General features: G+C 38.4%; 1 long non-coding RNA gene across 1 annotated transcript; it reads right to left on the bottom strand.

Moving 5' to 3' along the window:
* Positions 1-72,426: 72,426 nt before the first annotated feature.
* Positions 72,427-139,848, bottom strand: LOC140524370 (uncharacterized). Its single transcript, XR_011973700.1, has 3 exons — positions 139,739-139,848; positions 129,437-129,539; positions 72,427-72,712 (listed from the first exon to the last, which is right to left on the bottom strand). It is a non-coding gene; the product is annotated as an uncharacterized lncRNA (long non-coding RNA).
* Positions 139,849-144,179: the final 4,331 nt, after the last annotated feature.

The following is a 144,179-nucleotide window of genomic DNA, read 5'->3' as shown; positions in this document are numbered from 1 at the left end:
AGAGAAAAAAGAAGGAAAGCAATAGTTGAAAAATCAGTCTTCTGACCATCATCCCATCCACCTATAGCATTAACTCTAATTGATCACCTTTTACATCCAACCTAGCTAAAAACAACTAACCCCACCCAAAGGGGTTAGGTTTCACCCAAAGAAAGCTTTAATAATTTTCTTTCCCATCCGTTACCAACCTCAGTTAATTCTTGAATTTAGTATCTCTGACACTTCTTTCAGAACCCAACTGCTTATTTATATTCATCTTCAATATCTTGCACTTGTTTCCATCTTCTTTATGTGGCTTTTAAAGGTATGGCTTTATTGATGTTTGTTATATAGCCACGATATATGCAGATTAATTTCTCTGTGTGTTCAGAATTTCAACATTGAGAATCGTTTTTCTGGAACCACTAGTGGCTACCTATGCTTTCGATGAACTCTGAATAATTCAGAATTTCCATCAGATTATTTTTGACTTTCCCAGTCTACTCTACTCCAAACTATAAGTTGAAATGATCATCAACTCCCAAGGTATTCATCATTTTTATTTTAGCAACCAGTTTATCCTTACTGGTGAGAATCAAGTTGAGAATAGCCTATGTCTTACTGCTTCTTCTACCTTTTGAATGATAAAATGATCATTAAGACAAGTCACTGATATATCAGTGGCTTTGTTTTTTGAAAGAGAAAGAATTCCAGTGAACATTCAAACTTGTGAAGTCCTTTACCATTACAATGTCATGCCAGGTTTTTCATCCATTTTCCAAAGTGCTTTTCTAATTCCTTCAATGGTCCTAGTGGTCTGTACTATAATCCTACCCTTTCTCATCCTTCATTGAGCCTCACTTGGATGTTCTGTACTGTGCTTCTTCCTTCAGCTTCCTGGATTTCCTCATATGAACATACTTTTCTCAAATGCAATGCTACTCCACTGCCACTCTTATTTTTTTCTGTTCTTTTTAAACAATGTATGTCCTTCCAGAGCCATTCCAGTGATGAATTCTATCCCATCAACTCTCAACAATCTGACAAACTTGCCTCCTTATATTGAGAGATTTAATTTAACCTGTGCACTTCCATATTTTGACCAGGATTTCACAATCTTTCCCAACATGTTCCTTTAGGTAGTACTATTTTTGCCCTTTACAAGGGTGTGCTACAGCCAGTTTGAACTGGGTTCCAAACATCAATTATTAAATTTTCACTATGAGAATTTATACCTCAGAAATCAACAAACACTACAAATCAAGACTTGATCTGTCATTTTTTATGATCTAGACTTAAATGTCAATGTCAACAATGCAGATTAAACTTAAAGGTTTGTTGTGCATACATTTTTCCCCCTGGAAAACCACTTGTTAAATATTTGTCAGCACATCCCTGATTGCACAAGTAACCTGAAATGGATTGTGGCCTACTGGCAAATGGGATAAATGGATGAGTATAATGCAAGGAGACTATAAATTTTGTTCATAGGACAAAAACAAGGGAAATTTTTTACTGATCTATAGATATACTAAAGGCAGGTATGTGGGCCAACTGCCTTGGGGGAAAAATAATATCTCTTTTGTATATCGTTTGCTCCAGTTCAAAGTTACTTGCATGCTAAGACAAAAAGAATCTTGGAATTGTCTAACTCTTAGATAACAATTTGTAACAGAAGACTTCAATTTCTCTCCAATGATACTTCCTTCATAAATGAAAAGACTAACCTAGTGTCGATCTACTCCAACTGACTTTCGTTAGTTTCAGTGGTAGCTATGACTAAAGACCCTATCCTGTTCAGACTGGTTTTAGATATTATTCCCTATCCAGCTGGAGCTGAGATGACCAATAGGTGGCCTACAGATATGAGCCCAGAATCTGATAAAAGGGAAGAAAGTCTAACAGATGCTACACCCACCAGCAGCTGCCATGACAAAGGCAGAGAAATATAACAAGATGCAAAGCAAGGCCATCTTACTGGTTAGCTACTTACTGGTTAGCTCCTTATATTCCCATTACTTAGAAGTAGGTTTTATCCTAGAGTTTGAACTCACCTGAACATGAAAAAAGGAGGTTAGTTGCCCAAGATGTGGGTTTTATAAGGTTATGTGAACAAAGTTTCAAGGAGCTGTTGAGGGTGCTGGGAATAAGTCACTAAAACAAATTTGGTGAGTCAAGAGACAGACATGAAACACACTTCTCTGGATCTTAAAATATGGCTCAATAAAAACCCAATGTGGTCTTAGGTCAGAAATTGGGCATTTAGGATCAAGGAAGTCATGCTTCCTTTTAATATTAGTTGGGTTTTGCTAAAAACAGAAAGACAAGTATGATTGTCCAAAAAACTAAGGAATAAGACAATATTTGTTGTGTCACATTAATATAACTAGAATGCTATCTTTAAATTGTTCAAATCAGTATCTAGGTCTCATTTGCCTGATTGTCAAGGTGAACCTAAGACTCCTAAGATTCATACTCCTGGCCTGTCTCACATGTGCCCTTCATGAAAAGGAGAACCCTACCTAGGACTTAACCAATGACCTGTGCTCCCCTTAAAGGAAGTAGAAATCTAACCAAATCTATTGGTTCAATCCTACTTTGTCTATATTTTGATCTTCCATTTGTTTCACTTTAACCCCTACTTAAGCCAATGGCATGAGCTTTCATCTGAAGCTAAAGGTAGGTATCACTTACATCTTGTGGTTCTGAACCTGTTCTCCAGATTCTTTATCCTGCTCTTCCAGTTCAAGTTGGTTAACTCTATGTCTCCTATTTTGGACTCCTACCTGCTGTGGTAATTTATTCAACATCTTGCTCTGACCCATGTTCTCATTTTGCTTTCTTAAAAAATGACCTCTGATAGCGGCTCCCTCCTCCCAGATTCATGTGTTATCCTCTAATTGTACCACCTTATAACCCTGGCATCCAGGGCCACCTAACTCCTTCCTATAGATTCAGTCAAGCCTCAGGCTTCAGTTCTGACTTTAGGCAAGGGGAATATAAGGAGAGTGATTAGCCAGTAAGTCATCTTTGCTATGGCTCCATTCTCTAGAAATATTCTCAAGCATTGACATTGGCAGATGGAGGAAGGGGAATAAAACAGAATAAAATATATGTAAATCTCATGACTGTTGCCTCCTTGGCAATATTCCAAACTCTCTGAAGGAATAAACATTATTTTAATGGAAGTATTGGTCCTGGCTCTGTGCTTGAATATATATCTCATCTTTTTGGCTTTTCTTAGGATATTCTAAGAATCAGTATTCTTGGACAGGCTGTCATCCTTTTTCTCGTTCAAGTCCTGTTATTCTGCAATGCTTGTAATAACATTAGCAAAAGCACACTTAAGCATGACACTTAGATTTTGCCTGTATACCTGACCTTGAAAAAAGACCATAGCTCCAAACCAGAGGCCTCTATCTGGATGCTCCTAAAAAGTTGCACATCATCTCCATGGTGCTTGTGACACTTTGTACTAAGGGTCAGTATAGACCTGTGTTAATTTTAGTACAATGCTCTGAAAGCCTTAAAACAAGAGAGAGAGACTGTAAAAATCCAAGTGCCCTGGAACAAGACTTTAATGCTGATATCAGTGTCTGCTATGGAACCTATCTTAAGGGACAAATCACCTCATAATAAAATTATTTTGGTATTTAAGTGAGGTGCAAGAAAAACAAGTCATATTGAATTGTGTTCTAGTAAGGTCCCAGGGTAGTACTGTTCTCACCAGACATCTGCCTTCTCGGCAGTATGTTTTTGGATAGGTCTGATATGTCACAACATGAAATCTGGCTGAAGCATCGTCAATCTGTCTCCAAAGAGGATAGCAACGTATTAAGATCTGAGACAATATTTTCTTTCTGGGTTGTGTCATTGAACTGTCCATGCATAGTGATGCAGAGCTAATCCCACATAGCCCCCTTCCTAGGGCAGGGAGAGAAATGACAGGTGTAGGCACAGTATTAAAAGTTGCACACAGGATTTCCGTGGCTATCTCAATACAAATTACCCATGCTCAAAGATTCTTCTTCCTAATTCAAGTTGAGTTCATCCAGAAAAGAGTTAATAGGATGACACTCTGCCTATTACATACAAAGTATACATTTTAAAAACCAAAACATCTCATGTTTTCAGTATAGGTGAATATAGATGGTATATTTATAGAAATTATATTAAAGCTTAAAAATCACAATGCATAAGTTACAGGAATAACACTCTGGTGTTTAGCATGGCAAAAATAGAAACTGTTGCTTTGAAAAAAAGAAGGTCCATCTTAGAGTGGATAGGTTTTGTTTTGGTTTGATTTTTTTAATATGCTTCTCTGTCTAATAAATAAGGAGTTCCTTCTGATTACCTTCTTTAGTTTGAATGGGGAACACTTATATAAAGCAGTATGGTATGTCTACCAAACCCTTCCTGTCCCCCCAAAACTGTGGCTTAAGCAATAAGATCCGTGGGGACATCTAGGATTGGGTACCGAAAGCTGAGCTGTCTTTGGGGGATCTGCAGTGAGATTAAGCATAACTGGAAGGAATAGGGAAGAATAAATGCAAGCAAAAGAAAAGAATTTTGCAGTCCTTACCAGTTCACAAAGCCTGAATCTGTTTTAGCTCTTCCCAGTTTTCTATCTCTTTTTCAGCTACACATTCAATTTACACCTCCACATTCAATTTCACGGCGCCTGGCTCGGTTTCTGCTGCTTCCAGCTCACTCTTTCCTCCCTGCTCCTATTGACACACTTACGTCTGCTTTTTCCATGTTAGATTGGGGATACCCTTTTGGGATGCGTGATATGACGGGAGCTGGGGCTTTCTAAGGGCTGGAAGAAATAGGGAAGCATTATTCCAGGTAGTTCCCCTGGATATTTACAAGAGTGCTCTCTTCCTGAGAGGACTGTAAGAGCTATAAAAATATTACATCAGAAATGACATGATTATGAGAATGATATGCTTTCTTGGAATTCTTTGCTTGAAGAAAAAACTTAACACAGGGAACAAATTAATCATTGGAAAATTTCATGTTCACCAGGAAAGAGTTTGAAACATAATTTTGAGTATTTAACCAAAGTAACTGAAGGTCCATGCTCAGTAGTACATGTTCTGGCTCTATGGATTAAGAAAAGAGAAGAAAGATACTTTTGGCAGTGGGCCCCAAAGAGGCCCAAATGACCCAAAAAGGATTTCAAATCCTCACTTGGCATGGCGGGGGGGGGCGGGGGGCGTTGTTCTAAAAAGTGGCTTATGGTCATGCTTCAAAAAAAAGTTTGAAAATATTTGTCGGAGTTAAACAGAGAAACAATTTGCTCGTCTTTTCACTTCTTGTCACTTATTTTGTTAAATATTTTTCAATTATATGTAAAAAAAAAATTAACATTCATTTTTTAAAATTTTGAGTTCCACATTTTCTCTCTCTCTCTCTCTCTCTCTCTCTCTCTCTCTCTCTCTCTCTCTCTCTCCTCATGCCTCCTTGAGAATGCAATCAATTTGATGTTGACTATACATGTGAAGTAATGCAAAGCACATTTCCACACTAACCATGTTGTAAAAGAAAATACAAACATAACCCAATAAAAAAGTGGAGTTTTAAAAAAAAGTATGTTTTGATCTTTATTAAATGTTTATCAGTTCTCTCTCTGAAAGTGGATAGCATTTTTCATTGTGGATCCTTTGAATTGTCTTGGATCAGAATTGTCTTGAGGGAAGCTAAGTCTTTCACAATTGATCATTTTTACAATATCACTATTACTGTGTACAATGTTTTCCTGATTCTGTTCACTTTGCATGAGTTCATATAAGTCTTGTAGGTTTTTCTGAAACCATTCTGATCATCATTTATTATTGCACAAAAGTATTCTATCACCATTATATACCATAACTTGTTCTGCCATTTTCCAGTTGATGATCATCTTCTCAATTTCCAATTGTTTACAAACAGAAAAAGAGCTGCTATAAATAATTTTGTACAAATGGATCCTTTTCTCTTTCCTTTGCTTACTTTGGGATATAGACCTAATAGTGATGTTGCTGGGTCAAAGGGTATGCACAGTTTTATAGGTCTTAGAACATAGTTCCAAATTGCATTCCAGAATGGTTGAATCAGTTCACAACTTGACCAACAGTACATTAGTGTCCCAAGTTTTCCACATCCCTTCCAGCATTTATCATTTTCCTTTTCTGTCATAGTAGCCAATTTGAGAGATATGGGGTCATATCTTGGATAGTTTAAATGTGCATTTCTCTGATCAGTAGTGACAGAGCATTTTTATGTGACTGTTGACAACTTTGATTTCTTCTTCTGAATGGTACTTGTTCATATCCTTTGACCACTTATCAACTAGGGAATAGTTACTATTTATATAAATTTTGTGAACCTTCCTGTATATTTGAGAAATGAGACTTTTATCAGAGAAACTTCCTGTAATTTTTCCCCAGTTTTCTATGTGCCTTCTAACTGGGGCTGCATTCGCTGTATTTGTGCAAAAGCTTTTTAATTTCACATAATCAAAATTATCCATTTTACATCCTATGATGTTCTCTATCTATTTTTTGGTCATAAACTTTTCCCTTCTCCACAGATCTGACGTACATTTTTCCATGCTCCCCTACTTTACTTATGAAATCACCCTTTAAGTCTAAATTATTAATCTATTTTGATCTTTTCTTGGTAGGTGGTGTGAGGTGTTGATCTACACCTAGTTACTGCTAAACTGCTTTCTACTTTTCCAAGCAATTTTTGTCAGATGTTGAGTTCTTGCCCCCAAAACTTGGATCTTTGGGTTTATCACACATTAGATTATTATAGTTTCTTATTACTTTGTACTGTATACCTAATCTATTCCACTAATCCACCACTCTATTTCTTAGCCAGTACCAGGTTGTTCTGATAATTATGACTTTATAACATAGTTTGAAATATAGAACTGCTAAGCCACCTTCCTTCACATTTTTTTTTATTTGATTACCTTGATATTCTTGACATTGTGTTCTTCCAGATAAAATTTGTTACTCTTTTTCCAGCTCTATAAAATAATACTTTGGTAGTTTGATTGGCATGGCACTGAATAATTTAACACAGGTAACCCCTGGAAAGCCCCAGCTCCATCATATCATGCATCCCAAAAGGGTATCCTCAATTTAACACACAGCCTCCCCATGTGCAAGTATTATATCTCCAATTATTCGGATCTGTCTTTATTTGTGTGAAAAGTGTTGTGTAATTGTCCTCGTATAAATCCTAGGTTTGTCTTGGCAGATAGACTCCCAAGTATTTTCATATTGTCCATCATTATTTTAAATGAAATTTCTCTTTCTATCTCTTGCTTCTGGGTTTTATTGGTAACACATAGAAATGCTAATGCTTTACATAGGTATATCCTGCAATTTTGTGGAAGTTGTTGATATTTTCAACTACTTTTTTAGTTTATTATCTAGGATTCTCTAGGTATAACATCATATCATCTGCAAAGAATGACAGTTTTGTTTCCTCATTGTCTATTTTCATTCTTTCAATTTCTTTTTCTTGTCTTATTGCGATAGCTAGCATTTCTGGTACAATACTGAGTAATAGTGGTGATAGTGGACATCTTTGCTTCACTCCTAATCTTATCAGGAAGACTTCAAACATATCCCAGTTAGAGATAACGCTTACTCTTGGTTTTGGATAGATACTACTTATCATTTTAAGAGAGATTCCATAAATGCCTATGCTTTTTAATGTTTTAAATAGGAATGGCTGTTGTAATTTATCAAATGCTTTTTCCGCATCTATTGATCCAATCATATTATTTTTGTTGTTTTTGTCAATTATACTGATAGTTTTCCTAATATTGAACTATCCTGACACTCCCGCTATAAATCCCACTTCATCATATTTTATGATATTTGTGATATATTGCTCTTATCTCCTTGCTAGTATTTTATTTAAAACTTTTACATCAATATTCTTTAAGGAAACTGGTCTGTAATTTATGTAAAATAGTTTACATAATATTAGGATTAATTGCTTCTTAAATGTTTGATAGAATTCACTTGTAATCCATCTGGTCCTGGGGATTTTTTCTTAGACCGCTCACTGATAACTTGTTCAATTTGTTTTTCTAAGGTAGGATTATTTGTGTTTTATTTCCTCTTCTGTTAATCTGGGTAGTTTATATTATACATATTCACTTCACTTAGACTATTAGCTTTACTGGCATATAATTGGCAAAAAAAAAAACAAAACCTAACAATTTCTTTGATACCATCTTTATTAGTGGTGCATTCACCCTTTTTATCTCTGAGACTGTTTTACTTCTTTTTTAATCAAATTAACCAATAGTTAATCTATTTTATTGGGGTTTTTCATTAAAATAGCTCCAGTTTAATAGGTATTTTACTTTCAATTATATTAATCTCTCCTTTTATTTTCAGGATTTCCATTTTGGTGTTTAATTGGAGATATCTAATTTGTCCTTTTTCTAGTTTTTTTAGTTGCATGTCCAGTTCATTGATCTGTTCTTTCTCTCTTTTATTGATGTTCATATTTAGAGATACAAATTTTCCCCTAGATACTGCTTTGGTTGCATCCTACAAAATTCGAAATGTTGTCTCATTGCTGTCATTCTCCTTAATAAGATTATTGATTATTTCTATGCTTTATTCTTTGACTCATTCATTCCTCAGGATTAGACTGCTTAGTTTCCAATTAATTTTTCATCTGTGCTTCCATTGCCCTTTACTAAATGTAGATTTTATTGCCTTGCAGTCTGAAAAGGGAAGGTTTAATATTTCTGCCTTTCTGTATTTGGTTGTGAGACTAATATGCCCTAATACATTCAATTTTTGTGAAGGTACCATGTACAGTTTAAAAAAAAGAAAAAAGCATACTCCTTCCTATTCCCATTCAATTTTCTCCAAAGGTCTGTTTTCTAAAAGATTCTATTCATCTCTTTGACTGCTTTCTTATTTATTTTATGGTTAGATTTCTCTAACTCTAAGATAAGAAGGCTGAAATCCCCAATTAGTATAGTTTTATAGTCTTTTTCCTTCTGTAATTCATTCAGCTTTTCCTTTAAGAATTTGGATATTATGTCATTTGGTGCATATATGATTAGTACTGATACTATTTCATTGTCTGTGGGTTCTTTTGGCAAGGTGTAATTTCCCTTCTTATACTTTTAGGTCTATTTTTTCTTTTATTTTGTCTGAGATCGTGATTGCTACCCATGCCTTTCAGCTGGTATAGAATAGATTCTGTTCCAGCCTCTTATTTTTTACTCTGGTGTGCATGTGTGTATGTGTGTGTGTGTGTGTGTGTGTGTGTTTCAAGTGTGGTTGGTTGCTGGGGTTTTGGGGGGGGGGGCTGGTAAATAATATATAGTTGAATTCTGGTTTCTAATCCATTCTGCCATCCACTTCTATTTTATGGATGAGTTCATCCATGTACATTCACAGTTATGATTACCAACTGCACATTTCCCTCTATCCTATTTTCTTATGTTTATCATTCTTTTTTTAATCCTATGCTTCTTCTCAAGTGTGTTTTACTTCTGACAACTACCTTCTTTTATCTGCCTTCCCTTTTATCACACACAGCCCTCCCCTTTCTCTTATTGCTTTCCCTTCTTACTTCTATTCTAGGTAAAACAGATTTCTATTACCACTTGATTACACACACATACACACATACACATACACACACAGACACAGACACAGACACAGACACACACACACACACACACACACACACACAACTTTGAACCAATTTAGATGTAAGGTTCAAGCATTGCCCACACCCACACCATCACTTCCCACTCCACTGTAAAAGCTCTTCCTTGCAAAGCTCTTTGATGTGAGCTAATTTTCCCCATTGTTCCTCTCTCTTCCCTCTTCTTTTTTTTCCCAGGACATCCCTCATTCTTGCCCATCCAATTTATTTGACATCAAACCAACATAATTGACTCCTTCCTACACCCTTTTTCTATGTAGAATCTTTCTACCTGCTAATAATGTTAAACTTCTTAGAAGACACATCTCATCTTCTGTTATAGAAAGTTAAATAATTTATTCTTACTGAGTTCCATATGATTTCTTTTCCATGTTTACCATTCTTGTTTCTCTTGAGTCTTGCCGTTAGATTTCCTATTCAGCTTTGGTATTTTCATCAGGAATGTTGGAAAGTCCTTTATTTCATTAAATATCCATTTCTTCCCCTGAAGGATTATACTTAGTTTTTCTGAATAGGTTATTCTTGGTTATAATCCCAGCTCTTTTGCCTTCTGGAATAACATATTGCAAGCTCTTCACTTCTTTAATGTTGTAGCTCCTAAATCATATGTGATTCTTATTTTGGCTCTATGCTATTTGAATGGTTTCTTTCTGGATACTTGAAGTATTTTCTCTTTGACTTCAGAGCTCTGAAATGATATGATATTCCTGGGTATTTTCATTTTGGGACCTCTTTCAGATGGTGATCGGGGGATTCTTTACATTTCAATTTACCCTCTGGCTTGAGGATATTGGAGGCATTTTTTCTTGATGATTTCTTGAAATAAGATGTCTAAGTTCTTCTTTGATCATGGCTTTGAGGTAATCCAATAATTCTTCAATTATCTCTACTTGATCCATTTCCCAGGTCAATTGTTTTTCCAATAAGATATTTCACATTTTCTTTTTTTTATTATTTTGACTTGGTTTTATTGTTTCTTGGTTTTTGTGACATCATTAGCTTCCACTTGCCAAATTCTAATTTTAAAGGAATCATCTTCTTCAGTAAGATTTCGTATCTCTTTTTCCATTTGTCCAGTTTTGGCTTTTAAGAAGTTCTTTTATTCAGTATTTCTTTTGCCTCATTTATGAAGCTATTAATTCTTTTCATAATTTTCTTTCTTTGCTTCCATTTCTTTGCCTATCTTATTTGAGTTTGAAAATCATTTTTTAGTTCTTTTGGGAATTTTTATTGGGCTTATGTCCATTATCTTCTGAGTTTGTATCTTGATCCTCTGTCACCATAGTAGATTTTTATGGATAAGTTCTTTTTTGTTGTTGCTTGCTTGCTCTTTTCTTTCCATTCTATTTCTCTTTCTTAATTAATTAGTTTATTTTTAGTGTTTAACATTCATTTCCACAAGATTTTGAGTTCCAAATTTTCTCCCCATCTCTCCCCTCCCCCCACCCAAGACACAGTGCATTCTGATTACTCCTTCCCCCAATCTGCCCATCCTTTCCCTTATCCCCATCTTCTCTCTTTTCTTGTAGAGCAAGATAGATTTCTATACCCCATTGCCTGTATTTCTTATTTCCCAGTTGCATGCAAAAACAATTCTCAACATTTGTTCCTAAATCTTTGAGTTTCAACTTCTCTCCCTTCCTCTCTCCCCACACATCCCCACTGTTGAGACAAGTAATTCAATATAGGCTATATATGTAGTTATAACTATCCATAATAGTTATGTTGTAAAAGACTAACTATATTTCCCTCCAACCTGTCCTGTCCCTCATTTATTCTATTCCCTCTTTTGTCTTTGTCCTTCCCCAAGAGTGTTTACTTCTAATTGCTTCCTCCTCTCATTTGCCCTCCCTTCTATCATCCCACACACACACCACTTATCCCCTTCTACCCTGCTTTCCTGTAGTATAAGATAGATTTTCATACCAAATTAAGTGTGCATGTTATTCCCTCATTAAGCCAAATGTGATGAGAGTTAGCTTCACTTTTTCCCTCTCACCTCTCCCCTTTTCCCCTCCATTGAAAAAGCTTTTTCTTACCTCTTTTATGTGAGATAATTTATCCCATTCCACTTCTTCCTTTCTCCTCCCAATATATTACTCTCTCACCTTTTAATTTTATTTTTTTAGATATCATCCCTTCCTATTCAACTCACCCTATGCCCTCTGTCTATATGTGTGTGTGTGTGTGTGTGTGTGTATAAAATCCCTCCAACTTTCCAAATACTGAGAAAAGTTTCAAGAGTTACAAATATCATTTTTCCATGTAGGAATATAAACACTTCAACTTTAGTAAGTCCCTTATGATTTCTCTTTCCTGTTTACCTTTTCATGCTTCTCTTGATTCTTGTGTTTGAAAGTCAAATTTTCTATTCAGCTCTGGTCTTTTCATCAAGAATGCTTGAAAATTGTCTATTTCATTGAATGACCATTTTTTCCCCTGAAGTATTATGTTCAGTTTTGCTGAGTAGGAGTTCCTTTGACTTCCGGAATACAATATTCCAAGCCCTTCAATCCCTTGATGTAGAAGCTGCTAGATCTTGTGCTATCCTGATTATATTTCCACAGTACTCAAGTTGTTTCTTTCTAGCTGCTTGCAACATTTTGTCCTTCACCTGGGAACTCTGGAATCTGGCTACAATATTCCTAGGAGTTTTTCTTTTCGATGTCTCAGGAGGTGATTAGTGGATTCTTTCAATATTTATTTTGCCCTCTGGTTCTAGAATATCAGGGCAGTTTTCCTTGATAATTTTATGAAAGACGATGTCTAGGGTCTTTTTTTGATCATGGCTTTCAGGTAGTCCCATTAATTTTTAAATTGTCTCTCCTAGATCTATTTTTCAGGTCAGCTGTTTTTCTAATGAGATATTTCACATTGTCGTCTATTTTTTTCATTCTTTTGGTTTTGTTTTGTAATTTCTTGGTTTCTCATAAAGTCATTAGCTTCCATGTGCTCCATTTTAATTTTTAAAGAACTATTTTCTTCAGTAAACTTTTGAACCTCCTTTTCCATTTGGCTAATTCTACTTTTTAAAGTATTTTTCTCCTCATTGACTTTTTGGACCTCTTTTCCCATTTGGGTTAACCTATTTTTAAAGGTATTATTTTCTTCAGCATTTTTGGGGGGTCTCCCTTAGCAAGCCGACTTGTTTTTCATGATTGTCTTGCATCACTCTCATTTCTCTTCCCAATTTTTCCTCCACCTCTCATACTTGATTTCCAAAATCCTTTTTTGAGCTCTTCTATGGCCTGAGACCATTGCATCTTTTTTTGGAGGTTTTGGATGCAGAAGCCTTGACTTTTATGTCTTCCTCTGAACGTATGCTTTGTTCTTCCTCATCTGAAAGGGTGGAAGAAAGTACCTGCTCACCAAGAAAGTAACCTTGTATAGTCTTATTGTTTTTTTTTTCCTTTTGGGGGCATTTTTCCCAGCCAGTTACTTGACTTTTGAGTCATTTGTCAAGTGAGGAGTATACTCTAGGGACCTATAAGTTCTCAGTTCCTCCAAGGTGACACAATCAAGGAAGTGGAGAGTAAACTCCTCTCCTGGCCTGCACTCTAGTCTGGGAGCAACCACAAGCTTTTCTGTCCAGGATCCTCTCCAAAGCCTCCACCAGCTCCACCAGGCTAGCACTCCTCCTCTAGGATCACCACTCAGAACTGAGACCCAGATCAGGAGGTCTATTTCTCCAGGCTCTTTAGGTAGAGGGCTCCTATAATGGACACTGGTACCTCAGCTACTGCTGATGCCCTGGGGCCAGGGCCAGATCACCTTCCCTTTTTACCCAGGTGAAACAGCTTTCTCACTCAACTTTGAAACTGTCTTTGGCATTTATAGGTTGAGAAATCTGGGAACCGCAGCTGCTGCCCATGATTCCTCATCCTGAAGTCAGCTCCAGTCCTGTCCCTTCTGGTGCTGTGGCCAATGCTGGGCTGTGCTCCTCTCTGAGCCTGGTGCAATAGACCTTTCCTGTTGGCCTTCCAGGCTGTCTTGGGCTGGAAATCTCTTTCACTCTGTCATTTTGTGACTTCTGTTGCTCTAGAATTTGTTTAGAGTCATTTTTTACAGGTATTTTATGGGCTATGGGAGGGGGAGAGCTAGAGCAGGTCCATCCTTCTACTCTGCCATCTTGGCTCTGGCCCCCCACCCTATTTCTTCATTTAATGTTAATTGAATGTTAATTTAATTAACATTATGTTAATGTTGCACTTTGTTCCCAGAATTGTAATGGTGAGGGATGATGAAAGTGTACTCTCTCAAGGTTCAGACCTTTTTAGACTGCTGTTTTCAGAGCTAGTTTTGAGGATCTGGAAGTTTTGGGTGCTTCCAAGGCGGTGTGATCTAAGGAGAGATATGGCTATGTTCTTCTGGTCTATGCTCTGGTCCTTACTCAGGAAGGGTCTCTGATTCCTTCAGATTGCAATAAATATTGCTTCTAAGCACCCCTCTTCCCTTGGCACCAGAAACAACATTTTTCTTTGGGGTCCCTAATCCCTTGGGGCTAGAAGTGATTACTTTCCCTTAGGGTTCCCACTACCTCTTGACAAAAAATGCTTCTCACTGCCCTTAAGCAATGACCCAGAAGTAGGTATAGGCAATGGAGTTGCCAAACTGATCCTGTGTCTTGTGCCAGGAAAGGGTCCACTATAATCTCTTTCCAATGAGTTCTGACTTCAGCTTACAAACTCCCCAAAGTGCTGCTGCTTCTGTCACCACCACCACCTGGTATCACCAGTGCTGTTTCATCCATATGAACCTTGGGTCAACCTCCTTCCCTGTGTCACAACTCTCACTTTACTACTTCCTATGTTGTCTTTGCCTGGAAAAATGCCTCATTCTGACCTTTTGTTGGTTCTGCCTCTCCAGAATTCAATTTGAAACATTATTTTAATGTTATTTGGAGGGGAATGTTAGAAGTTCAACTGAGTGCTTTCTCTGTTTCATCAACTTGGCTTCATAGGATTTAGAACTGGAAAGGACTTTAAGCAACGTTCCTTGAGATTAAACATTATTTTCCCTTTTGCCTTTTTATTCCTATTGCTTACAACAGTAATCAGCACAAAGTGGATGTCTTAAAATGTCCATTCATTGAATGATAGTCTAACTAACTTATTTCATGCGTGGGGAAAGTAACTCCCAGAATGATAAAGCAATTGCTCAAGATCATACAGATAATAAATGTGAGGGTCCAGGTTTTAATTCAGGTTGGTTCACTTTAAATGTTCTTTCCACGACAGCACTGCTTATTCAGAATGTCATCTTCTAAATGGATTGGGGGAGGGTAAGTTATGGAAATGAAATTCCTTGACATTTCTCAATAGTTCAATCTCTTCTTTAATCTTGTGTAATTCTTTTTATCTCTGCTAAATTCCTTTGGCTATTCATCCCTGTTAGGTTGTCTTTAGTGAAGTTTAAAAGCTCACTGCCATCCTCTATTTAATAATGCGCTTCCTTAAGTACCTTCTTTAAGTACCTGCTTGGTCACAGCCACCATCTTAGAATCAATTTTACATATAATGAACTCTCTATTATTTAGCTAAGATTTTTCTAGAGATTTTTTAATGTTATTTGGTACTTCAAGAACTAAATTCTATTGGATCATGATGATGATAATGATAGCTAACATTTATACAGGGCTTTAGGGTTTACATGTGTTTTAGATCTGTTATCTAATTTAATCTGCTGCCAAATGAAATATAAGCCATACTAGCATTATACTGAATTCTACTTTACAGAAAAAACATATTATAGGATATATATATAATAGGATATATATATATATATATATTACAGGATGTATCTTCAGTTGTCAATTTCTGGGTAGTTGGGAATTACAAACTATTTTAATATAAATCTAAGTAAAATATTACTGCCTTGAAAGTGAGTTCTCCATTCCTAGAAGTATCCAAGCAGAGACTAGATAGTCCCTTGTTAGAGGATTCCTCCTTTAGGAAGAAAGTAGACCATACAGCTTTTGAGGTTTCTTCATACCATGACAGATTCGGAGGCAAATTTGCAGGGCTAGTGCTCTATCCACTGCCCCACCTAGCTGCTCCTGGCATAGACTTCAAGAACACAGAGTCATCTGCATATTATAGCAAGAAAGTAGAACAGGCCCATGTCTAAATCAATGATATCAAACATAGAGAAAGGATCTAAAATACATAAACACAAAGACAATTGGGTCCCATTGTCATTTTCTTTTACTATTCTCCAGCACTTCTTAATCTAGCTGTAAGTATGTCTCACATCAATAATACCTATCCTGAATCTTCTTGGGGTCATATACCTGCAGAGATGCCTTCAAGACTTTAGGTCAGACTGGTGTCTATAGCCTCTGACCTGCTTTCTTTTGCACTAGCTTTCTGTTACCCTATTTGAAGAAATGCCTTCAATAATCCCTCTGGTTCTATTTTCTCTCCTTGATTACTAAAAATCCCTGACTTATTCAGTGGTTGGTTCTAGTTTCTCTTAGAATTAAAGACTATATTTTAATATCATATTCTTCACCTTGTGTAGTTGAGAGAGCACTGGAATGAAAGTCAGAGAGCTTGAGTTCCTCAGTTACTTACTGCCTGTATGACCTTGGACATGTGTCAATTAATTCCTTCAGGCCTCAGTTCCCTCAGCTTTGAAATTTGAGGAGTTGGATTAGATGGATCTTAAAGACCCTTCTAGGCCTAAGTCTATGATCTATGGTCCAAGAATTTTTATGTGCCGAGTATAGTCTTAGCAATGATTGACTTTATGCCTATTGACTAAGAACTGACCCAGCTAAATTTGGAAAGTCTAATCCCCATCTTTATTAAAGTGATGCCTTTTACATTTGTATCAGGGAAAAGCCTACCAATAAAAGATCATGGATTCTTAAAGTATTGAAGTATCATTAAAAATACATAATTAAATGTGAAAGCTTTTTTGTTTATATTTTTCCAACACAAATAACAAATGCTTTATTCATTTTCCTCATCATTATTCTGTTAGCCTTTGGCATTTTCATTGTTTTCTTCTCTTCCTAATATTCTCATACTGTCATCTTACCTAGCGTCAGTTCTGATTACAGCCTATACTTCAGACTTTATATAAGTTAGAGGATGGGGGCTGGGGTTGGGAAGGAAGTGTGGTTTATACTTGCATAAATACAGAATGTGATTTAAAATCAGCATATAGACTAATAAAAATGAAAGTCAACTTTCCCCCACCACTACCACCACCAAGGATCTTCATTTCCATTTCCTATCCCTTGGAAGGATAATTTTTAGTGTATCCCAGACATATGGGTACTTATTCTATTCTAGACAGCATATAAGGAAAGAGCTGCCCACATCTCCAACACTGACCCATTCCAAGGTCTAAATTTCTCTTGGTCTTTCTAGTTCAAATGAAGAAAAATGGTTTGCAGTCTCTAATGCAATAGTCTCCCCACATATATAGCTAGATTTAATGAGTCATAGAGTTATCGAGCTGGAGGGGATCTTAAAGATTATCTAGACCCTCCCTTGTTCTCTAAATTTTACATGTAAAAAGGAGACATTACAGTTCCCTGTCAGTACCTTGAGGTTTTTATATAGCTTTGTCTTTCCTTCCCAGGATGAGAAGCCTCTAATCCAGGATCCATAGACTCCAAAAGAACAGTAGGGATTTGAAAATTAATATTGGGAAGAAAGTGAAAGAGAAGAGGAGAAAGAAGGCATTAAAGGTTAAAAAACACCTGAACCCTGACAACTCATGCCAGCTGTCATGCCCTTTCTCTCCCCTGATTCCTCTTTTTCTCCTCTCTCGTTACTTTCTCAGAATTCACCTAGAAAACCCTTCCAATATGTGCCTGACTATTCAGAATTCGTGTATCTAATGACAAAGTTATACCAGATCATCAAGATTAGAGTCATGACACCCAAACATGCATCTTTACATTAAGAAGAGGATTGCTAAAGTCCAAAGGTTAAGTAACTTGTCGAAGACTATGCAGTTTACTAGTGGCAAAGCTGAAACTAGAACTCAAGGTTTCTGACTCTCAGGCTGGTGGTTTGTTTTTTCTTCAAAATACTACATTAATTCACTTAGAATAATAAAGGTGTAAATTTTTCTGCATAAAAGGACCAGTGACCTCATCTAATCTAACCCTCAGATTTTACAGATGAGAAAATTGAGACTCAGAGAAGAGTGGCTTGCTCCAGATTTCAGAAGTAGTTAGTAGTAGAGCCAAGATTTGAAACCAGGAACTTTGTCTCCAAATCCTACATCTTTTATGTTGTACTTCACTACCTCCATGAAACTATTTCCCAACAATTTTCCCAACAATCCCAATTTCTTTGACTTTGTTTCAATTTCTCTTTCCCAAGTCTTTCAATGATACTACAGCTTAAAAGACTTTTTTTTTAAATGCATTAGATAAATTCTCTTTCCTTCTGGGAAGTAAATATATCATTGTGATCATAGATTATAGATCTAGAGTTCAATGGGCCAGTGGAGGCTGCCTGGTCTATCCCCTAGGCAGCAGGTGGCTCAGTAGCTAGAACACTGGGCTTGGAATCAGGAACATTCATCTTTATGAGTTCAAATCCAGAATCAGATACTTGGTAGCTGGGTAACCCTGAGCAAGTCACTTAACCCAGTTTGCCTCAGTTTCCTCATCTGTAAAATGAGCTGGAAAAGGAAATAGCAAATCATTCCAGTACCTTTGCCAAGAAAATCCCAGATGGAGTCACAAAGAGTTGGACATGACTGAAATGACTGAACAACAACAATCTATTTCCTAACTTTACAGGTGAGGAAATTGAGAGCCAAAGAATTTAAATGACATGCCTAAGATCACCCAGGTAGTTAGTGGTAGAGCCAAGATTTGAGTCCTGTGACTCCAAATTCAGCATATTTTGCAATGTACTTGTGATTCTAGGTTCAACGAATGCCACTACTTCACATTACCTCCCTCTAATGAAGTAATAAGGCAAAGCATTTGACCTGTCATGGGTGGGTACCTCTTTTCCCTCTGCAGTGAAATGGCAGGCATCAGGATCTAAGTACATGCAGCTACCCTTCTTGTCTAGTCACCCAGGCATTCTTTGTCTCTAGTTTTTATGGAAATTGAATAAAATATCAGACTCATGAAAAGAAGTAGAGATTATTTCTGGAAAGCCTCCAAGCAATCATTGTTTACATCCCAGTGCCCCACACATGCTGCTGATGCCCAAGGACACTTAGCTCAATAGACAGTTATACAAAAGATGTCAGGCCTTTTCTGTAGAGTATAGCAGGTAATTTCAACCGACCTCCCCAAATGTTTACGGCAAAAGCTTGCATCAAAACTACTAGGTCGATGTGTAGCCTAGGGCTGCCATTCTGTTAAATTGCATAGAGTGTAAGGCTTCCTGTCACTACCAAAAGAGGAATAGAATGGTGTCTCTGCAGAGATCTGCATTTATAGTCACCAGCCCCAAACCACAAAGACAATAAGCAAAGTCTCCACCTTGCTTCATTTTCTGCACTCTAAGAAGTTTTTAAAATCATCAAATGTTAGCACTAGAAGGGACTTTAGAGATTACATAATCCACTCCTCCTGCCATTTTAAAAATGAAGCAAATTGAGGCCCAGGGTGAAATGACTTGAATGAGATTCCACAGTAGTTAGTGACAAAGCAAGGGACTTGAATCCAAGTCTACACCTTTAAAATCCTACCCATCCTTCAAATGCCACTTCTTTCATGAAATCTTCACTAATTTCCTTCAGGACAGCTAGGTGGTGCAGTGGATAGAACACCAGTGCACGAGTCAGGAGGACCTGAATTCAAATCTCATCTCAGACACTTGACACCGCTGTGTGACCTTGGGCACTTAACCCCACTTAACACCAGTTGCCTCATCCTGGGTCATCTCCAGTCATCCTGATGAATATCTGGTCACTGGATTCAGATGGCTCTGGAGGAGAAGTGAGGCTGGTGAACTGCACAGCCATCCTTCACTCAAAACAAAGTCAAGTGTAAGTCATGTCCTTATTTCTCTGATGGCATGGTCTTCTTCAGCAATGAAGGATGAACACACTAATTTCCTTTACCCCTCCTCTGAAAATCCCATCCCCTGTAGGAAATCCTACATATTCCTTCCTCTAGTTTGACAAAGTACTACATTCCCTCTACTAATCACCCCAATCCCTGCCCAAAATCTTATATTCCACTTTGTATGGAAGTTGTTTTAAAATATAACATCTTTTGGTGTTTCCAGTTCCTGTTAGATTGTGCTTATTTTAATTTTCTTTCTTTCTTTCCTGGAGCTTAAAACAGTCCTCTGCACATGACAGACACTTAATTAGTAGTTGCTAAATGAAAGAATAAAAGATCAATGAAGAATGAATGACTGATACATTTATTGAATGTCAATCATTGAATATCTAACACCATTTTAAAGGGGTCTCACTCTATTTGAGCTAAACCAGTCCAGTATTTCCCAACTTTTTCTGTCAATGATGCATTGGCAAGGGAAGGTGACATTCATTAAGATTTTAGAGGTAGAAGAGAATTCAGAGATCACCTAGATGTGGGCATCAGTCTGAGTTTTGTGTACTTCTTTTTTTAAAAAATATATTTTGAAAAAATATATATGCATATATATGAATATATTTTAATATAATTAGTTTTCTTTGTAATCCTCCTCTGTTTTACTTTATGCATTTAAAAATCTCATCTTGAGAAGGAGTCCATAGGCTTCATCAAACTGCCAAAGGAATCTATGACACAGAAAAGATTAATTACCCCCGATCTAGACCCATACCTGCATTTTATTGATGAGGAACTTGAGACCCAGGGAAGCCAGAAAGCGCATTCAAAGTTATCCAGATAATAAGCCACAGCACTGAGATTCTAACCCATTCTAACCCATATATTCTGATTCTAAACCCAGTCCCTTTCAAGGATACCTTGGATACCAACCTGCATCCTCACTCCCAATCATATTCAATATAGACTACATCACAGAATTTCAGGGGTACAAAGGGACTCTGAGACCATCTAGCCTAATAGTTATACCTTTGCGTAGATGTAATTCTTAAGGTGACTGTGGGTAAGTCAGTATTTCTACCAGTCTTTTCTCTCATGGACTGAATGAAGTGTTTTGGATTAGAGAGGCTCTAAGTTCTCATCCAGTTTTAAAAGCTCATAAGTCTCTCGAATAAATGCATATACACAGCCCAATCTTCTTCACTCCTTTTCTAATGTGGTCATCAATACCTATAGTGTCTATGAGTCAAACGTTACTAAAGGAGAATGAATGAAGGGATGTTTTAAGCCCTTGACTCACTGGTGAGTTTTAGAGGATTAGCCTATTACATCAGGGGATTAGATCACGGTACCGGTAGGTCCATGACCACGTATTTAATTCCCATTCCAGTCTTTTAACTTTGATATTCTATGGCCACCATAACAAGTCAACCTACAACTTTTACTTTCAGATGACTCCAGTAGAGTGTCTAGGGAAAATTTTTGTCTTAGGTGAGAAAGATAAGGACCAATATGGTATTTGGAGTTACGAAGATCTGAGTCTGAATCCTTACTAGCTTTGTTAACATGAGCAAATTACTTGATATCTCTGAGTCTCAGTTTCCTCATCTCTAAAATGATGGGGATGAGTGCTTTCAAACTTTAAATCTATGATTCTATGATCTTATGATAAGATTTTTTTCTGGCATTCATGGAACTTCCGTAGCAAGGTATGAAATCCCCTCAACAAAGCTAAACTCTTGATAAAATGTGAATTCCTTTCCCTCCTTCTGGTGGCAATTTTTTCACATTGACACAACAATAGATGTGATTTATTGTTTTACAGGTAGTTTACGTGCCTGGGACATACCCTGGAACTAGATGTCTAAAAGAACAGAGACACAGATAGAGAATGAGTTGAGAAGTTTACAGAGAGAACCTACTCCCATACAAATGAACTTAATTCCTTGGAGGGAAGGCTGTACAGCCACATGATACTGCCAGGGAACTATTTTTTTAAGGAATCAACTCAGACCCAAACCAATCAAGAATCAGGATTTTATATGTGAAGCTGGAATGATGAGAGAATTCCTCAGCCGTAAGAGAAGTTCTTGAATCAAGGCTCCTGGGCACAAACAATGGAGGACAGAATTTTCCAGACCAAGCTGGAACTGGGGCCAAGAAGAAAGGAAGGGAAATATCTGTGAAATGGAGGCGTAAACCCTGTCCCTGTGCTTCACTGCTACTGTGGGTCTTGGGTGCTGTGCAGATCCAGGAAAAGGGGTTAACTCTTGAGCAACTAACTGGTGTTTTCCACTAGTAGAGCATCAACCTGAAAAATATCTATGTCCCTGAGATGTACTGTTCATTAAAGGAGTATATAGTTTAACTCTCTAATAATCTCAAGTGATTTCCCTTTGTATATATGTGTTTTCGGGCAAAGGAAAAGTCCTCAGCTCCAAGGCAGTACTAAAATTCTGGAAAAATACATAGGCCTACAGCGGAGGTAGGTCTCATCAGAAAAGGAACAAGAGTTCCTTGACTTTTTAATGAGCTCAGAAATCCTTTGCATTTAGTGGGAATTGTCAGATTCAACAAAGCCTGCCCTGAATTTTAAATTTTCTTAGATTGAGTGTTTACATACACTTCTTTTTTTGTGTGGAAATATAGACATGAGAAAAATTAGAATATTCTTAGAGGAAATCCTAGGTTGAGACACAAAACAAAGAACATTTCATGTGTGCTAGACCCCAAGAATGAACCCAGTCCGTGCAAAACGAAAGTTTTAACTGTGGGGAAAGGCTGGAACTGTAGTGAACTTAGGGAACAAATGCTTTTTCCTGTACTCTTCAGTACTTTCATAAACACTTATTTATAGACAGATGGTATGCATTCCAATCTCCTTAATAATTTATGATTAACAAATCAATTGCATGCGATTAGTGATTTCTTCTGTTACTTAGTACTTGTTTGATCACGTCACCTTTCTGTGCCTTCCATTGGGGAAAAGAGATTTACTCCCTAGAATTTCCCTAAACCAATGAAATCAAAGATCTGGACCCCCTCAACATCTTGATCACTAAAAACAGAACTAGTATTCAACTCCAAGCATTCTGACTCAAAATTTGGTGTTCTTTCCACTACAATGCACTCATTGTATCCTGAAAATAACTGTTGCACATCTCAATTCAGTAACACTTATAATCATAGAATGAGAGAATTGTCAGGGATATTAGAAACTACTTCGGGCCAATAATTCTAACTTTTTGGGTCATTTATTCCTTTGACAATTTGGTGAAGCTTGTGGAACCCCTTTTCAGAATAATATCTTTAATGCATAAAATAAAACTGATAGGATTACAAAGTAAACCAGTTATAACAAAATACAGTTATCATTTTTTTTTTTAAAGTTCACAAACTCCAGGTTAAGATCCCTTGATCTGGTGGAGTATATGTGTATATACATACACACACACACACATATATGTAATATATATTATATGAAATATATTTAAAATTTTCCCCCAGTTGCATGTTAAAACAGTTTTAAACAATTTTTTTATGTTTTTCATTCAAATTCCATCCCTTCTTCTTTTCCTTCCTCCTTCCTGAAACAGTAATCAATCAGATGTAGGTCATACATGTGCAATCATGTAAAACATATTAGTGAAGCATCTTGATTTTACAAATGAAGAGACTAAGTTCTTGGATTAATCCAGTATAGCCAGGATTTGGTTTGAAGTGCACTACACTGAGCATTCTCCTAACTACTCCTGGTGATACATGTGACTCATTACTGAAGAACTTGCATTTTGGAATCCTGAAGCAATCTTCTTATTGGTTTCTTGGTCCCTTTGGCTGCAGAAACCCTAGAAGGCTGGGGGAAGCATCCCAACAAAGAAAACTGATCACTGAGTCATTCAATAGACCTTAAAGATATGACTCTACCTTCTGTCACACTCTTTTTTCCCTTTACCCATCATGTTGTTGTTGGTTGTGTTTGTTCTTCATTTTCAAAGAGGACCATGACATCAGAGAAATGATGACATGACTTGCACTTGACTTTGTTTTGAGTGAGGGAGAGTTGTGCAAGGTCATCAGCCTCACTTTCTCCTCCTGAGCTATCTGGGTCCAGTGACCAGATATTCATTAGCATGAGTGGAGATGGCCCAGGATGCATATCGTCCTTCAGGTTGTGACTCTTAGAAGCTCTTCTTGCATTTCCTTAAGTCTAGGGAAGAGAGAAGATGCTATACTCTCCCCTACCCCTGGCATTATGGCAGACATTCACATATGGCAACACATGTGCAGACCTAAACAAGCCTAAGACTGGACTTTAACTCTCCAGCTGTCTCTTTTACTTTGTGGAGTTCTCCTCAACTGAGAGGTGACCAACAAAGATTGTGATAAATGGTCTTGGGATTTTTGAGTTCTCAGTTTCCCATGCTGGTATTGATTGACAGCAGAAGGAGTTTTCTACAATCATCTGCTTCTGAAAAGAAAATTACCACTTCAAGAGGATGAGTCCAAGTCATCTTCTGATTTACTAAATAATATTGACCTTAAGGCAATTGTTTGGATAGTGCAGAGACAAGGTGCAAGTGAAATGACTTTTTAGCAACCCTACAAAATGCAACTTTCCTAGAGAATGTAATAAGAGTTATAGGCTACTGTTGCACGTTTAAAGTCTTTGTTAATGCACAATTAGGAATCTTCTGTGTTTTAAGCCCTTTTTTGTGGGGAGGGGGAAAGGTATAATAAATAGCTATCTCCTACCTGATCTCTCTTGTACTATCTCAAATTGCTTTTTTGAGAAACCTTAGACAAGAGATAAACCTAAACTTTAAGCTATTTCTCTCCAGGACTCAAGCTGTGTAAAGAGACTAAAATAAAGATGAAAGGAGTCTGACACCTCTTGACCAGCAAATTCTTCCTCCAGGGCTAACTTGGGGCAATAAAAGCCCAAAGCTCCAAGTCTCCAAGTCTCCTTAGTGCGAAAAGGAGCCTCACTCCCCACCCCCAATACTGGGCCACAGACTGATTATTTTAATGCATTTTGATATGTCCCTGATTTAATTAGAAAAATTCAATTTAAATTTTTCATTCATTTAGACCTGCCAAATTGGTTCCATTTTAAGGAAGAGGTCCAGCATCACCATATCCTCATTTTTCTCTAAACTGCACAGCTGACTCATCTCCACAGGACTTCTTTACCTACTCATAGAAGCCTCTTTACTCTGGAAGTTCACTCCACCCCTGGACTACTTCTCAGCACAGACTACTAACCCTGGGGCTGCTCCCTCTGATTGGCTGGTTCCTCCATGAACTTATTTTAGGAAGGACGACTAAGTTATCCATCCACACCTTTCTTCCTCCCAGGGTGCCCTGCTGACTCATTAGGCTAGACACTAGCTGGTATTTTTATTCCACCTCCCACCTTCTCCCCCCTACACCTCACCTCCCTTTTCAACCCCCTTTTACATAGTATCTTCCCCATTTGAATGTAAGCTAATTGAAGTCAGGGACTGTCTTTCAGCTGTTGTTTGTACTCTCAATGCTTAATATAATGCTGGGAACATAGAAAGTATTTAACAAACACTTGTTGACTTAATGAGCTATTATAATGTACAATCCTACAAATATGAAAACAACAAACCCTCCTGAGGTGGGAGGGCTTTTTGGTATTTCTTTGAAATGAAATTTATATCAAACGATGTTGACTTATCTTCCTGCAATATTTCCTGTTTATATTCTCCAACCATAGAACTTCCTTTGAGTGTTTATAATTCAGCATCGCGAGGAGCTTACCAGCTTGGATATAATTACCACCTTGCATTTCCAGACACTAGCTTTTAAAAGCAAAGCCCTTGACTTTTAGTTCTCTCAGCCCATTCCTTCTATTTTTTTGCTGTCAAATAGGGGACAGGGTTGCCACTGGGATGCTAGAGTCATTATGATGTTCATATCAGTTTCTTGAGTAAAGAGGAAACCCTATGTAATGGTCATTGGTACTGTCCCACTTTGACATCATGCAAATGATAAGGATACAAATGGTCTCTATGGTTTAAGAGTTGCTTTTCTAGTTCTCTGAGAAGTCCCTAGTTTATTTTCTAGCCTGAAGGCATCCTAAAGTCCTTTCCCCCTTATTTTGAACCTGTACCGAAAGAATTGCTTTTGCATCCCTTATCCTGGCTTTTCCCTGTCCTTTAATTTTTAACCTGTGTCCTCCTGCCCCGTCATTAAATCTTTAAACCACAAAAGTTCCCTTTGTCTCCCTCATCCTATGTCATCTTGTCTTGTCTTTAATCTGTAACTTCCATAAAAACCTCTAAAACTACATCACCATTCTGAAACTTCTATATTAGCATAACTCCCCCAAATATAGTGGTCTCACCTAGCTTTCTTGCTAGGAGACCCATACTGCTTTTGTGTCAATAAAGCTCTTAATGGCAACAGAGGTCTAAGTGAATTTCTCACCTGAACCACCTCTACCAACTCTAAACCTCATTGGCAATGACTCAAACTTGCTTAACGTGAAGACTTAGAGTCACAAGAATTAGAACTACAAAGGACCTTAGAAATCATCCAGTCTATGTATTTTACTTTAGAGATGAGAAAATTGAGATTCAGGGTTTATTTTTGTATCACCAAGGATCCCAACATACACAGGAAGGTCTGCTGCACAGGTTCCTAGATCTGCTTTTCGAAAGAGAAATCAACTTTTGAGGGGTCAGCAACCTACTTTGATCAAACATATGTATCATTCACTTAGTTCAGGAGAAAAAGTCAATACCCTGAATTTCAGAGAAAATACAAAGAAATAATAATCAACAAACAGGACTTCCAACTGTCTGACCATAAGGAATACATGTATCACAGATCAACAGACAGATTCAGCTGTCTGACCATACATACATAGTTATCAGATACAGAAGCACCAACATCTGGGTTTTCAAAGGAAGGGGGGTGGTTCTTTAGCAGCTGCCCAGAGTCTTGCCTGGTAAAACAAACACTTCCAATGAGTAAGCCAAAAGCAAAACCACACCTCAGAGTATTTATTCAGTTTTCAGAGCCAGAGGTCATTAAAACTCTTGAGAACCAGTTCCTCAATAGAAAATTAATAAAAGGTACTTGAGGACTATTAAGGTGGGGAAGATCTTATTAACATTACAGTTCTGCACATAAACATCCCTATACCAACTTCCTTCAAGGATAAGACCCAAAGAAACAAATGCGGTCCTTAAATGCCACCCATGAGTTTTGTTTTTATGATACATGAATCAACCAGATAATGTTACCTCTGGTTCTTTCAACTACTTTTAAGTCACATTGAACCATGATCATTAAATTCTATCTGGATCATACCACCAAAGTGGCTAAGTCTAGCATGACTTAGTATAGTTCAATAAATGTAGCCTTAGTTTTCAAGGTTAAAGGAACGGAGTTGTTTAACCTAGAGGAAAAAAGTGAAGGAAGAACAGGAGGAGGAGAAGGAGGAGAAGAAGACTGACTCCATCTTGAAACTATTTTGATTCCAATTCTTGAACTTACATCAGTTGCTCCAGGATGTAGTCAGTTTCATCCTTCCTCCTCAGAAGATATGGAGAAAATGTGATTGTTGGCTTCAAGTGTTGAAGAAAAAAAAAGAAATTAATAGTAATAATGTGTTCTGCTATTTAGGTTCAAGTCTGCTAAAAGCAATTTTATTTGATTTAACTGTAATCTATAAGCAAACCATTTCAACCTTGGAGAGAGAGAGAGACAGACAGACAGACAGACAGACAGACAGGGGGGTTATCCAAACTGGCAGAGTGTCCCCCACTTTACAACATGATTCTCTGCCCTGAAGATTATTTGAGGTAACCTTTATAAAAATTTTGAACAAGGAAAAGAGTATAATATGTTAGAAAAAAAATATATGTATATATATATATATATACATATAATAGTAACATTGGCAGGTAGTGGTATCATCCAGACAAAGGTTAAGCTTAGTTATCTCCATTAATTCATTTCAAAGAAAGGCCTTAGTTTTTATTTTTCATACTTTGCTAAATGGAAAAATCTAGAAAAGGTTTAGAGCTAGATTATTTCTTAATATTTCCAGAGAAACTGAAAAGGAGGTTTTTTTTATCCCTGTTTCCACATAAGTTTCTAAACTTCTACTGAAGAGATAATGTAAGCTCCCTGAGGGCAGGGATTATTTCATTTTAATCTTTCTATTCCCAGGGTCTACCTTAGTGGTTTCCACATAGTAGGTGCTCAATGAATGCTTGTAAATTGATTTCTTCAAGTATTTGAAGGACCATCGTATAGAAAAAGGATTAGAATAGTTTTTTTCTTCACAGAACTAGAAAAAAATGGATATCACTGTCATGGATAGAGTGCCAGGCTTTGGTCAGGAAGATATGAGTTCAAATTTGGCCTCAGATACTTACTAGCTATATGATCCTGGTCAAGTCCCTTAACCCTGTTTGCCTCGATTTCCTCACCTGTAAAATGAGAAGGAAATGGCAAACCACTCCAGTATCCTTGCTGGGCAAACCCCAAATGGGTTTACAAAGAGTTAGACATGACTGAAACATCTGAAAAACAACATATCATAGATTTAGAATTGTTAGAGATATTAGTGAACATCCAGTCCAAACCCTAATTTTATAACTGAGGAAACTAAAAGCCAGAGAACTTTAGCTAATGACTTGCCCAAAGTCAGACATATAATAAGTGGTAAAGCCAGGATTTGAATTCAGATCCTCTGACCACAAATCCAGTGATATTTCTGTTGTTACATATTATTAAAGTAGAGGTTATAGAAGGAAATGTTTTGACTCTTAATAGGGGAAAAAATATCCTCACAACTAGATAGGTTCACTGTCTCAGGAGGTAGCAAGCACTCCATCACTGGAAGTTTTCCATCAGAAATCACTTAACTATTTGTTTGAGACTTTATACAAAGGATTCTTGATGGAGATGAACTGAATGGCTACTGAGGTCCCTCCTAGTTCTGAGATCCTGTGACTGTGTTTCTGAGTCACCTTCTTAACATAACTTTATCATGCTCCATTTCATGCTGAAAACCATGGCTGAGGAAGCTGTGAATTTCCCTGAGTTTGGGAATGCCGAATTTAGTATGAAGGCATGCAATCATCTGCATTTTTAAAAACTGAACGGCTGTTAGCATTTACAATTATAAGGGCTGCCTGCAAGATAATGTGAACAATAGGAAAAGAGATGTGTGAAAGGGGAGGAGGCCAATGGGTCCTGATTATTTTAAACAGAATAAATTGGAGTCTAAAAACCACCTCCTATTGTATCCGTGCAGACATTACTGTAGATCATAAATTAACTCTTTAATGCCATGATAAAATCTGACTGGCAGATATGGGAACACAATCAAGGTTTCTTTCCAGCAAGATTTTTTTTATTGTTTTATTTCTATTCATATCAACTCTGCATTTTCCAGGTAAATGAATCCTACAGGACTTAGAAATGGTTTCCTTTCAGTGAAATGTTATTGTCAGGGCTCCACTGGTAGAAGTCACATGCCTAGGCTGAATCGGCAAAGGACAAAGAACCCCTTGAGTCCATGGAGGAAAGAAGGGGATGACACACACAAATTACCCTCCTCCCTTGTTTCCTATCAGCTCTTAGATTTTTCTTTGTGATGTTTTATTGTAGTGAGTGGTCTCATAGTTTAGAAAGAAAGAATGGCAGTCAAGAAAATTTGGTCACATGGAGTCAAGGAAGGGTAACTGTTACTTCCTTACAGAAGAAGATGGATGAAGGACTCGGCCACAACTCTGTTGTACTGAGCTCTCTCCCTCTCTCTTTTTCTCTCTCTCTCTCTCTCTCTCTCTCTCTCTCTCTCTCTCTCTCTCTCTCGCAAACAAACATACAACTGGGCAATTTTGCTACTAAAAGTGATGGTTACATACACCAGAACCAGAGAAATAATTTGTTGTACAGGATGATTCATTGTAAACAGAAAAAATAATTGATATTCTGAGTCATCATCTGGGCCATCCTTAAAGGTTGGTTCTGCACAAGGCTGCTTTGTAATAGCACCCATTATAATGGGGTTTGACATATCTGACTTCCCTTTCTGTAACAAAATAATACCTGATGACAGTGTTGTTTGTCCTAGGTGAGTACATAAGATCAGAATATTCAATGTCACCCACTGTCCTCTCTATACAGAATTCATGAGTAGTTAGATGCTCTGTGCAGTGGGATTTTAACAATCTGTCCGGTTCTAGAGACAGATTGGAATTGTCCCCATGGTACTCAACTGATCTGCTCACCAATGATGTCAGGCAGTAGTAAAACATGCTGATTTTCTTTGCTGACACCTCAGTATGGTGCATAAAAAGCAAGGTGTAGTGAGAAGGAGCAATAAGTCAAGACTCAAAATTCTGGGTTCATATCTCAGTTCAGTTAGTTAATAGGTATGTATCTATAAAAAAGTCGTTTTCTCTTTCCGGAGTTCAGTTCCTTTACCTGTAAAATAAGGTGAGGGTGCCACAATCCTAAATCCTATGAATCTACAAACTAGAATATACATGCCATGTTGGGGTTTTCTTGACAGATGCTGGACTGGTTTGCCATTTCCATCTCCAGTTCATTTTACAAATGAGGAAACTGAGGCAAACAGGGTTAAATGACTTGAAAGAACAGGATGTCTTATTACTGAAAATGCAAAAATCTAAAACTGCATAGTCCTTCTTCAAATAGATTACTATTTAATGGAACCAAGATGAAGAAGAGAATGGTTAGCCAGCAAGAGACTGGGAAGAGGGGAGGAAGAGAGATGAGGTACCAAGAACAAGTTGGGGACAAATACAGGAGAAACACAAATATATAAAACCTGAGTGGACATAGGGAAATGAGACTTCCTGACAAAAACTTCTCTCCTTCCCATTCTACCTCCGTTTTTTAAAAAGGGATCTTCTTCTTCTTCTTCTCTGTTTTGGAAGAGGACCAATCACAGGGTGATGCCTTTAGTTGTGCATGAATTAGATATAAGTGAGGCAGGTTCCCAAAGTCATCAGCCTCACTCTCTTTCAAAGTCATTGAAGACCAGTGGTAAGACAAAAGTCAAGACAACTGATGATAGAACAAATTATTCTCATCTTTCCATTCTGCCAGGGGAAGTCTTCACATGCTTGGGGTAGACATCTTTCTAACTCATCCACGGGTTTGAAGTTTGTCAGTTACCTTCATCCTGGTTTAGCCTGTTTGCCAAGATGATTTTACCTGGTGTGGCTACTGCACATGCTACAGCTTCTTGGAACCACAGGTGAGAGTTGTGTGGCAGGTGGACACCAAAGGTGGATGAGCAGCCCTGGAATGGGCTCAGCAAGCCCCCACAGCAGGGTCCTTCCTGAACACCCTATACAACCCATTGAAGGGATACATTTGTCAGAAACTGAGAACCAGTAACTAGTGATTTTTTTCAGTCTACTGTATTTATAAGACTATGTGCTTTCACATTCTGGTCATAAAACATTTGTAACCAGAGTCTGTCTGTGGTGTGTATACCAGGCTTCCCTTCCCCTGTGGTGCTCATATCTGTTATGCTAATTATTTGGGGCCAGGTGAAAAATTCATCTACTTGAAAAATGTAGCAGCAAAAGCCTCCTGATTTATGAAATAAAACACCTCAGGAAACATAAGGGACTTTCGTTAGTTCTGAAAAGAAAAATGTTCTACCGAGTTGATAATTAAACTGATTCTGGAGAAATCCCAACTACTTAACAGCTCTGATTCTAATAATACTTCAAGTAGCCTTAGACAAGTTCCTTTACCACTTTGGGGTTTTGTTTTCTGAGCTGCAAAATGAGATCAGGGATTCTTAACCCTTATTTGTGGGATTCCCTTGGCAGTCTGGTAAAGTCTATGGACACTTTTTGTAGAATAACATTTATTACATGCATAAAAATAAAATAAATTAGATTACCAAGGAAACCAATTCTATTGAAACAGTTATCCAAATATTTTCCCATCCAAGTTTTCAGACCCTCTGAAATCTATCCATGGACCCCATGGATCCCTGGACTAGGTGATTCATGAAGTCCTTTCTAATTCTAACATTCTTTCAGTTAAAAATTCCATGAACACTGGAAATATGTTCTGCTGGGCAATCTATCTTCCTTCTGAGACTGCATTCACTAATTGGCTAATGATGAAAGGAAATGGTGTGGGAGAGGCACCAGAGGTTTATTATTTCCAATCCTTTCTTATCCTAGCAATAAAATCCAGAAAATCTTGACAAGTGAAGTCAGGATTATATATTAGTACAAAATTATGTAATTATCATGTTTTAAGGTTGTTGCTTGCTTCCAGAGTTGGACTGATCTGAAAGCTTTAAAATAGACCCTCTCCGAGGGGATGCCATGCCAGAGTTAACTAACATGTCATTCTGCCCAGATCTTAGTGCTGAGAAACTGCAGTGTATCCAATGGACAGTGGCTAAGATGGTGAAGGGTCTATATAAAAATAGTTCACATGTGCAAGTGTATTTTAAAACACTTTCGCATGTATTTCCACATTTGATATAGTCAGATGAGAATAATGTTATCTGCTCTTCCAGGTAGATATTATTATCCTCATTTTTCAAATAAGGAAACTGGAGCTTGGAGACTTGAAGTAATTGATCTAAAATTACAAAGCTAGTAAATGACAAAGATTTCTCTTCATAATAGTTCACATTAATGGTGTGGTTTTAGGTTTCCAAAGCATATATACCTTATCTCATTCTTCAACCTAATCCTGTAAGGTAAAAGGTATTATCAATCCCATTTTAGAGACTGGGAAACTGAGGCTCAGAGAGATTTTTTTTTAAATGACATTCACAGAAATGTGAAAGCATCAGAAGCAGAATTCAAACCCAAGTCCTCCTGACACCAAAGCCTACACTCTAGCAGTAACATCATGCTTATTCATATTTCCAATCCTAGAGCTCTTTCTTCTATACCATTTTCCTCCTCATAAGTGGCACAGTGGATATGTCAGGCAAAGAGGATCTAAAATCTGCCTTAGACACTAACTGTGTGAATCTGAGTGATTTATTTAGTCTCTCTGTGTCTCAGTTTCTTCATCTGTAAAATAAGGAATTTAGACATAGTAGCCTTTGGGGGTCTTTCCTTCTCTAAGTCTATGATCCTATGATCTTATATAGACGTTTGAACAATCTAGAGAATATTTGATCTAGAAAAGAGAAAACTGAGAGAGGAATGTGATAATGATCTTCATATATTTTAAAGACCCATAAATAAGGGGGGGGGGGGAGGGAGGGAAGTGATTTTGCATACCTCCAGAGGGCAGAATTAGAACCAAGAGTTGGAATATACAGGAAAGAAAATAGATTAAATAGGGAAAATTTTTCTAACAAAGTAACTAAAATGGGATGGAATGCCTTATTATATAGCACTTACTATCAAGGGATCTTCAAATGGAGGCTAGACAACTGTCAGAGTTGTTATGTGAGAAACTGGATGAGAGGTTGGATGAGGGGCCCTCATTTGCCTCTTCTCAACTCTTGACATTCTATGAGTGTATGAAGATACCATACATCTTCACCTGGGCTTTCCAAGGACACAATTACGAGACTGCTTATTTCTAGGCAATTGATTTATTGGCTAGTAGTGCTCTAATTAAAACCTTGAAGTCAATATTCAGGCTTTTTCCACCAATGGGAGAGAAAGACAGGGACAGAGAGAAGAGGAGAGGGGAGAGGAAATGAGAGAGGAAGGGTAAAAAGAGAGAGAGAGAGTGAGAGTGGGAGATGGAAGAGAGATGAAATGCTTTCCTATTAAGTTATGAGGGATTTTTTTTTAGAAAATATTCAATATTAAAGCAACTAAATGCAAATTTTTATAACATTAAAGACCCATTTTTGAAAAGATATTCAAAAAGATAAAAAGGTACAAATAATTACCTCTCTCACTAATCCTTAACTATAATCAATTACTGCTTCTCCTTCCTAGCACTAGTACTATGATGAACTAAGTTACCACGAATCCATTTACTTGGAGCTAGAGTGCTATTGGCTTGTCCTCAGTTCTAAGACTTTCCACAGATGTGTCAGGTGTCAAAACCTTTCTCCTGCTGTTGGTTATAATTCCCCTAGCCCAAGTCTTTTGATTGCTGAGGACTTTGATTGCTACAAGCTTTCACCTTCAGAATGTTTGCGACCTATCTACTCTCTCCATTTTCCCTAGGCCAAGTAGGAAACCGCCTTTCTGATCCATGTAGCTGCTAAGAGAAGAAAAGTCATGTCACAGTGTACACCCGCTGATCTTCGTATAAAACCTCATGATTACCTTTTCCCCAATCAGAAGGGAGTAATTTTCCCTGTTCAAAGGAAAGAGTCTCCCCACTCCACTGGGATTACCAGCTGTTTATGGATCAATTTAAAGATAATAGTTTCCTTAGCAACCCTTTCTAACACAAGATCAAATACAACTGCTCTCTATTAAAGTACTTGGAACTACAAAAAAATCTAACTGATACCAGAATATAACTTTTAAAACACACACACACACACACACACACACACACACACACACACACACACACACACATTTAGCCAAAACATAACAAGGTTTTAAAACAGTCTATAAAGTGTTTTCTCCACACCCACCCTCCGTAGGGCATGCAGCCAAGTTCATTGACCCATGCAAAGATGAAAGTGTGAGCTTTATTTAGCATGTGCTCTAAAGAAGCTAATTGACCCAATACTTTAAATTTATGTACATCATCTTTACTTCTCTCTTTATATTTCTAGCCTTCTCAGATGTCTCATTTCAATCTCCTAGCCGTTCAGTGAGAGTCACAGAAGTAGTCACGGCCCTTAGCTGTCTTCTGGGCCAGCCCCTTCGTTTTATAGAGAAGTTGACAGCAATAGAATAATGGTTGGGTAGGTATTGCTCCAAGGCAGTGATCCATTTAGATTATAGGAAACAGGATATAAACAGTTTAGGGGTCCTGCAGGACACATCCACAGTCCTTACCTAATTCAACTCTGCTTTTCCTCCCTTGGAGACTAGCTCAGTACTGTTGATAGAATCCTAGAATAACAAAACTGAAAGGACTTTAAAGACCATCTAGTGCAATGTCCTCTTTTCACAGATAAGGAAACATAGGCCCACAGGACTGACCTGGCTTGACCAAGGCAAATGGGAGGGCTAGAATTTGATAATTCAGCTTTCTAAATTCCCAGATCAAAGCTCCATCTACTATACCACACTGCTTCCATTCATTTTGCATATGCAGAATAAGTGCTAATTGACATTGATGGGATGTCCTTTATTCCCAACTTTAGGAAAGTCTGTAAGAGTTGTCATTAACCCTCTGTCAGAAAACTCTTTTCTGTTTAAGACTAAGCTAGAGCTCTCAGACTGGATGATTTCCACCACACATAGAGAGAAAAATGCTTTCCTCTTTAGAGCCTTCCTTATAAAGTTATACTCAATTGCCCTGATTCTTCAGCACCTCCAGCAACCCCAGAACCAATCTCCTTTTTCATATGACTTACAGAAAATCCTAGAGAGTGAAGAGGTGTGACTCAAAATCTACTCTCCCGGTGCCAGGGAAGTCCAGGTCGTGTTTACCCCCTTTCTCCTTAGCGATGGTGACAACATCAGATGAGTTAACAAGAGTGATTGATTTCAAGCACGCACAGCACTCTGTCGGGCTTAACACTCCTGAAATGTGTTTCTCGCTGACACTGGGAGTGACAACGAGTCCTATTTTGGGAAGGAAACAAACTGCTCAATCCATGAATAGATAGAACAAATGTAAATCAGAGTGAGAAAGAGGTTACCCATGCCTTCCAAAGCCTTGTTCCAAGTTTCCATGGGAAGAGAAGGATTATGCCCTCTCCCCAGCACCCTGTTGTCTCTTTGAAGATTTTTTACATAGTCGGTGCCTACATAGGAAAAGAATGAGATAGAGACCTTATAAAAGTCTACAGAGAACCCACATCAGAAAATCTAAGAAGCAGTATGCGTTAGTGGATAGAGACCTAGACATAGAGACAGGAAGACCTAGGTTAGAATCTTGTCTCAAATATTTAATAGCTGTACCCTTGGACAAGTTACTTAACCACTTTGGGCGTCAGTTTCCTCAACTGCAAAATGAGATGGTTCTAAGATCCTTTCTAACTAAATTTATGCACCTATGATTCTATAACCTGTCCCCTCCTCTTTGAAAAGGTATGTTCTCTGCAAATTATACTATTTTGCCTCTGGACACACTGACTTGCATCTCAGGTGTGCTTAATTCTCTGGTGGGTCCACTTTCAGATAGTTCTTATAATGTGAGCAGTCTTCTTTCTTAACATTGTTTTCTTTCCTTAATACCTCCTTTTGTATCTTAAAGAATCCATAGCAACAGGCAAAGACCTTTCAATGGTAACCTCCTCATACTCCACAGATACCCCTAAGAGCAACAGTAAGATGTAAAGGGATGAAATGAATTCAAAAAATTTATTTGCTTAATATGTGCTAAAGCCTATGTTAAGCAGTGGGAATTCCAATTTTAAAAGAATATAAATACTGCTTTCAAGGAGCTCACACTCTAATAGGAAAAGACAACATATACAGAAGAATTCACCTGAAGACAGAGCATATATTTAGCCTTCTTATGGGCTGGGCATATCTGCTAGTGCAGATGGAAAGACGCAGAGGTCCTGAGATTTCATAACAAGGAAGAGAGCAAGGCACAGGAATCCTTAGGAAGTATAAAGTTGTCTGTCCCATAGACGTGGCCCACCACCATTGGACAGTGGGGAAACTATGGGTCAGGATGGGATTTGGAGTTCCCTCTGGGAGTGGGGTTGGAGATTCAGTGTCTGGCCAGGAAGAAAGAGAAGGAAGCTTTGGCTGAAAGATTGGAGAGGGCTCTGGGGTGAGTAGATGTGTTGGTAAATTTTTAAAAACCCATCTCTCTAGGTGAAAAATACACACACATCTGTATATACACACATCTATATGTGTGTATGTATCATATATGGCATTTAAGACCCACTTTTAAGTTTAATCTGCATTATTAATACTTTCCTAAGTCTACATAATCAACAAAATAATAAATCAAGCCCCAATTTGTAGTTTGCAGATTTCCATAGTGTAAATGTTCACATTGGAAATTCCCCATTTGGTTCTCAGGGCTCTAGTACACCCTTGGTACAGAAGGAATTTGATTCTACTGGAGACTTTTGGGTGTCCCATAGTGAGGTCTGGGTAGTCTGTCATCAGACACACGGAAAAGGTGGGCCCCAGCAGGGGTAGCAGCTCTGTCCATGAGAGTCTTACCCTCCCCCATTTGGGTGACTCTGGAGTTTAAGCTCATCTGTAACATTAACTGTGCAATGTTGCTCTAAGATCCTGTCTCCACCAGTGTTTACAAAAGTCTGTCTCAACCTGGCTAGCACTGGTACTGAGAGCCTTTGCTCAGATCAAAATCCTCAAGGTAACCTGTGGCCTGGAACTGAAACTTTCAGTTTATACAGACTCCATTCAGCCTCGGGAGCTTCTCAAAAGCACATACTTATGTCAACCATCCTTACTTCTGACTGAATTGTATGCTTTCAAGGGAAGGGACTGCATCTTATTTCATCTTTGTGTTCCTAGAGTTTAGTACAGTACACTGCTCAAAGTAGAAGTTTACTACTGTTTTTTGTTGAATTGAATTAATCCGGATAACCTCACCTCAAAGATATATTTACACATCATTCACAATACAGACAATAAAGTCACACTATATCTGCCATCTTCATGACTAGAATGGTCAACATGGAGCATTCACATGTTGCAGTCCACATCTATTCATAAAATGGATGGAACAAATGTTTTAAATGTTTCTAAAATAGTTTAACCTACGTTAACCTTAGAGTACTAGGCTTTCTGTTCCTGGGGCAAGAGCAAAGGGGAACAACATTTAAAAATAAAATTTTTCATCAGATTCTCTGCAAGAAGGAAAGCCAAACTATCTGATGCTTCTTGACAACTATGATGTAAAGTGAAATGGCTGGGCTCATGACCTCTAAGATCCTTTCTAACTCTAAATCTATGCTCCTATGATCCTATAACATGTCCCCTCCCATTTAAAAAGGTATATTCTCTGCAAATTATACTATTTTGCCTCTGGACACACTGACTTGCATCTCAATCCTCCTTAGTTCTCTGATGGGTCCGCTCTCAGGTAGATACAGTATAATAAAAGAATTTAAAAACACACTCAATACAATATTGCTGTTACGTAAACTTTTAACACCTAATATCCATCTGTTGGAACCAATAATAAAAAGACTCAAATGTTTGACTGTTTCAGGTTAGGGAGAAGATATTTGGGGGCAGGTAGGATTTGTGGAATGTCTGGTATCACACTGTGTAGACAGCTGTTATGCTCTTAAATAATAACTAGAATGTCTATACTGCTTTAATATTTGCAAAGTACTTTACAAATATTATTTCATTTTATTTTCATGACAACCCTGAGAGGTAGATGCTATTGTACTATCCCCATTTTAAAGTTGAGTCAATTGAGACTGAGAGAGGTTAAGTGACTTGCCCAGAGTCACCCAGCCAGACTTAAAATTTTGACTTCAGATCCACCCTCTCTCCACTATACCTCCTAATGACTGAGTGATACCCAGTATCAATCTTTCTTTTGTGACAGATCACAAAATGAATACTTAATTATGTTATTCGAATATCTTTTCAATTATCAATGCATTCAATCTGCCCACATCTCTTCACTATATCCTTTGGCCTCCCTGTGTTTCTAAACCAAATGGTTACTTGCTTTGGCCTCAAGAAATTTCTTGCTCCCCAAGCAACTCTACCAGCATGGGCTTCGTCTAGACATCAGTGCAACTTCCAGAAGGCAAATCAGCCAGCAGAGAGCAAAGTCTTGTGGGTACAGAATATGACAGGTGAGTTTTGATGGGGAAAAGGTGAAAAAGAGATTAACCCAGAGAAGCAGGCTGGGCCAAAACCAAGTGTGACACTAACTGAACACTTCGGTGTGTGTGTGTGTGTGTGTGTGTGTGTGTGTGTGTGTGTGTGTGTGTGTGTGTGTGTGTGAAAGAGACAAACTGTGTATCTATACAGCAAGACTTAACTGGAGGAATGCTGTGTGATAGTGAAAGCAAACTGCCTGCTTCACAACTTCTCCTCAAATACTGGCTGAGTCAGAGCATAAGACATTCCATGAGGAATCTCCAATCAGAGGTTTTAGATCCCAAAGTCAAAGTAGATTTCCAAACCAGTGGCTGCTACCACCAGCTCTCCTTCAGTTACCCAATAGGGGAGTGAGTCTATTCCAAAGACTTTGTTGTCAATTTCTACTACTCTTTGCCCCCACCTCCCTCCTCCTCAACTTTCCTCCAGCAATTGGGAAAATTAAAAGTAATTCCTCACCAAAAAAGTGGCATAGAAGAGGATGATTTGGATCTAGTTAACCCAGATTTTAGCCAGGCTTTTGATAACATGTCCCACACTATCGTGGAAAAGAGAGATGTGGATTAGATATCAATGAAATCACATTGATTCACAATAGATTATATAACTGAACTCAGATAGTTGTTTTAATTATTCTATGTCAGTGTGGGAAGAGGTCTCCAGTGGAGTACCTAGGGATTTCTATCTGGTCCTGGGTGAGTTAGCATCTTTACCAGTGACTTGGGCAAAGCACAAATGGTACACTCTTCAAATGTGCAGAGGACACAAAGCTGAGAATAGATAACATACTGGATAAAAGAGACAGAATCTGAAATGATTTTGATAGACTGGAGTACTGGCTAATGAAATTGATCATGACAAGATATAATAAGATGAAATTCAATAGGGAAAATCTTGCACATGGGTCCAAACAAGAATCTTCACGATATAAGGTAGGAGAGGTCTAGATAGCCAGCAGCTGTTCTGAAAAGGACAAGGGAGGATTGGGGGTAGAGAGGAGAGAGGTTCTACAAATTCAATACGAATCAGCAGGTTGATGTGGTGGCCAAAAAACTTAATGCGTTATTAGCTGCATTAGGAGGGTCATAGATTAAAGGAACAGGGAGATGCTAATCCCACTATTCTCTGTCCTGGAGTAGGGTTCAGTTCTGTACATCATGGTTTAAGAAGGATGTCAACTGAAAGTCATGTCATCATCTTGATGTCATGGTTTTCTTCGAAAATGAAGGACAAACATGACAACAATCTGATGAGCTAGAGAGTATGCACAGGAAAACAACAAGAATGACAATGGGCCTTGACCATTTGAACTGTCTTAGGAAGATTCTGAGGATCACCTGGCAGGATAAGGTACCAGACACTGGGGTCCTTGTTTGAACTAAACTGACAAGCATTTAAACTATCAGAGAGTGCAACTCCAATGGACTGGCCACTTTGTTTGAATGCAAAATGTACACTTGTCAAAAAGACTATTTTATGGAGAACTTGCATGGGGCTGGTGGTCAGAAGAAGAGATACAAGGACACTCTCAAGATCTCTCTCAAGAACTTTGGATTTGATTGTGTGACATAGGAGACACCAGCACAGGACCACTCAGCATGGTGTACCCACATCAGAAAGGGTGCTGTGCTCTATAGGCAAAGCAGAATTGAGACAGCACAAAGGAAATGTAGGATGCGCAAATTTGAAGTATCCACCGCAAATATTCACGCAAACTACCTGTGCCCAATCTGTGGTACAGCACTCCGAGATCATATTGGTCTGATCAGCTAGTTGGACCCATTGAAACTTGACTTTGTCATGGTGATGTCATTTTGGTCCTCTTTCAGAATGAAGGCCAACAATTATTTGAGTAAAAGTTGAAGGCATTGGTTATGTGGAGAAAAGAAGATTCAAAGGAAACAAGATATTTAAGTGTCTAAAGAGCTGGCACATGGTGTTCTTCAAGTCTCCAGAGGGTAGAACCAAGAGGAGTGGGTAGCAGTTCAAAAAGGGCAGGCTCATCCTAGCTGTGTGACCCTGGACAAGTCATTTGACCTCTATTTGCCTTAATCTACTGGAGAAAGAAATGGGAAACTCCAGAATCTTTGCCAAGAAAACCCCATGGACAGTATTGACCTGCTATGGTCCACAGGGTCACAAAGAGTTTGACATGACTGAACAATAAACCATACATAAGGATCCCTGTGGTCCCCATATTGACTTAGAAAGCCACATGTTAACATTATCTGTGTTCTATGTCATTTTCATCTATTTTATTAAAGTTTTTCTAATTACATTTTAGCCTGCTTTAGGCCACCCTCGGGAGTGTTGTAGGGAGTCTGCAAGCCAAATGTTTGACGCTTTTGGATTAGACAATCTTTAGGATCCATTTCAGGTCTTAAAAACAAAATAAAACAAGCTATTTGTTCAATTTTTATATTGTGAAATAATAGTAATAATATTCAAATAGTCTAAAATTTTCAAAGTAGCTAAATCCATCTTGTGTGAGTCTCACAATAACCCTGTGAGGTAGGTATTATATGTACTATTACATTCTGCAGATTAGAAAGTTGAGGCTAAGAAAGATTAAGTAATTTGCCTATGTTAACATGCCAAGTAAGGTCAGAAGGAGAATCTGTACCTAGGTCTTCATGACACTGAGTGTAACACTCAAATCCAGCTGCTTCTGGATGCATAAAAACTTTTGGCATGATTGACATGTTCTGTTTATTTAGAGCATGTACAAAATGTCTGCTACTGTTGAATTTTTGCCCCAAGGTCTTCTGAACTCCCAACTCAGCCTTGTACCCCTGTGCACATTTTTATTTGTATAGCCCTTTTGGCATATCTGAAAGTTAGTTGCTCAAGGCTCTAGTCTGAGCTGAATCTGAAGGCCTGAGAACAGAACTTTGAAAGACTCAAAGTCATCCAGTGGTCAAAAACCACCGACATTGACCTCCAAACAGCATGAAGACCCAGGAAATCTGTGAAGAGGAGAAATGTGATGCACAGGTGACAGAAGTTGGATAACTAATTGTGTGGGGAAATAGGGCTTAGGAAAGTTAGATCTAATGCACAGTGACATTAAAATAGATGCTGCTACCAGATGGCAGACAGCAGAGGTATAAAGACAAAAAAATAAACAAAAAACAACGACCCTTACATAGCTTATCAGTGAAGAAAAAAAAGAAAATACCAAGAGGGGTTACCAGAAGTCCAGTTGTTATGCTGGACTGGAAACATGATGTTGGGACAGGGGGAGACGGGAAGAGAAGAAAGTCTCAAAAGGCTTATAGGGATTTTGAGAAACTCCGTGAGCTTTAGGAAGAACTTATAACAAGAGGAGTCACCATCTGCTTCCCCAGCTGTATTTTCATTCCAGCAGAATAGCTATCATCTCCTAGGGAGAGTACCCACAGAATTCTCTATCAACCATTTCAAAGTGCTTAAATACATCATCTCATCTGAGTCTCACAACAACCCTGTGACATAGATATTACAGGTATTATTACATTCTGCAGATTAGAAAACCAAAGCTAAGAAAGTTTAAGTAAGTTGCCTATGTTAACATACCAAGTAAGGACAGAAGGAGAATTTGCATCTAGTTCTTTGTAACACTGGGTAGCTAGAGAGTTCAGTCAATAAAGCAATGGATTTGGAATCAGAAATACGTATTTTCATGAGTTCAAATCCAGCCTCAGACACTTAATAGCTATGTGACCCTGGGGAAGTCACGTAACCTTATTTGCCTCAGTTTCCGCATCTGTAAAATGAACTGGAAAAGGAAAAGGCAAACCACTCCAGGACCCTTGCCAAGAAAACCCCAAAATGAGGTCACAAAGAGTATGACATGACTGAAATGACTGATTATCATAATGCTGAGTATAGCAGTGATTTCTATCATTTTTATATTATATACATGGATAGGGAGGTTGGAGATTTGACAAAGGGTGTAAGGAAACTAATCACATAACAATACTTGGAACAACTAAATACAAATCCTGATGGTGTTACATGCTGACAAGTTGTACATAACAGAAACAGTATCATGTACAATCTTCTTGTGTTCTACTGTGTATTTGGAAATGTTCATTTTTGGTGTTAAGTTCACAATTTTTTATAAAAAATTAAAATTCAAAATGGGGGATGGGAGGAAGAGTTTAGAGAATATAAGCTAAGTTATCCAACCTGGTATTCAAATGTTGCCTAGCAAGCCTCTTAACCTACTGGTAAGAAATTACTGTGACACACAAAAATACCAGGACACCCATCAGAATGACTCATTGGGTAAAGGCTAGTATCTATTCTCCTTGCAAGTACCCTGGCAATAGGGTTTTATAGGAGGAGGAGAAGAAGAAGAAGAAGAAGAAGAAGAAGAAGAAGAAGAAGAAGAAGAAGAAGAAGAAGAGGAAGAGGAAGAGGAAGAGGAAGAGGAAGAAGAGGAAGAAGAGGAAGGAAGGAAGGAAGGAAGGAAGGAAGGAAGGAAGGAAGGAAGGAAGGAAGGAAGGAAGGAAGGAAGGAAGGAAGAAAACTGACTCTTGAGAAAATAAGTGAATATGTTTAAGTCATATAGTAGCTTCAGAGAGCTGAGTTCAATGGAAAGAGCCCCGAATTTGGGGTCTGGACACCTGGGTTTGAGAAACAGCTCAATGATCTATGTGACTGACTTTGGGCAAGTCACTTAATCTCCATGGACCTCAGTTTTCTTATGTCAATAAACAAGGAACACAGGATCATAGAATTATAGATTTGAAGAAGGGCATTTATAGCCCATCAAATCCATCCACCATATTTGGAAACTGGTATACTGGAAAGATTACTAGACCTGGAGCTAAAAAGATTTTGTTGCAATTCTTGTTTCTGAAATTTATTTTACTCTATGAATCTCAGCTTCTTTATATACAAAAGAAGTTGGTTGGACTAAGTTATCTCTAAGGTCCTTTCCAACTCTCCCATTTTATATCTCTAAGTCCCAGTCATACAAAGTCCTCAATGTCGCTTGACACTGGTTCAATCCTTCCAGACACCAAAAATACAAATATGAGTTCAAAATCAGTGCAGCTGCTTTGAGAATCCCATTATACTGCTTCCTTCTCATCAAGACCCTCTCTGGTGACAGAACTTCCAACTAAAGTGCTCTTTGTAGGAACTAGTCTCAATGTCTTGATATCTCAACATCTTGATCTTTTTGCATGCTGCTGATTCACTCCACCTGACCAAATTGAGAAATAAAGAGAGTAAAATATCCTGCTATGCTAACTTGCTAGTTATAACAATTTTTTAATGATTTAGGACAAAATATAACCCTAAAGGTCAGGCTTCTATGGAGTCTTTCTAAAGAATTGTGCTTTGGAAAGTATGGGGTGCCCTAGGTGATGCCCCTGATACCTTCTTACAAACAGATAGGTAATACAGTGAACTGAGTGGTGATCCTAGAGTCAGGGAGATCTTGAGTACAAATTCTACTTAGACACTTATCAGCTATGTGACCCCGGACAAGTCACTTAAGCTCTGTCTGCCTTTGTTTCCTCAACTGTATAGTGGGGATCAGAGTAGCATCTACCTTCCTGGGCTGTTATGAAGATCAAACGAGATAATATTTATAAAGCACTTAGCACAATTCCTAGTGCTAAATTAATGCTTGTTTTCTTCTTTCTTACACAACCCTTTCCTCTTGGTATTAAATTAATTTGCCCTAATTAAGCACTCCCCTAAGCTTGCCAGAATGAGCCATACTGAAAAACTACACAACCATCCCTGATAATGACTACAGCTGAATCTAGGTAGTCAGGCTTAGCTTGAAGACGGGTAATGTATATCTGTAAAAGAAATACATGAGACACACACCCCCCACTGAATTTCCAGACTTGTGGAGACCCTCATTTCTTAAAAACACTGCATTTGGGCCCTGTCCACAAGTGTCTTTGTGGTACTAAGAAAAAACAAGCTGGATGTCCCTATTCTTCTCTGAAGTTATAAATTCCTCTTTCCTCACCAAGTATTCTTGCTCTGTTTGCATCTTTTTAAAATAAACTTTCATATTAGAAAGTAAAAGTCTGATGTCTATGTCATTATATCAATGATTCTGAAAGAGTCCAGAAGAAATATATGATAATTATTCAAGAATTCCCTGCAGATGCATCCACAGGAATAATTTTATTCAACAACCCTCTGTTGATGGATATCAAGCAAGAAATAAAGGAAGGAGTTCTCAAAATATTCCCTGCTACCAAAGCCCATCTTTTTTAATACCAATGTTCTCCCTGTGATGCTAAATATGGCTGCAAATCATGAAAACATAATGATCTCAGAAGAATCAAAATAGTAGATGACCCAAAAGGAAAAATGTGTGGTAGCGCCAAGTAAATTGTAGCATAGCACCAAGAACAGCTTGAATGTGAGAAGTGGTGAGAAAGGCAAGGAAATTTTATATATATGTATATACACACATATATACATACAGTACACATTTTACACCTATGTGTATGTATGTATACACATATATGTATATGTACATGCATATACATATATCTATGTCTGGAAAAGTTGATGAGATTGATATGGAGGGTGAGGCTGAAACCTATGAAATCTTAAAAGACCATTCATCAGAAGGTAAACTTCTTGAAAATGAGTCATTTCATTCATTTTTTGTGTCCCCAATGCCTAGAACACTATCTGGAAAATTATTATTATTAATAACTAGCATTTACATAATATTAGGTAACACAAATATTATCTCATTTGATTCTCACAACAGCTCTGTGGGGTAGACACTATCATTATCCCTATTTTATAGATGAAGAAACTGAAGCAAACAGAGGAAGTGAATTACCTAAGGTCACACAGCTAGTGTCTGAGGTTCAGATCTGAACTCAAATTTTCCTGACTCCAGACCCAGCCCTCTATCTGTTGCACCACTTAGCTGCCTCTAATAGTCACTTAACATATTCTTGTTGATTTGTTGATTGACGAAGGTCTTCCAGACAATGTTTTGATTCTCTGTACTATACATATAGCAGGGTACTGACAAGAATTGTTCCCTATCAGAAGACACAGATGGGTTGTAATCCTCATGGGGTCGGGGCAGAGGTTAGAAGTGACAATGAGATCATGGAGCTACGAAATTGTCAACTGATCAGCCTAAAAAGCTATCAACAAGCATTTCTTAAGTGCCTGCTTTGTGCCAGGTACTGTACTAGGCACTGGAGATACAAATACAATGAATGAAACATTTCCTGTTCCCAAGGATCTAACATTCTTTCAGGAAATAGAACTTCTAAGTATGTACAAAATTATAGATGAAACTAATGTATAATCTGAAACTCAAGCAGTAATCATTCTGTCTACCAATGAGATGTCTTCAATAAATTCCAGATTTGATCCCCACCCCCACCCCCAGATTTTGTTGTTGTTGTTATGGCCGCTGTTCAGTCATTTCAGTCATGTCTGACTCTTTGTGTCCGCATTTGGAGTTCTCTTGGCAAAGATACTTGACTGAGTTGCCAATTCCTTCTGCAGCTCATTTTACAGATGAGGAAACTGAGGCAAACAGTGTGAAGTGACTTCCCAGGGTCACACAGCTAATAAATGTCTGAGACTAGATTCTAACTCAGAAGAAAGATGAGTCTTCCCAGTTTCAAGTCTACTGCCAACTACTTATCCTGAGCCCCCCAAGTTACAAATACATAAATGTAAAATCATTTGGTAGGAAGAGCACTCTGAGCTTGGGAGAGATCCAGACAGACTTCATGTGGAAAATGATGCCGAGCTGAGCTTTGAAAAAAGAACAAAACTAGATAGTCTCGGTTTAAAAAAAAATTAAATGTAATTAATACTAATAAAACTGAGATTCCAGCGTCACAAAATTAAGCACATGTTAGGAGTCTAAGTGGATTGCCATTAAATCTTTCATAGGTGTAGGGAACTTAGAAGCATCAAGATTGTGATCCTCTGTGTTCCTCATCATTACAGCTCAACCACTACCATCTTTACTTTTATTATTGGGTGGAAAAAATATTTTGAAAAATTGGCCACCTGCACATATAATGACTTTTAAGATCTTTCCATGGAAGTGGTCAACATTTGGAGAGCTATCTCCAGCATCTTTCCCTTTCAGAACCTGGTAGGATGAATGTTCAAATTGCATGAAAGCCAGCTCTATACAGTCCTGCAAATGGGAGAAACTTGTGTAAACTTATGGTTTCCCTGGCTTAGCCCTTCACATATTCACTTCTCTGTGACATATATGTCATGCTTGCTTATTTTCCTAGTCAAAAATACTCTTGCCACCCTCTGCCCTGAAGGATAAACAGAGCAGAAACACTGGGTATTTCTTGACATTAGTCAAATCAAACATTGAATGTGAATAATTTCCAGACTGTCCTGGTCCTGGTGGCAATAATCCTTGAAACTGGACAATACCAGCTCTGATGCCTTGATTAGATCTTTGAGGATCATCTAGATTACATCTTTGAGGGTCATCTAGACCTCCTATTCACATGCAAAGCATGGTGTGCTAGGAAAAGCATAGAGTCTGGAGGCAGAAGACTTGGGTCCAAATTCTGGATGTTCCACTTCCTACTTGTGGGACCTTTGGCAAATCACTTAATCTGGCTGGACCTCTGTGGTTTTTTGTCTATGAAATGAGGGACTTGAACTTCTTGACTTCCCTTTCATTTTTATTTATTTTATTTTTAATTTATGGAATAAAACAAGCATTGCAGTAATATAGTGTAATAAAAAAGATGATGAAACTGCAAATCTATTGTATACAACTTGCTATTCCATCTAAAATATATAATAAAGTTAACATGCAAATTTCTTTTTTTCTTTCTCCCCTCCCCCACATCCTAGAGATGGCTACCTCTAGACACAAATGTGTGTGTGTGTGTATGTGTGTGTGTGTGTGTGTGTGTGTGTGTGTGTGTGTGTGTAAAATCATTCTCTACATCTATTTATCAGCTCTTTCTCTGGATGCAGATAGCATCTTCCTTCATATGTACTTCATAGTTAATTCGAATATTTGTAATAGTGAAAATGACCTTCGTTCCAAATTATTCTCAAAACAATATTGCTGTTACTATATACAATATTCTCTTGCTTCTGTTCACTGTCCTATTCATTATTTCGTGCAAGTTTCTCCATGCTTTTCTAAACTAATCGAGCTCATCATTTCTTATAGTACAGCAGGATTCCATATCAATCACATACTACAACTTGTTCACCCATTCCCCAACTGGTGGGCATACCTGCAATTTCCAGTTCTTTGCCACCACGAAGAGCTGCTATAAACATTTTAGAGCATATATGTTCATTTCCTGTCTCCATAATCATCTTTGGAAATAAATGAATTCTAAAGCCCCTTCCAGCTCTAAATCTATAATCCTGTGATTAGTATGTTGAGCCATCTCTCATTTTCTGAAAATAGAGTCATATAATCAGGGAAAGTTGAGGTCTCAAGGATTTTTACATCTACCCTTTTTTTAAAAAAGTTTTTTTATTCTTATTTTCAGCTCCAAATTCTTTCCCTCTTTCCACTCCATTCCCACCACTCAAAAAAGCAAGAAATATGATATCCATTCTACGTACGAAGTCATGCAAAACATATTTCAGCATTAGGCCTGCTCTGAAGAAAAAAAAAATAAAGGAAAAATACACTTCACACTGCCCTCTGGGATCATTATTAGTTCTCTACCTGGAAGAAGATGCCATTTTTCATTGTGAGTTCTTTGACTTTGTGATGGTTCACTGCTTTCATCAGGGTTACTGTATTTTTCACAGTTGATTATCTTTACAATATTACTATTATTGTGTATATTCTTCTACTGGTTCTTTTTACTTCACTTTGCATCAGTTCATGTAAATCTTCATAGGTTTTTCTGAAACTATCCCTTTCATCATTTTTCACAACACAATAGTGTTCCATCATATTTGTGTAAAATAACTTGTTTAGCCATTCCCCAATTTATGGGCATCCCCTCAGTTTCAATACTTTGCTACCACAAAAAGATACCTTTTCTTTGATTTCTTTAGGATACAGATATAGTAGTGGTGTTGCTGGGTCAAAGGGTATGCACAATTTGATAGTCCTTTGGGCATAGTTCCAAATTGTTCTCCAGAATGGTTGGACTAATTCACAGCTCTACCAATAGTGCATTAGTGTACCTACTTCCCCACATTCCTAACAGTATATCTGGAGTAATCTTGATTTATACCTGAAGCAACTAAAAATTGAGGAAGTGTCACTTTCCCTGAGGACTCATAACTAGAGGAAATGACAGTAGGGCATACATGTATCACTATTTGCCAACGGTGATCGTATCAGTTCTTGCCTCTCTTATTGAACAACTCAGGGAAGTTATGAGGCACATATAGCTTCCTAAAATGATGGAGCTACAAGAGACTTTGGAGATAGGATTTCAAACTAGAAACAATCCTAGTTAAACATCTAGTTAAAACCTCTTATTTTTTTCAGCCTCCTTATTTTTTCACAAGAAGAAACTGAAACTCAAACAGCTTAAGTGACCAGTCACCTTATTAATACCAAAAAAAGCAACCAAGATAATACCATAAACTACAAATTTTTCATTCTTATTTTCCCATATGAAAATTTCATGAGACACATCTACACTTTCATGAGAGTATCTAAATGTTGCCTTATTCAAAATCATGATTGCAATTCTTGCTTTAAAAAAAACCCACACCCAAAGCATATTAAATTTTATTCCAGCCCCTCATTTTAACCCATATGTCTTTAAAGTATGTTTCTTCTTCATAGCAAGTTCTTGCATTCTCCTTTCTGATTCATTCATATTCAAGGTTATAATTGTTAAATTTGTTTCCCTCTACCATATTCCATTTTTTTTCCTCTTAAGCCAGAACTAAGTTTATTTTGCTTACACTATGATCACAGCATCCTCCTATAGACACATATCCACCCTCTAATGCTCAGCACAAACCCAGATTCCTAGATTCTACTTTTATTGCAATTCCTTTGAAGATAATATTCAATTCTTCTCCTTCCCTATTATTTTCTCCTTCTAGGATGCAATAGTATCTAATCCCCTTTTGTTGAACTAACACATAAATGTTATTTCACTGAACCTCAAACTAGCTTGGCTTCTAAAAGACAATAGCCTTGTGATCTTCTTAACCAGAAAAGCCTGTGAATCTAAATCTCCTCTCCCTTTTCTCTTCCCAAAATATTTGTTTGGAAGATCTTTATGTATGGAACCTCATTCCTAGAAATAATAATTAATTGAAAAGATAAAATAGTACATTAGAAGGAACTCTGGGTTCCGAGTTCAATTCAGCATTCCAAGCCAAATCCAAACATTCCCCTCACCACCTGCCCACCTTGGAAGACAGCTAGTCAACCAAAATGAATTGGACTAGGCAATATCCAAGGCTCTCTCCCTCTTTAAATCAGTACCCTATTAACTTTTCTCCTCCATTCATCCTTTGTGAAAATATCTGTTGCCTCTCCATGGGTTTCATTGACAAATCATTTTTTGTGTTCTCGGTGACCCTCCAACTCAGTGAGAGTTCTAAAAAGACAAGATAACTTGTTTATTTCCTTAAGTATATAAATATTGATTTATATGCTCAATATATTCATGTTATATGAATTTGTTTTCCTTTCTTAAATTTATTATTCTGAATTTACATGTTGAATCCTCCACTTGCCTCTTTTTTTTTTAGTAAGAATAATTCAAATTCTTTTCTTTTCCCAAAAATCCACCTTCACATTGATGGTTAAACTCAGCTTTGAAGGATAGGTTATCTTAAGATACAAGCATTTTCAGAATGTTATATTATATAATTTCCACCAATTCTTTTGACCAATAATCTTGTGGAATTTATACAATTTTTTCCTTGGTATGTAGAGGTCCTCCACCTGGCTGTTCACAAAATTTACTTTTTAGTGCTGAAGTTCTAGAACCTTAATGTCTTCCACAAGATTAAAGATGTCACTACATTTCATCCTCCCTCTCAAATTCCAGAAAAACTTCCCTTTTAAGTTTATTTATGTAAGAAAGGACTTGTTTATTCCTGCTCTTTTCAAAACCAAATCTTTTCTCAAATTTGTTATTTTTGTGTTGCTGTTTGTGTGGTATGCATAGAAGGGATTCTATAAATATAGTTGACTGATAAATTGATGTTAGAAAGAGAAAGAAAGGAGGAGGAAGAGGAGGAGGAAGATGGAAAGAAAGAGAAGAAAAGCAGGAGGAGGAGAGGAAGAAGAAAAGGAGGAGGAGAAAGAGGAGGAGGAGGAGAAGGAGGAAGAGGGGAAGGAGAAGAGGAAGAAAAAGAGGAGGAGAGGAGGAGGAAGAGAAAGAAGAGAAGAAGGAGAAGAAAAAGAAAAGAAGGAGGAGGAAAAGGAGAAGAAGAAAAGGAAGAGGAAGAGGAGGAAGGGAGGAGGAGAAGTAGAAGAAGAAAAGGAGAAAAGGAGGAGAGGGAGAAAGAGGGGGAGGAAAAGAGGAGAAAGAGGAGGAGGAGGAGAAGAAGAAAAGGAGGAGGAGGAAAAGGAGGAGGAGGAGAAGAAAAGTTGGAAGAGGAAGAGAAGGAGAAAGAGTAGGAGGAGAAGGATAAGAAGAAAAAGAAATAGAAGAAGAAAAGGAGGAGGAAGAGGAGGAGAAGGAAGAGAAGGAGGAGGAGAAGAAGAAAAAATAGAAGAGAAAAGGAGGAAGAGGATAAGAAGAAAAGGAAGAGGAGGAGAAGAAGTAAAAGAAGAAAAGGGAGGAAGAGGAGGAGAGGGAAGAAGAGGGGGAGGAGAAAGAGAAGAAGAACAAAAAGGAAAAGAGGAGGAGAAGAAAAAGAAGTAGAAAAAGAAAAGGAGGAAGATAAGGAGGAGGAGGAGGAGAAAAGGAGGAGGAAGAGGAGGAGAAGGAAGAGGAGGAGGAGAAGAAAAAGAAGTAGAAAAAAGGAGGAAGAGGATAAGAAGAAGAAGGAAAAGGAGAAGAAGAAGAAGAAAAGCTGGAGGAGGAGAAGAAAAAGAACAAGAAAAGAAGGAAGAGAAGGAAGATTGTTGCGTTTTTCCCCTTTCCATTGCAGGTGATTAAAAGAAATGAGTTTGGTCTATATGAGAGAATGTTATGAAAAGAATTCCTTGCCATAGTTTTGGGAGGCCATTTTGAATTTCTTTCCCTTAACTATAATAACTTCAACTTTCTATGTCTAAAAAGTTTTCCTCTTGACACTCAAAAAGTTGTTCAGGTCCCTCCAGTTACACCTCAAAGTATTAAACTTCTGAAGTGGTGCTAGGGTGGGGTAACATTGTGCCTGGCCTACCAGCCAGGCATGTGAGTGTTAATATGCGAGGCAACAAGCTTCTAAAATAGCAATGTGTTATGAAGTGTGGGGAGGACATGCATGTTAATGTATTAACAGAGGAAGCAAAGGCATGGTTTGTGTAGGAGGCTTCAGGACAACAAATTAGAGGATACAAGAGAACATTTAGTGGAGGATCCCATCGCCCAGTGGAGGATGTAATATGTTCATTTCCAGGGATATGGAGATATCAAACACACAGCAGACAACACTCCCAAATGTAGCCTGAACCAGATTAAAATGTACTTGGGAAATATTTAACAAAATAAATATAAATACAAGAGAATGTAGATAATGTTAATATGTATTTTTCTAAGTCAATGTAGGGCTGGCAACAGATCTTTATGTGTTACTTGGTCATCTCTATTTCTATCTGGGTGCTAGGTGGTTCATTGGATAAAAGTGCTAAGTCTGGAGTCAGGAAGACTTCTCTTTGTGTGTTCAAATGTGGTTTCACATACTGACTAGCTGTATGATACGGAGCAAGTCACTTAACACTGTTTGACTCAGTTTCCTTATCTGTAAAATGATCTAGAAAAAGAAATGACAGACCACTCCAGTTTCTCTGCGAAGAAAACCCCAAATGAGGTCAGGGAAAGTTGGACACAACTGAAAAATGACTAAAACCACCATTTCTATTTGTGTTTAATACCCTTGCTTCTAATCCATTCATCTCAGCAAGGAAAATATAAGCATACCCTCTCCGATGTGCCAGCCAATCATGTCTATAGATTTTCTAATGAGTATACAGTGCTACACTTAAAAAATAATGATAATAATCTTTTAAAGTTGCTTATGATCACGTTGGCAGGCACCTGGCATGAACAAAAGAAGCAGAAATAGGAGCATGAAGTATATCAATACTGTGTAGGTAGTCTGGGTCAAATACACAACTACAGGACCTGAGAACAGAAGAGCAAGTAAGAAAAACATGAAGAGTAGGTCCAAGAGGCCACGGTAGCAGAGGAAACCAAACAACGCAACTGACAAAGGGGTTCACTGTACTAGCCATGCTCTACTTCATTTCTTAAAAGAGAAGTGCTATCAAAATGCCCAAGCTGCATAAATTCTCACTAAAAAGTTTGATTTGAGAAAAAAAGATTACTTTTTCAGTGATGAAGTGGTAGAGTATAGGAAAAAAAGTAGTCTTAGCCAGTCTTACCAGGACCCCTAACAGCTTATACTTCAATCATTCTTTGATCCAAAAGTCTTAGAGAGACCTTAAAAATCACCCGATCTAATTGTATGCTCAGCGCTATGCCTGGCACATAGTAGGCACTTAATAAATTCTTGTTGACTGGCTTCATTTTATAAAAGAGAAGACTGCTGCCCAGACACAAGTAGAGTCATGCCAAAGACCACCTAGTCAGTAAGCAAGAGAGTAGGGATTTCCATCATGCAACCAAAAAAGGACCTTTTCTTCAGGCAAGTAGGGCAAGTATTATTATTCCAGCTTTTATATATCATGGGGATTCATTCAAGGATTTCACTGTGTCTTCCATTGCCCTAAGTCTATTCTGGATGCTTGAGACTGTTCAGTCTTTTCCATCATATCCAACTCTTCATGATCCCATTTTGGGGTTTTCTTGGCAGAAATACTATAGTGGCTTGCCATTTCTTTTTCCAGCTCATTTTACAGATGAGAAAACTGAGGCAAACAGGGCTAAAGGACTTGTCCAAGATCACACAACTATTAAGTGTCTGAGGCCTGATTTGAACTCATAAAGAGCAGTCTTCCTGGCTCTAGGCCCAGCTCTCTATCCACTGAGCCACCTAGTTGCTCTGATGCTGAGGATACAGAGAAAAACAAAACAGTCCCTGGCCTCAAAGAGATTAACTCTGTCAGGGAGGTCAGAAATGGGAGAATAACATGTACATATATAAATAAATATAAAATATATTTACTGTAGATATTAAGAAATTCTGGTGGTGGCAGATACTAACAACAGTGGTCAAGAAAGATCTGGTGTGAAAGATGATGTTTGAGTTAACTCTTGAAGGAAGTTAGGGATCATAAGAGATAGAGATAAGAAAGAAGAATATTTCAGGCATTAGAGACAAAAGCATGGAGACAAGATATGGAACACTGTGTGAAAGGAGTATCAAGTTCATTAGGCTGACTGGAATCCATTGCTGTGTGGTAGGGAGTAATGTACAATTTAAAGTGAAAAGGTCAGTTGCAAACATATTGGGAAAGGGTGTTAAATGCCATATTTCCCCCTAGAAGTAATAGGGGGCCAATCACATTTCTTGAGTAGGAAAGTGACACATTCAGGTCTATACAATTTGACAGCTATGTGGAAGAGGGGAGAGGCAAGGAAGGGAAGGCTGGAGGTGGTTGTGGAGAGGGAACTCTACTTGCAGATCTGGGGAAGAAAAGCTTATGGTTGCTCTCAGACAAGATTACAGGCCAGGAGAGAAGCAAACTCCTCTCCCTTGATTGTGCCACCTTGGAGGAACTGAGAACTTACAGGTCCCTAGAATATACCCTCCACTTAAAAAAGGACTCAAAAGTCAAGTAACTGGCTGGGAAAATGCCCAAAAAAGGGAACAAAATAAGGACTACAGAAGGTTACTTTCTTGGTGAACAGGTATTTTCCTCCATCCTTTCAGATGAGGAAGAACAAAGCATGCCATCAGAGGAAGACATAAAAATCAAGATGTCTTCACCTAAAACCTTTTTGATTTTGAAAATCAAATAAGAGAGGTGGAGGAAAAATTGGAAAGAGAAATGAGAAAGATGCAAGAAAATCATGAAAAGTGAGTCAACAGCTTGCTAAAGCAGACCCAAAAAATGCTGAAGAAAGTAACACCTTTAAAAATAGTCACCCAATTGTCACCCTATTGTCACCCAAATTACAAAAGAGGTCCAAAAAGCCAAAGAGAAGAATGCTTTAAAAAGCCAAATTAGCCAAATGGAAAAGGAGATTCAAAAATTCACTGAAGAAAATAGTTCTTTAAAAATTAGAATGGAGCAGATGGAAGCTAATGACTATATGAGAAACCAAGAAATTACAAAACAAAACCAAAAGAATGAAAAAATTGAAGACAATGTGAAATATCTCATTGGAAAAATAGTTGACCTGGAAAATAGATCTAGGAGAGACAATTTAAAATTATGGGTTTACCTGAAAGCCATGATGAAAAAAAGAGCCTAGACATCATCTTTTATGAAGTTATCAAGGAAAACTGCCCTGATATTCTAAAACCAGGGGGTAAAAAAATATTGAAAGAATCCACAGATCACCTCCTGAAAGAGATCTGAAAAGAAAATCTCCTAGGAATATTGTAGCCAGATTCCAGAGTTCCCAGGTGAAGGAGAAAATATTGCAAGCAGCTAGAAAGAAACAATTTGAGTATTGTGGAAATATCATCAGGATAACACAAGATCTAGCAGCTTCTACATTAAGGGATCAAAGGGCTTGGAATATGATATTCCAGAAGTCAAAGGAACAAGGATTAAAACCAAGAATCGCTTACCCAGCAAAACTGAGTATAATACTTCAGAGGAAAAAACGATCATTCAATGAAATGGAGGACTTTCAAGCATTCTTGGTGAAAAGACTAGAACTGAATAGAAAATGTGACTTTCAAACACAAGAATCAAGAGAAGCATGAAAAGGTAAACAGGAAAGAAATATCATAAGGGACTTACTAAAGTTGAACTATTTCTATTCCATGGAAAGATAATATTTGTAACTCCTGAGCCTTTTCTCAGTATTTGGGTAGTTGGAGGGATTATATACATATAGACAGAGGGCCCAGGGTGAGTTGAATACGAAGGGATGATTTCTAAAAAAATAAAATAAGGGGTAAGAGAGGAATATATTTGAAGGAGAAAGGGAGAAATGAAATGGGGCAAATTATCTTTCATAAAAGAGGCAAGAAAAAGCTTTTTCAATGGAAGGGAAAAGGAGGGAGGTGAGAGGGAGAACATGAACCTTACTCTCATCACATTTGGCTTAAGGAGGGAATAACATGTACACTTAATTTGTTATAAAAATCTATCTTACACTACGGGAAAGTGGAGGAGAAGGGGTTAAGTGGGCTATGGGGGGGATGATAGAAGGGAGGGCAAATGGGAGGAGGGAGTAATTAGAAGTAAACATTTTTGGGGAGGAACAAGTATGTTGGGATTGGAAGTTCAAATCCGTGTGGACGGTCTCTGGTGGGTAAAAGTGGGACTTCTAAATCTTAGAGTCTTACGAGGCCCTCCATGAACAGCGGGGATTCGAGAAGGTCAGACTGAGCTAGCTCGGCTAGCTCGGGTATTTCCGCCTCTCCCCGGGAGATACGTGATGGGTGGAGTCTCCCTGCCCTCGAGGTCGTCCCGGATCTGGGCACACTATTGCTATCTAACAGCACGGTATTCAGATGCAAACTGTGTGGCTGAAGGTTAAGTAGGATTGAGGAAGCCTGAAAGCTCTCTTAGCACGTGAGGAGCCAAGAGGACAGTAGGCTCCGCTTCTCTTCTCTTCTCTCTCCCCTCCCCTCTCTCCCCACTTGTACTTCTACTTCCAATCCCTTAAGATCTTAGCCTCCTTAGGAAATCTCCCCCTCTTCCTCCTAAGGAAGACCCCCCTGCACTTGTAACCGAGACCCTGAAATAAAGCTCAACCCTTGTTCGACTCTGGAACATCCTTTCTCTCATATGAGCATCCGGTTTTGGCCAACCGAAGACCTCGGAGGTGAGGTAAGAAGACTCGGGTAGCCCACACAGGCCTCTAGGCCTGGCACAAGTACAAAAGAGAGAATAAAAGAAATGGGGGACAGGATAGGATGGAGGGAAATATAGTGAGTCTTTCACACATGACTATTATGGAAGTCTTTTACATAACTACACACGTATAGCCTATATTGAATTGCTTGCCTTCACAGTGGGGATGTGTGGGGAGGGAGGAAGGGAGAGAAGCTGGAACTCAAAGACTTAGGAACGCATGTTGAGAATTGTTTTTGCATACAACTGGGAAATAAGAAATACAAGTAATGGAGTATAGAAATCTATCTTGCTGTATAAGAAAAGAGAGAAGATGGGGATAAGGGAAGGGAGAGGTGTGATAGAAAAGAGGGCAGATTGAGGGAAGGATTAATCAGAATACATGGTGTCTTGGGGTGGGAGTATGGGAGAAATGGGGAGAAAATTTGGAACTCAAAATGTTATGGAAATGAATGTTGAAAACTAAAACTTAATTAATTAATTAATAAAAAATGAGGACAGCAATAGTGGTTACCTTTGCAGGGCTGGTGTATTAAATCAGACAATGTAAGTAAAGCACTTTGTACCATGTATAATAGAGGCTCCTTCTATTTTGCATATGGGCCAAACAGAGGGCTCAGTGGATAGGGCCCCAGCCCTGGAGCCAGGAAGACCTGAGTCCAAATATGGCATCAGATACTTATTAGCGTATGACTCTGGGCAAATCCCTTAACCCCATTTACCTCAGTTTCTTCATCTGTAAAATGAGCTGGAGAAGGAAAAGGCAAACCACTCCACTATCTTTGCCAAGAAAACCCCAAATAGGGCTACAAAGAGTAGGACACAACTGAAATGAATGAACAACAACTTTTGCATATGAGGAAACTGAGTAAATGTAAACGATCACCTTCATTTTCATCATCACCACCTGAAGTTTCATGGAGAACATCTTTAACTGATTTTCTTCCTCAGATCTAGGCCCTTCCTATCTATTTTTCACATACTTTCAGTTTCCTCTTCCTGAAGTATCATTCTGAGCCTATCATGCTCCTGCTCAAAAACTTTCAATCACTCTCCAGTACCTGCTTTAAAAAAAAGAGAGACGAGGAAACTGCAACTTAGAGAAGCTTATTGACTTACCCAAGGTCATACATCTGGTAAGGACAAGAGCTGGTATCAGAAACCAGGTCTCCTGCTTCCAAATCCAGCACCCTTTCCAGTAAACCACAGTGCTCCTCACCTGACAGTAACAATATTCCCCGAAGTAAAACTGGCCAGTTACCACCCATATACAAATACAGCTTGAAAGCAAATAGCGAGTAAGTTGTCTTAGGCACCAGAGTCCTCACAAAGATGCTGCAGCTTGTTTACAAATAAGCAGAACAATTTGGTGCCTAGCATACAGATGGTAATAACATTTTTGGCTGTTATTCTTTGTCATGCCAACTGTTTCTAAGGACTCTATGATACTTTGATTTAATCCACTGTTACTATTTATTACAATTAATTAAATGGCCCACTGCAGCTGAGGGCTGGCACAGAACCCCTAGATTTATTTAACTTTTAGCTACTCTCTCCGTAGAATTTACCTGGCAGTTACTACTAGGGGAGGGGGCGTGATATGGGTGCAAGAACCGTGGAATTGGGCACCAAATTATAATGATAGAAAACATGATGTAATGTAATGAGAATTAGAGTTTTGAGAATGGAGTCAAAAGTCTGTATTCAGATTCCAACTCTGATGCTTTCTATACGTGTGACTTTGGACAAGCAATCAAACTTCCCAGCCCTAATATTATACATAAACTACTTACTGCATGATAAAGAAAAGATTCTTTCATAGACTATAGCTATTTAGCCATAACTAGAAATGCATTACATATATAATGCACATATATATGTATGTATCATTTATAATGAATTTCTAGATATAGATTAGATTGATAGATATAAAATGTATTTGTAATTATGTCTACATAGCTACAGCCAATCCAAGTCTCCTCATATGTGTGTTTATAGATATAATATATGTGAATATGTATACATATACATACATAAATACATATTCATGCATTTATATGTGTGTACATATCTAGCTCATGCTAATTTCAAGGTGACTATGTACTCTCATCATGGGTTATTTTGGTCCCCTCTGGGCTACTACAGGGGATCTGTACTATCTATAGGCACATTAAACCGTAGAAAATGTTTTATAACTGAAAAAGTTTATCTAGACAGGTTCCACTTTACAGATAAGGAAAATAAAGCCCAGAAAGGTGAAGGAATTCTCTCCAATCTATTGATTTCCCTCATGAGGATGGTACTAACTTGTGCCAATTATTAAGTACAAATAACAGCAGGGAAGGAGGTGGAGCTAATATGCCTCTGGGGGAAAGGACACAGGATTAGAGCTATGATCTAAGAAAGCAAATGGAATGCCAGAGATTTATGCATGTCAACAAGACACTAAGGAATTATTTATGTCAAAAAATTCAGGAAGCTACTCAGGAGCTATGAAATGGAAGTTGGAACAGCAGTCAGGCTGAGGGAGGTGGAAGTCTGAGTGGAACTGAGAGGGTTTATATGGAATCAATCAAGTAACACATAGGAGGAAATAGCTCAAGATTTCTGTCAATGTCACTGTCAGCAATTGACGGTTTGTTCCATGCAATGTCTCTAACAGAGATAGGGGACTTCTGAGGCTGTGGCAGGTTAGCCACATTCTTTCCTCACTGGATCAGCACCACTACAAGCCTAGATACTTAGCTGCAAAGCCAGGGCAGAGCCTAAGTCTCCTGACTCCCTTTACAGTGGTCTTTTCTTTCCATATTTTTGCTCCCATAGGGCTGAAAATGCTATTCTGAGTCTGCACAAACAGGCAGCAATATTTCAAAACATTTATTTTTAGATTGCCAACCTTGCACAGAAACTGTTCTGTCTCCTACCACTTGGGACTTGGCTGGAGCAGGATCTCATAAGATCTTTCATCTGGTTCCTATGTGTCTTTTCTTTTGTTTGGGGGTGCCACAGAGGGGAGGGGTCTGGAGTAACCACTGATGGGCTCGTGCTTAGCACAGTACCTGGCACATAGTAAGCTCTTAAGTGTTTATTGTTGATTAATTGAATGATTATTTCAACATTGGTTAACTGTGGCTCCTGGTCTGGCAACCTTACCGTCATGATCCAGGACTTGGGAGTCAATATGGCATAATACTGAAGAGTATGTTCGTCCGAGAATCAGAGGACCTGAATTAAAAGTCCCCTTTTGACATTTAGGACCTATATAACCTTAACTTCCTGGGCCCTGATGCTTAGTACAGCACTGTGGTCATACTAGGTGCTTCATAAATGTTTGTTGATCAATTGATGGAGGAGGTTAGACTAGGGGACTTGTGAGATTCCAAGCAGCTCTGACCCTATGATACAAATTTAGGATTCCAGCATCCACTCCTCCTCCCAAGTCCCCAAACATCTCCTGAAGGTCAAGATATGGGAAGTATGGGAAAGATTTACTTACAAGTAAAGAGTCATGTTGCAACACATTTATCTAACAGAGGATAAGCAACCCAGGGCAATGTGATAGAAAAGCAAACTTAAAAATAAGCTTGATGCTAGTGGCCCACATCACTAGAAGAAATGCCTAAAATAGTCAAACCAGAGACAAAAGTTCTGCGTGAAAAAGGGGACTCAGTACTAGATGGAGCCCTCATGGAAAATAGATATGCTGGGCACAGTAAGCCAGGACAGATAGTCTGAGGTTCCAGAGGATGGGGAATCTTGACAAGGCCTGAATAGAAAAGGCTTTTACTACTCCAGAAGTAAGAAGCACTTGAGTCAATCACTAATAGGTAGAAAAGCTTATTTGGGGGATGTGGGGAGACCATAGGGAGGAAAGTAACATGCAACCTGTTACATGTAACATGTAATGCTTCACTGTAACATGAATGACTATTCCCAACAAAACTTTGTGACACAGATATAATCATCTTCTGGTGTGCAAAACATATTCATCTGCAAAACATCACATCAAGGCCACCTGGCATTTTGGAGAGAGACTTATCCTCAATACCTGGAAGTCCTGGCTTCAAATCTTGCCTCTGACAGATCCCAGCTATGTGACCCTGGGCAAGTCACTTAATGCTCTAGGAAGCTCTAAAACTGTAAGTTGTGGCGAAGGTGCCTACTTGCATCTTGAGTTCCTTATGCTAATAAAATCAAGGGTCCAGTCCCTATCCTTCATTTTAAAAAATTCATAATAAATGTCCCTCACTGCACTCCACTATGTGTTATACCCAACGTGGCTGCCTTCTCGTAACTTACCTTTATCCAATTCAATTGAATCAAAGAAAATGCCATCATGTTAAAAGATTTTTAACCTTAACTTTCAATCATTTGATTCAATTCAACAAATATCTTCATTATGCAAAGCACTGTACTAGGTACTAGAGATACAGAGATTAAAAAAAATCATCTCTTCAAAGATTTCTATTCAACTACAGGGGATACAACATGTAATACAAGTAAGTGAATACAAAAGATGTAGAGAGAGAGAGAGAGAGAGAGAGAGAGAGAGAGAGAGAGAGAGAGAGAGAGAGAGAGAGAGAGAGGAGAACACTAATAACTGGGAGTGAGTGAAGGGTCAGGTACAGCCTCAGATAGGAGGTGGCATCAGAGCTATGCTTTGAAGAAAGTTAGAGATTGTATGAAGCGGAGAAGAGGGGTCACATTCCAGACAAGGGGGACTATTTATGCAAAGGACTGGAGATGGGCCCTAGATGGGAGATGGAATGCCAGGTGTGGGTAACATCTTACCCTGCTATTCACCCCAAGCATCTCTGAAAATCAACTGAGAAATGTTCTTTTCCTCAGGCAATTTCTTTGAAATGATTTGTATTCAACCGAATGCCCCTGGGTTCAGGGTTGGATGATCACCATGAAGCAGGATAGACAAATTCCCATTATACTAAACCACTAGGCAAAGTAACCAAGGATTGCAGAGAGCTGCTCACCTCTTGAAAATGTGCCTAAAGCATAGGTAACTCTGCAGGGGGGTTGTACTACCCTACTAATACTGGGATTGGAATTTAGAGTCTTTTGATTTTAAAATATATTAGTAGGATATCTCTCATGTGGTCAAGGCAAAAGATACCTTGCCACACAGGAAATGGTGAATCTAAGAGAGAAGTACTTCATAAATCTATCATAAGGATCTAATGAGATAAGAATTCATGTAAACTACTTCATGAACCTGAAAAGCACTATGTAAAAATCGGCTACAACGTTTAGAACACTGGACCTCGAGTCAAGACCACTTAAGTTCAAATCTGACCTCAGATACTTTCTAGTTGAATGACCCTGAGCAAATCACTTAATATCTTTTCAACTCTGCTTCCTACTCTGTAAAATGGGGCTACTGAAAGCACCTACTTTTCATGTTTATTCTTAAGATAAAATAAGGTAATATTTGCCAAAGCACTGTTCAAACCCTAAAGTGCTATACAAATGCCAATTATCATTATTACTTGTCTAGCCAGTTTTAGTGCACAATGTGGAGTCAAAATAATTTATTTTTATCATTTCTATCTTATTTTAAAGTTTATAGCATGTTCTCTTTTCAACAATCCTTTAGATAAGTGTAAGTGTATTATTATCCATTTTACAGATGAGGAAACTGAGGACACATTTACACAACTTGCCCAACTATAGTTAATAACTGTCAGAGTCAAGATTTGAACACAGTTCTCCTGATGCCAAATTCTAGACTCATTCCCATAAGAGTGCCCTACTTTTCTAGAGGATGTTGTTTCTAGTGCTGACTCTAGTACCTACATGTTCTGTGATGACACGGAAGTCAAGCTATCTGACACTGAGTTTTCTCATCTGTCAAAACTGATGCTGACCCAAGTATAGTGAGAACAGCCTCTTCATGTATACATGGAAATGGTGCCTAATTAAAATCTGCTTTCAATATGATACATAATCCAACTTACAGGTATACACACACGCATATATATGCGTGTGTATTATATATATATAATATATATACACATTATAGAATTTAGGTTCTACATAGATAGATACATCACTCTTTACAGCAGCTATTCTTATGATTATTGATCCACATGCTTGCTTACTTAATAGGAATAGAAATTTTTTTTAAAAAATGGAATATCTCCTTCTTCAACTTTCTATTTCTCTTTACTTGTTTTCAGGGGAAATTATGTTGGTAGGGAATGCAAAATACAATCTCCAGCTGCCTTTCTGACATCTCAAACTAGATGTCCAATAGAAAGCTTAAATTCAACATGTTCAAAACTAAACTCATTATCATTCCCCTTAAACTCTCCTCTCCCAACCTTCCCTATTACCACAGAGGGCTTTCACCCACCTTTTCTGATATGAGAACCTGTTGATTTTGCCTTTGAACATCTTTCATACATTCCCCCTTCTCTTGCCTGAAACTGCCATCACTCAGGTACAAGCTTCTGTCACTTCATGACTGGACTATTACAATAGGCTGCTGGCAAGTCTGCCTCTCTCCACCAACCAGTCTATCGTGCTTTCAGCTACCAAAGTGATTTTCCTAAAGTACAGATCTAACCTGTCATCCTCTTACTCAATAAACTCCAGTGGCTCCTAATTACCTCCAGGATCAAATGCAAAATCTTCTGCTTGGTGTTCAAAGCTCTTCATAAAGTAGCCTCCTTCTACCTTCTTAGTCTTACACCTTATTCCCCACCACATACTGTTCAACTCAGTGACACTGGCCTTCCCGTTGTTCCACAAATAAGATGCTCCATCTCTCAACTCCAGATATTTTCCCTTGCTATCTCCCATCCCCGGAATGCTCTCCCTCCTTATCTCTGCCTATTGACTTCCTTGACTTTCTTTAGCTCCCAACTAAAAGTCCATCTGTTACAGAAAGCTTTTCTCAACCCCTCTTACTTCTAATGTCTTCCCTTCCTTTAATCATTTCCTATTTTTCCCGTGCATAGCTCATTTGTACAGTTATGCTCTCTCCTTGTCTCCCGCATCAGATGGCAAGCTCCCTGAAAGCAGGGACTGACTTTTGCCTCTTTTTTTTTTTAATCCCTGGGTCTTAGCACAGTGCTTGGCACATACAGTGCTTAATAAATTTTATTGATTGACTGACTGCTACCAGATATCTGCTCGCTCTCTCTCAGCTGAGTAATCTGAAAAGATGCCAGATATTTGAGGTAGTAAGAGGGGCAAGAATTCTCACTTTCAGCTATGGCCATTACATTAACTCTGAACCAAATGCAATCTTAGTGTGTCTAGTATGGTATAGATAATATTCGAAAATCTGGATATTTGATCAAAAAAATGTTATATGGATGTATTAATGAGTAAATTATAGTCGTAATGGCTCACTTTTACTCTCACCTGACTTGGTGAAATCAATTCAGTTAAGTTTCTGAGGTTAGAACTGGAATCAGAGAACAAATCCAAAGGACCTTAACCTTAACTCCCACATACACTTATTTCTATGCATCAAGGACCAAAGATTTCATTGAGGTGAATAGTCTGTCTGCTTATGTAGACTAAATCCTCTCCATGCTTGTAGATGATTGAATGAGTTATTGTGGAAAAAAAAAAACAAAGAAACTTTTAAAACAAAAAAATGTATTTTTTGGATGGTTGATCTTCTGACCTTTCCAAACTTAGCAACTCTGGTTTTCAGACAACTGACACAGTCTTTCCTGACTTAGTAATAGCTTCTAGAGCTTATGTACCATTCACACAGCTTTTGAGAGCCCAGGGTTACCTGCGCATCAGACTAGGACATCAGTGGGAGCTATCTCATGATTTCTGTCCCTGCATTTCTCTATCATTACCTTTTTCTAGCTTTAAGTCTCTAAAATGGGAATATTCTGAGGCAGATTCAATCTCTAAAGGTCTTTCAACATTTAACTTTTGTCAAAGGCTTTGTTTTAGAATATCGCCTAGCTTCCATTAGAGTTGTCTTCTGCCCCACTCTGGTTTCCATTCCTTACCCCATAGAAGCAAATCAGAAATTCTGAGAATTATTAAATAACATATCATACAGTCATTTTTCAAGCCCAGCCAGCCTTCTTCATTTAAGAAATAATGAGCTATTTCCAGGATGAATAGCCAAGAAATAACTTAGAGCTGAGTTTCATTATTAATTTTGAAACCAGTGGCTCCAGAGAGTGGCTCTGTGAATCAGACCAACTGCTAATCTGTGTAGACAGTGGAATACAAACAGAAAATGCTATGAACTCATCAATAGAATCCTGACATATTGATGTGGCACCTGCAGCTGCCTACAGGGAGTTCCCAAAAGTGCTCCTGAATAGAGCTGACAGTTCGGTTACTTCCAAATCCTGACTGCTTGTTTAGGACCTGGCATCCAAGCCCACAAACAGCTTAGAGACCGGAAAAAATACAAATGGAGAGGGCACACACATTTACCCACATACAGAAATACACACACACGCACACGCACACACACACACAGTTATAGCTACTTCCTCCCTGCTTGTAGAACACCACTCCAACATTCTGGATCCCAGCATAGCAGGGTGTTATTTCAAGAAGAGATGATTCAGCATCTGGGAGGTACTGGTGAGAGGCTGAGAAAGATGGGATCAACTTGTATACTACTTAGCATTCTTGGTCTTGTACAACAAACACCCACCTTTCCCCATTCATGAATCTGGGCACTGAGTGGTGGGTGTCAAAAGAGGATTTTTTTTCAAATTCAGTATCTTAAGCAAAATAATTTCATAGTATAGTTGTATAGTGAGGTCACTGAATGAGTACAAAATGGAAATTTTCAAAAGCAGCAGATGGCAATCTGTTGCTTACACCCACAGTTCTAGAGTTAGCTAGTTTCCCAAAGAACACAAATCTGGGACTTAGAAGATGAAAGTTCAAATCTTGGTGCTTTCACTTACTACCTGAAGGAAATAAGGCAGTTCATTTAGCCTCTCTGAAACTCAATTTCTCCATATGAAAAATGATGTAGTTGGACCTAATAACTTTTAACCCTAGATCTATAATCACATGATAGAACAGTTACCTATCCTGGTTTCTGTAGGATATTCTTGTTCATAATATATACACATCCAAGGAAAGTGAGTCTTACATCCTCATCATATATCTTGTCCTCTATCCAAATTAGACTACCTTCTTCTGTCACCTTCAATTATCTACTTTCCCACATGTGTGCCTTTGCATGTACACTCTGGAATGTCATTTCCCTCAAACTCTACCCACCCACTCCCTACTTCCTATCTGTCCCTTAAGAACCCAAGTGACATCTCTACAATGAAATCTTCTCTGATTTTCCTCAACCCAATGCAATCCTCCTTACTTTGAATTCCCACAGTACCTGAAATATTCCTCGTATTGCACTTTCACACTATGCTTTGTATTACAGTTAATGGAGTAAATAATAACTAAAGTAATAGTAATAGCAATGGTAGTCTTTCATGTTATGATGTCATAAGAAGGCTAGATATACTTAAATTACAAATGCCAACATACCACCTGCTGGATATGCTTCAGTTCAGATAATGCTGACCACTAAATTGGGTAGGCCATGAATGAACATGAAATAGACTGAAGATACAAATGTTTTCAATATATGCCAGAAAAAAAAAATGAAACTGGCATTTACCAGCTTTAGGAAAAGGCCAAATATCTCTTTTTGTCAGTGAAATACTCATCTCCATGCTAGAAAATAATATGCTATACATCAATGTAGGTAAACCATAAGAAATAATTTCATCTTTAAGCCAAAATATGACAAAATAAGACTAGAAATCAAGAAGTTACTTAAATTTGAAGATGAAAATATTTGAAGAGCATAAAGTCATTAACAATCTTCACAACTCCCTCTCCAGAAATTCTGCTCAATAATAAAATGGATGATAAAAACAATGCTGATATCTCAAATTATTCTGAACAGGAGATGGGCACACAGAATAGAATTTCCAGAATTTTGGAGTCTAACAAGGTGATCACAAACAGAAGACAAAATATACCAAAGTAGAACAATTCTTTAAAAATTCCAGCATTTTCTGCAACTGTGAATGAATTAATTTTTCCCTGTCACACAGAAAAAGATGTAAAATCCTTCCAAGATGTGCATACAACAACAGATATTTCAGCCATTGCCATGGTAAGACAAGGTAAATCTAACTTTCGAGGAATATTGCTAGGGACAATGATAAAGCATCACCATGATTAAAATGGCTTAGAAATGTTGTCAAAGACTTACAGGAAGGCATTTAAAAACTACATCAATGTCAAGGCAACACTTTACATAGAAAACTTAAGTGGGGCAGAGCTAAGATGGCAGAATACAGGCAGGTACTCACCTAAAATCTCCCAAATTCCCCTCTAAACAATGTTAAAATAATGCCTCAAAATAAATTCTGGAGTAACAGAACCAGAAAAGGACAGAGTGTAAAAGTTTTCCAGCCCAAGACAATTTAGAAGGTTGGCAGAAAAGGTCTGTCTTACTGGATTATGAGTGGAGCACAATACAGTGCAGACAAGCCAGTGGCAGGCCTTGAGTGTGACAGAATCTGCAGTAGCAGTGGCTTCTGGAACTCTCACCCCTCAGATCATATGTTGCATTGCCCACATGTGGTTCTAGTTCATGGTCCCAGAGTGAAGAGGAACACTATCAGAAGTGGGGACTCTGGTCACAATTCTGGGGTGGAAAGGAGTGCTTGTAGTCATTTACAGATCAGAGCACAGGACAGGGGAATAGTGATCACACTGCTTCTTAGCTCATACCACCTTGAAAAAACTGAAAATTTATAAACTCCCAAAACGAGCTCTGAAAATAGCAGCACAAAACACCTGAAGTTTGGGACAGTGTCTCCTTTACCCCAGAAACAAAGCCCAACTTTAACATGAAGTTAAAAGTCGAGAAATAGACTGGGGAAATGAGCAATCAACAAAAAAGAACCTGAACATAGAAAGTTACAAAGGTGACAAGGAAGAATAAAACATGAACTCAGAAGATAAAAAAATAAAAGTAGCTACATGAAAAGGCTCAAAGAAAAACATGATTGGACTAGGCACTAAAGAGATAAAAATGATTTTAAAAATCATAACACTGACCCATAAAATTAGAAAACAATACTTTTAATAAGTATTACCATTATATATATATGTACACATATACATACATATATACACACATAAATATTTGTATATATACACATATATGCGTAGATAGATGAATAGATAGACAAACAGACAGACAGATAGACAGATAGATAGATAGATAGATAGATAGATAGATAGATAGATAGATAGATGATAGATAGATAGATAGATAGATAGATAGATAGATAGATAGATAGATAGATAGAGACACTCATGGAGGCAGCTAGATGACACAATGGACAGAGTTCCAAGCCTAAAATCAGGAAGCCTCCTCTTCCTGAGTTCAAATTTGACCTCAGACACTTCCTAGCTATGTGACTCTGGGCAAATCACTTAAACCTGTTTGCCTCAGTTTCTTCATCTATGAAATGAACTGGAGAAGGAAATGGCAAACCCTAAATGGGATCATAGAGAGTTAGACTCTTGAGTCAGAAGAATCATGACTCAGTCATGACTGAAAATGACTGAATAACATTTTTACTCTATCCCTATTTATCTGTTCATTAGTCATAGCTACCTATTGGATTGTTGTTGTTCAGTTATTTTAATTGTGTCCAACTCTTCAATGGAAACCAACCAGCAGGCTATTGCAGCAGTCTAAGTGTCAGGGCCTATACTTGATTTCTCTGACTCAAGTTTCTTTCTACTATAATCCATCCTCCTCCACTCATCTCTCAAATTGATCATCCTAAGACAGGTCTGCTCAGTTCACTCTTCCTAGTCAATAAGTTTCAGTTGTTTCCTGTTTGACCTTTGACCCTATACCAGGATCAAAAATAGAGCTCTGTTTGGCCTTTAAAGCCTTAGTTCTTTCTTATCCTTCCAATTTTCTTATATATTACTCTCCTCCACAGTGTCCAGTGACACTGGTCTTCTTGCTGAGAGTTCATGGAGGATTAGCACCTCTGATGTGAGGACTTGTTGAGACCTTTCAGGACTAATCATTCACCTTTGCTGTCTACCTGGCACTCTACTCTCCCATGTGTATCCCAAGAAGCTATAACATGAGCAGCAGCCACACTTCAATAAACTACCTCAGCGGATGAATAAACCAAGTTAAAGGTAACCAATAGGTCTTAATCCCATTGGTGTGTCATGGGATAAGAACAATTTATTCCAGTGGCCATAAAGACAGCTGAAGCTGGTGTTGTGGAGTGTTTTTAGAGCTTGGTCAGACATTGAAGATACCAAGATCCTCCACCACATCCCAGGCTATCTTCGTCACTTGTCCTGATTTTTGTCTTGCCACTAGACTTCAATGACTGGAAAAGAGAATGAGGCCTTACTTAAACCCAATTCACATGCAAGTCAAGGCATCAGCTCCTGATATCATTGGTCCTCAAAAATGAAGGACAAAAAACATCTTCCAACTCTGATTGTTTCAATGACTGTGCCCCATACCTAAAATTCTCTCCCTCCTTATCTCTACCTCCCAGCTTCTTTAGTTTTCCTCAAGTCTAAAGGCACAGTCTGATCCATACAAGAAGCCTTTTCCACTCTTATAACATGCCCATGGACTATATCATTTTCAAGAAATTTATACATGAATTTCCAAAGACAGAAGAAGACTTCCATGCTCTGAGCATGAGAAAGATTTGGTTACAAGAGATTATCATTCCTAGGTTCATGTACCAGGGTAGTGACTTCATACATCATAATGGTATTAGTGGCAAGTTCTTCTATGGGAGATGAGAAGAAATTTGCTGATGAGAACTCATACTGAAGTACTCTTGTCCTGGCACCTTATCCGTGGAAAATCTTGGCCCAAACGCAAATGACTTCCATCTTTTCAATTATACTAAATGGTTCAACTACACTAAATGGTCTTTGGTCCAGGTAAAAGATGTCAAAAACATTGTGAAAACAATCTTAGACTGCTTTAGATCCCAGGATGATAAGAGCAACAAGATTACTCTTGCCTGCTTTGGGCAACTCTCATAAGTTTTGTTTTGGTTTGGTTCTTGGTTTTCTACTCTTAACCACCAAACTATTCCTTCTATAGTTGAGGAGGACACTTTCCAATGCAGTCTCCTCTTATACCTGTGGTGTTCATGGTGTTCTCATTGCTACAATTCTCTTTGCCTTTCATTTCCGTTTTTCTTCTACCAGTCTGCTACACTGAAGAGTTAAATTTATGATAATGAAATAAAATCAAACCATAAAAATGTTTCCTCTTTTTTATAGTTCTGGTCATGAAGTCTTTGATGGAATGGATGTCTTCCACTTCATGAATCTAATAATAGATTACTATTGATTCTCAGCCCTCACTCCTAGATGAGTTAGGGCAACTAAATTCCATTCACCTTCCTTTGCCTCCTCCATCCATCCCCAACTTAGGAATCTATCAGGATCAGTACGTCCCTAAATGTGCAGTACTTTCTAATGAGTCATTCAGGGACTGGAGCAAGATATATGTGGACCTTTCCATTTGCCTTTCACCTAACCCTCATTATCTACACTCTGGTAAATAGTCCTAGTTCACATAAATTAACCTGAGACTTTGAAAAGTCTCAAGGAAGCACTAGAAAAGCCAAGGAGAAGAAGGAGCACAAATCAAGCAGTCAGGAAACAATCATAAAGGTGCACGTCCCCATTACATGTATAAGACTAAAGGTTGGATTGGTCCTATGGCTCCACTCATTATGACTCATTTAAACAGCCCTATGAATGCAAAAAAACATGGAAAACTAGATGCCATGATTTGAGGAAACTTTTTATGGAATTTTAATTTTCCTCTCAGTCTACACTTGCCATTTCTGATGTACTTATACTATATACTACAACCAGGTCCCAATTATTGAGAATAAAAAGTTTTGTGGTAGTCATATTATTTGAATTTATGGCATATTTCTGTTAGAACCAATTACCATATTTTATGTAATTATAACTTTGAATGTTGTGAATTCAAATAACATGTGACCACTTCAGAAGATTGACTACTCACAATTGGAACTTAGCTGAATAATATTCTGTGTTTATTGTACCCTACAGTATGTTGGTAAGCTTCTTTCAGGGTTATCTAAGCCTTGGGGTAATGAAGAGCCTGATGTTCTTCACTAGATTGGGGAAAAATAGAATTCAGAAAGGTGGGTGGAAAGGGGCATGTGTGTTTTCCTCAACCTCCAAAAGATTCAGGTTAGAATTATAGCATCTAAATCTTGCCTCTTCCTTTAGTGCCTAGCTTTGCACAAGTAAGTATATCATCATCTTTGTCATCATCATCCTCATAAACATTTATATTATGCCCTAAAATTGGCCAAGTAGCATTTCTTGTATATGTCCATTGACACTGCTACCACGCTGGTGCAAGCACTCATCACCTATGCCTAGACTATTGAATTAACCTGTTAGTTGATTTCCCTGCTTCGAATCTCTCCCCACTGACCAATTATGACTCAACTGCCAAATTGATTTTTTGAAAAATAGGTCTCACCATTTTATCCCTCTACTCAAAAAATTTCACTGGGGATCATTGGGATTCCCATTAGGTTTCAAAGCTCTTCATAACATGCCCCCATACATGCACACACACATTTCTAGTCTTCCTAAACTTCACTTACACCTGTGGACTTGGAGAACCAGTGGCACTGGCCTCATTCCTGTTCCTCACACAAAACACTCTCTTTCACTACTCCAGAGAGAAATGAGTACTCCCCATGCCAGGTTTGCTCTCACTTCTTGTCTCAGACTTCTTCTTCCCTTCCCTGGCTTCTGTTGGGTCCAACTACAATGCTTCCTTCCACAGGAAGTCTTTCCAGATTCTCAGTAATGCTAGTGCTTGTCCTCTATTGATTATTTCCAATTTATCCTGTATCTATCTTGTTAGCACCTCTGTGCCTGCTGTCTCCCCTACTAGACTGTGACTGCCTTGAGAGTAGGAATTGTCTTTTGCCTTTCCTTGTTTCCTTAGTGCTTAGTACAGTACCAGCTATATATTAAGTGCTTAATAAATCCTTATTGACTGATTTACATACATTATCAAATTTGAATTTCCTACTGTCCTGTAATGTAGGCACTGTCGACATTATTATCCCCATTTAACAGATGGGAAAAAAGTGGACTAAGAGAGGTTAAGGTCAAATATTAGTACTCAGAGGCATGATTCAAAGACAATGTCTTTCAGACTCTGAATTCATCTCTAAATGGAAAAATTTTTTTAAATTAAACCTTCATCTAATTCTACAAAATGGCAAAACAGTCAGAAGATAACTATCTTCCAAACTCAAGTTTAACCTTCTCAGGAACTGACTTCCCATCCTTTAGGTTGTATCATAAGTACCTACCACATTGCCCTGAGGACTTGTAGCGATTCAATAAATGTATACAGAATCATAGAAAACATTAAGGATCTTAGGAATTGCTGAAACCAATATGCTTCTTTTACAGATGAGGAAACTGAGATCCTGAGAAACAAAATGCCTGACCCAGATTCATACACCTCATTGGTGAAAGATGCAGACTAGGACTCTGCCAGACCCGGGTGTTTTTCCCAATATGATACTGACTGTTTCTGTGCTTTCATCTTTAGCTCCTAAAATAACTCAGAATTACTCCATCAAGAGTATACATTTGTGTTTGTGTGTGCATGTGTATGTGTGTGTTCAATAGCTATTAATAGCTGACTAGAGAGACAAAAATTGCTAATGTTGTTGTTATTGTTTTGAGGGGGGAGTAATACTTCCTGGCACAGCTTCATACGTACTTATCCACTTGAATGTCTTTTCTCTTAACTACACTGGACAGACACATGTACAAACATCTCATGAAATGTGGTGACGCCAGAAGGAGAGGGAAGCGGAGGTTGTCAAATTAGGCTGTGAGCTCCTCATGCTGTTTCCCCATCTTGTTGCTATGGTAGCTGAATCCAGCTGCAGGTGCACCTCAGGAACTGGAGACTGACTCAGATGGGCCATCTGAATGTACCTGTCAGGAACACAAAGGCAAAGCCGAGCATGAAAAGACATCTCTGTTGAGTAAAGAAATCACTGTCAGCAATTAGGAAACAGCAAATGGTTCTCAAATGTGTGATTCTCATCGCCCTGTCACTGGTGGTAAATGACTGGCTGCCCCAGTGACCAAAAGCTGCCTTTTTGGGGGGTAGGAGGATAGGAAGGAGATTTGTTTTGATATAATGAGTACTGACACCCATCTCATTTGCATGCCTCCTGTCAAATACGAGCATTGCAGGTTGAGGATGGAAAGAAAGAGATTTCTAATGTGAGTCTGCAAATGTGCATCCTTATTAATATCATCTCTTAAAATTCAATCTCATTTTTAAGATATATACTTGACATTTTACTCTGAGGGAGAAAAAAAGTATTATACAGTAAGACAGAGCATTAGCTATTCACCTCAAAAATCTGCCAATTAAAGAGCAGGGGTGTGGGACTCAGAAGCTATTGAGTTCTATTTTGGTTAAGGCCCTGGCTTTCTGTGCTACTGTAGCAAAGTCACATGATTTCCCCCCTCCTCACTCTTCACCCCAATCTCACTTTCATATCTATCTCCATGTGCAAGATGGAGGTGTAATATAGTCTTACCTCACCATTTTCAGGAAGGACTAGAGTGTTTCTGTGACAAACTATCAGGCTCAGGATGCTGACTGTCGCTGTCGCCCCTTCTAACTATCACCTGAGGACTTGAGGGAACTCATTCCTGGGCTATCACACAAACTTAGGCCTCGATATTTTCTAAGCTTCCCTTCTAAGCACCAAAATTGTCAACAGCTCACACCAAAGCCAGAGTGCAACAAAATTATTTCACTACAGGCATGAGAATTCACAGGACACTCGGTAGAAATTGGCAAGCATTTATAAAGTGTTGCTTGCTGTTTGTCCAACATTTCAGTTTGTCCAACTCTTTCTGACCCCATTTGGGGTTTTCTTGGCAAAGATACTGGACTGATTGCATTTTCTTCTCTAGCCGATTTTGAGGCAAGCAGGGTTAAGTGACTTGCCCAGGGTCACACAGCTAGTAAGTGTCTGAGGCTGGATTTAAACTCAGGTCTTCCCAACTCTAGGCCCAGTGCTCTATCCACTGTACCACATAGCTACATTATTAAGTGTCTACTATGTGCTAGATGCTAGAGATGGAAATTTTAAAAAATGAAATAATCCTTACTCTCAAGTGGAAAGGGGAAGGGGAATAACATGTTCATATTGCATATATGTGTAGTGCAAATCTAAAGAAAAATGAATATAAATAAATACAGGATAAAGAGGGAGGATACTGGCTATTGGGAGGTTGAGGAAAGGCTTTATGTAGAAGGCAGTTCTTGAGCTGAGCCTCGAAGAAAAGGTTTCAGAATTCAAAGGGAAGTTAAAGATCATCTAGATTTCATTTTACAGATGAGGAAACTAAGGACCACAGACATTACTGTGGTTTGCCAACAGTCACACCATTAGAAAATATCAGAGACTGAATTTAAACTCAACTCTTCTTCTAAACTCAGTGCTCTTTCTACCATACCACACTATATCCATACAAAACAGTATAGACAAAGTTACATTACATGGAATTAAGATCATAGAAAATTGTGGAGCTTTTTAAACTAGAAGGGACTTCAGAAATTGTTGAATCTAATTCATTTTTCATATGAGTAAATTGAGTTAAAGTTTATCCTTTTCTAGATTATTTTAAAAAAACAACTCTGGCAGAGATTTTCCATTACCAGTTCCCTTTGTTAAAATTATCAAACATATCCCTTTTTTCTGTATGAGGATTTTATCCTTAACTCACCAAGATGATGTAATTCTCTTTGCCTCACTAACCTGCTTTAACTGCCAGGTGTATATATGGATGGTTTTACCTGTCCTACATTTGTCCTTCTATATATCTTCTATTTGCCTCTAAACCTAAACTCCAAATTCTGAACCTCTCCCTTGGAAATATCCCTCAGTTGATCAGTCAAAAAGCAATTATTAAGCACATGTGTCAGACAATGTGCTAAGCATTAAAAGATAACCTCTGCTCTATGTACAACCAAAATGGATACGAAACACCACCAACATTAGGGGAATCAGGAAGGACTTCTTGTAGAAGATGGGATTTTAGCTTAAAGGATGTCTTGGAAGCCAGAAGGTAGAGTTGAGGAGGCAGAGGTACAGGACTGAAGGACAAGCAGTGAAAATGCCTGGAGTCAGGAGATGAAACATATTGTTCAAGAAAGAGAAAAGAGGCCAATGTCGCTGAGAATTGAAGGGACATGGATAGAGTAAGGCGAAGAGGATAGAGAAGGGAAGTAAAATATAGACTGGAAAAGTAATAAGGAACCAAGGTGCAATATCAAACAGATGATTTTGTACTTGATCCTGCAAGTGATAAAGTGTGTTGGGCATTGAGAGCATGGTCATACCTATGGTTTTAGAAGATCATTCCAGAAGCTAAATGGAGAAGGATGGACTGGTATGAGGAGAGATTAGAGGCAGAGAGATAAATCAAGATGCAATTGTAGTAGTCCAGATGGGAGAAAATGAGGGGTGCATCGGGGTGTTAGGGTCAGCTAGGTGGCTCAGTGAATACAGCAACAGGCTTGGAATCAGGAAGATTTCTCTTCATGAGTTCAAACCCAGCCTCAGGTACTTACTATGTCTGTGTGACCCTAGGCAAGTTATTTAACCCTGTTTGCCTCAGTTTCCTCATCTGTAAAATAAGTTGTTGAAGGAAGTGGCAAACCACTCCAGTATCTTTGTCAAGAAAAACCCAAAAAGGGGTCCCTGAAATGACCAAACAACAAATCAGGGTGTTGGCAGTGTCAAAAGAAAGAAGGGAGTGTATATGATAGATGTTAGGAAGATGATATTGACAGGACTGATGATCCAGGATCCATTTCACTATTACAAGTGAACAGAAAACAGATGGGAAGGGGAAGCTTCTCAAATGAAATCAGGAAGGAGAATTAGAGAGCAAAAGAGAAGAGATTAGCTCCCCCTGGTTCAAATAATCACAGAATCTCAGTCCGAAAGGACCAAGGACATCTAGTTCTACTCCTTTGTGAGAAAAAAAAATCATGGGAGAGAATTCCCTCTGGAAAGACACCAAACAATGGTCATTCACTGCCTAAACGTTTCCGAAGAAGGAAAACCACTACCTCCTAAGACTTCCTGTTTTCCAAGAAGCCTTTTTACAATTGACAATGAATCCCTCTGTCCCTTAGAACCCTGTACAAAACATTATCCATCCTCTAGTAAGCATTCACTTCCTAGTGCCTTCCTTGACACTGATAGTCACAGGAACATTTAACCAAGCTATCATATTTAAACCTCCTATCACTTGATATCACAAAAGACATTACTAGCTTTTACCTCTTTTTGTATTCTCACTGCTTAGCACAGAGCCTGGCACAGAATAGGCACATAATAAATGTTGATGGATGTATTGAATGGAGTTGTATCTGTTAAGATATTTTATATGGGGGCGGAGCCAAGATGGCGGAGTAGAAAGATGCACATACACATAGCTCCGAACCCACAACCAACAGAATGGCTACAGGGGAGTAACTCACGGTGAATTCTGCACCCAGAGGCCACGGAACATTGGAGCGAGGGAGATTTCTGTTCCGGAGGGACCTGCAAACCTCTAGCGGGGGGTCCTTCGCACTGCGGACTGGGCGCCGGGACTGGGAGCTGAGTGCAGCCCTGCTGCGGCCACGGCACCAAGAGAAAAAGACCCGAGTGGGCTTCGGGGACGGGATCTCCAGGGGCCATGTGGGTCCCTCCACCCACAGAGGGACCTGCAAACCTCTCGCAAAAGGTCCATCGCGCTGCAGACGTGGAGTCCAGCCCAGCCCAGACCTGATGCGGCCACGGCACCAAGAGAAACAGACCCAAGCAGGCTTCAGGGACTGGATCTCCAGCGGCTGCACAAGTCCCTCTGCCCACAGGTGACGGGGGTCGGTGAGAGAGTATCTTTGGCGGGTGGAGAGGGGAGTGGGGTGCCCCCATGATTCAGGCCCCCCCGGGAGGTAGAAGCTGAGAGGCGGCTGCAGACCAGGGCTCCCCAAGCGGGTGGGAGCCTGGATCCATTGTGGAAGGTCTGTGCATAAACCCCCTGAGGGAACTGAGCCTGAGAGGCGGCCCTGCCCCGACCTGACCACTTGAACTTAATCTCACACTGAATAGCAGCCCTACCCCCACCCAAAGCCCTAAGGCTGGAAGCAGCATTTGAATCTCAGTCCCCAAACGCTGGCTGGAAGGATCAGGAGACGAGGTGGGTGTGAGGAGAATATTCAGAGGTCAAGTCACTGGCTGGGAAAATGCCCAGAAAAGGGAAAAGAAATAAGACTATTAAAGGCTACTTTCTTGGAGAACAGGCATTTCCTCCCTTCCTTTCTGATGAGGAAGAACAATGCTTACCATCAGGCAAAGACACAGAAATCAAGGCTTCTGTGTCCCAGCCCACCCAATGGGCTCAGGCCATGGAAGAGCTCAAAAAGAATTTTGAAAATCAAGTTAGAGAGGTGGAGGAAAAACTGGGAAGAGAAATGAGAGAGATGAAAGAAAAGCATGAAAAGCAGATCAGCTCCCTGCTAAAGGAGACCCAAAAAAATGTTGAAGAAATTAACACCTTGAAAACTAGCCTAACTCAATTGGCAAAAGAGGTTCAAAAAGCCAATGAGGAGAAGAATGCTTTCAAAAGCAGAATTAGCCAAATGGAAAAGGAGATTCAAAAGCTCACTGAAGAAAATAGTTCTTTCAAAACTAGAATGGCACAGATGGAGGCTAAGGACTTTGTGAGAAAGCATGATATCACAATACAAAACCAAAAAAATGGAAAAATGGAAGATAATGTGAAATATCTCATTGGAAAAACAACTGACCTGGAAAATAGATTCAGGAGAGACAATTTAAAAATTTTGAGACTACCTGAAAGCCATGATCAAAAGAAGAGCCTAGACATCATCTTTCATGAAATTATCAAGGAAAACTGCCTTGAGATTCTAGAACCAGAGGGCAAAATAAATATTCAAGGAATCCACAGAACACTGCCTGAAAGAGATCCAAAAAGAGAAACTCCTAGGAACATTGTGGCCAAATTCCAGAGTTCCCAGGTCAAGGAGAAAATATTGCAAGCAGCTAGAAAGAAACAATTCAAGTATTGTGGAAATACAATCAGGATAACACAAGATCTAGCAGCCTCTACATTAAGGGATCAAAGGGCATGGAATAGGATATTCCAGAAGTCAAAGGAATTAGGACTAAAACCAAGAATCACCTACCCAGCAAAACTGAGTATAATACTTCAGGGGAAAAAATGGTCTTTCGATGAAATAGAGGATTTTCAAGCATTCTTGATGAAAAGACCAGAGCTGAAAAGAAAATTTGACTTTCAAACACAAGAATGAAGAGAACCATGAAAAGGTGAACAGCAAAGAGAAGTTATAAGGCACTTACTAAAGTTGAACTGTTTACATTCCTACATGGAAAGACAATATTTGTAACTCATGAAACATTTCAGTATCTGGGTGCTGGGTGGGAGTACACACACACACATGCACACATGCACACATACATAGAGACAGAGTGTACAGAGTGAATTGAAGAGGATGGGATCATATCTTAAAAAAAAAAATGAAATCAAGCAGTGAGAGAGAAATATATTGGGAGGAGAAAGGGAGAAATTGAATGGGGCAAATTATGTCTCATAAAAGAGGCAAGCAAAAGACTATTAGTGGAGGGATAAAGAGGGGAGGTGAGAGAAAAACATGAAGTCTACTCTCATCACATTCCACTAAAGGAAAGAATAAAATGCACACTCATTTTGGTAGGAAAACCTATCTCACAATACAGGAAAGTGGGGGACAAGGGGACAAGCAGGGTGGGGGGATATAGAAGGGAGGGCATGGGGAGGAGAATGCAATTCGAGGTCGACACTCATGGGGAGGGATAGGATCAAAAGAGAATAGAAGTAATGGGGGACAGGATAGGATGGAGGGAAATATAGTTAGTCCTATACAACACAACTATTATGGAAGTCATTTGCAAAACTACACAGATTTGGCCTATATTGAATTGCTTGCCTTCCAAAGGGAAGGGGTGGAGAGGGAGGGAGGTAAAGAAGTTGGAACTCAAAGTGTTAGGATCAACTGTAATGTTCTTACCGCTAGGAAATAAGAAATACAGGTAAAGGGGTATAGAAAGCTATCTGGCCCTACAGGACAAAAGAGAAGACAGAGACAAGGGCAGGGAGGGAGGATAGAGGAGAGAGCAGATTGGTCACAGGGGCAATTAGAAAGCTTGGGTTTGGGGGGGGGAGGGGATAAAAGGGGAGAAAATTTGTAACCCAAAATTTTGTGAAAATGAATGTTAAAAATTAAATTTAAAAAAAAAAGATATTTTATATGGTTTTAATAATGATAATTGCTACCATTTATAAGGCATTTAAAAATTTATATAACACTTCAGAAATATGTCACTTTATCCTCAGGACAATTCTGAGAAGTAGGATTCCCATTTTACAAATAGGGAAACTAAGGCAGATAAAAGTTAAGTTAATTGCCCAGGTTCACATGGCTAGAAAATATCTGAGGCCAGATTTGATCTCAGGTCTTCCTCATTCCAGCTCCAGGGCTCTAGTTACCGTATAACCTAACTACCTAGCTACTTCTTTTACCATATAATTGGGTGCTACCTTGCTGGAAGCTACTTTAAAGCAGCATTTTGAAATAAACAATAAGCACAGTAGGATGTTACATTCTTTGTGCCTCTCATTTAATTGGGTCACTGTAAAGCTCTTGCCTATGATAGAGCAGTGTTTGCAAAAGCCTGCCAATTCACATCTCATGTTTTCATCAAGTATGCCATCAATGCATATGTAGATTTCGTACATGTTAGAAAAATAAATACATGCTTAGTAGTTATTGGTATCATTTTATTACCTTTCTTTCATAGTAATTCTTAACTTCATCATTTTGATGATGTTCCATCTTGCTTTGAGTAACCTACAAGCCTTTGCTCTCTTTTGTGTCTTAATTGAGAATTTCGTTTCCTAATAGATTGTTTACCATCCTCTTCTGTTTCTATTTTCACATTTAAATCACCAGCCATCATAGGAAGGTAGCCTGGCATAAGGTGCCAGTCAGGAATACCTGGGTTCTAACATTGCTTTAGACACTTACTATGTGCGTGACCACCAGTAAGTCACAGAGATGACATGACACTTGAGACAGAGGTTATCCTACCTCTCCATCCCTAGGTGTGATCAAAACTTGGATGTCATAGACCTCTACCTTTGCTTGAGGAAATGCCAAGAGCTTATTACTACCTCCCATCTCTGGGTCGCACCTGGCCATAGCTCCTCTTCAAACTCATCACAAGGCTCCACTCCTGCCCTACCACTAGTCCTCACATCACTACAAGCTTGCATAGTCTTCTTCCTTAGAGAAATACAATTGCTTGTCCTAGGCCCTTTAAATTTTCAACCTTGATATAAAGTTTCATGGGGAAATAAAAGAAAGGGTAGATAGAGAGGGAGAAGACTACTTCTCCGTGCCTAATGGCTCTGATGAGTGCTGACCCACAGCATGTCTCAACCTGAGGTGTCATTTCTGGAGGGACTTGTATGACAAAGGATGCCCCAGAGACTACATAGATAAGGAAACTGAGGTAGAAAGGTTCTAAATGACCTGTCCAAGTCACATAGTCAGTTAAGTACCGAAATGAAACTCAAAAGAGAAAACATTGCCACTATGTATGACATGGCTTCATTGGTCTCACTGTCCCTTTACCTAAAGGATAAACTATTGAACCTGAAGTCAAGAACAATATCTGATTCCTACATTAGATAAAAACTAGCTGTGTGGCCCTGGTCGTAAGAGAATCATAATTCTCTTGACTTTTAAATGGGAATATTAGCACCTTCTTCACAAGGCTATTTGAGACTTAAGATAGTATACGTAAAGCATTTGCAAACTGTGCATAAATGAGTTATCATTATTAGAATCATTATTATTTTAACTTCTCTCATTCAAATCTTCTATCACCAGCAACAAGGACAGATCACTTCCATAAAACAAGCTGGATAAATTTCCATGGTTCCAGAACATTTTACTAAAGACAGTAGTTTATAGACTTTTTTTCAGGGAAAGTATAAAATATACTGGTTATGCCCCCAAAAAAGCCATAACTATAAATTTTTGCTCCTGGGGCAGATAGCATGAAATGTACACTCAGATGGTGAAGTGTGGTAAAGGCGGCTGCCAGGGGGAGATATATAGCCTAAAAGGTCTGGGCTGGAGAAGATTCATCTGAAACATGCCATCTGGTAACTTCATGAATTAATTAACTGTCATGCTAACTAGGTGCTAAACTTAGTTGTTTCCACAGATGCTGAAGGTCTTTAAGTATTGGCAATAGCCTGAAAATTTTAGTACACTGGAGAAAAGATTTGGTTGCCCTGCCCTCCTTGTAGCTATTACATAGATTCACTGGGAAACATCAAAATATTTTCTGGAATAATCTAATTCTCTATTTAATCTTACAGAACGGTAGGCTCCTAAATACCCTCCCCCTGTCTAAAAGCAGAGTGGCACATATTTCTTATGATTTTCAATTGTCATTCTTTAATTGTAAACATAAGCCACAGTGACCAATTAATTACATACATAAGACTAGTGTCCAAAAATTGATTTGGGATAGGTATGGTAAGAGTTTTGTATCTTATTTATTTCTGTATTTGTTTACCTCACCATTTTCTGAAAGGATGTGAGATGTTTTCCCAATAAAATATAATTCAAAGTAAGATAATTAAGGATAATGAAAAATGTCATAGGGAGCCATTTAAAGGGAGAAGACAGAGAATATGGAAAGAAATCTAAGGTTTGTTGATGACACTAGCCGGACTCCAATTTGGCTCTTAACTACCTGACAGCTAAGACAAAAGGAGAAGCACATTATGATACATGGCTTTCATTGTCTGACAACAAAAAGCAGGCACATTTGTCTGCAGAGACAAATGTTTTCCTGGAATTAAGCACAAGCGGGAATTCATTGTGTGGGTCCTTGTATAAAAGATGTTAAGTAACATAGTGAACAATACCTTCCACTATAATTTTATAAAAGCTACTGAACTGCTATTCAAATGGACTTACCAAGTACAGAATCCATTTTCAGTGCTCTATTAATAGCACATAATAATTAAACCCCTCACCATTGTTCATCCTCTTGACACAGCTTTTACATACTAGTAGCATCAGTTGCTAGGAAGAAAATTCCTGTGCGACCCTCAAATGATAGGAATTCTATTATGTGGATCCTGACAAAAAGGAGAAGAGCACTTCATTCTTGGATTTACAGAAGCAGAGGCAAGAGTTTTCAGCACAGGGCAAGGCTCATGGAACTCAAAGTTGTGATGAACAATGAAAGGAGCCATCCTTTCAATACAAGATCTGACTCTCACCCCAACAGTGTTTGGTCCCCAACAATTCATCCTCCCTGTCCCTGAAAAAATCAAGTTCATTTTCTTCATCTCTGGGCCACCAAGCTGCTGAATAAAGCTTTGAATAAACAGCCTTATGTTGCTATGGGTCCACATTGTCCTGATTCTATGCTGGCAGCAGGGAAATTTGTGCCAGAAAACTGGTCCCATGATTCCTTTGTGTGTGTGTGTGTGTGTGTGTGTGTGTGTGTGTGTGAGTGTGTGTGTATGTGTGTGTGTGTGTGTGTATACAAGAGTCAGACAGGACTAAACAATAACGGTCTTATGAATATAGTGACTTATGTCACAGGTACAGATTCCATTAGTTTATACCTTTATATGCATGATTCTTGCCTTTATTCTCCTATTAAATATTCCAAAGAGAATCTATCTAATATACTGAAAACATGTTGTTATGCAGTCATTTTCAGTTGTCTTGAACTCTTCGTGATCTCTTTTGGAGTTTTCTTGGTAAAGATACCGAAGTAGTTTGTCATTTCCCTCTCCAGATCATTTTACAAATTAAGAAACTGAGGCAAACTGGGTTAAGTGACTTGCCCAGGGTCACACAACTAGTAAATACCTGAGACCAGATTTGAACTCAGGAAGCTAAGTCTTTCTCACTTAAGGCCTGGTGCTCTATCCAGTGCACCATCTGTCTACTCTTAATCTTTCAATATTTCATGGAACCAGTACAACATTCAACCTGCCTAGTGGACAGAATACTGAATTTGGATACAGAGAACATGGGCTCAGATCTTGACCAGCCATATCTTTCAAAACCAGAAGGCGAAGTGCAAATAGAAGAATCCACAGGTCACCTCCTAAAAGAAACCTCATATGAAAACTCCCAAGAATATCAGAGCCAAAACCCACAGTTTAAAGGTCAAAGAAAAAGTACCACAAGGAGTGAGAAAAAAAGAATTCAAGACACAAGGAGTGACAGTCAAGGCCACAAAAAATTTAGTAACCACCACTACAAAGAAGCATAGAACTTGGAACATGATATTCCACAATGCAAAGTATATGAGTTTACAGTCAAGAATAGCTTTCTCAACCAAAGCAAAATGATAAGGGGGTGGAAGGGGAAGAGGAATTGGAGATGGATTGTTAATGAAATAGAGGACTTCCAAGAATTTCTGATAAACAGACCAAAGCTGCAGAGAAACTTTGAGGTTCAAACACAGGAGTGAAGAAAAAACATGGAAAGGTAAACATAAACGAACAAGGATAAAGGTGTAAACAAGGATAAACTGCTTATGTTCAAATATAGGGAGATGATACATATGTACCCTCCCAACTCCATCATCATCAGGGTTCATAGAGAGAGTCCAATTAGACAAGGCTTAAGAATGGTTCTGTAAAGTCTTGATGATCATAAAAAAATGGAAAAGGAGAGAAAGAGAAATACATGGTGGGGTAGTGGAGGTGGTCAAGGGGAAAGGAAAGAGAGGTTGGGGAAATTATCTCACATAATCAAGATGTACAAGTAGACATCTAAACAAACAAGGAGGAAGTGTGGGAAGAGGAGCAGACACTTGAACTTCACTTTTGTCTGAACTGCTCAAAAGACACACATACAAAGTTGAGTACAGAAATACATTTCACTCAACAGGGAAAAGGAAGAAGGGTAGAGGAGGAATTAGAGTGAGGGTAGATTTAAGGAGCCATCAATCCTAAGTGATAGCAACTCCAAGGATGTACAAAAACATTTACAGATATTTTTGAGGTGGAAAAAAAATGGAAATCTTAGTGGGTCTCATAAACTGTGGAATGGATAACCAAGTTGTGGGATATAAATGTGAAAGAATACACTTGTACTGAACTCTTAATAGTGCAATAACCAACCAGGATTACGGAGAACTAATGATGAAACATGCTGCCCACCTTCCCATTGAGAAGTGAAGAATTAATATATATCAATTAATTAATTAATATACATTGATACACTTTCCTTCCCCTCACTTTCTTCTTAACCCTTTACAATCTGGCTTCCAACCTTACCATTACAAATCAACTCTCTCCAAAGTTACCAAGGATCTCTTAGTTGCCAAATCCAATAGCCTTTTTTCAATCTTTGTTCTCCTTGACCTCTATGCAGGCTTTGACACTACTGATTACTCTCTCCTCCTTGATACTATTGGGATACCACTCACTCTTTGTGAGGATAAAGTAATTAGCTATCTAGGTATCATAGGTATAATATAAACCTAACCACTTCCAGACTGGGTGTCATCCAAACTTTATAATCTAATTTTTAATTCAAGTTCCCCCAATCCAGCCTATTACTGATCTTTTCTTGACTGGGAGCTAGATGCCTATAAAGCATAGTTCAAACAACTAATGCAATAAAAACACTAATTAGACTTATGTTTTCGAAGCCAAGAGCATACAAACATTAGTTTATATAATTATCAGATAATACAAGCATCAAATTCACTAGGAACAAATCACCAATCTAATTTCCTAAGGATTCCTAGTAATTCTGTCTGGTATCAATACTCAACAAGGTTTCCTCTTCACCGAGTCCAGAGATTGTACCTCCCTGAATAGTCTATGCTACTCAGTCAGTTGCCCTCAAGATGCCATTGCTTGAGCCACAAATACTGGGAGCACAGAAGCCATACTTAGTCAAGACCCAAGAATAATTTGATAATGTTTTCAAATGATAATTGTTTGAAATTTATTCTGACATGCCATAAATGAATAAATTATACTGTTTAAAGGATTACCAGCAATCAGAGAATTTTTTCTTTCTGCTGAGTCAGAGATACCGCATCAAAAAATACACAAATAAGCTGGAAATAACATTCACACAGGCTGCCTTGCAGGGCTGGGGATAAGTTTAAAGCCTAGAACCTCTAGTGTGTTTTTTATAGTTCTTGCTATAGGTGCTAGCCAGTTACATTCAAATTCTGTTTGGTGATTGGTGACTGGTTTGATGGCTATTTTGTATGCCAATTAATTTGACTATACTTAATAACATAAACTAATGATAAGGTTGTTTACCACATTTTCCCTTTGGTTGTCTATTCTATTGGGAGCCACACATATTTATCAGTCATTAGTTAACACACATTTGTTGTTTCCTGAAACAAAGCATACATATGTTCAACTTGATATTAGAAAACAAGTTGCTTGCCATACATCAAAACATTTTCTCACAAAATGGTGGCCTAATACAAAATGGAGTCAATTATGTCATGGCAAACTACCATGTCATACCTTATGTCACCTTCATGATCCTAGTGAAGAATGTTTTCTTGATTTGGTTCACTCTAACAAACCCAGTCTCATCTGCAGCTAATCAGAAAGCAATCTGATGACATGGTCACCTCATAGTGATTCATCCATGGTACTTCTCAATATAATTACTATGATCACCATTACTTCTACCAACAGAAAATTAAAGGGGAAATAATACAAATACTGTGTTCCACAACCTCAAAACATCATAATTCACCCACCTAATCATAGTCTCACCCACGTTACCTCTCAAATTCACAAAAGGTGAGACTTTGCACATCAGTCAGAAAAGTTAAGTACTTGATTTTGTTCTAGTCTTTCACAATTCTTCCTTCTATATCTCATCTATTGCTATGGATTCGGTTCTTATCTATATATCTCTACCTGACCTCTTCTCTGGGTTCCAGTTTCATATTTAAAACCACCTACAGGGTGGATGGATGTCTCTAACTCAGCCAAAACTCAAAATTTTATAAAACAAAATCATCTCAAGCAAAAAAATTATCAACTCTCCCAACTTACTTATTTTTAATGTTAACAAGTAGGAGTAATAAGGGAGTATATTCTAGGCAAAGAGGACAGACTGTGCAAAGAAACAGAGTTAGCAACTGGAGTGTTCTGTATGACAAACAATGAAAAGGACTATTTGTCTGGACCTGGAATACTCAGAACTCTTTTTTGAGAACTCTAGTCTAGGTTCTGCTTTTGGCTGCCACTAGAAGCCAGGAAAATAAGTGGGAATGGAATTGCAACTTAATGATGTGTGAATTCACACTTTTTAGAAAGTGTTAAGGGATGGGAACAATTTTGCTCTTGACCTAAATAATTGCGGTAGTGAAGAGGGTTGGAAGAACTTATCTTTCCAGGAAAAGTCCAGTTTCTTATAATGTGTTTCAAGGTATCATAGCCTATTTCTGAGGAATAGCTTTGTACAAGGGAAATGGCATTCCAAATACCCAACCCAGTTATTCCAAGTGTCATCAGTGAGGCTGGGACTAGGGGCCAGACTAGGAATATCTAGGAACCCTAAAACATCTGTATGTAGAATATGGATGGAATGGAGGAAGAATAGTATTGTGAAACAAGCCCTACATCTGAGGTCAGAGGATTTGAGGAAATCATATCATCCATTTCCTCATATGCAAAATGAAAGGATTGAGCCAGACAATCTCTAAGGTCTTTTCTGATTCTAAAACATGTAGTCCTACAGCACATAGGTGACTCAACTGCCAAATAGATCATGGACTATCTTGTGACATTTCTTCCATTGTGTTCCAATGCTATTTAAGTCTTCGATCGACAAGTGTTTAAGCATCTAGCATATGTCAGCAGCCATAAGGTGCTAGGAATAAAAATTACAAAAGTGAGATTGTCCCTGTCTGCAAGGAACTTCCATTCTATTCCATTCTGTCTGGGGTGAAACAACATATATACCAAAATACAAAATGTGTGTATATATAGAGATGGAAAGATAGACAGATAGATAAGAATTTTATCGTCAGTCCAATGAACGGAAACATCTCTACTTGAATTAGTCAGTCAACAAAGGTGTAAGCAGATCCTTAGTTGTGTCTTACATATAGTAAACACTTAACAAATACTTACTATCTAGCTTTATTTCTTTTGAGAGGAGTGAAGTGTTTTGATCATTGAATGAAAGCATATGATACAACACAGGAAATAATTTCTGATTGATTGAAAATGCTCAGTCATAACCTGTAGAGCTATAGATAAAACAGCAAGTCAATCTGACTGGTAGTTGAAAAAATTGCCCCTTGTGGGAAAATTGAGCTTGTTTCTCCCCCTCCCTCTCCCCCACTACTGACCAGGTGATAACCTTGAAAACTTTGAAAGGTCAGAAGATCCCAAATTCCCTCTGGCCTTGGTGTCTTCCTGGAACCAGCGGCAGTATCCACAATACAGTAGGGAATAGAAGCAGCATCCACATCTTGAGTTATGGTACTCACTGAAGAAAAACTTGACAAGCTGAGATAAAGTAGCTTCAGGATTCTACAAGGTACTAACCCCCAGAGCCCAGCAGAGAGCTACACCACCTAAAGGGAACCTTTCGTGAGGATTCATGAAAGGAAAAGAGGACTTTCAGTGAGAATGAGTCATCAGATTACCCTTTGGCCATATGATTTCTCCAAGTCTATGCCCTCTCTCCCAAGGAAACTTGTGTGCACAGGAGGCTAGTGTGCTCCCAGTTTGGGGGAGGAGAGGTTTTATAATTACTGCTCTTGCTGTACCTTCTCAGTAAACATCTCTTTCATTAGAGCTATTTGCTATCAACCTGTTGAATGGTATTGGGGAATATTCTGGAAGACGTTTCATGAGCAACAGTACTAGAAACACCAGCCCCTCGTTGGGTGCCTCTAAATCCTTAAAGGGAGAAGTAGTCAGTTACCCTGTAAGAATATAAGCTGATAGTATTGGTAAGAATTAAGGAAGTTGCCCAGGAAGGAGTGGGTGTGTGTGTGTGTGTGTGTGTTTGTGTACACATGTATACTGTCCTCTAGAAATTACTTTGTATCTATATTATACATATATAGACATTTTGCTGTTCACTTGGTTCAGTCACGTCTGACCCTCATGACCCCATTTGGGATTTTCTTGGCAAAGATGTTGGACTAGTTGGCCATTTCTTTTACTAACTCATTTCACAGTTGAGAAAATTGAGGCAATAAGGATTAAGTGACTTGCCAGAATCACACAGCTAGTAAGGGTCAGGTTTGAATTCAGGTTCCTGACTCCAGACCTGGAGCTCTATGCACTACAACACCCAGTTGCCCCAGATTTAGACAAAAAGATTAGACAGACAGACAGACAGACAGACAGACAGACAGACAGATAGACAGACAGACAGACAGACAGACAGACAGGTAGATAGATAGATAGATAGATAGATAGATAGATAGATAGATAGATAGATAGATAGATAGATAGATAGACAGACAGACAGACAGACAGACAGACAGACAGACAGACAGACAGACAGATAGATAGATAGATAAAGATAGACAGAAGGGCAGAGATAGATAGATACAAATTAATTTCTAGGAGGCAGTACACTACCAACTGCTGGGGGAGGAGGGCAGGGAGCATAAGGATATATTTTATAAGAGGTGGCACTAGAAGTGAGCTTTGAAGGAAGCTAGGAATTCTGGGAGACAGAGGTGAAGAGGGAGATATTCTAGTCATGAAGTACAGTCATGGACATGAGAAATGGCCTGTTGTATAAGGAAATAGCAGGAGTTCAGGAAGGAAAGTATGTGCAATAAGCTTGGTAAGGTGGGCTGAAGTCAGATTATGAAAAGCCTCAAAAACTACTGGGGCCTCTTAATAGGGGGTGTGGAGGGCATAATAACATCTGAGCTTTAAGAATATCAATTTGGCATCTATATGTAAGTTGGATTGGAAAAGGGAGAGATTAGGCACAGGGAAAGTATTAGAAGGTTATCTAAGTTGTCCAAGCTAGAGATGATGGGAGCCTGGACTGGGGTGGCTGCATCATCGCTTAACTCCACCTTTAAATGTCTTGTCTCCCCATCTCCTTGGGAACAAGAATTATGTCATTTGTTTCTGTGAATCTCTCATAGTGCCTTGTGCCTGGTAGGTGTTTCATAAAAATTTGCAGATTGATCCAGAAAAAAAGTCATTACTTTATCGAAATTTTAAACATGTTGTCAGAAATGACTGACTACTGTCACAGATGCTGGGGAAAACCTATAAATAAAATAAAATGTGATGAAATTTTCAACACATCTTCCAGGAAAATCAATATAATAATCTATAATAAAATTAGGCTAGGCAGCCAGAAGTACCACTGAACTGCCATTATCACAAAATAAATTTGCTTTTTATGTTGAAGAAGCATACTTAGGAGTGTGCTGATAAATGTTTAACAAGCAGCTCCATGGGGGGGAGTATATGCATGCCAAAATTTAATTTCCATCACTAACATTTTTCCATTACTTTTTTAAAGTCTTAGAAATCAATAAAACAATAAATCAAGCCTTAATATATAGTAGTTGTCCATTTCCAAAGTATAAACATTCACACTGGAGATTTAAACATTGGCTCACATGAGCCAGATCAAGCTGTCTTCAGTACACGACTGACACAACCAATTTTCAAATTGTTGGATAGCAATAATTTAAAATCTCCTGGTCTGCTTTCTTTTAAGTGAGTAATAGTAATAATAATAGCTAACTATTGTGTACATGGTTATCTTAGATCTGCTTATGTCATTCTGCTTCAGTTCTTGTAGATCTTCCACACTTCTCTGTTTTCATCATATCCATCACTTCTTTCATCACAGTAATGCTCCATTACATTCATGTTCTTCTGTTTGTTTAGCTGTTCCCCAGTAAGTGGGCATCTAGTTTGTTTTCAATTCTTTGCACAAAAACAGCTGCTATAAATATTTTGGTATATATGGGGACTTTCTTCTCATTACTGGCTTTCTTGGAGTATAAGCCCAGTAACTGTCTCATGTTCAAAGAGTAGAGATAGTTTAGTCACTTTGTTTGTATAAGTCCAAATTGTTCGCCAGCATGATTACACCATTTTACAGTTTCATCGATAATACATTAGTATACTATCCCACAACCCCTTTAATATTGACTATTGCCATTTTTTCTTATATTTACCAATTTGCAGAGTAAAACTTCAGGGTTGTTTTGACTTGAATTTCTCTTCTTTTCAGTGATTTGGAGCATTACTACATGTGGCTGAAGCGGCAGCTAGGTGGTGCAGTGGATAGAGCACCAGTGCGGGAGTCAGGAGGACCTGAGTTCAAATCTCACCTCAAACACTTGACACTCACTAGCTCTGTGACCTTGGGTAAATCACTTAACCCCAGTTGCCTCATCCTGGGTCATCTCCAGTCATCCTGATGAATACCTGGTCACTGGATTCAGATGGCTCTGGAGAAGTGAGGCTGATGTCTTGCACAGCCCTCCCTCACTCAAAACAAAGTCAAGTGCAAGTCATGTCATCATTTCTCTGATGGCATGGTCTTCTTCGGCAACAAAGGATGAACACATACACACACACACACACACACACACACACACACACACACACGGCTGTAAATATTTTGCAATTCTTCTTTTGAAAACTGTCTATATCCTTTAGCCACTTACCTATTGGGGAATGGGTGAATGGGATACATAATGTATCTGATATAATATTTATATATATTCACATACATAGCTTTATAATGTTTAATTTTTTTGTTTATTGAATAATCACATGCAAAAAAATCAAAAAATTACAAAAGCCAAACAAAGAAATGAGACAACATCTTCAACCTACCTCTTTGTGGATGTGGGTGGTCCCAAGGGTTACACATTACCCTTTTTTGAATTTTTTTCAATGTACTAATTGACTTTGCTGGAGTTTTTTCTCTTTTATTTTCTTCTTTTTTTGTCTTTTAAAGATACTTTTTGTTATATGAGATGACTCTCTAGGGGGAGGGAGGGATGCTGGGGAAAATTCTGATGATGTAAAGAAACAAAAGACAGCTATCAATTTTTAAAAAATAATATCATTACTATCATGATGATCTTTAGAGCTAGCATATATAGCTACTTAAGATTTTAAAGGGGCTTTACCAATATTTTCTCATTTGAGCCTCACAATAATCCTGGGAGGTGGGTGCTATTACTATTCCCATTTTAAAAAATAAGGAAATTGAGGAAAACAGAGATTAAATGGTTTTCCCAGGGTCACACAGTAAATATCTGAGACCAAATTTGAATTCATGTCTTTCTGATTCCAGATCCAACCCTCTACCTACTGTGCCACCTAGCTGTTCCATATGACTAAAGGGAGTTCACAGTTCCTAAAAAAGGTAAGTACCTAAGTGTTAGATCCACAGCCTATTTGTGCCTAACTTGTTTAACTAGATGTTAGATATGTCAGTATATAAAACAGATTGCTTCTTTTGTTGACAACAGTATTTACAGTACAAAAATTATTTATAATCACTGTTTTTCAGTCATATCCAAGTCTTCATGATTCCACATTTGGGGTTTTCTTGGCAAAAATACTGGAGTAGTTTGTCATTTCCTTCTCCAGCTCATTTTACGGATGAGGAAATTGAAACAAACAGGGTTGAATGACTTGTCCAGGATCACACAGCTAGCAATCACATAAAGCCAGATTTGAACTCAGGAAGATAAGTCTTTCTGCCTCCAGGCCTGGTGCTCTCTCCACTATACCACCTTCCTACCCATTTATAATTGGAATATCAGCTGTTTACTCCATTATAGAAAATTCTTAACTTAGAGAAGAGTTCTTAAACTTTTTTCTTTCACAGACCCCTTCTCAGAATAATTTGCTTAAATGCATAAAATAAAACATGCAGAATTACAATTATATTGATACGGGATTATCAAAATATTTTTTTTAAAAACAAGTTCATGGATTCCAGATTACAAACTCCTGCTTTAGAGTTTATTATAGATGCTACAACTCATATAATTCAAGCCGTTCTTTTACAAATGAAGAAAGTGAAAGACAACATGGGAAAGTGACCTTGTTCAAGGTCATAAAGTAGTAAGAGGAGAAGCCAACACTTGAACTCAAGTTTTTTGATTCCTCATTCAGTTCCACTTTCATCTTACTAAACAGTTTTCTTAGACAATGGCTCCTGATGAAGATTTTGCTCCATAATGCATTCTCATTTTTCCTTTTTTACAAGTTTTTACTGCTATCTTTTGTTGTCTACACTTCCCAATGTAATTTTCCTTCTCTCTCTCCCAAAGAGCTATATTGCTTATTTGCAAAGTATATTAATAATAAATGTTTAGGAAAATTAGAAAACACATCAGCCAAGTCCAATATTATATACAGTATTCTATACCAATAGTTCTCCAACTCTGAAAAGAAGACTGGGAAATACAATTTCATATTTCTTCTTTGAGGCCAAGTTTGGTCATTATAATTCACAGTATTTAGTTTTGGTTGTTTGGTTATTGCTGTTCATTCTATTTCCATTGCTATTGTGCATGTTGCTTTCCTGGTTTTTCTTACTTCACTTTGTATCAGTTCATAAATGTCTTCCTAATGCATTCACATTTTCTAGGACCCATGAATATATCCATAATTTTCTTTTGCTCTCATGACTAACTCTCCATGATAGGAAATTATCGTTCTTTAACTGCATTATTAGAAAAATCTTTATGTTTTATTATAAAAGAAATCTCTTCAATGCAGTGGAAGGTCAGTTTCAAAGAGTTAAAAAGTCAAAAGTAAGGAACTTCTTTGGGAAAAAAGGCAATTTTGTTACTGATCATAATTACTTTCAAGTGACAAAATCTTTGTCATTATTTAAATAGATAAAAGCTAAAAGAGTAATTTAGTAAAAAGTGGACCCAAAAAAATCCCTAACAATATTTTTATAATTAGATTATAAATTATTCATATGCAAATTGAACTCTTAAGGAGAGTAAGTTATTCTAGTACGTGGGTGAACTTAGAAAATTGTTTATACAATTATATTTTCTAGCAAACTCTTTTTAAATAAGTAGTAAAAGAAAAGCTCTTCCCTTGTCTAAATTATCAGCAATTTGCTAATCAGTGTAGCCTTTTTGTATTTTTTTGTTTCTTTAATTTTTTTTATTCTAGTAGTCACTCTCATTTTACAAACATCTGGAACAACAGGGGCACTGATTACTTTCCTCCAAAAGGCCATGGCACAGATGGTCAAGTGAGTACACATTTGGTTCAGAGTGTAGTTCACTGACCATGTTTTTAAACCCCAAATCCTATGTAGAGGGAGGATTTTGAAATGCCTATGCAGCAATTTCCTGAAATCTAGCCTTCTGACCAGAGATTTCCTGTGTTATTACACTACAGTGAACACTACCAAACTTGAGATTTCCTGATTCTGAGCTTTCAATGATTGAACCTTCTAGGGGAGAAGAGGATTTCCAGATGTAGCATGCTCCTTGGGAAAGAAAGGGGATCTTCTCCATAGTCCTGCATAGCATACTTGGAAAACAAAATCAATGAGCTAATCAGACAGTACAACTTTGATGGGAAGATGATTGCATGTTTACCAGTCTCCTCCCTTCCCACGGAATATTTCCCTTCTGAAAAAGTATAAAATAAAGAGTACTACTATGTATGAGTCTTTGTGGGACTGCATAGGACTTTGTAGAAAAGAAGTGCTCACTATACTGTCAAAGGTTTGCCAAACTCAATGTTCTTATAGAGGAAGCTGATGAGATATTTCAGTGCTTTGTGTATTTGCCCACAAAGAAAGAGCTTACATAGAGGTCAGAAGAAGTAATTCAAGGGCACTCTCAAGGTGTCTCTGAAGAACTTTGGAATCAATTGTGAGGCATGAGAAACACTGTCACGGGACCATCCAGCATGGCATACCACAACAAAGAAGGCATGTGTTTTATGAGCAAAGCAGAATTGCAGTAACTCAAAAGAAATGGGAGATGCACAAATTTAGAGACATCTCCACTCCAAATGTTCATATGGACTATATGTGCCTGACCTGTGGTAGTGTCTTCCAAGCTTGTATTGGTCTGAACAGGCATAGGCAAATACACTGTACTTTGACTCCAACGTAGTGGATGTCATTTTGGTCCTCATTGAGAATGAAGGACAACAATCAATCAACCAATCATCCTTTAACTGAGTTCTTGTGAGTACTCTACATTTTCTGCATTTTCTCCGAGTTAAAAAAAAAAAAAGACTATCCTATATCCAATTTGCATGTGCTACCTTGAAGGTTTATAAAAGAGCTGGGGATATATGGGGAACTGTTGGCTGGTTGTTGTCCTTTGTTCTCAAAGAGGACCAAAATGACATCATGATAAAGTGAAGTTTCAGTGTGTCTGGTAGTGGCTTATCAGACCAATACGAGCTTGGAATGCTCTACTACAGGGTGGGTACAGATAGTCTGCGTGAATATTTGAGGTGGTTACTCCAAATTTGCACATTCTACATTTCCTTTGGGCTGACTCAATTCTGCTTTGCTCATAGAGCAAAGCATCTTTTCTGATGCTGAGCGGTCCTATACCAGTGTCTCTCCCATGTTGCACAGTCAAATCCAAAGTTCTTGAGAGTGTCCTTGTATCACTTCTTCTGATCACCATGTGATCACCTGCCCCATGCAAGTTCTCCATCAAATAGTCTTTTTGGCAAGCAAACATTTTGCATTCAAACAACATGGCCTGCCCATCAAAGTTGTGCTCTCTGCAGCATAGTTTGAATGCTTGGCAGTTCATCTCAAGCAAGGACTTCAGTGTCTGGCACCTGATCTTGCCATGTGATCCTTAAAATCTTCCTAAGGCAGTTCAAATGAAAGCGATTCAGTTTCCTGGCATGGCTCTGGTAGACTGTCCGTGTTTCACAGGCATACAGCAACGAGGTCAGCACATGGTGTAGGGTGTGTTCAGGGAGGACCAGTACCCTTGGTGTGATAGCTGCCAGTCAGGGCTCTTTCCATCTTTGGTGTCCACCTGTTCCACCCAACTCTCACCTGTAGCTCCAAGAAGTTGCAGCATGCACAGTGGTCACACCCCAGTAAACTGTTTTGGCAGATGGATCAAACCAGGTTGAGGGTAACAAAGGGGTCTCAAACCCATGGGGAACTGTAGATGTGAGCTATACCTTGAGTACATTTAATTTTCCTGGAACAACTCCTGGAGGCAGTAATGGGTCAAGGTGAGATCATTCACATTACAGAGAGACCATTCACGTGCACATTGTATACCCTTTTGGTAGTCAGCTTGCAAGATCAGGTCTGATGTATATTGCACAGCATCACAGATACAGAGAAGAGTTACATTTATCTACATGTTTTCCATCACCCCCGCTAGATAGTAATCAAATTGAAGAAATTGTGGCATTTTTCATCACTGAATGCATTGTATGATTCCATTGTCGTGGTTGTTTAGTCATTTTCAGTCATGTCTGACTCTTCCTGACCCCATCTGGGGATTTCTTGGCAAAGATGCTGAAGTGATTTTCCATTTCCTTCTCCAGATCATTTTATAGATGAGGAAACTGAGGCAAAAAGCATTAAGTGATTTGCCCAGAGTCATGCTAACTCTTTTCATAGGCTCAAGATACAATTTAGAGCTAGAAGGGACTGTAGGGGAGGGAGTATCTAATCCACCCATCATTTTACAAATAAAAACCTTAGAAAAGGAGGTGGTACGCCTAAGGCCATACAACAAATGAATTTTTTTATTTATGGGATAAAACAAGCATTTCCATAAGATGATAAAATAAAAAAATGAATGCAGATGAAATAAACTGAAAATCTATTACATACAACTTGCTATTTCATTTACACAGGTAATAAATTTAAATATATAAAATTTATACATAATTTCTTTTTTTACTCTCCTTTTTAATTCTCTCTCTCCCACCCCCACCCCAGAGGTGGCTACCATTAGACACAAATACACACACACACACACACACACACGTAAAATTATTCTATATATACTTCTATTTATCAGTTCTTTCTCTGGATGCAGATAGCCTTTCTTCATATGCCCTTTATAATTCATTTGGGTATTTATAATAATCAAAATATCTTAATCACTCAAATTCATTCTTAAAACAAGACAGCTGTTACTGTATAATATGCTCTCTTGGTTCTGCTGATTTCCCTGTTTATTATTTCATGCAAATCTTTCCATGTTTTTCTAAAGTCATACAGCAAATTACACCAAGGACCAATAGGCCATGTCACTTCCTTCATAGGATACATAGGAGAAAAAGCAAAAGGTGAATATATGTAGGAAAGTATGAATAATTTAGAGAAGCAAAGTTCTGCAAGAGTCTACATAAAGGAGGGTGGAAACACACCTATGATTGGTAGGAGAGCAAATAGCACATTCCCACGTTAAGACTGTCCAGTCACTATGAGCTACAAATCTGTCTAAGGAATACTTTTTGTGGGATAGAGGGGTGGGGGTAAAAAAGGTAGAGAAATTGTCCTTCCAGGCTTTCTATACAGTCATCTTTCCTAGCAATGTGGCCCCATCAGCAGGTAATGTGTGCTCAGTGACCACTTAAAGACTTTTCTGCCCTTAGAGAACACAAATTAAAAGACCTCGAGGCAAAGGAACTCCAGGAAGGAGAGATTACCTTTTAGTTGCTAGCACCCCTGAAACCAGTTGCTTGGGTTCTGGCTTCACAATCCTTCAGGAATCAAGACTCAAGAACTTACAACTCACTTGAAAGTATGGGGAAGAGGGACCCCACCCCAGCTAACTACAATTAAACTTTTCACACCTGTGGGGCCCACCTGCCTACTCACATCCCAGACTCACAAATGAATGACTCGGAAATAAATATCCATTTCAAGCCCAACTTAACAGTTTTTACAAACAGAAATATCATAATGACACATACAAGACACCCTCTGGCCCTCTTCTCTCATCCCTTCTCCTACTTTCTCTGTCTCTGTCTCCTGAGATTCAAGGCCTTTTACATTCTGATGCCCTGCACTTTTCTTTAGGTACTTACATACTCTGTGCTTAGCCAAGCTAGTTTGCTTGTGTCCCTTGGCTATATCGTTCACCCTCTGGCCATCACTACTTTACTCATACTGTTCTCTGTGCCTAGAATGTACCCCCTCACTTTCTTCTCCCGTTGAATTCCTATCCTTCCTTTAAATGGCAACTGAATTACTCCATGGAGCTTTCCCTGATTCCCTAATCAGTAATGATCTTCCCCTTTAGACTTTACACTTGGTTGTATTTATCCTGTAATGTTCTATATTATAGTTCAGTGTTTCCCTTATACTAGACTGTAAACTCCAATAGCTTAGGATCCATGCTTTATGTAAATGCTGTATTTCCTGTCCCCTACTCCCCGCCTCACAATGCTGAGGACATAATAGGTATTTAATACATGTTGCTTGAGTGACCAAATGTTAGATACAGTGTAGAGTCAGAAAGACCTCCATTCAGATCCTAACTCAGACATATATCTGTGTGACTACAATCAAGCTACTAAACTGTTCTCAGCCTCTTGCTTTCCTAATCTGTAAAACAGGGGGAAGAGGGATTGTAGTAATGCTATCACTTCCCTGAGAGGGTTACTTTAGTGGTCAAATGAAATAATGTAAAATTATTCACAAACCATAAAGTGCTACACAAATATCCATCAGTAGCAACATTATTCATTTCCACAGAGAGTAAAAGAAGGGTCATTTTATCACAAAAAGAGAAAGGTGAAGCTCCTCATTTGGGGAAAACTGCTCAAATTTCCCAACTTGACCCATGTGAGCTTGGGCTAAGATAAGGCCATATTTGCATAGGCTAAATAACCCAGATGCCACTAACCTATATCACTCTTCCTCTTTCAGTTCCTCTTGTTCATTTCACTCTCTCTAGCTGAATCCTAAGGCAGAATCTCCAATATGGAAAGCCTGGAGATACCCACTACACTAAGAACACCCTTTGGTTCTTAAGTAGGGCATTTTTTAAGTCTCCTAGGTAGAGGGCAACAGAAAGAGTTGAAGTAAGAGAAAAGGCAGTCAGGTTTTTGCATCAGGCACCAACATGGGGGTAGGGGCATGCTCCCTCCCTCCCTTCCCCACAGAAGTCCAGAAAGTACCATCCCTTTGCCTCAAGCCTCAAACAGCCCTTTTCCCAGGGTGACTATACCTATCATTGACCCATCTTTGATATGCATCTCCACCCTTCCATCGTAGTCCTCTATGCAGGCCACCACTCCTGTCCTCACTGCCACTGATGTCCCTCAAATTACTTTTGCCTCAAGTGGAAAAATTGCTGGCAACAGGACATGCTAGCCTTCTGTATTTGACATGACAGAAGGAGAAAATGGGCTACAATAGAGTCTATAAAAAGGAATACTGTGCACCAAGGCTGGAATGGTAGGTTTGAGCTACATTAGAGAGCCTTGAAATCTGGGATAAGAAATTTCCATTTTATCCTGGAGGGAAAAGAATAAAGGGAGAAAAAGTAGAAAGAAAGGAGAGGGGAGATGCAGAAGGATACTGGAGATAGTGTTAATATTTTGACTTTAAAATCTCAGTATATTTTTAGTCTTATCCTTGATGTATCTTTTGGTGTTGGCTGTAAAGCCATGACTGAGAATGAGTCTTGGCCCCTCAGTTTCTTCTCTGACAAAACTTCAAGCCCACTAAAAAGTTGCAGATACCAAATTTAGAAATGAACTCAGAAAAACTGTGAGGCTTTTGAGTCTCATTGCCTGTAGCAAAACACAAGTTCTGAGCTGCTCCCTGTTCTTAATTTTATTCCTTCAGTTGTCCTCAAGTCATTTTTCTAAGTTGAATTCTTTATTATTTCATGACATAGGCTCCCACCCTTATGGAGGGAAAAATATTTTAATGAGCTTGTCCCTGAAAATGATAGCATGAAATGAGGAAAAGGTACTTTAAAGAAACTCTCAGGATTTCTACCTCCAAATCCAGCCCTGTGACATGCCCAGTTTTCACCAAAACACCCTCTACAAAATGGAAGAATTTTTTCATCTTCGTAGGACCATAGGTTCTTAAGTCAGGAGCTGGAGGAGAACTTCAGGGTCATCTAGGTCAACATCCTCATTTTACAGATGAGGAAACCAAACACCAGAAGGTCCAGGTGATCTGTCCAAGGTCATCCAAGTAGCACAGCCAAGATTTAGATTCAGGTTACATGACTCCAAGTTCACAGCTTCTCCTTCTGAGACTGAAAATTTCTGGTTCTGTTAGCCTTTCCTTACAGCTTATTCACCCAAAACGCAACACACTACAAAATCTTTTTAGTAAATTTGATCCAAGCTTATTATCGCTTTTGACTTTCAGTACCAGAACTGGACACAGAGCTTTGGCAACGATCCCATTGGTGAGGGGTAAAACAGAAGAACTTCGTTATAGCTCCTATCTATTTGACTTGAATATATTTGTCCCAGCTCAACTGAAGACAATTCCACAATCGCTTATTAGGTGTTACTTTGTGTTAAGTCTGGGGGAAGGAGGCATAAATACAAAATTTTGATAGGCTACCCCATGCCCTCATAGAGTTTACCAGGACAGGCAAAATTCAACAAGCTCTCAAACAATTGGGAGGAGACTTATTGTCCCCCTTATGGCGACATTTTCTTTGAGCCATGTATCTTACTTCCATATTTTCAGTCGTACATTGCCTGATACTTATGGGTGGTGGCCATCTTCACACCATTCTCAAAGATTTTTACATCATGACATCTCCACTATGATCATCATCCCAATCTCACCCCATTTCTCTATTTCTCCACCATGGGATATTGAACTCTGCCCTTAGGACACTGGGTCCTGATAGGGGAGCTTTCACTTCATGTGCCCCAAACCGGGCCTCTATGCCATTCCCTAGCTGCTTGGCTTCTACCTTTTCTAATTCTACTTTCTGTGCACTCTTCCCTCATATGAGTTTAAAGTCCTTGAGAACAAGAGTGACTGCTTGTATTAGTATACCCAGAACTTAGCACAATGTCAGACACATAGTGATTGCTTAATAAAAACTAGCCAGCTGTCTGTCTGTCTTTCTGTCTGCCTGCCTATCTGTCTGCCTTTCTGTTAGTCTATCTGTCTGTCTATTTATCCATCCAGTAATTAGAACACAAATCAATAAAGTAACATCCACAGATTTGGGGGGCTTTCAAGAATATTTAAGGAAGATTCTACACCATTACTTACTACAGGGAAATCCCTTGATTTAATTTAGTTGCCTTTTTTCCCAATAATATGCCTTTTATGATAGGAGGTCCATACCACATAGGCCAGACTACTTGTTGTTTTGTTTTGTTTTCCACTAAAGGAGAGGAATTCAGGCCATGGTGAATGAGTAGACTAATCTACTACTCTTGCCTAGCCAAACTAGTCTACTCATTCACCAGGTATGCCATCCTTAATCTCACCAATGTGCCTTTGTTTATACCATTCACCATACCTGAAATGGGGCAGCTAGGTCATCCAGTGGATAGAGTACCATACCTGGAGTTAGGAAGACTCATCTTCCCCAGTTCAAATATGGCCTCAAACCTACACTAGCTATGTGACCCTGGGCAAGTCATTTAACCCTGTTCACCTCCATTTCCTTATCTGGTAAATGAACTAGAGAAGTAAATGGCAAACCACTCCAGTATTTTTGCCAAGAAAACCCCAAATGGGGAAACCAAGAGTTGGACTACAACCAAACAATGACTGAACAATAACACTTAAAATGCTGTCTATCCAACCTCTTCCCAAATTGTCTAAAATATAGCTATCCTTAAAGATCCCATCTTCTCTGCCCATAATTATACTTCCTGAATTCCTCCTACTTTCTATTTATTTTTCTTAATTGGTATTTTTATCTTTTATATTCCCATCCTGTCTCCCTAATTAGATTATAAACTGCTCAAGAATTTATATTGAATCATACAAGATATGGTTCAAACATTGTCTCTGATACTAGTGGGATGACAGATCATGAGCAAGTCATTCTGAGTCCAGTTTCCCTACCTGTTAAAAAAAAAGAGTTTGAACTAGATGATGATATTCTGAGGTCCTTTCCAGCTCTAAATCTATGATCCTGTAATCCTACAATTTGGAGTTGGAAAACCTAGGAGTTTCTTTAGAACATCTTTTCCATATTTCACACCATCATTTTCAGAGAGAAGTTCATTAAAATGTTTCTCTAAAATAGACTTTGTATCTACAGTGTTGACACATAGTACGTGTTCAGAACATGGGTTCTAGTTAAGTAAGACAAGTTGAGCAGATACCACAAACTTAAATAGGTAAATGGCCAAATCAAATTAACCATAGAACTGTAGGCTGTCAGAACTAGAACGTGCCTTAAAGACCATCTAATGCAATCTTATTTTATAAAGGAGAAAATAGTAGCCTGGAGAGGTTATGTGACTTATTGAGAGTCACATAAGGATAGTGTGTCAGATCTGGGATTTCAACCTGGGATGCATTCTTAGTCTATTTTTTCCCTAACACGAAGAGGTCAAGTGGCATAAGTCCAAATGCATCAAATCTCAGCAGGTAGTCAGGATTCAGAGTGCAGGTAGTCAGCAAAAGTAACATTCAAATTGATCTCTAATTCTAGCTGGAAGTGTTCACTCTCTATCTTGTTTTATTTTTTTAATCCTATTTTATACTGTTTACTTTGTGTGGGACTTTGGTCTATTATGGTCAAAAAAGAGGCAGAGATGGTGAAGTAGATAGAACATGGGACTTGAAGTAAAAAAGACCTGAGTTCAAATCCTGCTTTAGACATTTAGTAATTGTGTGACTCTGGATAAATCACTTAACCTCTGTCAGTCTGAGTTTCCTTATCTGTAAAATAGAAATAATAATAGTACCTCACTCTTAAAGTTATTGTGATGATAAAATGAAATAATGTTTGTAAAGTACTTCGCAAACCTTAAAGTTTTATAAATGCTGGCAGTTATTATCATTATTAGTTATAGTGGAAAAACTAGCTTTAAAGTCCAAGACCTGGATTTAAATTCTAACTATGTCACCACCAAGAGCAGCTAGGTGGAACAGTGGATAGAGTGCCAGGCATGGACTCATTTCCCTTAGTTCAAATCTGGCCTGAGACACTTACTAGCTACATGACCCTAGGCAAATCATTTAACCCTATTTACCTCTATTTTCTCAAATGTAAAATGAAATGGAGAAAGAAATGGTAAACCACTCTACTACTTTTGCCAAGAAAACCCCAAATGGAGTCTAAAAGAGTCAGACATGGCTGAAATGACTGAACAGCATGTCACCACCTAGGTGATTTTGGTGAATTACTTAATTTTGGGGAGACGTAGTTTCCTCATCTGTAAATTGAAAGTGTTGGATTAGATTCTAAGTTCTCTTACAACGCTAGGGCCAGAGAAGTGAATACCACCACTGTGTTGGAAATGAAAGTAAGATTGGTGGTAAGACCTTCAGCCAATGCCTCCATCTTCAAAATGGATACAATAATGTCATTTCCCTCTCTTCTTCACAAATATAATGATACTATAAATGAAATCATAGCCTTTTTGAGAAAGAAAAGCACTATGAAAAGTCAAGCTATTACAAGAGCTAAACAAGCTTTGCTGCCCTCTATAGGATCCAGGGTCTATTGAATTAAAAAGCGTCCTCTTGCTAATAATTTCTAAAGGCTCTTTGTCCATTTCTGGTGATATGACATTGATGTGGAAATACTCTGAAAACTAAAAAGACAGTCCCACATGTAAGCTATGAATGGTCTGTACTAGGCTCTCTACTAAGACCAGTAAGGAAATAAAAAGGGAATTGGAGATGTAAGTGCCTTCATGGAACTTATATTCTAACAAAGCAACAGGATGAATACAAATTCAGATTCCAGAATCCTATAAACATCTACATAACAAAATAGAGCTATCCAGAAAGATCAACTGTCAATATGACTATTGGAGTGATTCAGATGATTGAAACCAAATACTGCTCTTCAAGGAAGCTTTATGTGTATAGGGATCATTTTTCTAAGTTTTTACATATTTTATCTACATTTAAATATTTTCAATTTCTCCTTCAACATATACAATTTTTTCTACTTCATACTTCCTGGACCACAGATTTTCATCCAGTGTTTAATGTAGAATTATTGTATCTTCCCCCTTACACACAGGTAGTATAACCTAAAGAGATACGGAGCAATGATTCTCAATCCCAAGGCAATTAAGTAGGAGTACAGGTCACTAGGAAGCTAGGTAGCTCAGCGGACAGCTACTGACTCAACCTGGAGTCAGAAAGATCTGAGTTCAAATCCACCCTCAGGCACTTACTAGCTGTGTGACCCTGAGCGAGTCACTTACCCTCTGTTTGCTTTAATCTACCAGAGAAGGAAATGGCAAACCGCTCCAGTTTCTTTGCCAAGAAAACCCCACCAACAATGTGGTCCATGGGGTCCTGAAGTCAGACATGACTGAAAAATAGGTCACTTTTCTCCTGGTGAAAGGGTAAAAGAAATTCCTTTATAACCTACTACACCATAAACTCTTTACGGTCCAGGATTGTGTAATTTTTCATCTTAGTATATATAGTGCCTTGCATATATTATTAACAAATGTTTGCTGAATTTAGTTAAATTCATAGCTTTAATCAACTAATCAATCAATGAAGATCCTAGATCTGGAGTTAGAAGGAAGTTCAAGACCATCTAATTCAGTCACCTCCTCTTTATACAGATGAGGAAACTGGAGTCCATGAAAAGTAATGTCCAAGCTCACGCAGGTAAGAATTCACAGTCAGGATTTGCCTCCTTATATAGACTTTAAATGGGTATATAAGAACCATCCCATCATAAGGAGCATATAATCCAAGCAAAATTGCTTCTGGTAACAAGGAAAAGCCGGGATGGATAGATGGAAGAACGCAAAAGAGAAGAAAGTGATTTTTCCTCTCTGAACCAAGGTGGTTGCATTGATAAAAGCATTTTGACCTCGAAGGGAACAATGGAACCTGGTTATTCTTATTCTAGACTGGAGTTTTCCTGTTCCTTTGAAAAAACCAGACTCTCGGTCCACAAGTATGAAAATTAAGATCAAATTGTTTACCAAAGACATTCTTTCCATTTCAGTGATAGAGGTATAATTTTAAAGGTTATTATCCTCTGCTAATCATTGGATTAGTCATAAACAATGTTTGATTAATGAAAAGAAATTAGGAAACTATTGCCACCTACTGTATCAACCAGGTATTGTTATCATCTCACCTAACCCCTGTTTGGCATTTAAATATGTATAGTTAGATCAATAGATCAGATATGGAATCAATAGCATAGTAGCATGATTTAGGACATAACCATAATGCCTAAAGACATCAGAATGGCCCTAACTGAAATTTGGCTGTAGACCTTGAAAGTTTTCAAATAAATTCCTCCATTTCCATTTAATTAATTTTTCATGGAAATGTGTGTTTCAATGCACATCGATGTTTATAATGCCTTGGGTTAATATTTTAGAATGTTAAAATATAAGAAATCTTAAGAAATCCTCAAATCTCACGTGTCATAGACTTACAAACTTGGCAACACATGAAGTCACCAAGAATCCAGAGATGCTCCCATCTGGCCATTCACTGACCCAGAGAGCTTTCCATCCTCACACTGTAGCTCTAATTTTAGAATATAAAAATTTTACATACACATTTATACTATAGAACAGACAGTTCAGATAATAATGAGACCCACATTCCATTCCAGGTTCTGTCACAAACTAGCTATGTAACCTTGGGCAAGACAAGTCAACAAGCATCTACTAAACACCAACTATGTTACAGATACTTTTCAAAGCACTGGAAATAATAATAGTAATAAAATCTAGCATTTGCATAATATTTAAAGGTTTCAAAACATCTTACAAATAAGATCACATTTTATCCTCACAACACTGGCAAATAGGTAAATTGTTATCTCCATTTTACATATGAGTAAACTGAGGCAGACTAAGTAACTTGCCCAGAGTCACACAATTAATAAATATATAAGCCTGGGTTTGAACTCAGGTATTCTTGACTCCAATTCCATCCATTGTGCCACCGCGGAAATGCTGTGATTCCATTCCCTCCTCTCTCCTTCATCAATGATAAAAGTGGCCAAGGGGAATAAAAAATCACCCAGAAAATCACCCACTGAAATGATTTCAATCCATTTGATTATGTTTAGTGGAAGAAATGAGAATTTCTCCTAAAGACCTCCATCATAAGGGTTTACACAACTACTCTAAGTGATTCATTTCTACTAAAATCTTTAAAACTAAAGTTTACCTTTTTTAAGACAATGCATCTCTTTTAAGTACTCTACAATTGTTCATAGTAAGGGTATTTCTGCTTTTTATTATTAAAGAACTTCATTTTAAAATTATATTAAAAGCAGCTTCCTGACTAATGATCATTTTATCTAAATGGGTATATGACTGAGATATGAGAGAGACTTGGCAACATCCAAAGGCAAGAGATAAGAGCATCGCTGGCACTGATCATAATTATCAAATCACATTTAAGGCAGAGGCTGCATTTATACAAAGCAAGGAAACCCAGCACATTGTGTTATTTGACCCAAGATGTAGTTTATTGGAAAGAGAATTGGACATGAGACAGGTGACCTGTGTTCCAGTTCAAGCTCTGCCATCTGGCCATGGTGTGACCTTAACATACCCTCTTCCCTTCTCTTGGTCTCCATTACTTATATGTAAAATGTGGGGTTGCATAGATGATCGCTAATATCCCTGCCACCTCTAACATTCTATACTGTGTTCTGACCTCTATATATTTTATAATTAAATTGAATGAGATTATTTAAAGTATATATAAGGAGGGAAAACACAAACTTTGATGATTACTTGGGTAACCTTGGCCCTTAATCTCTATGGACCTTGGTTTTCTCATCTATAAAAATATAGTTAGCTAGTTCAACAATGTGTTTTGGATTTGCACTAGTATTTGAACTAACATCATAGCAACTGCAAGATTTGGGTACCTAGCTCTAAAAATTAGATTATAAAATAATGGTTTTACTTAATAAAAACCACTATTACAAGATTAATTACATTAAATGAAAGTTATGTTTATTCATTATAAACAAACCAATGAGTATATCATCATTAAGTAAAGGGACTGGACCTGAACATGTGCTATAGGACCTGGAATAAGTTAGACAGATATTGGTGAAAATTTTCTCCCTCTTCTATTTTCTCCACCATGAAGATTGCCACCCTCAATCCACATAGAAAAATTCTCATTACTTCACTCTTTTCTTTTTTTTCCTACAGATCACCAAAAGGGCTCGAAAACAACAATCAAAAATGGAAGGAAAAGCAGAGACTTCTTAAAGCTAGAAGTCTCTGTTATTTTGACAAACATAATGGTTCAAAATTCCATTTTAGTCAATCTGGGTTCAGAACTTACACCCATTCTAAACTAGTTTCTCCCTACGTAGGATGTCAGTTTCATATGTCTATATGAAGTTTTACTGCAACCTGAGTAATCAGCCTCCAGAACTCCAGCTCACATTTCTAATATGACTCTTAAAATCTTGGAATTTTAGAAATATAAGGATATTAAAGATTTCCTGGTCCAATCTCCATGTTTTACAAATGCAGTTTTGACCTAATCACTTCAATGTCTCATTGCCACCTCAAATTCAATGTCAAAAGAAGTAAGATAGTCAATTCATAATGGATGATATTTAGAATGTTCTTTTAAGTTTACAAAGTACTTTAAGCACAATGACTAATTGGTGATCATGGAAAGAACAAGACTCAAAATCAGGAAAGCTTAACTTGAGTGCCTCTACCACTGAGCAGCTGGATGACCAGAGGCAGGTCATTTAAAACCCTTTGATCATCAATTTCTTTGTCTCTAAACTAAGGTCAATAGTTCTTGTTCAGCCTACCTCACTTACGAAAGAAAGAGTTTTCTTAGTTGTGATGAATGCACTATACAGATGTGCACTATCTTTTCCTCTCTAATCAGTTTCCCACGTTATGGCAGACCTAAGATTTAAATTTTTAGTTTATCTTTGAGATTTCTCTCTTTTCATCATTCCCGACACTCAGTAAGACACCAAGTCTTTGATATACCATTTACTACCTATGTAACTTTGGTCAAGTCACAACTCTATGGGTCTCACTTTTTTTATCTTCAGAATAAAGGGGTTAGACTAATTCTATCATCTTATCACATTTAGGAAAGTCTGGATCAAAAAAGCAGTAGGGATATCTATTAACAAACCTTATTACTACTCACAAGAGGAGGAGGAAGAAAGATGCCAAAGGGAACAGTCTGTGGATTTTCTACTAGCTTGATGTTTGTTTCTTCACGACGACTAGATGACACAATGGATAGAGAGCCTGACCTAGAGTTCAAATCTCACCTCAGACACTTACTAGCTGTGAGAACCTGGATAAGTCACTTGACTCTGTTTATGTCAGTTTCCTCATCTATAAAATAAGCTATAGAAGGAAATGGCAAATCATTCCAATATCTTTGCCAAGAAAACCCCAAATGGGGCCACAAAAAGCTAGACATGACTGAAAAATTACTAAACAACAAACAACTTTTCTTCACATTGTCCACTTCCGTTTCTTTATGGCTTATTTCTTGCAGACTGAAATAATGAAGAGTACTCTGGACTTGAAGGGCTCTCATCCTGGGCTCTCATCCTGGTTCTGCTGCAGTAAATTCACAGTATGACTTTGAATGAGTCATTCTACTTCTTAGGAACTGTTTCCTCGTCTATAAAACTGAAAGACTAAATTCAATGATATTTAAAGGCCTTTTGAGCTCTATCCTTCCACAAACACCCGTATTCTTTAGTGATACCACACAAATACCAAAACTATTTCCTCCAAATCTTGCTTAACTGAACTTCCAGATTCACTAACAGTCAACAGCACTTTGTCACTGACACCTGGTCTTAGTAGGTGTTGACAGTGCCTTCTCTGACCACCACTCTAACTTCCCTAAATTAACAAATGTTCATTTAAATGGACCTTTTAAAATCCAAAGATTCCAAGTCTAACATTCTTTTAGTGATAATCCTCACCTAAGTCAATCAATAGTAACATTACCACATTTATAAGCTGCAGCTCCTATGTAATTGATTGCTGGTCCCCTTCCATTAGACAAAAGAGAGTTTTAAGGTCGGCCTTCTAAATAGGAGCCATGAAACTTCTTTTCTACAGGCAGGGAAAACCTATTAGAATCAGGGTCATGAAAAAGACTGCAGGTGTATACATGGGAATAGGCTGAAAGAGTCTGGGCCCTTCTTCCAATCACCAGCAAACACAATGGATATGTATTCAACAAATTCACTTCAACTGACATTCATCTTATCCCATTCCCTCTGACCTTAGCCTGAGTATAGCCAAGACACTTAAGACATTTAGAACAGAGTAATAGAACTCAGAACCGGAAGGGACCTCAGAGGTCACCTAGTCTCACTTGCACATGAGCAAGAATATCTTTTACTATAAATCCTGAATAAGTCACCAACCAAACTCTGTTTGAAGATGTCCAGTGACGGGAAACTCACTACCTTCTGAGGCAGCTCATTCTCTCTGGGGACAGCATTACTTCTAAGGAAGGTTTTCCCTCTACTGAACACAAATTGAGCTTGCTACAATTTCCACCTACTGTATCTAGTTCTGCCCTTTGCAGCCAAGTGGGATGAGTTTAACCCCTTTTTCCCTAGACAACATTTCAAATATTTGAAGGCAACCTCTGTGTACTTCCCTCCTTTTCCACCACCCTCTGGCCCCTCCAAAGTCATTTCTTCTCTAGTATAATGTCTCCAGTTCTTTTGAGTAATTCTGGTATGGCATAGCTTCATATCCCCTCACCATCCTGGTTGTCCTGCTTTGGACAAATTCCAGTTTGTCAGCTTCTTCCTAATATGTCACACCTAGAACTAGACATAATACTCCACAGCATATATGCTAAGAAACTAACCTCACTAATACAGCACAAAATGGCCTCTTTCAGGTCCTACAAATTTGTACTAGTTCCCCTTACCCCACCCTCCCATGTCCCCATAATAAGGGGAAAAGAGGAGAGAGAAAGACAGAGAGAGAGAGAGAGAGAGAGAGAGAGGAAGAAGAAAAAAAAGAAGGAGGAGGAGGAGAAGGAAGGGGAGGGAGAGAGGATTACTTCAGCAGAAAGAAGCAAATGCTGTGACTAGATGTTGCTGCACCTGGGCAAATTCTGTAGATGGCAGAGTGGCATAGAGGACAGGTGGGCAGCCCACTCCACTTTTGAATACCTCTAATTCTTGGGACATTTTTTTTCCTAACATCAAGACTAAACTTTCACCTCATAGCAATTCTACCTTCTGCAGCCAAACAGAGCAATTAGTAAATCGGTCAGTCAATAAGCATTAGGTGATACAATGGAAAGAGTGCCAAGCATGAAGTCAGGAATACTTGAGTTCAAATATAGCCTCAGACACTTACTAGCTACGTGACTTTGGACAAGTCACTTAACTTGAATTTACCTCAGTTTCTCATCTGTAAAATGAGAACATATTGGAGAAGGAAATGGAAACCACTCCAGGATCCTTGTCAAGAAAATCCCATGGTCAAAAATGCAGAGGGTCACATAGATTTGGACACAACTGAACAACTCAACAACAGCAACATATATGTTAGGGTATAAATGCCAAATGCTGGGTATAAAAAGACAGTCCATTCCTTCAAGGATCCTGTAGTCTAGTGGGAAGAAATAATACATACATAGAAAATTAAATACATTTCTATAAACTGGTATAAAGTGTAACAAGCATACAAAGTAGACACAGCATATTTTTGTTCAGTTGTTTCAGTCATATCCAACTCTTCATGACCTCATTTGGATTTTCTTGGCAAAATACTGAAATGGTTTGCCATTTCCTTCTTCAGCTCATTTTACAGATGAGAAACTGAGGCAAACAGGGTGAAGTGACTTGCCCAGAGTCACACAGCTAGTAAGCTTCTGAGACCAAACTCATGAAAACTTCATGAGTCTTTCTGATTCCAAGGCCAGTGCTCTATCTACAACACCATCTAGCTACCCAGAGACAGTGTGACACAAAGTAAAAGACCTTGCTCTGAAGTCAAAAGATCTGCCCCCAAATCCTACCTTTGATACTATCCAATGCAACCTTCAAGAAAGAAGGGCAACAATCAACTAAAGCAACCAACCATGTGACTTTAGGAAACTTTATCTCTCTGAGCCTCAGTTTCCCCATCTGTAAAATGAAAGGGTTGGACCAGATGGCCTCTGGGTTCCTTCCAGGCCTAGATCTATGATTCTATAATCCTAAGCAGAATGAGAAAAGCAAAAACCATAATGACTACACCAACACCAATGGTAAAAGCAACATCCCAAATAAAACTGAATGTTGTCTAAATATGGACCGAGCTTAGGGGAGGTTTAAAAAGAGGTTCAGCCTCTTTCGGCTGAAGCAGGAGCATGGGAACTTCTTCAGTAGGTTAGCTAGTTTTGTTTACTTCGTTTTCCCCTTCTCTTTTCAACTCTTTATTACAAAGTAGGGGTTTTCTGGGTAGGAGAAATGAAGGTAATATAAAAACAGGATATTTTTAATCGAACAGGAAACATAGACAAAGAAATTTCTGGGAAGAGACAGAAGTTTAACATGAGGGGCAGTTTCATAGCAACAGAATGGGGTACAGTTCTGGAAGGCACCACAGAAATTTAGGGTGCTGACTCCTATTTCTATCATGCTTTAAGCATCACAAAGCTTTTTACTCATAACCCACTATGAAGTAGGTAATATAAGAATTATAAAGCCCATTTTACAGATAAGGATACTGAGACTCAGGGAACTTAAAGGATTTGTTTGGGGTCACATGCCTAAAAAGCATCAGAATCCAGGTTTGCACCCTGATCTATTGTTCCCTCTGGGCCCAGTATTTCTCCCACTGTATCATCCTATCTAAACAAGGAAAAGGGTACAAGATGCCACAAGATCAGTAGACCAGAAGAAACTAATGACTATAGATAGCAATTAGCCTTTTCTAAACTATCCTGGCAATGTTAGAAGAAGAAAAAAAGACCGTATCGGGGGCTTGCTAAGTGCTCAGTCTCCATCAATAATTAAAAAGTGAGAGATGCACTCTATTTTCCCAGAATATCTTCACCAAATCCCAAAACTTTACCTGTTAGCCTGAGCCGGAATCAGCTGTCATGACTCATTTGTGTTAAACCTATTTATTTTTTCTCCACTGGTGTCTTTTTCTCAAGGTATATAAACTAGACAAAGTTCTTTTCCTCTGGAAACTCCTACCATTCTTTTTGATGGTATCTCATTAATTTGTTGTTCACTAACTTTACCTGCCTAGGGCCTCATTGACAATGCACTCAGCCGTAGTTCCTCGCATCCACCGAACATTTGACAATCGACATGGCAGTTGCCCTTGTGATAGCTTTGGGAGGTGAATCTGGATGCTCCTCCTCTGACAGAGATGAAAGAAATCCAGGAAGGAGAATGACTTGCCCAGGGAAATAAGGGGAACAGAAGCGCTACATCTCTGCCATCAAACCTCCTTTGCCCACATTTCTTCTTCATTCAACATTATGTTGAACACTTTAGAGACAAAGAAAAACAGAAATCATTTCAAAGATATGCTACAAGATCCAGGCCATGAAATTCTCATTCTAGCAGATGCTAACATGTTGGGGAGTGAAAGGAGGTACTAGAGACAAATCAAAAATAGGTTGAGGTCTGAGAAATCACCACTTGAGGGAGTCGCAACATAGTCTAGTGGAATGAATGTCTGATTTTAGAATCAGAGGGCATGGGTTCAAATATCAGTTTTGCCACTGATTTGTGATTCCAAGGCCACTGCTCTATCTATCACACCACCTAACTACCCAGAGACAGCATGACACAAAATAAAAGACCTTGCTCTGAAGTCAAAAGACCTGCCCCCAAATCCTACCTTTGATACTATCTGATGCAACCTTCCAGAACGAAGGGCAACAATCAACCAAAGCAACCGACCATGTGACTTTAGGAAACTTTATCTCTCTGGGCCTCAATTTCCCCATCTGTAAAATGAGAGGGTTGGACCAGATGGCCTCTGGGTTCCTTCCAGGCCTAGATCTATGATTCTATAATCCTAAGCAGAATGAAAAAAGCAAAAACCATACTGACTACACCAACACCAATGGTAAAAGCAACATCCCAAATAAAACTGAATGTTGTCTAAATATGGACCAAGCTTAGGGGAGGTTTGAAAAGAGATTCAGCCTCTTTCAGCTGAAGCAGGAGCATGGGAACTTCTTCAGTAGGTTAGCTAGTTTTGTTTACGTATGTAACCTCAGGAAAGTCTCTTAACTTCTCAAGGTCTCAGTTTCCTCATCTGTAAAATGAGTCAGTAACACTAGATTGATCAACCATCAAGCATTTGTTAAGATCTTACTATGTGCCAAATGCTGTGCTAAGAACACAGGGTAAAAAGAAAAGTTTCCCATGAGAAACTTCAATTCTAATAGGGAAGCCCACATATTCATAGATCTGTTGTTGCTGAGCTGTTTTAGTTGTGGCCAACTCTTCATGATGCCACTTAGGGCTCTCTTGGCAAAGATACTGGGGTGCTTTACTATTTCCTTCTCTAGTCCATTTTACAGTTGAGAAACTGAGGCAAGCAGGGTTAAGGGACTTGCCCAGGGTCACATGGCTAGTAAGTGTCTGGGGCAAGATTTGAACTCAGGAAGATGAATCCTACTGATTCCAAGCAAGCACTCTATCCACTGTGCCACCTAACTGCCCATGCATCAATCTACACATTCAAAATATAAGATATAAGACCAGAAGATCTTGAAGATCCCTTCCAGGTCAAAAGTCTATGAACTATGATTTTTCTTATTCCACTATAAAGTCCCAGGCATATCATCTTCAAACAAATATATCACATGAAGCATGTCATACTTCAAACAAGTGTGGTTGTGGTCTGCTGAGAAATGAACAAAAAGTCCATTTCATATGGAAAAAACAGATTTCAGAAATTGGAAACGTTACCTGGAGCAAAGGGCAGTTAGATGGTACAGTGGATAGAGCACTGGGCTTGGAACCAGGAAGACTCCTCATTCTGAGTTCAAATCCAACTTCAGACCTAGTTATATGACCCTGCGCAAGTCACTTCACCCTATTTATCTCAGTTTCTCATCTATAAAATGAGAAGGAAATGGCAAACTACTCTAGTATCTTCGTCAAGAAAATCTCAAACGGGGTCACAAGAAGTTGAATGCAACAGAAGCAACTCAACCACAGCAACAACCTAGAGCAATCCCCATTGCCTTCTAAATTAAGTCTAATCTCTCTGTCTGGCATTGGAGGCCTTCTATGAAATAACCCTGGCCTTCCTTTCTGATCTCATCTCCCAAAACCCTCCTACATGTATTGTGCACATGTATTGTGTACATGTATTGTGACCCGGCCAGACAAGCTCTATTTGTTATTGTCCAGATAAATCCCATCTTTTCCCATTTATTGACTTTCCCCCATGCCACCAGCCATGTATCCAGCAGAGTCAAGATAGGTCATTAAATGCCTGAAGTTCCCTGATAGGACTGCATTAAAGAAAACAGGGAGGCAAGAAGCTGCTTGAAGATTCCAGACTGGTACTTCCTAGGGAGTCGGGGTTGGAGGGCATTGACAAGTGAATGCTGACGTCTCAGAATTGACATCACTGTGCTTATGTCACTCTATAACTATTCATCAAGCCTCCAGGATCCAAATCATTCTGTCACCACCCACCCTCTCCCAGAGTCCAATGTTGGTTGCCCTGGGAGCTAAAAGTGGACAGTATGTCACTGGTACCCAGCATGGAAAGACACTGCTGCACACAGATAAGCAGACACACTGGCAACTGAGTCATCCCCCAATACAACGGCAACTCTTACTAATTAATCGTGGGAAGATGAAGTCTTCAGAAGGAATAATGTACTCCCTAAGTATGCCAACTGGAATGTGGCTAAAGTGTGTTTTTCCACCTATTGGGGGCTTAAGAAAGGGATATATGTATATATATTACATATAAGTATATATTATGTATAATATATACTTCTTATATATAAATTATGTAATATATACATATATCCCTTTCTTAAGGGATATATATGTTTTATATATATATGTATTAATTACACAAACACGTAATTTGGATGTGGGTGCCAGTGAATAAAAGGAGGGCACTTGGGCAAAAAAAAATAGGGTAATTTTTAAGTCTTTAGAGGATTATTCTCTACTTAAGAAAAGTATTGAACTGCTACGGTGCTTCTAGAAAAACCCCAAAGTCAGGTGTGATGTGATCGATGAAATAAGAAGTCAAAGACAGTGACCTCCCTTCCCCACCCTTCTTTCCTGTACCATATACATAGGTACATAGGTACATATGTGTGTGTGTACACATATGTATATATACGTGTGTATATATATGTATATATGTATACATATATATACAAAACAGTAGGAAAAACTAATTCATTCAACATCTGGAAAAATATTTATTGAGTACCAATTGCTATATTTGCTAGTATTGCATAAAAGCTGTTATCTTGTATCTCTTGTATCTCTGTCTTTATGCCACCTCCTCCATGAAGCCAGACCCCCACACTCAGTGGTCATCTTCCTCCAGACTGTTATAAACCCTGGTTTGTGCACCTCACAGTTATAATGCACTGCCTTATATTACAGCTATTTGCGTGCAGACTTAGCAGTGGGCATTTTGTCCAAATGCCAGCCTAGCTAAGACAGAGAAGCTCATGGTCGTTTGATTAGGCAACATATCAGGCATTTTTGCATCCAGATAACACACAATCACTGTCTATTAACATATGAAAGGGGTTCTAAACTACATCAGTAGGATTACCTATACCAATGAAAACAAATCCTTCCAGTACTAAAGTTGAGGGGTGGGAGGTAGGAAGGGGAAATGAGCATTTATATGGTGCCTGCTGTGGGCCAGGCACTGTGCTATGTGATTTTTTACAAATCTTCTCTCATTTGATCTTCACCATAAACCTGCCAGGTAGGTGCTGTTACGATCCTCATTTTGGATCGGAGGTTACTAAGCCAAATAGAGGTGAAGTTACTTGTCCCAGGTCACACAGCTATTAAGTGTCTGAGATCAGATTTGAACTCAGGTCTTTCTGAATCCATGTACAGCTTTCTATCCACTCTCCCAACTAGTTACATTTATTCTGTGTGCCTTATTTCAGGCTCAGTACAACCATTGTGCCAACAGCTACCTCCAGAACAATAGATATTTGGTTACATATCATAATGCCTTGCTGGATTCTGAGCTCCATGAGGATCAAGGAATGTGTCATTAATCATTGTTGTATTCCCACCAGAACCTCAGACAGCACTCTGCTCATACACAGGAAGTACTTAATAAGTGTTTGTGAAAGTTGCCACTTTGGAGATGCTGAAATAATTAGAAGCATGGCCCCATTGCCAGGCATAATGACACCGTAACCAGGCAGGAGAGGCTTAATGTAAGAATATCCCTGGTCAGACTGTGATATTTTGATATATCAGAAAAGAAGTTACTGATCCTTTCTTAAAATATTACCAACATCAGTCTTAAAACTCTTTGGGGTGCTAGATACACGAGGCATGTAAGGATTAACCAGGAAACCATGGACAGGTAGAGAATGAGTCAGTATCAGATTTCCCCAAGAATTTTAAGAACTCTCCTTTCTGCCAAAGGACTGCCTTTCTAACCCATTCTCTAGTCTATGAGCTTGAAATGAGATGTTTTCCTTTATCTTTCTTCACTCTGATTTCTAGGTTTCCTTGCCTTGCTCTAGCAAACCTGGTTCTACTCTCTGTGTTTCTTAATTTAGCTTAGCATGCCAAGACTAAACTAAATTCCTGCTTCTCCCCAAATCTTTATCTTGCTCCAGGCTAATAACCTGATACTGACTTCTGTACTCTCTCTCAAATGATTTAATTCAATATTCTCTTTTTGAAAAAATAATTTTATTGATGTCTTTTGCTTTTTATCTCACCAAAATTTCCTCTATTATCCCTCTCCCACTCCCAAGACATCTCATACATTTAAAGATAGAAGAAGAAAAGAAAGAAAGAGAGAAAGAGGAAGGAAGGAAGGAAGGAAGGAAGGAAGGAAGGAAGGAAGGAAGGAAGGAAGGAAGGAAGGAAGGAAGGAAGGAAGGAAGGAAGGAAGGAAGGAAGGAAGGAAAGAAGGAAGGAAGGAAGGAAGGGAAAGAAAGAAAGAAAAGGAGGAGAAGAAAAGAAGAAAAAAGAGGAAAAGATGGAAGATGAGGACAAGGAGGGAGGGAAGAAAAAGAAGGAGGAAGAGGAGAAGGAGGAGGAGGAAAAAAGAAGACAATCAGCAAAACTGAGACATATATTTAAAAGCCTAAAGATGTGTTCAATGGTCCATATGTGAGGGCTTCCCTTGAGGGCACGGCAGTAAGTTCTGTATCCTTTCTCTGGAGCCAGCCCTTCCCTTTGTACTTTTGCAACATTTATTGTTAGAGGGTTTTGTGGTTAGTTTTTACATCTATATTGCTGTAATCATTGTGTATATTGTTTTCTTTGTTCTGCTTACTTCTATCTGTATCGGTCTATGCAGATCTTTCCATATTTTTCTGTATTTATTCATCACAATCCATCATTTCTTACATCTCAGTAGGATTTCATTGTATCCATGTATCACAATTTGTTTAGCCATTCCTCAACTGATGAGCATCTACTTTGTTTCCAATTCTTTGCTACACAAAAAGTGCTGCTCTAAATAGTTTGCTATATGTAGGTACTTCTTATAAATGGCCTCCTTGGAGTATATGACTTGATATTCTCAACCCTGAAATTTGTCCTAACTCTGCCACGACCCTGAAACCATCTGTCCCTTCCACTCTGATACAAACAATCTTTTCAAAATCCATTTGTTCCTGATTAGTTTAGCCTTTCGTCTCATCCTATTACACCCAATCCTTTAGTCATATCCTAGTAGACACTTAGAAAAATTTAGAAGGACTTTAGTAATAAAAACACCAGTCTTGGAATCAGACAATATGAATTCAGGTCCTGCATCTTACAGCAATAACACCGTCAGCCAATTAATTAACCCCATCGAGCCTTGGTTGCTTCATCTTCAAGATGAATATAAAAATGCTTATATTACCTCTTTCATGGACTGCTTCTGAGGGAAGCACTTGGCAAGCTATGAAGCACTATATGAACATTATTATTTACTACTCCAACCCATTCTTTAAAACACTAATAAAGTGACTTGCCCAAGGTCATACAGCTAATCAATGGCAGAGTAGAGACTAGGATCTGGGTCACTTGATTTTTAATCCAGTGTTCTTTCCTCTTTACCTTACTTTATACCCTTCACCTTACTTTAAAGAACCTATAAGCATGGGCCAAACCAATCTTTTCATTTAACTGATTTGTCCAAACAACTGTGTTCTGTCTCCAACTTGTTTAACTTTTCCTCTGATTCACACATCATGGTGATGCACACTGACTGCAATAACTAGGTCATGCCATTGGATCAGTAGCTATGGTTGAAGGGCTTGGTGGAAATGTAAGTGAACATGTTGATGTAAAGGTCATGATGGGCATGTCTCCAATGAATCATACCAGCTTAATCACCAGAAAGGACAAAAATATAAGGGAACTGATTATATCTCAGCAAAGGTAAAACTCAGTGAATTCATAGAGAAAGCTGTTCATGTTAGAAAGCTATTGTCTTTCAATGCAACTGGATCCCAAAATTCCAATGAAGACCCTAGCTCAAGATGAACTGGGATAAATGGGGGGGGGGGGAAGTATTTGATTCAACAAACATTTATTTAGTACTGACTAGAGCTTCTAGAGCTTACTATCTAGAATGGGGATAGTACACATATATAGATATGGGAATATGTGAGAACTCCCTCTACTGATCAAAATCCATTTGTAACTTACAGTCCTAGACAGGAGGATTCTCTGAGCCTCATGTGATTTCATGAGACTCAAGGAGAGAGATCAAGTGACTTGCCCAGGATCAACCTACTAATAGATGTCAAAGTTGGAATTTGAACTCAACTTCCTAATTCCAAGTCTAGCATACTACCTACTATCAAATTGCCTCTCATACAGTACAAAATATATGATGAGTTAGTATATTTTAGAGGTACAAAACAAAGCAGCAGCAAACTAGTGGGAATCAAGACTAGGAGGGTCAGGAAAGAATTTTCAGAGATCATATCCCACTTCTAGCCTAGAAGCCAGGAAATCTTCCTCTGAGAAACCTTCTGAGCCACACATTCATGACCTAGCAAAAGGTAAACCCATGATAGGTAACCTTGAGTATCATTCAGTAAGAAAAAGTGATAGGATATCCAGCCACATAAAACTGTTTGATTTTGGGGATGTTCTAAAGGGGATACCCACTTCAGAAACATTTTGTTAATTAATTTTGATGGCCTCCTAAGTGCATCTCATCTCTTAATATTCTATGATTCAGTGGGGAGTTTCTTCCTGAAATATCCCTGAATCAATAACATGCTTACAGTTCACTCCACTGTTCAGTTCTGATATTAAAATGCCACCCCACAATTGCCATCAATTTCCTAATCCACAAGAAATCTAGGTTTCTAAGGCACAACTCAAATATCAAAATAAGAGTAAGTAATCATTACCGGCAGGCCCTATAGCTGCATTCAATCCACGACTGCTTTAGAGTGTATAGTAAGATGATCACAGAACGTCAGATCATCTAGTGTAACTCCTTCATTTTACTAATGGGGAAATTGAGACTCAGAGAAGTGACTTTCTTAAGTTCATAAAGCTAGTTCATGGCACAGCCAAAATGAGTAAAACAATAGGTAAAATAAATCTCCCTGTTCCCCTGCCATCAATCTTAGCAATCACCTTGTCCCCTAGACTATAGATTACACCTTGCAAACTGTGATACTTTCATCTCTAGCATAGTTAGATATCTGCAAGGGCGATCACCTGGATTGTTATTGCTTCACTTCAGTTCATTCTTTACTCCCCAGCTAGCCTCTCAACAGCCTCATCACCTACCTAGATCAGTATACATACCTTCTCTCCCCCAAACTCCCTTACCCCGAATTCTGGAATTATCATTAAATCATCTCTGCCTTTGTTTCTGGGAGGGATGTTATCACTGTATTCATCATCCCTGTAACTTTCCATACCAAGGTGCTCATCCCTGGCCTACATGTACTATCTACCTCTATTGGAATGCAAGCTGCTTGAAGAACTTCAAAAGGACTGCCCTTGCTTTGTTTTTGTCTGCTTAGCTCCAATACTTATTACAGTGTTTGAAACATAGTATGCATTTAATAAATGCTTTTTTGTTATTTTATGGAATTAATTTCACTACTTGGCTAGGTAGAAAGCTCTGGATAAGTCCCTAGACATTAACCATTTTGTTTCAATCTATTCCAATGGATACAAGCCCTGCACAACTCAAATTGGAGTGAGGAGATATCTTCCATTGCTGTGTCTTGCCATCAGTCCATTTCTTTATTTCATTAATTCTACAGCTCCTCTTGTAAGAAAATATTAAATGCTCAGCCTGGGAGATTGGCTCCAAGAAGTTTCTCATTTTCAGCTATTTATGGTTTAAACTGAAGACCAAAATCCTGCATATTCTTGTCTCTATCCTCCTATCGGCACCATTAGTTGTTTTCAGGAACTGTGTTCTTTCTGTAACTGAATATGTCAGCTTCTCACTAGTGTATTCTCAGTTACCAGTGACACTTGAAATAATGCCCAAAATAACTCAAGCCAGCAGATAATATATAACCAGTGAGGCTTTTTTAAAAATCTGAAAAAAGACAGAAGCCAAAACACATGAATTTGCAGAGACCTGTGAGCATGCAGGTTTCAGAAGTATAACAACTTACATCTCTCTCATACCTTTCTCCAAGGATCTCAGGCTCCCCTTGCTTAAATATGTGTTTGAATTAGTCCTTCTGGAATTTCTGTAAGGTGGGTACAAACAGGAATCAGTATCCCCATTTTATAGATAGTGAAATCAGATACAAAGGTAATTTCCGTCCATTTGCCTTGTCTTTGTTTCTTACATAAGTGACTTGATCAATTAATTCCCTTATAAATAAAGCTGCCAGCAAAGGAGATTTTCTGACCTCGAAAGGTGACTCAGCAAAGCTCCTTCCAGAAGGACAACAGACTTCATAGGGCTGGCTTAGAAAATGCGGAGTGGGAACACTTGCAGGTTTTCTCCTGTCTTGTACTTTTACCTTCTTTCCTTTGGGGATTATACAATCCAGTAAGTGTCGAAGACCTCATACCCTTTGTGGGGTGGAGGCACAAAAAAAAGGAAAATATTCTGGTCTTCCTCTTCCACTCCTATAAAGAGTCAGAGCAAGGACATCCTTCTGCAGAATGACTGATGCTTTCTCCTTCTCCCTGACCATTTATTCCTCCCTTCTTACACACACACACACACACACACACACACACACACACACACACACACGCACACATGCACACGCACACACACACATCCACATACATGAGTACGCCCACAGGCACATGAACACATGCCATATCACCACACCAGGGGACTTAGAGAGGAAGATGAGTTATGTTCCATTGTAGTTTCTGTTTTATTTTTTTATTTTAAGTGTCTCAATCTATTCCAGATGACAAAAGGCAGTGCAGCTATCATGGAAAGTCAAATAGCACAGGCAGGGAACTTAAAGATCATCTGGTCCAAACCTTTCATTCTCCCCGTGAAGAAATTGAAAGTCAGAGGAGTACAGCAGCTTGATCAAGGTCACACAGCTCTAGATGAGTGGCAGAACCAAAACCTGAACACAGAAATTCTTTTAAATCATAGAAAAATCACAGGGCAGTTGGAAGAAGAGTAAATTTGAAATTTGGGCATTTTAATTCCAGTTCTGCTTCTTAATGGGCATCTAAGTGATACGGTAGATAGAGCACTGGCCCTGGCATCAGGAGGACCTGAGTTTAAATCTGACCTCAGACACTTACTAACTGTGTGATCTTGGGCAAGTCACCTTGTTTACCTCAGTTTCCTCATCTGTAAAATGAATTGAAGAAGGAAATGGCAAACCACTCTAGTATCTCTGTCAAGAAAACCTCAAATGGGCTCAGGACGAGTCAGACATGACTGAAGTAACTCAACATAACAATCTGCTTCTTACTACCTGAGTGGCCACTTCCTCATCAGAAAAATGAGAAATGATGGACAAATGATGTCCAAGGTCCTTTCTTACTCTCAAATCTATGATTCTGTAAACCCAGGTCATCCAACTTCCAATTCAGAGTTTTTTCCATTATATTATTTTCATTGCCTAATCAGTGGTAGGAGGCAGCTGATGGCACAGTGAATAGAATATTGGGTCTGATATCAGGAAGACATGAGTTAAAATCTCACTTCAGACATTTACTAGCTGTGTGACCCTGGGCAAGTCACTTAACCCTGTTTGCCTCAGTTTCCTCATCCATAAAATAAGATAGAGAAGGAAATGTCAAACTACTCCAGTATCTTTGCCAAGAGAACCCCAAATGGGGTCAAAAATAGACAAGACTGAAATGACTAAACAATAAAATCAGTGGTAGAATCCAATAATAAATGTTTAGGATGTAAGCTTCTTGAGGAACAAATAAATGTTTATTAAATTGAATTGAATGTTTGAGTATCTAATATACTTGGAACTTTATCAGACAAAGTTTGTAGAAATCAGTCACTAATGCAATTATTCTGAAGTGACCTCATGTTTTAAACTTCTTTGAAGCAAGGGGAATGGAGCCAAGATGGATGAGTAAAATAGGGACTTCCCTGAGCTCTCCCCCAGAGCCCTCCAAATACCTGTAAAAACTGACTCTAAACAAATTCTAGAGCTACAGAACCCACAAAGTGATGGACTGAAACAAATCCCCAGCCCAAGACAATCTGGAAAGTTGACAGGAAGGGTCTTTCACACTGGGCAGAGAGCAGAGCTGGGCATGGGCCACACTGGCACAGACCAGCCCAAGAAGGTCCCAGAGGACTGAATATTTGGCAGCTGTGACAGTTTCCAGACTTTTCAATCCACAAACACCAATATTGTTAGTGGGAAAACTTTGTGGGACCTGGGTGAAAGAGGAGTGCTATGTCTGGCTCCAGTCCCAGGGCAGTAGGGAAGGTGGCAGTGGCAACAGCAGCAGAAGAAGATGCTTACAGGGCTCTGGGCCCACAGACAATGGGGAATTGAGTGGTTGATACAAAATCCCTGAAACCTGAGACAGTACATCCACACCCACACCCACACCCCCACTGGAAGCAGAGTCCTCCTACCTTGACAAAGAGTTAGAAAGTCAAGTGTCTGACTGGAAAGATGAGTAAACATCATAAAAGAACTCACACTATAAAATCCAACTTTGGTGACAAGGAAGATCAAGGCATACAACCAGAGGAGGACAGCAGAGTCAAAGTTCCTACATCGAAAGCCTCCAAGAGGAATATGAATTAGTCACAGGCCATGGAGGAGCTCAAAAAGGATTTTGAAAATCAAATAAGAGAAGTAGAGGAAAAATTGGGAAGAGAAATGAGGGTGATACAAAAAAAATCATGAACATTGAGTCAATAGCTTGCTAAAGGAGATCTAAAAAAAATACTGAAGAAAATAACACCTAAAAAAATAGACTAACCCAAATGGTAAAAGAAGTCCACAAAACCAATAAGGAGACAAATACCTTAAAAAGCAGAACTGCCAAATGGAAAAAGAGTCCAAAAGCTTATTGAAGAAAATAATTCCTTAAAAATTAGAATGGAGTAAATGGAAGCTAATGACTTTATGAGAAATCAAGAAATTATAAAACAGAACCAAAAGAATGAAAAAAGTGGAAGACAATGTGAAGTATATCACTGGAAAAAACATTGACCTGGGAAATAGATCCAGGATAGATAATTTTAAAATTATTGGACTACATGAAAGTCATGATCAAAAAAAAGAGCCTAGATATCAGCTTTCAAGAAATTATCAAGAAAAACTTCCCTGACACTCTAGAACCAGAGGGTAAAATATAAATGGAAACAATCCACTGATCACCTCTGGAAAGAGATCCTAAAAGGAAAACTCCTAGGAATATTATAGCCAAATTCCAGAGTTCCCAGGTCAAGGAGAAAATGTTGCAAGTAGCCAGAAAGAAACAATTCAAGTATTGAGGAAACACAATCAGGATAACATAAGATCTAGCAGCTTCTATGTTAAGGGAGTGAAGGACTTGGAATATGATATTCTGGAGGTCAGAGGAGCTAAGATTAAACTAACAATCACCTTCCCAGCAAAAATTAGTATAATCCTTCAGGGGGAAAAAGAATATTCAATGAAATAGAAAACTTTTAAGCATTCTTAATAAAAATACCAGAATAGAAAATTTGACTTTCAAATACAAGAATCAAGAGAAGCATGAAAAGGTAAACAGGAAACAGAAATCATAAGAGATTTATTAAATTTGAACTACTTAAATTTCTACATAGAAAGATGATATTTGTAACTCATGACACTTTCCTCAATATTAGGGTAGTTGGAGGAGATAGACAGACAGACAGACAGACAGACAGACAGACAGACAGACAGACAGACAGACAGACAGACAGATAGATAGATAGATAGATAGATAGATAGATAGATAGATAGATAGATAGATAGATAGATAGATAGATACATGGCACAAGGTGAGTTGAATATGAAAGAATTCTATCTAAAAAATAAAATTAAGGGATGAGAGGAATATATTAGGAGAAGCAGAAAGGGAGAGATAGAATAGGGTAAATTATCTCACCTAAAAGAGGCAAGAAAAAGGTTTCACAATGGAGGAGGAGAGGGGGGAGGTGAGAAGGAATGAGTGAACCTTACTCTCATCAAATTTGACTTAAGGAGGAAATAACATACACACTCAAGTATCTTACCCAACAGTAAAGTGGGGGGGGGGGAGGGCAGGGAGAGGATAAAAGTGAGGGCAAATTGAGGGAGGGGTAGTCAGAAGCAAACACTTTAGAAAAGGAACAGGGTCAAAGGAGAAAATAGAATAAGTGAGGGGCAGGATAGGAGGGAAGGAAGTATAATTAGAATTTCACAACATGACTATTATGGAGGTGTTTTGCATAACTACACATGTATAACCTATATTGAATTGCTTGCCTTCTCAAAGGGGTGGTTGGGTTGGGAAGAAAGGAGAGAATCTGGAACTCAAAGTTTTAAAAACAAATGTTAAAAATTATTGTTTTTACATGCAACTGGGAAATAAGATATATAGGCAATGGGGTACAGAAATCTATCTTGCCCTTCAAGAAAGTAAAGAGGAAGGGGATGGGGGGGGGGGGTGATAAAAGGGAGGGCAGACTGGGGGAAGGGGTAATCAGAATGCATGCCTTCTCAGGATGGAGGAGGGGAAGGATAGAGAGAAAATCTGGAACTCAAAATCTTGTGGAAACAAATGTTGAAAATTAAAAATAAATAAATTTAAATCTTTTTTTAAAATAAATACATAGAATATATAAAATATAAAAAAAGAAAAAATCTTATTTGACTTTGGTTGCATGCAGTCAACCTGCAGAAGAGAGAGTGGAACCACTTGCTCATGTGCATTAATCATATCTCTTTATCCCTAATCCTATCTCCTCTTAATGAGTACATGGCAGCTAGCCTGCCCTGAAGGTTCACTCACCCCATCTTTTCACAAGAAACTGTCAAAATACTTAGGGAGGAGCTGAGGCTGGCTGCACTAACCGCATCCCCTAATTGAAATGAGAACAAATCAGAATTGTCTTTCCTTTATGTGGGAGTGGTTTACTCTTTTCTATAAAAAGCAAGAAGGCCCACCCAATCCTTTTTGGCCTAAGCCTGATGAATAAAATTCTCTTAACTTGGGAAAAGATTTTTTTTTTTAAACAGGACGATACAAAGAGGGAACACTGTGCCTGTCCTCAAGGGGCTTATGGTCTAGTTAGGGCAATTTGAAGGACAGTTACATAACTGAAAGAAAAAAGCAGCAGTGGAAAAATATAGAAAAAGTGGTGCAGAGAGTGAATGCTAGCAGGAACTGAGGAAAGGAAGGGGCTTGTCCTAGATAGAGGAAAAGATGTTTTACAACTCACCCTGCATTTACTAAGTCATATATTCTTTTGCCACTTAAAGTATTCGCACTTCTGGATAATAGGTTATTGCATAGCAACAGATTCAGTAGGCTTCTGTAACTTGCAAGAACATACCCGTCTCCATTCCCCACCCCACTACAAAGAATTCCAAATGAACTGATCTCTGGGTCTGTTTCTCAGGCAGTGTGACATGTGTGATCCAGGATAGATGGAGAAGGAATATCTATTTTGGTTTCAATGTCAGATAAATATGTGAATCATTCTGTCAAACTCAGGTTGGACAAAAATGATAAGACAACCAAGCATAAGCAGGAATTATGTCCCTTCCTAAGGGATGGGTAAAAAAAAAAACCTGACATAATAGGCATATTATAGATTGCCTCAGTGATACTATAAACACTTAGTGAAGATAGGGAAGGATAGTGGAGAGAATGATCAACTGGAATCAGGAAAACCTGGAGTCCGGAAAATCCTTGCTCAGATATCTACTAACTGTGGTCCTGAACAAGTCAGTCTCTCTGATCCTCGTTTTTGTTTTTGTTTTGGTTTTGGTTTTGGTTTTTTTTCTCTATAAAATGCAGGTAACAATAGTATCTACCTTGTAGGGCTTTTAGGAATAAGGACCAGCCTTGTGATTGCACTAATATAGGAACTTGGGGATAAAGAAACTCCCTCTAACAATGCAGGTCTACACCTTCTCTGAAACAGTCTTAGAGAGTTGCCTTAGAACACTGAATGAGGTAGAGGGGAGATTGTGAGAGCCCAGCCTTGGGAGCATGCAAATGTGGTGAGTCTGTCTCTGGAAGTTTGTGTTAATATGGATTGGAGGAACCCAGGGCTGACTCCAAAACTTTATAGCAACCAATTTGTGTTAAGCTCACTCTCTCCAGGGACTGAGCAAGTAAAGGGGGAAGTGTGTCCTTAGTGTTTGGGAAAATGCTTTGTAACTTCAGTTCTTTCTATATTTCCTTAGCAAATAATCAATTTGTAAAATCCAATTGTTGCTAACTTGTAAAATCTGTAGTAAGGTGCTGTTCACTGGATCAAAACACAATATCAATACACAATACACGAGAGAAATTAACTGACACTGACAAATGATATGGAGAATGCAATTAAATGGAGGCTGGAGATGATAGTACTAGAAAGATGTCCATGATACCTCATAGGCATCCCTAGAATCCTGAGGGAAAGATGTAGACCTACTGTGGGAACTTGACTTGCCAGTATGTTATAAAGTTAAAACTACTTACATTCTGTAAAGGCTATACTTCCAGTGCTACAATAAGCAGTAATGAGTTGAATAATGCTAACCCTCTCCACCCATGGCAGAATTTTTCTGTTATTTAAAATGTTTTAATCAGCAGAAACAAGAAAATCCTACTCCAGAACTTACTTTGCCCCTTTTGGCCCCATTCTCCAAATGCTAAGAAGTAGGAAAGATACCCATTGAAGTTTATGCAAGTGTGGGAAAGTTCATCCCCAGATCCTGACCAGCATAGAATCTCTGCAGACTTATTCTACCAGTTCTATAGTTCCATAAACTCAGAAAGCAACCAAGAAAATTGCAAAGTTCAATGACTGTTTGAAAAGATGAAATATCACTGACTACAAAGAAGAACCACTGAATGTGTGATCAGTTTGTCTAAGTATAAAAGAATCAGAGAATGCTAAGGGTTGAAAAGTACTTTAGATCATCAGTCTCATTTCTCCATTTTAGAGGTGAGGAAATTGAGTTCTGAAAGATAAAGCAATATATCTGAGGTCACACAGCTTGTTAGTGGCAAGGACAGGATCTATAACTCAGGTCTCTTTACTCCCAGGCTGCTACGCCTAACTGCCTTTAACAGTTCAAGGAAACTACGAAGAGAATCCATATGGGAGTATTCACCTAAATAAAAGATAAGCCTATTTAATCTGCTAACAATAATGCACAAGTTTTGAATTTTTTTCCTTGAGAGGTGACACTCAGCCACACTTTGGCTCATGGCACATATTTACAAAACAAACATGATCCTCTGGGGCCACACATACAGTTTCACATACAGTGAAACTAACTGGCCTGTATAGAGATCAGCTCACAATTTGAGCCTCATTAACACCATGCTCTAAGCAACAGACAAATTGGAATTGACTTTAATTTGCAGTGATTAAAGCCTGCTAAGAACCAGGGGTCTCAGTAAAATATTGATGTCTCTCATGCTACACAATACCCTTCTCAATTCATCTAATTCAACAAGCATTTATTAAGTGCCTACTGTGTTAGGCATTGTGCTAAATTCAGTTAACAAGCATTTCCTAAGTGCCTACAATGAGCTAGGCAAAAACAAAAAAAAAATCTCTGTCCTTAAAAATAAGAATGTAGAATTTTAGAGTATTAGCTCTGAGGGATGTTAGAGAAGGTATCTGTTTATATAAGTCTTTCTATGTCCATGTCCTAGTTAGTTAATTCATAGTAATGTAACACAATACATTATGCCCCTACAATAAATAACAAGAATATAGACCAACAGAGATGTTGTTAGACACCATCTTGGCCCTATTCAACAAGAACAATCAGAGTCCTGACAAGTCCCATGCTCAAGCACCCTCCACTCTGCTATGGGTGATGTGGGTAGGGGTAGGAGTTCTGAGGTACCAGGCTCTCCCCTGCTCCATCCATGTCTTTCTGAGTGGTTCTACCATATCATCAGTCTAGGAGTTGTGGTTAATATGGGATTATCCAATCAAGAGTTTCTGAATTCTTGACTAAAGACTCTGGTAGAGAAACTATGACTTTATAACTGTATGATCAATGTTTCTTGTATTATTTTTGTTCCTGTTGTTGACTCTTTACAGAGAATAAAACACTACATACAGTTAAAAATCTTCTGACTGTTCCATGAGAGGAGCTTATTCTATTACACCAAAGTCCTTGACTAGAGTTCAGTGAAGAAACTCTTTTTAATATCTGATTAGACAGATTTCAATATATTTCATTTTAAATAAACGTATACAAGTGTATATGTATAGGTACATATTAATATGTTTCCTTTGTAATTGAATGTATATTTTTATGCATTTAAAATCATTATTGTTAGAACTCCACAGGGATTGCCAAAGGGGTCCAGGACACAAAAAGTTTGAGAACCCTATCCCAGACACAATCTATTCCCAACTAGTCCTTAGGCCACTTCAAACTCTGAATGTCATACAGTTCAGCTTGTTTCAAACTCCTGCAAGCTGGCAGTGGAGTATCTAGCTGACACAATGCCCAGCCAGTGTTTAATTCATGCATCCAGCAGGACCACTAAATAAAAGTTTCTGAAACACTGGATCTAGTGCTTTGCTCCTTCTCAGGGCATGGGGTACAGAGTTAGAATGACTTTTATAAAACCTACAGATCTTACAGCCAGTGCTTTTCCATGCAGACAAGGACCTTCAACTGTTTTTCAATGTAGCTAGCTCATTGCTCATGGAGTTAAGGTACAGCCAAAAGCAGCCAAACATGGAGACATTCTCTTCTCGTCTTTTCTCCCCTATCTTTCTCTGATCTCTGACCTTGGGAACCTCCATTTAAAGCTTCCAGTGATCAAGAGATATTAAAAGTCACTCCTTCCTCTGTCCCTCATGGTTGTGCTCACCTTTTTAGCTTTATGGGAAGGGGTAACCAAAGGCACAGATCATCAGAAGGTGATAGACACGAAACATCCTTACAATGTGCATGATGCAGAAGTCATATGTTTGAGAAATGGTGTTTTGCTAATTAGTCATAATGAAGTCTGCTCCTGCCTCTAATCACATTTTTCAGCAGGAATAACCAAAGCTTTTCCTATACTTCCCTCCCTGTGAAACCCCACAAATTGATTTTCTGAAATCAAGATGCAGTTTTAAGAAAGATAATTATGCCCCCTGCTGAAAGAGATCTCTTCCCATCATTGCCTGATGGGTTTTTCTTACCAATTAGCATTTTGTCAGATATAATTGCAACAAAATAATATGCGTGTATATGGAGTATATGTAATAATTCTTTTCCCCATAAAGTAAACCTACTATCCCTACTGGCTAGCTGGCATAGTGGCAAGAGGGTTTGGAGTCAGGAAGACCTGAGTCTGACTCTTGCCTCCTACTTGGTAGCTGTGTGACTGATCACAAGTCACTTAATTTCTCTCAACCCCAGGGTTCCTCCTCTGTAAAGTGGAGAAAAAAACAGCACCTATTTCACAGGATTGCTATGAGTATCAAATGGGATGATGTAATATACGTAAAGTGCTTTGAACATCTTGAAATGCTTTGGAAATATGAGTTGTTATTATTCTCATTCTTAACAATAATAATAATTGAGAGGCAAAATCGTATAATGAAAAGAGGACTCACCTTGAAATCAGAAGATCTAAGTTTCAGGTCCAGTTGTAACATTTACGATCTAAATAATGACCAGATCATTGAATCTCTCAGCCTAATTTCTTCATTTGCACATCTGAAAATGAAGGCAAAGGTAGGAGGGGGAAATGAATTTTAGGCTCTCTTTTCCATAGGTTTATTACAAAGAAAAGACTTTATGAACCACAAATTCTTATATCAATGTTAACATGAAACTCTAAAGCATTACGTAAATGTTGAGTGCATCATAATAAGGAACCTCCATGATTCTCAGCACACTCTATTAACCCCATTTTCTACCACTCTGCCCACATGACGGCAGAAACTGAAGGGTTGGCCAGTGGGATCAAGAGCCACTTGTTTTTCTTTGTTTCATGGTTTACCATGACTGAAGAATCCATTTCCTCAGCCTATCAACCTGTACCTCTCCTCCCTTTCACAGCAAAATTCCTAGAATATCATCTATACTCACTGCCTCAACTTCCTCACTTCTAGCTCACTTCTCTGGCAGCTAGGTGGCACAATGGATAGAGTGCTGGGCCTGAAGTCAGGAAGATACCTCTTCCTAAATTAAAATCTGGCCTCAGACACTTACTAGCTATGTAATCCTGGGCAAGTCACTTAAGCTTCTTGCCTCAGTTTCCTCATCTGTAAAATGAACTGGAGAAAGAAATAGCAAACCACTTCAATATCTTTGCCAAGAAAAACCCCAAAGGGGGTCATGAAGAGTCAGACGCAACTGAAAAATGACAAAACATCAACAATAAAAGTTCATTTCTCAAGAATTTTTCACCTGGCTTCCAATGTCACAACTCTGTTGAAAGTATTATCTCAGATCTCTTAATTTTATGTACCTTTTGACCATGGAGAACTCCTTCCTCCTGAATACACTACCTTATTAACTACTTCTTCATCTCCTTTGCTACATCATTATCCATCTCCCTTCTCCTAACATGGACATCCTCTACAACTCTGTACTGGCCCTCTTTTCTTTTTTCTCTACATTTTCACCCTTAGTGATTTCACTCATTGCCATGAGTCCTATTACCTTTTCTATGCAGATAACTCCCAAATCTACACGAAGACCAGCCAAGCCCAAAGGGCCATAAAACCATGCATACCTTTTGACCTAGCAATATCACTGTTAGGTCTGCATCCCAAAAGAGATTTAAAAAAAAGAAAAGAAAAGGAGCTACATGTACAAAAATAGTAGCAGCTCATTTCTTGGGGCAAAGAATTAGGAATTGAGGGGATAACCATCAATTAGGAAATGGCTTAGTAAGTTGTGTGGTATGTGATTATGATGGAATACTATTGTACCATAAGAGATGATGAACAGGACTCTCTCAGAAAAACCTGGAAAGACTTGTATGGGCTGAAGCAAAGTGAAATGTACTGTATACAAAGTAATAGCAATATTGTAAGATGATCAGAAGTGGATGACTTAACTATTCTCAGAAATACAACTATCTGAGACAACTCTGAAGGACTTATGAAAAATATGCTATCCATCCCTGGAGAAGGAATTAATGGTATCTGAATACAGATTGAAGCATACTTTTTTTTTACTTCCTTTATTTTGCTTGAGGTTTTTTTCCTATGTTTTCTTTCACCATGACTAGTATGGATATGTTTTGAATGACTGCACATATATAACCTATATAAAACTGCTTGCGTTCTCAATGAGAGGGGTAGGGAAGGAGGAAGGAAGAGAATTTGGAACTCAAAGTTTTAGAAACAAATGTTAAAAATTGGTTTTAGATGTAGCATAGGAAAAATAAAAATAAGATACTAAAAATAAATAAATAACAAAGGAAAGAAGGAAGAAAGGAAGAAATAAAGAGAGAGAGAAAAAGGAAGAAAGGAAGAAATAAAGAGAGAGAGAAAAAGAAAGAAAGAAGGAAAGAAAGAAAGAAAGAAAGAAAGGAGGAAAGAAGGAAAGAAGGAAAGAAAGAGAGAAAGAAAGAAAGAAAGAAGGAAAGAAAGAGAGGAAGAAAGAAAGAAAGAAAGAAAGAAAGAAAGAAAGAAAGAAAGAAAGAAAGAAAGAAAGAAAGAAAGAAAGAAAGAAAGGAAGAAAGGAAAACCAGCCCAACACCGGACTGCGATTTGTTTCTGAGGAGAAATGGGACAAAATTCATGACCCTTTTTGGTCTTCTTCAACCAGTCTAGTCCTTGTAACCTGAATAGAATACAGGAGCATGATGGGAGATGTTGAAAACAGTGTTCTCATCACAGTTTTAACCTATTTTTTTTACATGTGAAGAAGTGGAGCTCTGAGAATACTTGCCCCATCCTGTAGTAATAATAAAAATTGAGAACAATAGGCTTCTGACAATAAGTGAGATTAGAGTTCAACTGAGGAAACCAAAAGAGACAGTGAGAACAGAAAACTAGCTTAAAGAGCAGATATGATTTGAGGTGTAGCATCTGCTACCCTCTGTGAAGGACAGTTAGATGGTTCAGTGGATGGAGCACTGGGCTTGGAGTCAGAAAGATCTGAGTTCAAATCCAGCCTCAAACATTTACTAGTTATGTGACCTTGGGCAAGTCACTTACCCCTATTTGCCTGTTCATCTGTGGACACCCTAAAGAAGGAAATAGCAAACCATTCTAGTATCTCTGCCTAAAAACTTCCATGGACAAAAGTCCATAGTCATACAGAGTCAAATAAGATTGAACAACAGCCTTCTGTGAGCAACCTGACTGAGGAAAAATGGTTCAAAACCATCCGCTGAAAAAGCTGACTGAAAATTATATCCCTGCATTTATGGGCAGAACTTTGCTAAACATAGCAACCCCTCCTTCAGTGGATGGTAGATAAATATATTCTTCGCACTAATTTTGTGTGTGTGTGTGTGTGTGTGTGTGTACTTGTATGTGTTTGTGACAGAGTAAGTTCAAGTTGTATGGACTGTATGTTCCATCATTCTCTTGTGTTATTTTTATGTTACAATGCTTCATTAAATGTCCTTGCTTTGAACTAAGTATGTCTGCTTGCTAATAAGTAAGAGTTAATGTACAATTAACTGCAGTTAGAAAGAACTGTGGTTAGAAAGGGCTGTGGTTTAGAAAGAACTCTAACCTACAAAGTATATACAACCTAAGGTACTTTTTGAGGGCCCATAGGAGACGAGGGCCCCAGTTGTTCCAGATATACCCACATCCTTAACTGTCTTTGGATCTCCATTCTCACATCACTAATAATATGTGGAATATTTTCACTTGACAGTCATTGATACTCAAACTCAACATGAAGGAAATGTGGTGCTCCAGAAAAATGCATTGAATCTGGAGGCCAAGCACCTGGATTCAAATTCTAGTTCCTGTATTTTTCCTATCTCTACACTGAGAAGTAGAAAAGACTTTTTCCAGACTTTTCCAGAAAAGACTAGATAAAATATCAGATGACACTCAGTGTTTCTCTGCTTGAATATTCATTAGTTCCTTATTGACCAGAACAGTCAGTTCTCCTTATCATCTTCCCTACTTGCCAACAAATAAAGTTATTAAAAAAATAATGGAAGATTTCTTCAAATTCTCTGTTTTGTAGCAGAAAAACCTAGAGAGTAAGTAGTCTCTCATGCTACATAGTTTGTGGTGTCCATCAACAACTACTTCCTCCTAAAGACAGGAGATCTATAAAGTAATCATACCATAATATTGCCACTACTTCTCCCTTCTTATCCTTATCAAATGCTCTCTATCATGCTTCCTTCTTCAGATTCCTGGATTTCCACACAGGAATCTATTTCTTGATATACACTGCTGCTTCACGCATAAAATCCCATTTGTCATTCAAAGCTCTACACAACCTGACCCTCTCCTATCTATCCTACACCCTTCTGCCCCTAACTCAACATTCTCTGCATTCCAGTGACAGTAACCTTCTTGCTATGTATCAAATAAGATTCTCTCTCTCTTTCTCTCTCTCTCTCTCTCTCTCTCTCTCTCTCTCTCTCTCTCTCTCTCTCTCTCTCTCTCTCTCTCTCGATTCTGGCCATTTTCATTGGCTGTCCATATTCCTGGAATACTCTCCCTCTTCATTTGCACCTCCTGGTTAGTCAGATAAAAATAATCCCTGATAAAATTCCATTTTGATTCCTTCTTAATTCTAGCAGTCATCTCTATTTATCATCTTTTTTTATGTATGTATCTTTGTTTTACCTTATGTATGTATCTTTATTTTCACATTATCTCTCCCTTTAGATTGAGCTCCAAGAGAGTAGAGACTGTCTTTTGCCTTTCTTTATGTTCCCAGCATTTAGCACAGTATCTGACCTACGACTCACAATTGACTTTGATTTGAGTGAAGATGGGCTGTGTAAAGTCACCAACCTCACTTTCTCCTCCAGAGCCATCTGAGTCCAGTGGTTAAACATGGATCAGGATGACTGGAGATGGCCCAGGTACAGTGAGAGATCTTGGCCCTTTTAAGCTAAAGTCTTTTCAGGTTCTCACTTTGAGTGAGGCAACACCCATTCAGTGAATAGGCCTCTTTAAGAAGTGAGTCTAGGGATGGCCCCTTTAATCAAAAATAAATAAATAAGTCAAACTGGGAGGGGAAGACCCTCAGGGTTGCTGGCCAAAAGAGAAACAGTTACTATTTACATCCACTCTGAGCCAAGAGGGCCCAAAAACTAATTGACTTAATGACTAACCGATTAGAGAACTTTGCTGTCACAGTCTCTGTGACTAGCAGCTCTGTCCAACTTTTGGAAGAAACTGTTAATGAGGAAGATATCTAGAATCCACATAGCAAGTTCCCAGGGCATTTAATTCTCCCTCCACAATTTACTCACCTTTCCCTACTGTTCTTCAGCAAGAGGAAGAAGCTAGAGAACAAGGTAAGTGTTTGATCTTTGGGTATACTCTGCTTGTGATGAGCATTTCTGACCAGGAAATGCCACTGTCAGCAACAACATTCTTGATTATGAAGGACAGCTGTAACTATTACACCCTGCCTTTACAGGTTCTCTGCTAATTTTCTGTGCCTCTGACAGTGTTCATATCCAAGTCAATTTAAATTCATTTTTCTTATAAAAAAAATTCCTGAGTTGCTGTTTCTCAAGCTTTACTAGCATCCAGACATCTGCTCCAATTTTTCTATCTGCTAATTTTGATTTTCTATCATTTCAAGAAAAATAATGGATATGATGAGCTGCAATTTGTGCCCTGCAAGTGAGTGCCACTTACCCATTGATGAATTCAAGAATCACAATCAATTCTGTGACTACAGATATCATTCTTCCTCAAATAACATTTTTTAAGAAACAAATTGGAAACCCCATCATATCAGAGCACAAACATCTAAAATCAACCCCTCTCTACTTTTTCCTAAAATGTCTACTTTCATTACTATAGAATCCTCTCTTGGCTACTTTCCAAATTCTTTGGGAACAGGTTTGCAGGATTAGTGCCTGGAGAGAAGACTATTCCTAGATTCAAGTTATTCTGTAGGTTGGTACTATTTAGATTTTATCCTTCCCACCCTTATACAATTCTACTATCTCTGATTCATTCCCCTTTAACCTTCCGACTCCTCAGCCATAGTATAGTGAACCCCTCCCTAGATCCAGACTCAACTCCATCTATTGCCAATGTATTCTAAAACCTTAAACTGTTTAATTTAACTATTTAACTCCACCTCTCCCACTGGAGGACTGCCTTTGCTACTATCTACATATTCCAGATGTGGGCAAGACCTTATATCCCAAAATAATAAGGATTTCATTAAAAACATAGATTTCCATAAGGAAGTCCTAAAATATCTTTAAAGTGAGATAGTTTTATAGTTGAATGGATGCAACAGTTTTTATGCAATACTCAAGCAAGGTGTTAAGCACTGAGGATATAAATTTAAAAATAAAACGTGGTCCCTGATCTTAAGGAGCTCATATTCTCATTTGGAAAGGAAGCAGAATAAAAAAGTTCAGCTTCAGGGGGAGTAGAAAGACCCAGAAGGCTCTGGGTAGGGTCAAGCTGGTGGCAATGACCTAAGAATGCACCAGCACGTCAGATGATAGTGTCCAGGGATATGGCAGGGTAGATGGTAAGGTGCAGAGCACTCTAAGAAGCAGTAGGAGGAGTAGATTAGACCTTCCATGCCACCTCAATGTAAGCTAGTGCTTGGTGATTCCTAGCTCACATAATTATCACCCATTCCACTCTTCCCAACCAGGTTGGGGAAACCCAGGTCAGAAGGGGGACAAAGGGAAAACAAGTAGATAGCAGATATTAAACTTGGAGCCAGAAAATGTAGGTTCTAGTCATCATTCATTCTTATCACTTTTTCACCTCTCTGAGTCAAAGTTCCTTTACATGCAACATGAAGACAATAAGAGAAGTCAATAGCTATCTCATAGAGTTACTATGAGAATCAAATGAGATAATGCATATGAAAGAATTTGGTATTGTAGATAGAACTAGGAAATGCATGGCATTGTCATACCATTGTTTTGACACATTTGAAACAACTCTCATAAGCTCTCATTTCTATACCCTGCTTACCGTACTATCAGGAGCTAGAAGGAACTGTAAAGATCATTCAGTCCAACCCCCTGAGTTCATAAATAAGGCCCAAAAAGGTTAAATTACTTCCCCTAGAACACCCAGGATATAAGTAATAGAGCTGTGATTAAGATACATTTTTTTTTATTGAACACAAATTCACTTTTAGGGAGGAAGGCATTTCTTCACAGTGAGCCTCCATGACCTTTTCTTACAGGTTTACGTGGCCTTTCTTTATTCACAGAATTGTGTCCCTCCTTCCAGATTTGAATCATATCTTTAACATTTGAGTTCATTAGCTATCTTCCCTGTTTTCTACATCTGGTTTACCTGTATTTATATAATCAGAATTTGCCAGATCCTTCCATTCTCTGTATGAGGCTAGATGAATATAGGAACCATATTCCTCTTCAAGCTCTCTGGACATGAGGTATTCCCATATTCCCTCCATTGGAATATGAATTCTTGGAGGGCAGGGATTATCTTTTCTTTCTGTGTCATGCCAACACTTTCATAGTTCCTGGAATATTGTAGGCATTTAGTAGATACTTTCTGATTGATTGGATTTGGGGAAATCTAAAGTATTTAGATCCATCTACCTTGGATGTCACGGGTCTTAAGATCTTTCAGGTTTACTCCTTTAGCTTATTGATATTAGTGCTGGTCTTTCACTTCACCCAAAACAGAACACCCCTAACCCTCACCATTGGTCCTCTGGAAAGGTGAGGGTTAGAGAGACTACTAAGAGAAAAGGTGATGGTAAAGAGATAGAAGGCCAAGAAAATTTTCACCTGCATTATCACACATTAACCTGTGGCTAATGAAACTATGAAGGGAATTTGTCAACGTCCACTATAGAAGATAGTCAGAGAGACAATGAATGCTACCAATGAAGCTATGAAAAAGAAATGTGTGCCCCTACCCTTCATTTCAGCTTCCTTTTTCCAAGATTGTATAAGAAATTGACTTCAGAAATAAAAGAACTTTCCCTGTACTTTGAATGTTCTGATGTGAATTCCTTGCTTGTTAAGGATTAAAAAATTAATTTCCCTACTGAAGTACTCATTAAGAATAGTAACTCAGAAGTCTATTGTGAGAATGTTAATTAAGTATAGAAGTAGTCAGTGGAAATGTTGGTTGAAATTAGGAAGTGTTTCACAGCACTTCACCGAACAGAGAGGAAAAAATATTAGCTAGTGGAGGAGAAACAGATGCTATGTCAGGAAGAACTAACACTTGTGGATTTTTAGAGCTCAAAAGAACTTAGACACTATCAATCCCACTCTTGTTTTACAGGTGAGACATCAAGGTACAAAGATAGAAAGTGCTTCCACCAAGGTTACACAGTTGGTGGTGGAAGAAGGCAGTAGGTGAGAAACAAAGAGGGCTGGATGTCAGCCTGGAGACTGAAATCTAACCCTGACAAACTGTGGGAATTGAAGCAAGAGACTTATCTAAGACTCCATTTCTTATCTGGGAAAAAGCAAGATCTCTGGTTCCTTCCTCCACTAAATTCTATGTGCCAGACTCTGAGGCTACAAAACAAATAAGACAGGCCCCTACTCTCAAGAAATTTACAGTTTAGATTATTGCAGAGGTCCTTTGTAGTTCGAAAATTCAGTATCTGAGTATAAATTAGAGGGAAAAGTGGTGATTTTTTTCCCTTTTCTTATACTTATTTAACAGACAGATACTGCAACTCAGAAAGAATCAAGATTTTGTTTTTTGTTGTTCACTCCTTTCAGTCCTGTCTGATTTTTTTGGGACCCCATTTGGGGTTTTCTTGGCAAAGATATTGGAGTAGTTTACTATTTGCTTCTCCAGCTCATTGTACAGATGAGGAAACTGAGGCAAACAGGGTTAAGTTATTTGCCCAGGATCTCACAGCTAGTAAGTGACTGAGGTTGGATTTGAACTCAGAAAAAGAACCTTAGAGATTATCTAATCCAATTACCCTATTTTCCAAATGAGGAAATGAAGATAAAGAGAGATTAAGTTATTAATTAAGTGTTGAAGCCAGGAAAATGACAGCCTAAATTAGAGGGCAGATAGGCACAGAAGTTTTACTTAAGCAAAGTGGATATTTTCCAATTCCTCAGCCTTGACAGCAACAGCCATTCACGTTTATGGTGCCTCAAGATTTACAGAGTACTTTCCTCAAAACAGCCCTGGGATGTACAGAGTTCAGTGTTACCAATCCCATTTTATGGACCAGGAAACAGGCTCACAAAGGTTAAATGATCGGCCATGATCTCAGGGTTGATCAGGCACCAGGAGCAGAATTCAAAACTCAGTCTCCAGACTAGACATCAACTGTTCTTTCTACATGGAACATGTTCCTACATCTAAGTAAACCACAGAATGTTCAGAACAGGAAGAACCCTTGGTATCTTTTCATTAAACCTCTGATTTTACAGCTGAGGAAATAGAGTTGAAGCAAAAAAAAAAAGTCAGGAATGGCATTCTGTTTTCCTGTCTCTCGATCCAATCCACTTCTCATTTAAAATTTTGCTGAGGTCTCTACTGAGACTCTTGGGAATGCTTGGGGGTACTTGTGAAAGACACAAAGACTGGGAAAAAATGAAATAGGTCTCCTCTTCCCCTCAGCTATCAATTCAATTTATTTCATTTTAATAAAAATTTATTAAGCATCTGTAGACTCTGAGCAAGACTTTAGGGATACAATTATAGAAATCAAGAAGTTTGAAATAAATATGAGTGTGTCATTCTTTCTAGGGTTTGGGAGATGTACCGATAAGCAAATATAAAAGATACATATATATGTGTGTGTGTATTCTGACTTTGAAGCCAAACTTTGAATTCAAGTCCTGCCTCTGACACCACCATACGAGAGCTGCTGGAGCCAGGTCAAATCGGCCCCAAAGTAAATTGTTAAATTTTCAATGTGAGCAGTTATTCCTGAGAAAACAACAGAAACTATAAATCAGGACTTCGCTTGTTGTTTTGCTGATTGTATAGATGGGATGGAGAAAATGATGACCATGCAGATTTAATTTAAAAGTTTGTCCAGCTACACATTTTTTTTCTTTCAAGGATCCTGTTGTTAAACATTTATCACCACATTACTATGACTGTATGACCCCCAAGCACATCACGTAACCAATCAGGGCTCAAAAGAACTCTCTTAGATGATAAATTGCAGAGAATAAATGAATCTGCAGGGGGTATTAATAGTTTCCTTACCAGGGAGTTCCTTATGCCAAAGGAACCAAAATCAAACTGCATGGTAAATGCAAAACAATTTCATTAAAGGAATAGAATATTAACAAGTTGGGGACTCATGAGAAGCTATTTGTAAGAGGTAGCACTTCGTGCTCCTTGATAAGTAGTTCCAAGATGCAGATGAAAGGAGGGATGCAGCTAGATGGTGTAGTGGATAGAGCTCCAGGCTTGGAGTCTCAGGAAGACCTGAATTCAAATCCAGCCTGAGACACTAACTGTGTGGCCCTGGGAAAGCCATTTAATCCTTTTTGCCTCAGTTTCTTCTTCTGTAAAATGAGCTGGAGAAGGAAATGGTAAACTACTCCAGTATTTTTGCCAAGAAAATCCCAAATGGAGTTTATGAAGAATCAGATACCACTGAACAACAAAAACAAGTTGAAGTCTTTAGAACTACCTATAGCTTCACTTTGCAAGCCCTGATCCCAATCTACCCAGTCTGCTTCTGGGTGGAAAAAATAAAAACAACTCCAATAAGGAGCTATTGCCTGATCACGTCTTTTAGGAAAGTATTTCTTTTTCTTCTAATGAGTCCCAGAACCCACTTACCTGTGGTTTTCTTTGACAAAAGCAATGCAATCCAGCTGTATGTCTTCTTTTCTTCATAGCTCAAACTCCAGCAGTGTCAGGGAAGTAACAGGGAACAGCACCTTTTCATAATGGCTAAGGTTGTAAAGATATGTGTCTCTTTAAAAAGCATTTTGAGAAGGGAGTGTGAGATGTCAGCAAAAGAACTGCTAAACATGTACATGAAGTTTTCTAAAGAACAAAAGTCATTTTTGCACACTTCTGTTATTTCTCCCATTTACCATTTGTGGGCCACATAAGTGATTAAAAAACCACTTTCCTCAACGTGATTTTCAAAGGGTCATGGGTTTCTATAACTCTAAGCTGGCCCCAAGTGGTAGGATTTGACATAGAAGCATGCAGATAGGATTAGAATGAAGCTGAATATGTCCAACACCAGCCATCACCTTTTCTTGAGCACCACCCCTCCCTGCCATTCCAAGAATCTCCACCTAACTTTCTTCTTTCTTTTAATATTTCTAAAACATAGAATCATATCACTGAACATATTATTCTCTTTAGTCAAAATTCGGCAATAGCTCCCCATTGTTTATGAAATGAAATATAAATTCTTTGGACCAGCATCTAAGGACCTCAATGATCTACCTTTAAAATACTGACCTGGGATTCTTAAGGTAGATCAAAGTATACTTTTTTCATTTACTTAATTCTTTTTGTGTTTTTTTTCCCCTTTTGCTCTGTTTCTTCTTTCACAACTCTGACTAATGTGGAAATATGTTTTACATGATTGCAACCTATATCAAATTGCTTATCATTTTAGGAAGAGGGGAGATGAGAAAGGGAGGGAGAAAATTTTGGAATCAAAATCTTGTAAAAATGAATGCTAAAAAATGTCTTTACATATAATTGGTGGGGCAGGGGCAAGGAATAAAATACTAGAACATAAAAAAATAATAAAATACTGGCCTAACATTATCTCTAACTATTTTCTTTCACAAATCTATAGTGTCTGGTACATAGAAGGCACTAATTAATAAATTAAGATATATTATGTACATAATATATATTATAACACAATTAATAAATGCTTGTTGACTTGATAACTTAATTTGACTTGACAAGTCCTATGCTCCAACCAAACTAGGCTACATGTGCATGGTAGTGAAACACCAACCTCCAAAAAGAGCCAGTGGGGTTTCAAAGGAATGTGTTATGCCCCCTGGGAACTGAAGGGTTTGTGGAAAGCTAGTTGACAAAAGGCCCAGTTGATCAATCAAAAAGACTTTCTAGGTAAGTTCCTATATGCTGGCTTCTGTGTGGACTACATGGCCACAAAAGATGATCCCTGTCCTCAGAGAGCTCTTGATGTGCTTTGGGAGGCAAGAAATATACATGAAAAGACAAATGGTAATACAAGGAAATATTTGCCATATGAGTAGAATACCTCATAAGTACCACCAATGTTGAGGAGAGAAGGAAATAAAAGACACAGCAGCAAAAGATGCATTTTGCAACCTGTACTGAAGCACCTTGCTTACCCAGATCCAGCCTCCTTTATTCTCCTCTTTCACTAATGAGCATGAACTCAGAGGGAAGTTGCACTGGTCACTTGCTATAAAAATTGCAAATATCCGACAGGATGGATGGATGGATGGATGGATGGATGGATGGATGGATGGATGGGTGAGTAGTGAATATGGAGGGTGGGAGCACCCAGTTCTCTGGTAATAACATTTCCTTGACATTTGAACCATGAAGATGGGAAGAGTTCTACATCCATAAATGAGTATTCTTGTCTCTTTGAAGAAAAGAGCAGATTAGGTTGGGAGACTTATTATTCAGAAGAATAAGAAAAAGGAAAACAGTCTCCACTCTAGACAAGTGGCTATCAGGGTGGGGACCCTCTGGCCTCGAGGCCAGATGTGGCCCTCTAGATCCTCAAGCATGGCCCTTTGGCTAAGTCCAAGCTTCAGTCAAAGGACTGAACTTGAGGACCTAGATGTCCACATCTGGGCTCGAGGGCACACACTCCCCACCCCTGGGCTAGATAAAAGTAAGCAGACTGAGCTGAAGCTACAGATATCCCAGTAGGCCAGAACATACTTCAGGAAGGCTTCTACCCTTACAGAAGAAGTAAAAGTAAATCAGCAACTCTAGGTTTGCAGATAGAAAAATATACATTCTGTTCGAAATTCATATGAAATAAGTAAGTTTCCAGCATTCCCAAACTCATTCACTGCAACTGCTCAGCCCAGGCCAGTTTAATCACACCTACTTCCACCCAAGATACAAGGATAGGTGAAAGCCTGGTGATGTAGTGAATAGAATGTTGGGCTTGGACAAAGGAAGACCTGAGTTCAAATGCTTCCTTGGGGACTGACTAACTTTGTGACCTCAGGAAAGTCACTTATCTTGTCTAACAGCTTCTCTCATCTGCAAAGGGCAATCATTCCCTGTCTCACCAAGTTATCTAATGAGATAATGCATATAGCATGCCAGCTAATTAGTATTGATTACTAAATGATGGTGTTTTTCTTATTGTCCCAGGCAAGCCAGGTCTTACCCAAGGACAGCTGTGGGGCTATTTCATTTCTTTCCATGGTTGATGATCCTTCAACTCTCCCACTTTGTTTATTAAATCCATATATCCTTTAAGCTCAACTCAAATGCCACCTTCTCCATCAAATCTTTTCTGGTTTCTCTGGTAGTGGTGACTATCTCCCTATATCGCACACTGCACTCTTTGGGTGCTGCCCCAAAGCACGTGCGCATGTGTGTGTGTGTGTGTGTATACACAAAAAGTAGTTACATACACAGAGATGCATTTATACATGCATAGGGCACCTGGGTGGCACAGTGGATAGGATGCTGGGCCTGAAAATTCATCTACCTGAGTTCAAATCCAGCTTCAGACATTCATTAGCTATGTGACCCTAGGCAAGTCATATAATTCTGTTTGCTTCAGTTTCCTCATTTGTAAAATGAGCTGGAGAAGGAATTGGCTAACCACTCCAATATCTTTGCCAAATGGGGTTACACAGAGTCAGACACAACTAAAATTATTAAACTGCAACATGCATGTATATATACATATATACACAAATATACATATGTATATGTGTGTATACACACATGCATGCATATACATATATACATATATATATACATATATATATACATATATATTTGTCTCAGCCTTCTACTATATACTAAGATCTATCAGCAGCAGGCTTACAACAGAGGCAACCCAGAATAGTGGATAGAGTAGTGAATTAAGGGTCAAATAGATGTAGATTCAAACCTCCACCACACACACACACACACACACACACACACACACACACACACACACACATGCACACACACACATGCACTTGTGCACACTAGCCACATGAATATTGACAAGTCACTTAACCTCTCCCAAATAGCAAAGCATTTCTTTGCAAACAACCAAAACAAAACAAATGAGCCAGTATGTTATACATGAAGGTGTAGAGTCTCCCACAGATTTCAAAATTGGTGCAAGGGAGTATTCCCTTTATTACTGTAGCTCTATTGTCACTGACACCTCTGAAGCCCCTCCCCAGCTCCACAGTGGTCTCACATCTCTCCTCACTATTGCCACCCCTTTCCACCTTGTCAGCCTTCATCCCATTTGCTACTTCTCTACCAAAATTAAGCTCCTCTCGTTTGCTAAATCTTCTTCCTCAGGGGAAGAGAGGTAGAGAAGGTCATAACTCTTTAAGGATATTGGCCACCCCAACAAACCTCGGAGCTAACCAACATAGTTCTAGTTCTTTTGTAGTTTCTGACTTACAAATGAGTTTCTCAGGCAGTTATGAAAGCCTTTTCCTCATCTTGAAAGCTATTAAAACCTTTTCTCTTGACCTCCCCCTCTTAAAACATGAAACTAAAAGTACCTCCAAGCACTCACTTCCAGATGAGTTTGGGTAAGTGAATTCCTTTCAGCTCCTATCAAGTCCCTGTCAGCCCCTTGTTCTTGTAAAATGCCTTGAAGCTTCTATAAGCCTCAAATAGGCACTTAGCAATACTACAAAGAGAAAGGGAAAGGGGAGACCTGGGCTCTACATTCCTACAGTTACAGCTAATGTCCCTGTCCTCTTTACACTTGCTAAATGTTTGTTGAGTGAACAGCTTAATGAATTAGAAGTTTCAAATATGAGGAGCATGGTACCCATTGCTGGTTGCCGTATTAATAAAAGTAAACTTTTTGTAGAGTGGTAAAAAAAAAATTCACCACATACATGATCTGGTCAAATTCTTACAGTTGCATGTTTAGTTGCCATGACTGAAACTAAATAGAGAAGTAGGACTTGGAGAAACAAAGACACTTAAAATGCAAGGCTCTAAAAAACAACCTAATTTTTAATGCATAAATTCCAGAGAACAGAATAAGATTAGATGCCTGAAGCCCATGCAAATGCTCAGCAACAGGGTGACC

This window comes from Notamacropus eugenii, chromosome 1 (assembly GCF_028372415.1).
Source record: "Notamacropus eugenii isolate mMacEug1 chromosome 1, mMacEug1.pri_v2, whole genome shotgun sequence".
NCBI classification, from domain to species: domain Eukaryota; kingdom Metazoa; phylum Chordata; class Mammalia; order Diprotodontia; family Macropodidae; genus Notamacropus; species Notamacropus eugenii.
This window is presented reverse-complemented; position numbering and strand designations above follow the sequence as displayed.